This window comes from Oryctolagus cuniculus, chromosome 1 (assembly GCF_051225735.1).
Source record: "Oryctolagus cuniculus isolate XC-2025 breed Fujian yellow rabbit chromosome 1, ASM5122573v1, whole genome shotgun sequence".
Lineage (NCBI taxonomy): Eukaryota > Metazoa > Chordata > Mammalia > Lagomorpha > Leporidae > Oryctolagus > Oryctolagus cuniculus.
Window position 1 is genome coordinate 85,372,457 of NC_142867.1, and position 122,314 is coordinate 85,494,770.

The 122,314-nt window shown below is 41.9% G+C and overlaps 2 protein-coding genes across 2 annotated transcripts; one reads left to right on the top strand and one right to left on the bottom strand.

The window, feature by feature from the left end:
• Positions 1 to 33,029: 33,029 nt before the first annotated feature.
• HEPHL1 (hephaestin like 1) lies at positions 33,030 to 116,265 on the top strand. The gene is made up of 20 exons (XM_008262585.5): positions 33,030 to 33,233; positions 50,448 to 50,692; positions 65,359 to 65,571; positions 67,665 to 67,844; positions 73,345 to 73,599; positions 76,204 to 76,372; positions 78,972 to 79,111; positions 79,259 to 79,390; positions 80,770 to 80,981; positions 82,676 to 82,826; positions 85,391 to 85,603; positions 88,978 to 89,191; positions 92,909 to 93,048; positions 95,390 to 95,530; positions 100,101 to 100,207; positions 101,671 to 101,893; positions 103,115 to 103,254; positions 113,475 to 113,637; positions 114,113 to 114,184; positions 114,282 to 116,265. Exons 1-20 carry the CDS (start codon positions 33,067 to 33,069, stop codon positions 114,482 to 114,484), a joined length of 3,480 nt encoding a protein of 1,159 aa, XP_008260807.3. The 5' UTR covers positions 33,030 to 33,066; the 3' UTR covers positions 114,485 to 116,265.
• On the bottom strand, positions 70,970 to 71,723 carry LOC149128500 (SUMO-conjugating enzyme UBC9). The gene has a single exon (XM_089312018.1). The coding sequence runs from the start codon at positions 71,599 to 71,601 to the stop codon at positions 71,125 to 71,127; it is 477 nt and encodes a 158-aa protein (XP_089168144.1). The 5' UTR covers positions 71,602 to 71,723; the 3' UTR covers positions 70,970 to 71,124.
• Positions 116,266 to 122,314: the final 6,049 nt, after the last annotated feature.

Sequence of the window (122,314 nt, forward strand, 5' to 3'; positions counted from 1 at the left end):
GTTTGATGGCTTTTATCTTTGGTCTATATCTCTGTGGCTTAGTGAGATTTCTACACTTTAGCTAGTCCTATCTATCAGGATACTAAGTTGTTCCTAGAGTCGCTGTGTATGGTCCTCCCACCCTCATTTGTATTGGTGGGAAAGGTGGTTTTTTCTTCTGGTGTGATCTGTGGTTCACAGATGCACAAAATACCTGCCCACTGCAGTCACACTCTTCTCGATAGTGCTGGGCGGGTATGAGAGTCCTGCAGGCAGTGTTTCCGCTCCACTCCTATTGCCAGGCAACTGGCATGGTTCAGCTGGTGTGGAGGAGGAAGGAATTCTTCTGAATTCGCTGACTGGGTGGAGGCTGACCCCCGTGATTGCAGGGTGTGTGCACAGTAGGAGCAGTGGCATCTACATGCCTGTGTTGTAGCCCTTCCCCTGCTGGCTGCAGGTCTCTGCTGCAGCAAGAAGAGAGGGAGGGAGAGAGACACACAGCATTTTTTTAAAAAATTTTTTCCAACCTTTGGATGCTTTTAGGGGGTCCACATGGAACTCTGAAAGCAGTTCACCAAGCTTTCCTTCCTGCAGTATCAGCATTGCCATTGGCCCATGTATTCCCCTCTCATCTGGTTTGCTGGGGTGGTCATCTTCCTCCCCAGATCCAAGCTTTTTCTGTCTTTTGTTGTGTATTTTCTCTTTCACCATGATCTGGACTGTTGCCTACTCTTCTACTGCTTTAGTAGGGTATCCTGCTGAGGTTCTCCTGCAGCTTTATCCTAAAAGTGTACTTTCTCCCTTTTTAAAAATATTAATTTTGCCCTGCATGAATCAGACCATATTGTTATTATTCCTCCATCTTGGAACCCCTAAAATAACATATTTTGGGTCATAAATTTATCCACTACTTTCTGGGCAAGTGAGTGGAGGATTTTTAAGCTCCTTAGCTGTTGCACCATATTGCTAGAATTAGAAGCCACTAGCAAGTTCTTCAATTCTTTGAATCTCAGTTTCTAATTTCAATCAGTGAAATATTTCTTTACTCAAAGGGTATGATTTATAAAAAATGGCTCTGGCAACATTTTTTTGTATTGTCTTTCTAAATTGTTAAAGCAACTGATAATGCCACCAGAACTATATGATTAGGGTAGATTTAATACCATGTTCTAACAAGCGTTTTTATTAAGTTTTTTCTGATGTCCTAGACATAAAATGGTACATCTCTCATTTAGGCTCATATGGATGTCACTATTTACTCAACTATTCTTCCCAAGACCCCCTTTTCTTTTTTTTTTTTAAAGATTTATTTTTATTTGTTTGAAAGAATTACAGAGAGAGGGGGAGAGAGAAAACTTCTATACACTGGTTTACTCCCCAGATCGCCACAATGGCTGGAGCTGAGCCAGGCTGACACCAGGAGACTAGAACTGTATTTCAGAGTCATTAACAAGGTGCTGGATTAGAAATAGAGTAGAGCTTCAACTGGCACTCTTTGGAATTCTGGCATTGCAGGCAGTAGCTTAATTCAATGTACCACAATACTGACCTTGAGACTCCTTTTAACTGTGTTTTTCCCTTAATAAAGGCTGTTCATCTTTCTTCCCACTTTCCTTATTTTTAAAAGATTTATTTATTATTTATTTGAAAGGCAGAGTTACAGAGAGGTAAAGCCAGAGGGAGAGAGAGGTCTTCCATCCTCTGGCTGCAATGGCTGGAGCTGGGCCAATCTGAAGCCAGGAGCCTAGAGCTTCATCTGGGTCTCCCATGCAGGTGCAGGGGCCCAAGCACTTGAGCTATCTTCCACTGCTTTCCCAGGTGCATTAGCAGGGAGCTGGATCAGAAGTAGAGCAGCCAGGACTCTAATTGGTGCCCATATGGGATGCAAGTACTGCAGGTGGTGGCTTTACCTGGTATGCCACAGTGCTATCCTCTCTCTCTTTGCCCTCTAAAATATGCTCTCCATTTTGTTTTCTTCTCAGCTAGTAGGGAAACCACGAGAATTTTCTCTTGTGGGTCAGTCTCATTTCTGTCTATAAGCAGATGATAAAGTTACAACTTCGAGTCTCAAAAAAACCAGAGGCTCCAGAACCTCAAATGTCAGCCATTTGTATTTTTAACTTTTCTAGTAGTCATACTAAAAATGTAAATAGAAACAGGTAAAGTCAACTTTACCAGTATATTTCCTCCCTCGCCCTCCCTCCTGCCCTCCTCCTGTCTTTCTCCCTCCCTCCCTTCTTTCCTTCCTTCCTTGTTTACCTTCCCTCTCTTCTCTTCTTTCCTTTCTAAGGAGAAACTACGGTTCCAAGAAGTGTGGCTTCCCTAATGACACACGAGACTTTGATGAGTTTGAATTTGACCAAGTCACTCTAAAGTCTTCTTTTCTTTGTTTCATTTCATTTATTTATTTGAAAGGAAGGAAGAGATAAACATCAAGATCTCACATCCACTGGTTTACCCACCAAATACCTGCAATATCCAGGGCTGGGCCAAGCTAAAGCCAGGAGTGAGAACTTAGTCTGGGTCTCCCACATGGGTAGCAGGGACCCAAGTACTTGAGCCATCATCTGCTGCCTCTCCACGTAGAAAACTGAACTGGAGAGCTGATACTCCAAACCAGGCACTTCAGTATGGAATGTAGGCATTCCAAGTGGTAGTTTACCCACTGTGCCAATGCCTGCCCCTAGAATATTTTCTTTAACATATCTAAAATATTATAATTTTAATATGTAGTCAATATAAAATTATTAATGAGGTATTTTATATATTTTTCATACTTGGCCTTCAAATTTTATATACTTAAAGCACATCTCAATTCAGACTAGCCCCATTTCCAGTGCTTCATATGTGGCCGGTAACTACCATATTGGCAGAATAGCTGTATATCCTTCCTGCTTTTTATATAAATTCATATTCCTAGTATTTTATTCCATACAGCAGCTATGGGCAAAATTGCAAAAATAAGAGCACAGATCTCAGACACTTCTGAGCTATTTGTTGGGTTTCTTTTAATAAATGTTTTACTGATTTATATATATATGCAGAGAAGAGCATAAACCATGAGTATGTGTGGTGGAATGAGAAGGTGAGAAGGTCATGCCAAGATGGCCGCTGACAACAGAAGCTGCCTGGCAACAGGCCGTGATTGGATGACTTCGGAAACCACATGACAATAGAGCCTGACTGACAATAGGCCATGATTGGATGGTTTCAGAAACTGCCTGGCAACAGAGCCTGACTGGCAACAGTTTGTGACTGGATGGCTTTGGAAACTGCCTGGCAACAGGTTGGGATTGGTTAGGGCATTGACTGCCCCTTGACCGGATTGGCTGCCTTGGCTGTATAAGCAGCTGTAGCAACTGAAATAAACGAGTCTGCAGACTTTTGCCTCAGGCCTGCTTTCACCCGACTCCCGGGGTCTGTGTGGTGACTCCGTGCCTCTTGCCCCCACCACGTTCCTCCTCTCAGGAACGAATCCATCTCAACAAGTATGCACCCTGAATTTTCACAAGATTAATGCACCTGTGTAATCAGCTCTATGAGGAAGATGCAGAAAACTACTTACAGCATTGAGGAGACCCTCACACTCACTAGAGGTCATTTCCTACTCCTCCCACCCAGGGTAAACATCATCCTTCTAATGCTGTAAATTGGTTTTCCTTTGTTTTGATCCACAGGAATGGAAACTTGCACTCTGTTTTGTTTCTGGCTCTTGTTATGTTGCATATTATGTGGGTTGTGTGTATTCTCATTGCTTTGCCACATTCCAATGTATGATTCCACCACGCTCCCTCAATCCACTTTGTAGTCAAAGAGCATTTGATTGTTTCTGGTACTGCTGTGAATGTTCTTATATGTGACCTTTGGAGAATATAAGTATGCCTTTCTGTTGGGTGTATCCTAACTGCACGGAATGGAGATCTGACAATGGAGACCCAAGAGCTGTAGATTTTGTGTAGTTAAAAAGAATGCTGGATTCCCGGGGGATGGTTGGAGAAGAGCTTTCACTTAAACTTTACAGAATAAGAGAAACAAATGGAGCAGGGGGATGGAACAGTCATGCAGCCATGAGCAGGGACCCTGCTGCAGCAGGTGGGCATCACTGGCAACTCCCACAGCTGGTGGCTGGAGGAGATGCCATCTTCTTGGGGCAAGGTGAGAGAAACCTATCACTGGTGATATTGGCTGAGGGAGAAGCTTCTGGACCCCATTGACTTTGAGTCCAGACTAGAGCACTATCTGGGGAAAGGGTGCTCCCCTAAATCTGTGAAGAGACAGCATTGCTTTCTTTTCAACCTCCAATAGGGTACCTAGTGACTAGCAAGTAAGAAGTGCTATCTTAATAATGCAAATAGAGGCTAATGTGGCTTATGCCAGTTGGGGATTTTATTGCAGGGATAAATCTGTGGTCCCCACTGACATTAAAACTGGCCTGCAATGTTGGCAGGGGGCAGGGTACCCAGTTAGGCCTGGGAAGTTCTCTCCTCCTCTTACTCTATCAAGGTTTCCAGACTTGACTTGCCAAGGCAGAGCACCTATAAACTTCCATCAGGTGGCAACTGGCTCATGCCAAGCCTCTCTCTATGGACAGGGAGGCTTGTGAGGCTGCTAGTGGATAAACTGCTTCCTGTGCCTGCGGGAGCCCTGTGTGCTATGATGTGAGAATGCTATGACTGTGTTATAGGGTGTGGGGTGTGACTAGGTCTTTGGGCAATCACTGTGTCTGGCTTCAGAGGTTCAGAGTTTCTTGAGTGCCTGGGGTGGGTCTTCGCTGAAGGTTCCATGCTCACACTGAGGAGTGAACAGATCCTTTGTGTGGTTTATACATGAGCGTGAGTGGAGTGTATTGCCACTATGGGCTCACCCAGAGATGGTGCACCTTGTCAGAGAAGGGCTGAGGCTGTGATCATGCCAGCCAGACTAATCATCCTCCCCACTGTTGATGATAGAGATCTACCACACCCAACTTGGATGTCACTCTGAAATCTTGCCCCACCCTCAAGCTCTGGCCAGAGCTCCCTGGCCCCATCCAGCATATACCTCTGGGTATCCACCTAAGGAGCAGACATTCCACTAAGCCATGGAGGCATATTTCAAAGATAAGAGACCTCGAAAGAGAAAACCACAAGTGTTTCCACAAATGCCTAAAAAAAAAAACCCAGAAATACAAGAAGCATGAAAAAGGAAGACAATATGACTCCCCAAAAGAAACACAACAGCACTTCTATATTATAGTGTGATGACAGAGATTGATGAAATGCCTGAAAAGGAATTCAAAAGAATGACCGTAAGATTAGTCAGAAACACAGAAGTAATACATACATGACATGGATGAAAAATTTTGCCAGGAGATAGAGATATTGAAGAGATACCAAACTGAAATATTAGAAATGAAGAATTTAGTATGTCAAAAAATACAGTAGAAAGCCTTAACAACAGACTTTTTGAGGTAGAAGAATATCTGAACTAAAAGATAAATCTTTTGAAATATTTCAGTCATAAAAAAGAATAAAAAATTAGAAAAAAACAAAAATTGTGTTTGAGATATATGGGATGCTATCAAGCAACCATACATGTCAAGGAAATTCCTGAGGGTATGGAAAGAAAATGGATTAAAATACCCATTCAGTGAAATATTGGTAGAATATTTCCCTAAATTGGAGAGAGATAGGGTCATCCAGCTACAGGAAGCACATAGAACTCCTAATAGACATGATCAGAAAAGATCTTCATGATGACACATTACAGTCAAACTTTCAAAAGTAAAGGACAAAAACTGTTTAAAGAGACAAAGAAGGGCATTATGTAATGATTAAGAGAACAATTCAACAGGAAGATGTGACTGTAATAAAAATATATGTCCCAATGCCAGGGTGACTGACTATTTAAAAACAAATGTTAATGGATTCAAAGGGAGACATAAACTCCAACACAACAGTAATGGAGGACTTCAATACCCCACTTTAATCAACTAGACAGAAAATCAACAAAGAAACAACAGAGTTAATTTACACTGTGAATGACATGGACCTGATATCTACAGAATCTTTCATCCCACAGTTGCAGAATACAGATTCTTTTCATCAGTGCATGGAACTTTTTCTAAGATACACAATATGCTAGGTCATAAAGCAATTATTAGCAAATTCAAATAAATTAAAATCATACTATGTATCTTTTCTGACCATCATGGGATAAAGTTGGAAATCCACACCTTAAGAAACTTTAAAAAAGTATGCAAACACATGGAGACTGAACAGCATGCTCTTGAATGAACAGCAGGTCATAGAAAAAAATCAAAAGTTAAATAAAAAATTCCTGGAAACAAATGAAGATGGCAATACAACATGTTAAAACTTATGGGATACAGCAAAAGCATTGTTATGAAGGAAATTTATAGTGATTAGTGCCTATATCAGAAATTAAAGTCATTAATAAATTATCTAACAATATATCTTAAGGACCAAGGAAAACAAGAACAAAAAAGCTATAATTAATGATAGGAAAGAAATATTTAAGATTAGAGAAGAAATTAAATTAAAACAAAATGATACAAGAGATCATTGAAATGAAGAGCTACCTTTTATGAAAAAATTTATGAAAAAATAAGAATGATACACTGTTGCCTCAACTAACCAAAAAAGAGAGAAGACCCAAATTATTAAAGTCAGAGATGAAATCAGAGATATTACAATGGATAAAATAAATAGATAAATAAATAAATAAATAAACAGAATTGTCAAGAATTATTACAAACAGCTATATATTAACTGGAAAAATCTATAAGAAATTTATGGATTTCTGGATACATAAAACCTACCTAAATTGAGCCATGAAGACATAGAAAATGTAAATAGACAAATATCTGAGATAGAGATTGACTTGGTACTAAAGACCCTCCCAACAAAGAAAAGGCCAAGACCAGATGGCTGTACTATTGAAATCTTCTAAACATGTAAAGAAGAACTAATTCCAATTCTCAAACTATTCAAAACAATTGAAAGGAGGGAAACCTCCCAAACTCCCTTCTATGAGGCCAATATCACCTTAATTCTAAAACCAAGAAAAGATACAGCAGAGAGAGAGAAGCATAAACCAACATTACTGATGGACATAGATGCAAAAATCTTCAACAAATACTGACTAATTGAATTCACCCACACTTCAGAAAGATCATTCACCTGGACCAAGTGTGATTTGTCTCAGGGATGCAGGGCTGGTTCAACATATGCAAATCACTAAATGGTTTCATCACATTAACAAATTGCAGAAGAAAAACTCTACGATTATCTCAATAGATGCAGAGAAAGTATTTGATAAAATACAAAACCCTTTCATGATGAAAACCTTAGGCAATTTGGGTGTAGAAGTAACATTCCTCAACACAATCAAGGTAATCTATGATAAACCCACAGCCAGCATCTTACTGAATGAGGAAAAGTTAGAAGCATTTGTACTAAGATCTGGAACCAGACAAAAATGACCACTTTAATGATTGCCATTTAATATAGTTCTGTAAGTTTTATACAGAGCCATTAGGTAAGAAAAATAAATCAAAGGGGTACAAATTAGAAAGGAGGAAGTCAAATTATCCCTGTCTGCAGATAACATGATCCTATAAATGGGGAAACAAAAAGACTCAACTAAGAGATTACTGGAACTCATAAGAGAGATTATTGAAACTCGTGTTTGGTAAAGTTGCAGAATATAAAACGAACACAAAATCAGTAGCCTTTCTATATACAAACAATGCCATGGCATTTGTAAAATCAGTCCCATTCACAAAAGTTACAGAAAATTTTAAATACCTTGGAATAAACTTAACCAAGGAGGTGAAAGACTTCTACAATGAAAATTAAAGACATGGAAGAAGAAACAAAAAATGGAAAATCTTCCATGTTGATGGAGTAGAAGAAAAAATATCAAAATGTTCATACTAACCAAAGCAATTTGCAGATTCATTGTAATCCCAATCAAAATACTAAGGACATTCTCCTCAGATCTAGGAAAAAGCTGAAATTCATATGGAAACACAGGAGACCCTGAATAGCTAAAGCAATCATAAAGAACAAAAACAAAGCTGGAGGCATCACAATACCAGATTTCAAGACATATTGTAATTGAAACAGCTTGGAACTGGCACACAAATAGACATGTAGACAAATGGAATGGATACAAATCCCAGAAATGAACCCACAAAGTTACAATCAATTGATCTTTGACAAATGAGCTAAGTCAATCTCTGGAGAAAGGGCAGTCTTTTCAACAAATTGTCCTGGGAAAACTGGATCTCTACATGCATAAGTATGAAACAAGACCCCTAATTTTCACCTTATACAAAAATCAACTCATGTGGACCAAGGATCTAAATCTACAACTTGCTACCATCAAATTACTAGAGAAAAACATTGGGGGAAATTCTGTAACATATTGGCATAGGCAAAGATTTCTTAGAAAAGGGCCCAGAAGCATAGGCAATAAAAACAAAAATAGATGAATGGGATTACAGCAAACTAAGAAACTTCTACACTGCAAAGGAAACCCTCAACAAAGTAAGAGGCACTGACTGAATAGGAGAAATATCTGCAGATTATGTAAATGATAATGGATCAATCCAGAATCTATAAAAAACTGAAGAAAACAACAGCAAAACAATCAAGATAAAAAATGGGCAAAGGACATGAACAGGTATTTTCAAATGATAAATACAAATGACCAACAGATACATAAAAAATGCTCAGGATCACTAGCCATCAGGTAAATGCAAATTAAAACCACAATTAGGTTATACCTCACCCTAGTTAGAATGGCTATCACCCCAAAATCAAAAAATAATAAATTAATAAATTCTGGTGAGGATGTTGGGAAAAAAGCTACCCTAATACACTGTTGGGAATATAAACTAGTACAGTCATTGTGGAAGATGGTATGGAGATTCCTCAGAAATCTAAAAATGTCTGTCATATGACCTACCCATTCCACTCCTGGGCATTTACTCAAATTAAATGAAATCAACATATGAAAGAATTATTTTTACTCCCCCCACCCCGCCATAACCATTGGAGCCCAATTAATAATGACTAAGAGATGGAATCAACCCAGATGTCCATCAACTGTTGACTGGATAAAGAAATTATGATACACACACACACACACACACACACACACTATGGAATACAACTGCCTGTCAAAAAAAAATGAAATCCTGTCTTTTGTGACAAAATGATGCAACTGTAAACCATTATACTTAGTGAAGTAAGCCAGTCCCAAAAAGACAGATATCATGTTTTCCCTAATCTGCGGTAACTAATAAAGTACCTAAAATGTAATGTATTAGAGTGAAATTGACATTTTGAGATTCTATGATCATTTACAGCCCTGGTCTCTACTGTTGAGGGACAGTGTTTATTTCTTCAAACTATTGTTAAACTCTTTAGTTAGTGCAGGATTAATCTTATGAGTATAAAGCAAACTGAAAATAGATGTTTGTAAAAATTAAGAGTGTGAATAGGAGAAAGAGGAGGAAGAAGGGTGGGAGTGTGGGTGGGAGGGAAAACAGAGTGAGAAGTATCACCATGTTCTTAAATCTGTATATATGAAATACATGAAAGTTGTATGCTTAAAATAAAATTTAAAAAAAGAAAATGTGCTATGTATATTCTGTGGAATACTACTCAGCCATAAAAAAGGAAATATTGCCTTTTGCAACAAAATGGATGCAACTGGAAACCATTTTACTTAGTGAAATAAGCCTGTCCCCAAAGGACAAATATCGTATATTTTTTCTGATATGTAGTAGTTTATATAGAATACAAAAAATGTATAGGAATGAAATAGACATCTTGTAGGTTTTTTTTAAAAAAAGATTTATTTGAAAGGCAGGGTTACAGAGAGGCAGAGGCAGAGAGAGAGAGAGAGAGAGCCTTTAATCTGCTGGTTCACTCCCCAAATGGCTGCAAGGGCCAGGGCTGGATCAACCTAAGCCAGGCGCTTCTTTGGGATCTCCCATGCAGGCTCAGGGGCCTAAGCACTTGGGCCATCTTCTACTGCTTTTTTTTTAAATATTTATTTATTTATTTTAAAGACAGAGGTACAAAGAGGCAGAGGCAGAGAGAGAGAGAGAGAGAGAGAGAGAGAGAGATATGAAAGAGAAAGAGAATGAAGAGAGAAGCCTTCCATCTGCTGGTTCACTTCCCAAATGGCTAAAATGGCTGGAGCTGTTCCTATCTGAAGCCAGGAGCCAGGAGGGTCTTCTGGGTCTCCCACGTGGGTTCAGGGGCCCAAGGACCTGGGCCATCTTCTACTGCTTTCCCAGGCCATAGCAGAGAGCTGGATTGGAAGTATAGTGGCCCAAATGGGATGCCGGCACTGCAGGCAGCAGCTTTACATACTATGCCACAGCGCTGGCCCTCATCTTGTGATTTGAGTGTTGTTTTTAGCTCTTGTTTATACTGTGATGCAACTGTGGTCTTCTTAATTTTTACTTGTTGAATATTATGGTCAGTTGTGCATTAAGCCTGTGGTTATGGATTGGATTGAAATCATATTTTTGCACAAATTCTTGAAAAAAAGAACCAAAGAAAGAAAGGAAGGACGGGGATTGAGGGAGTGAGAGGGTGAGGGAGGAAAGTATGATTATTTTCTGGGAATTGTACCTATGAAATAAATTAAATCTATTCTCTTTATATTAATAAAAAATTTTAAAAATGAATGCTAGGGGCCAGTGTTGTGGCACAACAAATTGGGCTGCTACTGCAGTGCCAGTATCTCATATTGGAGTGCTGAGTTGAGTCCTGGCTGCTTTACTTTGTGACCAAGCTCTCTGCTAATGTGCCTTGGAAGGCAGCAGAAGATGGCCCAGGTGTTTGGGCCCTGCTACCCACGTAGGAGACCCAGATGGAGGTCTGGCTTCTGGCTTCTGTATGGCCCAGTCTTGGCTGTTATGGGCATCTGGGGACCGAACCAGAGGATGGAAGATCTCTGTCTCTTCCTCTTGTTATTCTTTTTAAATAAGCAGGAAAAAAACTAAAAAAGAATTGGAAATCTTTGTTGACTGTGCTCTCTGTTCTCTCAGGGCTTGAAATGGGAGAGTTTGTTTCTAGTAAGGTGAAGGCAGCAACATTTATCATTGTTATTGTGGATACTGCTCACTTTAAAAATGTCTTTTATTTATCATTTTTATCCAGTATCTATTGACAGTTTTTATAATATTCATTAAATAGGACTGGTAGTAATAGGTTAGCTCAGCTTAATATATTACTGTGTAAATTTTAAGAATACTCTCATCATTAAATAAAAATGAGGACCTCTCTTAGGAGGATTATTATTTGGCCTGAGCCATTTCAGCAGTGTTGTTTCAGGTTATGAGGATAATCTTGTTTCCTTGGGCATCATTTAAAATGAATATAAATGGAGAGACCTTAAGCAGATCCTGGTAATTCCAGTGACCTGGATCTGCCTATTTTAGAGAACTGAGCATTTTTACAATGTAGATGCTCATCTGAAAACAAATTCTGTCTATCTCACTGGGAAAGGTGGCCACTGCAGCTAGTGAAGATAGGCTGAACAGCCATTACTTGGTATGTCAAGGCCACATTAAAGCAAGAAACACATTAGCATAACCATTGGCATAGCTAGTAATTCAATAACTTTGCAACAGACTTGACCAATAACTAGGACCTGTCACAGGAAAGCTGCCAGCTCTTTGTGGCATGCAGGGTGGAGTGTGGACCCTTAAAAAGTATGGCTTGAACTCTGGCCTCAGAATCAGCCCTTAAGGCATGCAGATCCGGCTGAAAAGCCCATGAGAGTATTTCAGGCATGGAAAGCCAAGACACTCTGGGGGAAAAAAAAGAAACCTAAATGAAAGATCTCCACGAGTGAGATCCCAGTGGAAAGAATGGGTCATCAAAGAAGGAGGTACCTTTCTCTGAAGGGAGGAGAGAACTTCCACTTTGACCATGGCCTTGTCTAAACATTATCAGAGTCAGTGAACTCAGGGGGCCTCCATAGCCTTGGCAGCTCATGACAAGAGCCTAGGTTGATTACTGATGCCATAAACAAGAGTGCCAATTTGTTAAGTCAACAACAGGAGTCACTGTGCACTTACTCCTCATGTAGGATCTTTGTCCTTAGTGTGCTGTACATTGAGATTTAATGCTATAACTAGTACTCAAACAGTATTTTTCACTTTATTTTTCTGTGTGGGAGCAAACTGTTGAAATCTTTACTTAATGTATGCTAAACTGATCTTCTGTATAAAGAGAATCGAAAATGAATCATGATGTGAATGGAAGGGGAGAGGGAGTGGGAAAGGGGAGGGTTGTGGGTGGGAGGGACATTATGGGGGGGAAGCCATTGTAATCCATAAGCTGTACTTTGGAAATTTATATTCATTAAATAAAAGTTTTAAAAAAATACTGTTAAGTGCATAGGTATTTTCTTTTTTTAGAAGCTTTTAATTAATTAATTAATTTTTAAAGATTATTTATTTGAAAGTCAGAGTTACACAGAGAAGCAGAGAGAGAGAGAGAGAGAGACAGAGAGGTCTTCCATTTGCTGGTTTACTCCCCAAATGGCTGCAAAGGCAGGAACTGTGCCAATTGGAAGCCAGGAGCTTCTTCCAGGTCTCCTACACGGGTTCAGGGGCCCAAGGACTTAGGCCACCTTCCACTACTTTCCCAGGCCATAGCAGAGAGCTGGATAGGAAATGCAGCAGCTGGGACTCAAAATGGCACCCACAGCACTGGCCTCTATTTTTTTTTAAAGATTTATTTATTTATTTGAAAGTGAGAGTTACACAGAGAGAGGAGAGGCAGAGAGAGACAGAGGTCTTCCATCCTCTGGTTCACTCCCCAGTTGGCTGCAATGACTGGAGCTGTGCTGATCTGAAGCCAGGAGCCAAGAGCCTCCTCCAGGTCTCCCATTTAGGTGCAGGGGCCCAAGGACCTGGGCCATCTTTCAGTGCTTTCCCAGGCCACAGCAGAGAGCCAGATCGGAAGTGGAGCAGCTGGGACTCGAACCGGCACCCACATGAGATGCCAGCACCACAGGCAGCAGCTTTACCCACAGTGCTGGCCCCAGCTTTTATTTATTAAATATAAATTTCATAGGTACAACTTTTGGAATATAGCGCCCTGCCACCCCTTCTCTCATTCTACCTCCTACTCCCTCTCCCATCCCATTTTTCATTAAGATTCATTTTTAGTTATCTTTATATACAGAAGATCAACCCTATACTAAGTAAAGATTTCAACAGTTTGCACCTACACAGACACACATAGTATAAAGTACTGTTTGAAGACTAGTTTTACCATTAAATCTCATAGTACAACACATTAAGGACAGAAGTCCTACATGCGGAGCAAGTGCACAGTGACTCCTGTTGTTGATTTAACAATTGACACTCTTATTTATGATGTCAGTGATCACCTAAGGCTCTCGTCATGAGCTGCCAAGGCTATGGAAGCCTTTTGAGTCCACAAACTCTGTCATTATTTAGATAGAGCAATAATGAAAGTGGAAGTTCTCTCCTCCCTTCAGAGAAAGGTACCTCCTTCTTTGACGTCCCGTTCTTTCCACTGGGATCTCATTCACAGAGATTTTTCATATAGGCCATTTTTTTTTTGCCACAGTGTCTTAGCTTTCCATGCCTGAAATGCTCTCATGGTCTTTTTAGCCAGATATGAATGCCTTAAGGGCTAATTCTGAGGCAGAGTGTTATTTAAGGTGTTTGTCATTCTGTAAGTTTGCTGTGTGGCCTGCTTCCCATGCTGGATCATATTCTCCTTTTTAATGCTATCTATTGTTAGTAGCAAACACTTGGTCTTATTTATGTGATCCCTTTGACACTTATTCATATCTTTATGATCAGTTAGTGCACAGGTATTTTCAATGTGGTACGTGCTACCTAAATAAATATAATGGCTAGAATATAGGAGGTGATTAATTTGGGACAGAAATTTTTAAGCAATTTAAATATACCACAAGTTATTATTCTGATGGGTCTATGAGGTTGAAACTATCATTATTCTCTCTCTCTCTCTCTCTTTTTGATAGGCAGAGTTAGACAGTGAGAGAGAGAGACAGAGAGAAAAGTCTTCCTTTTCCATTGGTTCACTCCCCAAATGGCCACTACAGCCTGCGTGCTGCACTGATCTGAAGCCAGGAGCCAAGTACTTCCTCCTGGTCTCCCATGCAGATGCAGGGCCCAAGGACCTGGGCCATCCTCTACTGCACTCCTGGGCCACAGCAGAGAGCTGGACTGGGAGAGGGGCAACCGGGACAGAATCCGGTGCCCCGAGCGGGTGTGTGCCTGTGTGCCGGTGCCGCAAGGCGGAGGATTAGCCTAGTGAGCCATGGTGCTGGCCTTCAATGGGTTTTTTCTTTATATAAAATTTCTTCTTTTATAGGAATTGGAGATAACAGGCTATTCGAATTAGGCAGACTCTATGGAGCAATCTAGCCTACTTCATGTTGACAACATAAAAAAAAGATGCTCTCAGAAGTAACAGAAGTACTGGTTTTTAATGAGAAAGTTTTCAGAATAATACATATGCATTCTTTATACTAGGAAGAGCTTTAACAGTATTAGTAACCTTAAAGTATAGATCCAATGAACCAGATTCTAACTTATCAGAACCATAAATTATTCTCAATCCTGCCATATGATTCCACTTGGAGGAGAAATAAGCAAGCGACAAGAAAGCATTTGTTATAAAAGATCGCCGAAGAAAAAACAACTCTAGGTCTAGTCTTGAGATCAGTTAACATTCATGGGTCACCATCTCTACTCTGCAGAGCTATGATGAGCCCTGGTGACTCTGGCCCAGCAGGATGGCGATCAGTTAAGTTCATTATTCTATAATAAGGCAAGGATCTTTGACAGGCAGTATAGAACATTTTTCAAATAACAGACTCATTCATTTATTTAACAAACACTTATTGTGCACTGAACTCTGTATCAGGGCTTTTCAGGAGCTGAGGTTTCCTTCAGAAGAAGGAAGTTCTTGAGCTGAGGCCAAGGATGGAGTCCATCAGGTAGACAAGCAGGAAGGAAGTGAATTCCAGGCTGGGGGTGTGGGGACTCCGGAGCCCATGTTGAAACTGCGTGGTTTGCAGGCTTACAAGCTCTTCATGGTGGAGTATAGAGTCGGGAGAGGCGTGTGAAGCGGTGCAGCTATACGGGTTCTCAGCAACTGGTTGAAGGAGGGCCTTTTATTCTACAAAGAAGGTTAAACGGGGTGGGTCATGATCGGATTTGTGTAATAGAGCACTTGGCGGGAGCAGAGTGGAGACCAGCAAAGATGTGAGACAATGACTGTCTCAAGTGGGGACTGTTGTGGCGAACAGGAAAGGTGCTAGGATTGTCTAAGGAGGCAGTGATGGTGACTGTGGCAGAAACTGAGAGGGGAGGGTGTAGGAGGAACCTGGGTTTCTGGCCCAGGCCCCTGCCAGTGGGATCCAGCAGGAGGAGCATGTGTGGGGCTTAAGATGTGAATCAGGGTGACCTCAACCCCAAAGCCACCCTTTCATAACCAAAGACCTACAGTCTCTGCTGATGGAATAACTCAAGGCCAACTGACCCGATTGTAACATGGAAGCATCACTTCTCATTTCTTTCTAAGGAGCAAAAATGGAGCCCATTTACTTTTTCTTTCTTTTTAATTGTACAAACTACCCTTGACTGTATGCTTGTTGGAATTCAAGTAACATAATTTACATTTTTGTTAGGCTTGTTAGATAAGCAGTTCTCAATCTTTCAAACTCAAGGCTTCTTGATACTCTTAAAAATTATGGAAGATTCGAGGGGCGGAGCCAAGATGGCGGAATAGTGAGGGCGCGCACCGATAGTCCGGGAAAATTTAGTTTAATAAAAGGGGAGTTACGGTAGCCTCAGAAAAAAGAACCAGGAAAATATTGGAGAGGAAACTCTTCTGGATCGAGTGGCCGTGAATCGAAGGACCTACTGGGAGAACAAGGTCGCCCACCGCGCGGAAGCCGAGCCGCGGGACCGAGCCGCGGAAGTCGAGCCGGGGGACCGAGCTGCACAAGCCGCAGGGTCTGCGCGCCAGTGCTCGAAGGGGAGTGCATGCCACACAGACAACAGCGGGGAGACTTGGGACGTCCAGGGCTCCGAGTCCACACATCGGCACTGGAAGGGGAGCGGACCTGCGTGGAGAGCGTGGGAGCCCACAGTTCGGGACACCAGCGGCAGACTCAACACACCAGCACTGGAACACGAGGTGAGCCAAACCTCAATAGCCCGAGACACCGGCAGGCAAGCGGAGAGAGGAGACTAGAGGGAACGACCCCCGGGGCGGGGGGAACTTCACCAGGCTAACTGGAAGAGAGAGAGAGGAAAAAAAAAAAGGTGACTGGTACGGACACGGGTTTCTCTCTCTCTGCTCACCTCTCAAGGGCGAGCAAGACAAAGAGCAGGCGCCATCTTGGACATACGTCATAAGCAGAGCGACCTCAGGTCTGCACCGGCCCTGAGCCTAGCAGAAAAACCTGACTCTGGGCGGGGCGAATTAACAGGAGATTAGGACCTAGTAAATTTGTGGTGCTACTGAACTGAGACTGTGAAAAAAGAGACGGTGGGGGAGAGAACCCACGGAATTCACATGAGCACTCTCCAGAGACGCTACAATTCCATAACTTTGGCAACCCAGTGGGAGACTGAAGGAGAATTTGAGCCCACTCTGAGGGCCAAACAGATTCCCTGTGTGGTCCTTGGGAAAGAGCTTCTGATCTCTGGCTCCTGTGGGTATATCATTTGCCTGCTAACTACCTCCAACTTCATTCAGCTGTGCAGAATAACTTCCCTTTTGAATCAAAAAAAAAAAAAAAAAAAAAAGAAAGAGAGAGAGAGAGAGAGGTTTACCACGCCTAACCTGGGAGTGTCACCTTTGGCACACCAAACAGAGCTCTCAGGCCACACCCACCTCAAGCCCTAAGGCTCCATCAAAAACAGATAGTCCACTTAATCTAGAGTCATAGTATAACAAGAAAAAGTACCACAGTGAAGAAACCAAATATCTCCAATATGCCAAATAACAAACACAACAACCAAGGTAATAAAAACAAGGAAGTCACCATGAAGCCCTCAAATGAAAAAGACACCCCAATTCAAGATTATGAGGATGATGACATAGAAGAAATGCAAGAAGCAGATCTCAAAAAATTGATAAGAACATTAAGAAGTTCTCAAAAACAAATTCTTGAACTACAGAAATCCTTAATGGACAAGATAGAAAATCTCTCTCGTGAAAATGAAATATTAAGGAGGAATCAAAATGAAATGAAACAACTAGTACAACAGGAAATTGGGATAGTGACTGAAGGGAAGAATTCAATAGATCAAATGAAAAACACAATAGAGAGCCTTACAAACAGAATGGGTGAAGCAGAAGAGAGAATATCGGACTTAGAAAACAGAGAACAGGGCCGGCGCCGTGGCTCAATAGGCTAATCCTCCACCTTGCGGCGCCGGCACACCGGGTTCTAGTCCCGGTTGGGGCGCTGGATTCTGTCCCGGTTGCCCCTCTTCCAGGCCAGCTCTCTGCTATGGCCAGGGAGTGCAGTGGAGGATGGCCCAGGTGCTTGGGCCCTGCACCCCATGGGAGACCAGGAAAAGCACCTGGCTCCTGGCTCCTGCCAGGATCAGCGCGGTGCGCCGGCTGCAGCGGCGGCCATTGGAGGGTGAACCAACGGCAAAGGAAGACCTTTCTCTCTCTGTCTCTCTCTCTCACTGTCCACTCTGCCTGTCCAAAAAAAAAAAAAAAAAAAGAAAACAGAGAACAGGAAAGGATACAGTCAGACCAAAGAAAAGAAGAGGAAATTAGAAATCTAAAACATATTGTCGGGAATCTTCAGGATACTATTAAAAAACCCAACATTCGGGTTCTAGGAGTTCCTGAAGGCATGGAGAGGGAGAAAGGATTAGAAGGCCTTTTTAGTGAGATACCAGCAGAAAATTTCCCAGGTTTGGAGAAGGACAGAGAAATCCTAGTACAGGAAGCTCACAGAACCCCTAATAAACACGACCAAAAGAGATCCTCACCACGACACGTTGTAATTAAACTCTCCACAGTGAAACGTAAAGAAAAGATCCTAAAATGTGCAAGAGAGAAACGTCAGATTACTCTCAGAGGATCTCCAATCAGACTCACAGCTGACTTCTCATCAGAAACTCTACAAGCTAGGAGGGAATGGCGAGATATAGCCCAGGTACTAAGAGAGAAAAACTGCCAGCCCAGAATATTATATCCTGCAAAGCTATCATTTGTGAATGAAGGTGAAATAAAGACTTTTCATAGCAAACAGAAATTGAAAGAATTTGTTGCCACTCGTCCAGCCCTGCAAAAGATGCTTAAAGATGTGTTACACACAGAAACAAAGAAACACGGTCATCAATATGAAAGAAGGTAAAGGAAGGAAACCAAGGAAGGAAACCTCACAGCAAAAGATCACAGGGAATTCAAAGCATATATTAGAACTTATCTTTGGCAAATGGCAGGGCAAAGTTACCACTTATCATTAGTCACATTGAACGTGAATGGCTTGAACTGTCCAGTTAAAAGACACCGATTGGCTGATTGGGTTAAGGAACAAAACCCATCTATTTGCTGCTTACAAGAAACACATCTTTCCAACAAAGATCCATACAGACTGAAAGTGAAAGGCTGGAAAAAGATATACCATGCCAACAGAAATGAAAAAAGAGCGGGCGTAGCCATCTTAATATCATACAACATAAACTTTACCACAAAAACCGTTAAGAGAGACAAAGACGGACACTACATAATGATTAAGGGATCAATTCAACAGGAAGATATAACAATTATCAATGTATATGCACCTAACTACAGGGCACCGGTTTATCTAAAAGATTTGTTAACGGACTTAAAGGGAGACTTAGACCCCAATACAATAGTACTGGGGGACTTCAATACTCCACTCTCAGAAATAGACAGATCAATAGGACAGAAGATCAACAAGGATACAGTAGATTTAAACGACACTATAACCCAAATGGATCTAACAGATATATACAGAACTTTCAATCCTACAGCTAAAGATTTTACATTCTTCTCAGCAGTACATGGAACCTTCTCTAGGACTGACCACATACTAGGCCATAAAGCAAGTCTCAGCAAATTCAAAAGAATTAGAATCATACCATGCAGCTTCTCAGACCATAAAGGAATGAAATTGGAAATTAGCAACTCAGGAATCCCTAGAGCATACGCAAACACATGGAGATTGAACAACATGCTCCTGAATGAACAATGGGTCATAGAAGAAATCAAAAGAGAAATCAAAAACTTTCTGGAAGTAAATGAGGATAACAGCACAACATACCAAAACTTATGGGACGCAGCAAAAGCAGTGTTAAGAGGAAAGTTTATATCAATAGGTGCCTACATCAAGAAATTGGAAAGGCACCAAATAGATGAGCTTTCAGCGCACCTCAAGGATCTAGAAAACCTACAGCAAACCAGACCCAAATCTAGTAGGAGAAGAGAAATAATTAAAATCAGAGAAGAAATCAACAGGATTGAATCAAGAAAAGCATTCCAAAAAATCAGCCAAACGAGGAGCTGGTTTTTTGAAAAAATAAACAAAATTGACACCCCATTGGCCCAACTAACTAAAAAAAGAAGAGAAAAGACCCAAATCAATAAAATCAGAGATGAAAAAGGAAATGTAACAACAGACACCACAGAAATAAAAAGAATCATCAGAAATTACTACAAGGACTTGTATGCCAGCAAACAGGGAAACCTATCAGAAATGGATAGATTCCTGGACACATGCAACCTACCTAAATTGAACCAGCAAGACATCGAAAACCTAAACAGACCCATAACTGAGACAGAAATTGAAACAGTAATAAAGGCCCTCCCAACAAAGAAAAGCCCAGGACCAGATGGATTCACTGCTGAATTCTACCAGACATTTAAAGAAGAACTAACTCCAATTCTTCTCAAACTATTCAGAACAATCGAAGAAGAGGGAATCCTCCCAAATTCTTTCTATGAAGCCAGCATCACCTTAATTCCTAAGCCGGAAAAAGATGCAGCACTGAAAGAGAATTACAGACCAATATCCCTGATGAACATAGATGCAAAAATCCTCAATAAAATTCTCGCCAATAGAATGCAACAACACATCAGAAAGATCATCCACCCAGACCAAGTGGGATTTATCCCTGGTATGCAGGGATGGTTTAATGTGCGCAAGACAATCAATGTGATACACCACATTAACAGACTGCAGAAGAAAAACCGTATGATTATCTCAATAGATGCTGAGAAAGCATTTGATAAAATACAACACCCGTTCATGATGAAAACTCTAAGCAAACTGGGTTTGGAAGGAACATTCCTCAATACAATCAAAGCAATCTATGAAAAACCCACAGCCAACATCCTATTGAATGGGGAAAAGTTGGAAGCATTTCCACTGAGATCTGGGACCAGACAGGGATGTCCACTCTCACCACTGCTATTCAATATAGTTCTGGAGGTTCTAGCCAGAGCTATTAGGCAAGAAAAAGAAATTAAAGGGATACAAATTGGGAAGGAAGAACTCAAACTATCCCTCTTTGCAGATGACATGATTCTGTATTTAGGGGACCCAAAGAACTCTGCTAAGAGACTATTGGAACTCATAGAAGATTTTGGCAAAGTAGCAGGGTATAAAATCAATGCACAAAAATCAACAGCCTTTGTATACACAGACAATGCCATGGCTGAGGAAGAACTTCTAAGATCAATCCCATTCACAATAGCCACAAAAACAATCAAATACCTTGGAATAAACTTAACCAAGGACGTTAAAGATCTCTACGATGAAAATTACAAAACCTTAAAGAAAGAAATAGAAGAGGATACTAAGAAATGGAAAAATCTTCCATGCTCATGGATTGGAAGAATCAATATCATCAAAATGTCCATTCTCCCAAAAGCAATTTATAAATTCAATGCAATACCAATGAAGATACCGAAGACCTTCTTCTCAGATCTGGAAAAATTGGTGCTGAAATTTATATGGAGGCACAAGAGACCTCGAATAGCTAAAGCAATCTTGTACAACAAAAACAAAGCCGGAGGCATCACAATACCAGATTTCAGGACATACTACAGGGCAGTTGTAATCAAAACAGCATGGTACTGGTACAGAAACAGATGGATAGACCAATGGAACAGAATTGAAACACCAGAAATCAACCCAAACATCTACAGCCAACTTATATTTGATCAAGGATCTAAAACCAATTCCTGGAGCAAGGACAGTCTATTCAATAAATGGTGCTGGGAAAACTGGATTTCCACATGCAGAAGCATGAAGCAAGACCCCTACCTTACGCCTTACACAAAAATCCACTCAACATGGATTAAAGACCTAAATCTACGACCTGACACCATCAAGTTACTAGAGAACATTGGAGAAACCCTTCAAGATATTGGCACAGGCAAAGAGTTTCTGGAAAAGACCCGGGAGGCACAGGCAGTCAAAGCCAAAATTAACTATTGGGATTGCATCAAATTGAGAAGTTTCTGTACTGCAAAAGAAACAGGAAAGTGAAGAGACAACCGACAGAATGGGAAAAAATATTTGCAAACTATGCAACAGATAAAGGGTTAATAACCAGAATCTACAAAGAGATCAAGAAACTCCACAAAAACAAAACCAACAACCCACTAAAGAGATGGGCCAAGGACCTCAATAGACATTTTTCAAAAGAGGAAATCCAAATGGCCAACAGGCACATGAAAAAATGTTCAAGGTCATTAGTAATCAGGGAAATGCAAATCAAAACCACAATGAGGTTTCACCTCACCCCGGTTAGAATGGCTCACATTCAGAAATCTACCAACAACAGATGCTGGCGAGGATGTGGGGAAAAAGGGACACTAACCCACTGTTGGTGGGAATGCAAACTGGTCAAGCCACTATGGAAGTCAGTCTGGAGATTCCTCAGAAACCTGAATATAACCCTACCGTTCGACCCAGCCATCCCACTCCTTGGAATTTACCCAAAGGAATTTAAATTGGCAAACAAAAAAGCGGTCTGCAGCCTAATGTTTATTGCAGCTCAATTCACAATAGCTAAGACCTGGAACCAACCTAAATGCCCATCAACGGTAGACTGGATAAAGAAATTATGGGATATGTACTCTTTAGAATACTATACCGCAGTAAGAAACAATGAAATCCAGTCATTTGCAACAAAATGGAGGAATCTGGAACACATCCTGCTGAGTGAATTAAGCCAGTCCCAAAGGGACAAATACCATATGTTCTCCCTGATCGGTGACAACTGACTGAACACCAAAAAGGAAACCTCCTGAAGTGAAATGGACACTATGGGAAACGGTGTCTTGATCACCATAGCCCTGACTGTTAATGAACAACTTAATACATTATCCCTCTTAGTAGTTTTTTTGTCTGTTCTACTTAATATGACTGGTTTAATTCTGTAATTAATACACAGTTATTCTTAAGTGTTAAAAATTAACTGAAATGTGATCCCTGTTAAACATAAGAGTGGGAATAAGAGAGGAAAGAGATGTTTAATTTGGGACATGCTCAAGCTGACTTGCCCCAAATGGTAGAGTTAAAAACATACCAGGGGATTCCAATTCAATCCCATCAAGGTGGCATGTACCAATGCCATCTCACTATTCCAAGTGATCAATTTCAGTTCACAATTGATCATAATGAAAGGACTAAGAGTCAAAGGGAGCACATAAACAAGTCTAGTACCTGCTAACACTAACCGATGGAATAAATAAAGGGGAGAGTGATTCAACATGGGAAGTGAGATACTCAGCAGACTCATAGAATGGCAGATGTCCTAAATAGCACTCTGGTCTCAGAATCAGCCCTAAAGGCATTCGGAGCTGGCTGAAAAGCCCATGAGAGTATTTCAGGCATGGAAAGCCAAGACACTCTGGCAAAAGATCTCTGCGAGTGAGATCCCAGTGGAAAGAACAGGTCTTCAAAGAAGGAGGTACCTTTCTCTGAAGGGAGGAGAGAACCTCCACTTTGACTATGACCTTGTCTAAACAAGATAAGAGTCGGAGAACTCAGAGGGCTTCCATAGCCTTGGAAACTCATGACTGGAGCATAGGGAGACTACTGATGCCATAGACAGGAGTGTCAATTGGTAAAGTCAACAACAGGAGTCACTGTGCACTTACTCCTCATGTAGGATCTCTGTCCTTAATGTGCTGTGCATTGAGATTTAATGCTATAACGAGTACTCAAACAATATATTTCACTTTGTGTTTCTATGGGGGTGCAAACTGTTGAAATCTTTACTTAATGTATACTAAACTTATCCTCTGTAAAAAAAAAAAAAGAAAGAAATTCTCAACTCCCAACTTGACTCTCACTGGGATTAAACATGACAATAGGTCTGATCTGATTTCATCATCATTTAAAAAAAATCATCTATTATTTTTCACTTTATGTTTCTGTGTGGGAGCAAACTGTTGAAATCCTTACTTAATGTATACTAAGCTGATCTTCTGTATATTAAGATAATCGAAAATGAATCTTGATGTGAATGGAAGGGGAGAGGGAGTGGGAAAGGGGAGGGTAGTGGGTGGGAGGGACGGTATGTGGGGGAAGCCGTTGTAATCCATAAATCGTACTTTGGAAATTTATATTCATTAAATAAAAGTTAAAAAAAATTATGGAAGATTCCAAAGAGCTTTAGTTTACATGGATTATAACTATTGATATTGATCATATTAGAAATGAAAACTGATAAGTTTAAAAAATACTGAGTTCATCTTAAGAATAGTAAATGTTAACATAAAACATATTAAATATTAACATTAAATATCATAATTCTAAAATGAAAGATATTTTCCAAAAATGTATTTGGTAAGAAGAGTGGTATATTTATTTATTTTTATTTTTTAATTTTTATTTTTGCAACACGTTCAATGTAGTCTCATTATTTTCCTGTTTTCTTCTGCCATCAAACCCTGTGATATCACGGGTCATATAGTGCCTGGAAAATGGAAATGTTATGTTCTTGACAGTATGAGAGTCACAAGACCAAATATTATCTTGACGTATCTTTGCAAAAACAGTTTTAACCTTGCAGATTCCTCTGAAAGGATCTTGGGGACCTCCAGGGCTCCTGGACTATACTTTGAGAATCACTGAAGTAGTCCCATTAGGGCAGTACTGTGGTCACAGCATAAGTGGGTTTAGGTGAGAGGAAGGACAGACTCAAGTGAGATAGCCGTGTGTGGCCACCCGGGTTCTTGCTAAATGCAGCTGCAAGTCAGGCAGCTCTCTGCGCCTCAGTCACACTTTCTGTGAAATGATGGGTCAGACTAGCACATCACTAAGCACCATTCCTGCTCTGCCACTCTGTGCATTTGTGAGTCTGCCTGTAGCAGGTGCTCAGTACATATTTTTTGAATGTATGAATAAATGAATGAAGAATACATGTTGTTGAAGGGACTTTTGCATAGAGTGGAAAGCTGGACCAGGATTCAGGGGTATACACGGGCCTGCAGGCCAAGAGTCTGAACAGATGTAGTGAACAGTAGGGCAGTAAGGAGTGGTGGGGTGTTTGATGAACTGGAGGACCATATCTTCCTTAAAGGAAGCCACATTCAGATTTTATTATATACTATGTTAGGCCAGCAATGCAGGCTGGAGTTGGCAGGTTGGCTATGGATGGAGACTTCTGAACTAGATGGTTGCCTGATTTCCTTCTGACTCAAAGCAGAGTCTTTGTGAAGGCTTCTCCTGGAAGACCAGGTGGCTCCTGCTCTCTATTCCTCCTACCTGTCTGAATCTGTTCATGGGAAAGAATCTAATAAACTCATTCGATGAAGGTAACCGCAACCTATGAGATGAATACTGTGAGATATTTGCATTTTTACGGGGTTAATCTGAAGCAAAAATAAGAACATTCCCTCTGATTGTGGAACTCAGAATGAGTGATCAGGCCAGAGCAGGGAGTTCTTGGCTGTGCTCCAGGATCCATGCCACATGTGTCTGCCTGCCCAAACCTGGGCGCTGGAGCTGCACCTATAAAACCTTTCTCTATACAATGGCTGGCTGCTTTGATCATGAATGTGTTTCTCCTGGGAATCCATACCCCAGGGAGGTCTCAGCTAAAGCAGCTACCACCTGGAGCCAGGGCCCTCTTTTCTAACAGGAACCCACTTTCTGCAGCTACCACACCCAGAAATGTGCTACAGTTAATCAGCATCTTTGATGTCCTACACTAGGCTTTCTTGAGGAACCGTATTTCTTGGGTACGCTTTTTAGAAAGTGCTGGGGTGAGCAGCCTGGTACCTTCCACAAAAATAAGTTGGAAGTCATAGAGTGCTTCCCCAGTGCTCCGCACAGATCCTCTGTCTTCAGTAGGCCTGGGCCACCTTTGGTGTACTCAGGAAAGCCCTAGTAAGCCATTACTGAGGCATAGAAGAGTGGAGAGAAGAGAGAGGCTCTTCCATATCCCAGTAAAGGGGACCTGGAATCTGGATTCACCTTCAACCAAACAATCCTAGATATTGTTCTGTTTTTCCTGATGGCTTCACACAGAAAGTACCCTGAAACCCACAGACCTCAGACAACGGAAATCTCTCTTTCTCTTTAGGCCTTCTTCTCTGGTCACTACTTATGATGGAAACTGGAGCTTTCTCCATTAGCATAAATCAATGATGTTAGAAAGCAAGATCGTTACAAAACAAGCTTCAATGTACAAGGAGGACCCACTTACATAAAATATTGGATGGACACACAAACTTCTAGACACAATAGAAGGATCCTGAGAGCTCTGTTGCTATGGAAGTGGACTTTTTACTGACTGCTCAAGTAGTCCTGTTAACTACCTGATTTCTATATGTCTGAACTGAGAACACAAAAGGAAGTTTCAAGACCTTTTGGTGAATTGTTTAGATGAAATTATCACATTCTATGTACCAAAGTTATAACTCAGCTGGTAGGAGGGTGGCAGGGTGTGTTATAGGAAAGAGATGGTGAAGGGTAACCCTGTCCTATGGAGGAATGAATGAGCACCTGACCCTTTAGTCATGGGAAGAGGCAGGTGATGGGTCTCTGGAATCTTTCTAGCTCTTTTCTCTAGTTTTTTTCCTTGAATGAAAAACACAAAATATGGCCTCAAGGGTTTGAAGTGTTGCCCATGAGATTTGCTATGGGAAAACTCTATGTCTGGACAACAGAGGCCAGATGGTGTCCTGCCTTCAAAAGCCCAAGCACTTGAGCTAGGAAGAGAGCTGGATGCCTGAATCCAGTGTTGTCCTTAGACATGGGTAATAGGGCTCCTGTGCAGAGCCACAGCCCTCAGGCAGTCCCTTGTTTGTAGTGCCTTCCTCAAAGGTGGTTCCTTTCTGGGAACTATCTGCGCCCAGAAGTGCCATCTTGGCCAGTGACTCTGAGCCCAGATAGGAACCTGCAGGGCCTTGGCCTCCAGTCCCAGTTTTCCCTTCAGGGAAACTCTCTCACCTTCTAGCTTGGGTATGGGGTTGACCAGATACCCCACAACTAAGGGACTGGTATTACCAGGTTGTCCCAAGGTCATCTAGCCAGCTCTAGTTCCAGGAAGGTGGCTGTTTGGGTAGATGGTTCCTGCTTGCAGGCATGACATTTGTTCACTGTGTAATACTGAGCTCCCAGAATGGTGCTGCTTCTCAGCCTGTTTATATAGGCTCCCATCCTGCCCGTGTTCACCCTCGGGGTAACTTCGCTGGAACTCATCCAGATCTATGTGTGAAATAGCACTGGGAGCTTGCATCACCTTGCTGGGCTGTGTTGGTTTGGGTAGAGGGAGGGAAGACAGGAGAGAGTGAACAGGAGTCAAGTCCCTCTGCTCTCTCTTCACTGTACCTGTGCTTGGAGGCTGGCTCTCAAGAGTTGCAGGCACCAAGGTTGGCCTCTGGCATGTGAGGCATCACCAGGCAACTCTCCAGGGAGGAACAAGTCTGAAAGTGGAAGTTCCTACTGGACAGGGATGTGGCCCATTAACTTTCCTCCTTGAACTCAACCAAAGTATCTGTCAGGCCCATCATGGGCGATGATGACAGTGGGTGGAGTTTCCAGGCATGAGGCTCCTATGTGCTTTATTGTATCCTATAAAATATTAGTGTGCTTCAGCACAAGCTGCTGAGCCACCACCCGGAACACCTCAGACACCTGCACATGCAGTGAGTTTCTCCCCATACTGTGCAGCTTGCGTGTAACTTGAACTTCACTGATCTCATCACAATATTTAATGAATGCGTAAAATTTGTTTATTGTTTGTAATCTGCTTCTTTAACTACCATGTAAGCTCTTTGAAAACAGGGTCATGTCTGTCTCTTTCTCAGTAGACTACAGCAGTATCTCCCACTAGTCAGAGAATCAGTAAGTACCTTCAAATGATTGAAAGAGTGATTTCATCATAGGACTTTCATTTTTTTGGAGCATTTGCTCATATGTATTCCACCTTTGTTCCTTTGAAATGCTTCGGTGTTGACAGCAGGCATTTAGTGCAGTAATAAAGCTGTTCCTTGGAACATTTGAATCCTGAATCAGTGGAGTTCCTGGGTTCAAGTCCCAGCTCTGTTCTCCATCCCACCTCCTGTTAATGCTCATGCTGGGGGCAGTAGGTAATAGCCCAAGTAGTTGGGTCTCTTCCATCCACATAGGAGATCTGGATTGAATTCTAGGCTCCTGGTTTTAGCCTGGTCCAACCCCAGCTGGTGTGGGCATTTGGGGAGTGAATTAGCAGATGGGAGACCTGACACTTTCTATCTCTCTGTCTCTATATCTGTATTTCAAACAAAGAAGTACGTTTTTAAATCCTTAGATATTTTTTGTTTAAGGAAACCTCTTGTTTAAAAATTTATTTATTTATTGAAAGGCTGATACACAAAGAGAGAAGGAGAGAGAGTTAGAGATCTTCCATCTGCTGGTTTATTCCCCAAATGGCCACAATGGCTGGGGTTGTCCAGGCCAAAGCCAGGAGCCCAGAGCTTCTTCCTGATCTCCCAAATGGGTGGCAGGGCTCCAGACACTTGGGTCATCTTCCACTGCTTTCCCAGGCACATTAGCAGGAAGCTGGATCAGAAGTGGAGCAGCAGGGATTCAAATTGGTGCCTGTATGGGATGCCGGCACTGCAGGTGGCTGAGACAACCTTTGTGATAGTCAAGGATTGTTGTTTCAAAACAGTGCATGCAATCTTCCTCATAATTACCTTTAAAAATCCATCCTTGCCTTAATCTCCATGAATATGCCTGGGACCCTTCACAGCATACATAGCTTGACTTTGTAAATTCATCTATCATGTATCAGAAATTGGGGACACAGAGATGGACCAGGCTGAATGGTTGTCTGTGAGGAACCTGTGTGGAGTGTGTGTGTGTGTGTAGGAGGGCAGACAAGTAAAGAGGTGATTACTGTGCTGTGGTGAGTGTCATGGTCAAGGTGTGTATGGCACTGATGGGAACACAGGTGAAGGGTATGCTGGGTGCCACAATGATGACTTAAGCATGCACTGTGAGTTCAGAAGAGGCACTCAGTCCTAGCCATCAGATCGATGTCAGCCTTGAAAGTCAAGTGCAGGCCATCAGCCCCTATCCTGAAGGCCATGGGAAGCCTCTGAAACACCTCAACCAGTGGAGAGACCTGGTCACTCGCATCCATGACAGCAGTTAGGAAACTGCAGGACTCCGGGTAGAAAATAATGATGTGCCAACAAGGACCAAAGGGTCCTAATGAGGTTGGAGAGCCAAGATCTACTGTGGCAGGGCAAAGAGGGGGCTGGGCTGATGGAGCTGGTGGTCAGAGTGTGTGATATCATGAGTTTTTGAGTTTTGAGGAGTATTGGATGCATCCTCAAAACACGCAAGAAGTTGGGGCAAGAGTTTGGTGCAGTGATACACCTCCCACCTGGGACCTCCACATCACAGTGTATGGGTTCAGGTTCTGGCTGAGTCCCCAATTCCAGCTTCCTGTTAATGTGTATCCTCGGAAGCAACAGAAGGTAGCTTAAGTAGCTGGGCCCCTACCACCCACATGGGAGATCTATATTGAGTTCTGGGCTCCTGCTTTCGGTAGTTGTGGGCATTTGGGGATATCAGTGGATAGAAGATTTCTTTCTTTCTGCCTGTCTGGATCATTTGTTCATTCATTCATTCTCTTTCTCTCATTCACTCATTCTCTCTCTCTCTCTCTCTCTCTCTGCCTTTAAAATAAATAAATAAATATAAAAGGTAAAACATTTAAAGAATAGGACAGCCAATTTTGCCAGTCACTTTTTACTTATTTAAAATTACACCTCAGGGAACGGTGCTGGGGTGCAGCAGGTTAGCAGGTTAAACCTTTACTTGCAATACCAGCATCCCAAATGGGCAGTTGAAGTCCTGGCTGCTTCACTTCTGGTCCAGTTCCCCACAAATGTGCTTGGGAGAGCAGTGGAGGATGGCTTAAGTGGAGGGTGCACCCATGTGAGAGACCCATAAGAAGCTCTGGGCTCTTGGCTTCGGCCTGGCCCAATTCCAGCCATTTTGGCCATTTGGGGAGGGACCCAGTAGATAGAAACACTCTCTCTCTCTCTTTCTCTGTGTCTCTCCTCCTCTCTATATAACTCTGCTTTCAAATAAATTAAAAAAATTTAAAATTGCAAATCAGCTAAGGCTATCTAGAATATTATTTTTCTACACTGGATTCTCCTACTGAAAGTTGTGTTTGAATATCCTATGCTATATTTCAGAGAAACATGATTTGACCCATGATTGTCTTTTTCTTGTTTTAATACCTGATACCAAATTCATTGGACAGTGAGCAATTCGAGAGTGAGTACATGGGACGGACTCCCTCAGGTAGTAGGTGCTTGACACCTGGAGAGTTTCTCTAATTGAATTATGTCCATGAAGAGTACAGTGGAGTTGAAAGTATTTGCTAGCATTATTGCTCACAGATATTGCCAGTAACAGCCTGTATTTAACTGTGATTTTTAGAAGAGTTTCATTAGGCACAATTCATTCTCTCATACCAGATCTTCTCTTGTCTTTATATCTTACAGAGTTCATTTGTATTGTCCCATGTGTAGGGAGGAATTTAAGAGAATTTTCCAGGAACCATATTTCATTGCTTTTAGGAAACTCTTTCCTCAATTCTTGTGTAGCCAAGTATTAACAATACTCAGTATCAGGTTCTCTGCTACCAATGAGTTTTCTTGACCTGGTCTATCTTCTCGCGAGTACAGTTTTGAACCAGAGTTAGGTGATATCTCCCCAGTGTTTGCATGATATGTATACTGTATTCTGGGCAGGAAAGTTAACCACTTTGTCTGTTTGATCTGTATCATTTATATTTCTTGTTCCTCTTGTCTAAAAGAATAACGAAGCTTTTGATAGGCCTCAATTAGCCCTTAAGGCATGCGGATCTGGCTGAAAAGCCCATGAGAGTATTACAGGCATGGAAAGCCAAAACACTCTGGCAAAAACAAAACAAAACAAAACAAAAAAACCACCTAAATGAAAGATCTCCGCGAGTGAGATCCCATTGAAAAGAACAGGTCATCAAAGAAGGAGGTACCTTTCTCTGAAGGGAGGAGAGAACTTCCACTTTGACCATGGCCTTGTCTAAATATGATCAGAGTCAGTGAACTCGAAAGGCTTCCATAGCCTTGGCAACTCATGACAAGAGCCTAGGGTGATTACTGATGCCATAAACAGGAGTATCAATTTGTAAAGTCAACAACAGGAGTCACTGTGCACTTACTCCTCATGTAGGATCTCTGTCCTTAATGTGCTGTACATTGTGATTTAATGCTATAACTAGTACTCAAACAGTATTTTTCACTTTGTGTTTTTATGTGGGTGCAAACTGCTAAACTGATCTTCTGTATATGAAGAGAATTGAAAATGAATCTTGATATGAATTGAAGGGGGGAGGGAGCGGGAAAGGGGAGGGTTGTGGGTGGGAGGGAAGTTATGGGGGGGGAAGCCATTGTAATCCATAAGCTGTACTTTGGAAATTTATATTCATTAAATAAAAGTTTAAAAAAAAGATAATTGAAAAAAAAAGAAAAAAAAAAGCCCATGAGAACATTTCAGGCATAGAAAGCCAAGACACTATGGCAAAAAATGACCTACATGAAAGATCTCTGTGAGTGAGATCCCAGTGGAAAGAACGGGCCATCAGAGAAGGAGGTACCTTTCTCTGAAGGGAGGAGAGAACTTCCACTTTGACTATGACCTTATCTAAATAAGATCAGAGTCGGCGAACTCAAGAGGCTTCCATAGCCTTGGCAGCTCATGACAAGAGCCTTGGGTGATCGCTGACATCATAAATAAGAGTGTCAACTGTTAAATCAACAACAGGAGTCACTGTGCACTTGCTCCCCATGTAGGACTTCTGTCCTTAATGTGTTGTGCTATGTGAACTAACAGTAAAACTACTACTCAAACAATACTCTATACTTTGTGTGTCTGTGTAGGTACAGTCTGTTGAAATCTTTACTTAGTATATACCAAGTTGATCTTTTGTATATAAAGATAATTAAAAATGAATCTTAAGAATGGGATGGGAGAAGAAATGGGAGGTGGGATGGTTTGGAGGTGGGAGGGCAAGCAGGCATGGGGAAAAGATCTGGTATAATCCAAGAGTTGTACTTATGAAATTTATATTTATTAAATAAAAGCTTTCTATAAAAAAAGTGTGGCTATGAAACAGAATGCTCAGTGTATATTTTATTAAGATATATGTTAATTTAAAACCTGTGCTATAGGATATCCACAGAGTTCTGCCATTTATAGCCGAAGAACTCTTCTTGGAGACTGCTTGAGGGCACAGCAGACTTTGAGAAAAGGTACTGAAGAGAGAGTAGGAGGGTGGGTGGAAATGGCAGTCCGCCAGCACGCAGCTGATAGAATCTTTCAGGGGTGTGAATGGGGCTGAAGGACAGTGTGGATGACTGAGCGCTCACGCTGTGCCTGGGGCTGTGACGAGCTCCTGCAGATGACATCTTTTTCAATCTTCCTAAGGCTCCCTCCGCGTCTGTTTTGCAGACTGAGGCTCAGAAGTGGTGAAGAGATGCCTCCGTGGTAAATGGTGAGACTCAGGCTGGAATCCAGTCTGTCTTCCCTCCAACTCCAGGGGGTTACTTCCTTCCTGCTGTGGCTGTCGCCGCTGGAGCAGCTGTGTGTGGGGATGGGATTGGCTCTGTTCCAAGGTTGAACGAGGTCTCTTTACACATGGAGATTCTAGGTCACAGATTAGAGCTCACAGAGGAAGGGCACTCCCTTTTTCCTTTCTGACCCGAGGACTGGCTGCTGGACTCTGTCTTTGTGTGCCTGAAGGGTACTCCTGGGTCATCATTCCCACACATTCTGAGAAGGGAGTGGTGGCCTCAAATTGTAGCTGAACTGGCAGTCAAGTCGCTCAGTTTTCCTGGTGGGACTTGAGAGGATTTGGAGGAGCTGGTGCCTGAGCAGAAGGAGTAGAAGCAGGGTTTTATAGCACTGTTGTGAACTTTATGATGCGGGCTGATTGTTTCATGTAGCCTCATAAAACGAGTTGGAGGGTGATTACGTCACTCCCTTTGCCTCCCAACAGAGGTGAGCCTTCCTGAGTGCTTGGGATACTTCCTGATGCTCCCCCATATAGGCCAGCCCCCTTTTCAGATTTTAATATGTTCCTGTAATAGGTGTGGAGAAGAAAAAAAAAAAAGAAGAACCAGGGGTGCGAGAAACCTGTCAGCCCAAGTTGTACCACCATTCTCAGAAGAGATGAGTGACTAACGTCCCACCAGAGCAGCAAAACTGAGAGAAACAGGCCTGCTTGGCTTGGGCAGTAAATAAATAATCCAGTTACACATCTCTCGGATGGCTGGCAGGAGTTCGTTGTCATTGCAACTCTCCCATAGAGATTGCTCTGCTTGCACAACTGGTACGTCTCTGTCCCAACCCCAAGCTACCTCAGGAGGAGGAGCTGGGCCTCATCCATTGCTTATTTATAACCAGCCCTGAGAGAGGAGGAGGGGCCAACAGGGTGTCTCTTGCACCAGCGGCTTGCCCGGGTTACATCCACAAATGCCTCGGAAGCAGCCTGCTGGCTGCATCCTCCTCACATTCCTGGGTCTGTCTGGGCTGGTCGGTGCAGTCACCAGGACATACTACATTGGAATTGTGGAAGAATACTGGAACTATGTTCCCCAAGGGAAGGATGTTATTACGGGCAAAAGTTTCTCAGAAGACAAGTGAGTGAACTTGGGGTCCTCACAGACTCCCAGGTTTGGCTTCTTTTTGACTCTGCATGGGGAGGGTTGTATTGCTTGGGTGGTCATATGGTGGGTGAGTTGGTCTGGATCAACTGGAGGGTTTTGCTTCTGCCTGAAGAGACCTACTGTGGGTGAGTCTGTAACCCAGATAAGAAATTCTTAGCTCCATTATTCATTGAGCCATCTATTCTCGGCCTTGTCTGTGAAGGGATGTATACATGACCAGGTGTTTTGAGAGTGGTTTTTTCTATGAAAGGACCATTTTCACAAGGCACCATTAGTCACTTCCAGGGGGCTCTCCACTCTGTTTTAAAAAAAGATAACGATACACTTGGCTAAAAATTTGAACATTTTCAAGAATTCTGCCATATTAAAACACATAGCGTTTTCTTAGTTTTTACTTTTTTTAAATGGAGATAGATATGCTAAGTTGTGTTTTGGCTTGCTTTTGCAATGTTTAAAAGAAGAAGTTACACTCAATTTGGTTGGATTTTTGAGAATTTCCTTGAATCCACTCAGAAATGGCTCCTTCATGGGTGAGAGGTTTGTCCCAGCCTCAGTTCATTCACTCTGGGGTAATATATCTCGAGCCTGTGGCATAGCAGGGTGAGATGCCCTGGATTTTTAATTTTTGCAGAAGATAGCCCTTGTCCACACCCTGCACTCCGGGGTTCTGTGTCGTAAATATTTCACTTGTTCCCTGAATCCCTCTCTGAAGTCACATCTGGTTCTAGAAGCTGTCATATGTATTTTCTTCTTTTGATTCCTAGAACATTTTCCAAAATGCTTTAACACCCACTGGACATTTGCATACTCACTTCCTTTCTGATAGGCATTCAACAACCATGTTCCATTTCCCAGACATGAGCTTAGTTGCTAAAATTTAGGAATGGCTTGGGGTCTACCAACAAATCTTTAAGAGCCAGGTGCTGCTGCCTGTAGGAAAGATTCACAATCCAGTTGGTTTGGACACGCAGCATGCAGGTATTCTAGCAAAACAAAGGTGGGGTCATTGTGTTTTGTTTGCTAAAGAAAAGATGATGCTGCGGAAGAAAAACTTTTCTGTAAGCTGCCTACCAGGAAACTTAATGTCTTTAGGGCTATTTCCAAAGAAAACTCTTGACTCCTTTCCATCCCACACCTGCAAAGTGTGGGTGCTGGTAGTCTTTACTGTGAAAAATGGGTGTGGGATTGAAGGTAGCCTAACTGCCAATCGCCTTCTCTAAAAATAGAACTCTGCCACCTCTGAGAGCACTCACTAGAAAATGGGCAGCATGACCAGCTGCTGGGAATCAGAATGCTCAATGCCCATGTGTTGTGTGAGGTGACCATGGCTTTAAGCTAAACGTGATGGGGGGATGCCTTTCTCTCTGAGTAAAAAGCACTGAAATTCTCTTTCACCTGAAATACTCAGGTTGGTGTAGCTGCTGTTGGCATTCGCTGCTGCTGTCAGACGTTACTATTCTCATTCCACAAACCCGGAACCGAGGCTCTGAGCTTAAATGCTTGCTGGAGTTTACAGAGTAAGTGGCAGCCCTAAACTCAGCTAGCTCTAGTAATGGAGCCTGTATTTCTTTTTACCATACGACCTGGCTTTTTCCAAAGGTGATCCTTTCTCACTGAATAAATCCAGCTGTGATGAAAGCCAGGGATCCCAGTAATTGAAACTTTTTGAAAATCTTGTTTCCTACTAAAGGAATATTTGGCCTCACTTGTCATTCTTTTCAGAGGGATGTTGAAAACCATCACTGGTGGTCAGTGACCAAAGTGGCTTACCTGGGTTCACTGAAACCCAAAGTATCTCAAATAGTCAAATGTGAGGATGCTCTTTCCACAGAGCTAGGTACAGGAAGAAGTATGGGCTCTCTGTTGACCAACTGAGCTCAAACATGACACTTTTAAGAAAGCCAATAAAATGTAGAAGATGATTATAGTGAAGTAGAAATTAAGAATGATGGAAACTACTTGACATCGGATTGCAGTGAGGAGGTCCCACAAATGCTATCCTTGGGAGCAGCTGCTAGGCTAAGATGTCACTCTTGGAAAGCCAGGGGCCACAGGTGTTTCCTGCTGGTGTACAAAGGGCCAGTGTTGTGGAGAGCTGAGTCTTGAAATGGGAGCCCAGCTTTGGTTCAAGACCTAGAGGCCTTTATCAGAGAGCAGAGCTCTCTGTGGCTGTGGCAGGGGTTCAAGGCAAGACCTTAGGAAGTTTGGTTGTAGCCAGCTGATGGCCTCCTTGCAGACCACAGGATGCATGAGCCGGGAGCATGAGGAGGGCGTGGTTGAGGCACATGTGTGGAGTTCAGCATGCGTCCTTTGCGTTGTATCATTTCCTCGGAGCAGGAAGGAGCCGGCCTGGGTGAGGTCAGCACACCTCAGGCTCCTGCGGGATGAGTAGACATCACGTCTGAGGACAGTCTGCTGTGTCAGGCATTCAGGCTCCGACAGAGGCCGGGTGTTCAGAGCATTCTGAGAGCCAGGTGCCCAGTGTTCCACCACGAGGAGAAAGATCCTGGGACAGGAAGTCAGAGCCCTTTCGGTCCTAGGTCTGCCCCAACTTGCTGTGAGATCTTTGAGCACTTCACATCATCTCGCTGAATATCACTTCTCTTAATTTGTGTGACAAGGAAGTAGAAATATGATCCCTAAAGTCACTTGGGTATTGTAATTCCAAAGCATCAGACATATATTTTTGAAACTGTATAACAAAAAAACACCATATGTTTTGTCAGTACTTGGAAGAATTTTGCAATGAGTAATGAAAGAAGAGAGATAGTTTGCAAAGTTCAGCCCTAAGAATTAGAGATGGAGGAGACCTGGGACTAATAGTGGGAATATGTGACAATTTTTCAAGTATTCATAATTTTTCCTTATCCTTCTTTCTTTACTTAAGAACTATCTCCAATTCCTCACTTCACACATAATGCATTTTTCCTACAATTCTGGCTTATTCCTTTTATTTTTTAAAAAAGCTTTATTTATATATTTAAAAGGCAAAGCGACAAACAGGGGGAGAAGGAGGGAGAGATACCAAGCGAGCGAGCGAGAGTGAGTGCTTCCATCCACTGTTTCATTCACCAAATGGTCACAATAGCCAGGTCTGGGCCGGGCCAAAGTCAGGAGCCAAGAACTCTATCCAGGTCTCCCCACATGGGTGGCAGGGACCCATGTATCTGGGCCATCTTCCACTGCCTTTCTAGGCACAGTAACAGGAAGCTGGATTAGAAATGGAGTAGCCAGCACTCTAATATACAATGCTGGCATAGTGAATGGTGGCTTAACCAGCTGTGCCACAATGCCAGCTCAAGCCCGGCTTATTCTGATCTGTTTCCTTCCTAACTGCTCACAGAGCACTGGGTCTTTGTCATCCCCTCGGGTCCAGAATTTTCTTCTCTCTGCATTGCTCTCATGGTCTGATGTGCATCAGTCACCTCTGGGGCTAGAGTAAAAGCAGCATGATAGGGAACAGGCCCGGCAGCTATTGGACAACCCCTTTCCTCCACGAGATTTGTTCATGAGAACATCCTAAGGAGGACTGGGTACAAGGCTAGGCATTTGGCATCACAGAAGCAAAAACGAATCACTTTGTCAATTCAGTTGTTCTGGTTACTTCATCTTTGAATAAAGGGAATGGGCAAGCCTTAGGAAAACACGAGGGTAGGTGTCAAAGTTTCAGTGATGTAAAGACATTTGGAAACTAAAATTAGGCAGTGCTAAGAGCATAATTCTAATGTACCAGAAGAGGATAGGAAATAAAATTGAAATCGTTTCAGTGAGACTCTGCGGCAGCCAGGTGCTGCAAATGAACTTTCCATCTTGACCACAGGCCTCAAAAAATATAATTGAGACTAAAACCACTGGTGTTTCTTAGAAAGCAATGGACTTGGAGGCCGGCGCTGCGGCTCACTAGGCTAATCCTTCGCCTTGCAGCGCCGGCACACCGGGTTCTAGTCCCGGTCGGGGCGCTGCTTCTGTCCTGGTTGCCCCTCTTCCAGGCCAGCTCTCTGCTGTGGCCAGGGAGTCAGTGGAGGATGGCCCAAGTGCTTGGGCCCTGCACCTACATGGGAGACCAGGATAAGTACCTGGCTCCTGCCATCGGATCAGTGCGGTGTGCCGGCCGCAGCGCGCCAGCCACGACGGCCATTGGAGGGTGAACCAACAGCAAAGGAAGACCTTTCTCTCTATCTCTCTCACTGTCCACTCTGCCTGTCAAAAAAAACAAAACAAAACAAAACAAAACAAAAAAAAACGCAATGGACTTGGGAGCTAAATTCTAGTTAGAAATATTTTCTCTTGGAAAATACGCTCCCCACCCCTCCTCCTGCTGGCTGGGCTTAATGAGGACATCAGGCTCCTTTGATTTGCCTGGGGATGGTGTCAGCATTTTGATTCCTTCATGCCAGTCCTGCTCAGGCTCATAAAGTCCTTAATTAAGGTGTGACTGTGCTTCAGCTGTAAAGCCTGGTGTTTAATGGAACCAGAGTGGGGTCACCTTAGTCGAAGCCATGGTTCTCACCACAGACCTCAGCAGGTAACCCACATATACACAGTGAGATGCAGTGTTTTGTGGATGCTAACTCATGGGCAACCCTGTCTTCCAACATGAGCGGGGCTGATCCCTGCTTAGCCCCATGCTGAGAGGGTCTGTTAGAGGGAGTTTACCTAAGCGGCAGCTCAGGTGACAGCCAGGGGTTCTGAGTACTCCCTAGCAGCAGGACCCAGGAGGGGCGTGAGGGAGATGTCTCCACTTGTGTCTGAGAGGAGGCCCAGTGAGGGGAGGTGGGGGATGGAAGAGAGGCTTTTATGAGCTTTGAAATAAAAGGAAGGATGGCATCTCATTAGTGCTTGGTCACAGACCAATGGAGACTTTCTAATGTCAAGTCCTATCTTAGCATCAAAAATCATGTTGTGGCCCTGGTCCCTTGTTAATCTCTTATAGCTGCTGTTATGCCCTGTGTCAGTAAGTGGTTGCTTCAGCTGCCAGTAAACACTGGAATATCTTGACTTAAACCAGTGAGGGTTTTTTTTATCTGCTGTAAAAGAGATCCAGGGATGTGCTGTGCAAGGCTAATACAACAGGTGGAATGATGGGGTCTCAGGGGCTTTCTGTATTTCTGATGTACCATCCTCAGGATGTGGTTTCCTTCCTCAAGGATGTTCATGGTCACAGGATGGCTGCTGGAACTCCAGTCATCGTGTCTGTGTTCCAGGAAGGAAAAGAAGAAAGAAGGCACAAAGTGCATAATTCCTGCTGTGTAAGCCCTTAGAAGGGCTGTAATGGAAACTCTACCTAACTCGTCCTACTCACGTCTCACTGGGTACTCCCAGCCAGTGTGGATTGGACGGCACAGTCCTTCAGCTATAGGCTTTCTGTCTGAAAAGAGAAACCAACTTTAATTCTGTTCCTAAGAAAGAAGGGCAGTATGAATGTTGCAAGGTGGCTAGCAGTCTCTGTCCCCATGTGTGCCTCTGCTCTTGGCTGTTTCCTGTCATTCATGAGCATCTTCTCAGTCCTCCTCTTCCTTCCCCCAACTCCATGTATGAGCCTCGAGGCTTATCAGCAGGATTCGAGAGAACTCACAGAATAATAGCTAAAGGTCACTGAATTCTACTGTTTTCTAGGTGTTATTCTAAAACCCCTGGGCAGGCCCTGTGGTACAGCCACCCCTGGGATGCTGCATCCTGAATCAGGTGTGGGTTTAAGTGCTGGTGCCTCCACTTGCCATCCCGCTTCCTGCTAATGTGCTTGGGAAGGTAGCAGCAGATGACCCAAGTGCTTGGGCTCCAGCCACCCATGTGTTTCTGGCTTCTGGCTTCAAGCTGGCCCAGAGCTAGCTGTTATAGTCATTTAGGGAGTAAACCAGCAGATAGAGGTTCTCTTTGTTGTCTCTCCTCTATTTCTGTCACTCTGAAAGACAGAGTTACAGAGAGAGGTAGAGACAGAAAGAAAGGTCTTCCATCTGCTGGTTCACTCCCCAGATGGCCGCAATGGCCGGAGCTGCACTGAACCGAAGCCAGGAGCCTCTTCCAAGTCTCCCATGTGGGTGCAGGGGCCCAAGGACTTGAGCCATCTTTTACTGCTTTCCCAGACCATAGCAGAGAGCTGGATGGGAAGAGGAGTAGCCGGGACTTGAACCAGCACCCATATGGGATGCCTGCGCTTCAGGCCAGGGCATTAACCCACTGCGCCACAGCGCTGGCCCTATAAACAAATCTTAAAAAGAAAATCTTTATATGCAATGTTATGGGCACCAAGAGGCAATAGGAGGGTTCCCGTAGCACAGTGTAGCCCAGCAGTGCTCTAACAGACGCCAAGGAAGCCCTAGCTTGCTGATGACGTGGGGGGCTCTGACCGACAAGTTCAGATTCTTGCTTCACTTACTGGGCAAGCCATTGAAACTTTCATTGCTTCGGTTTTCTCATTAGTAAGACAAGATAATGCTATTACTTGCTTCAGGGGGTGTATTAATTTCCTGTGGTGGCTGTAACAAGTTACCAAGTAGGTGGCTTCAAACAACAGCAATGCCTCCTCCCTCTCCCTCTGTGGTGGAGTCCAGAAGTCTAGAATGAAGGTGATGTCAGCCGCCCTCCTTTCAGAACTCCAGGGAGGCCCAGTCCTTGCCTGTGCCAGTGTCTGGTTTGTGGCTGCTTCGCTCCAATCTCTGCTTCCATTTCCATGCCGCCTTCTCCTCTGCCTCTGCTGCTATCTTACAAGGACACTCTTGATGGTATTTAGGGCCCACCTGGATAATCCAGGATCATCTCCCCGGCTCCAGACCCTTTACTTAATCGTATCTGCAAAGCTCACTTTCCACACAGGGTTATGTGGTTCAGGATCTTGGGGTTGTCTTTGGGAGCCATGTCTGCCTGCCCTTTGGGGAGGCCCCAATGACACGGGATTTGCAAGTACTCAGATCTCATGCCTGACACTGGGTGAGCACCTTATAAATGCTGTCCCCCATGGCAGCTCTTTTACCCCAAGGAGTTCTTGAGAGTACAAGTTCTGTGGGAAAGAGGTCTCAAATGGTTGCATTTCTCTGCCTTGTAACAGAGCTTGCCCAGAAATAATCAGAACTACCATTGATGGCATGCTACTCTCCTAGGTGCTGTGTGCCCACACTTCTCATTTAATCCTCATCATGGCCACAAAGACTTTGGTTGACAGCCAAGAAAACTGGAGTTCAGAAAAGTTAAGTCCCTTCCCTGGGATCTTACCACCAGCAAGCAGGGAGGTCTAATTCAAGCTTGTGCTCTTTCCCTTTCACCACAGGGATTTGTTTTTTAATACAAGTTGTGCACACACATTGCAAGGGGCTTCTGTGGAAATGAAGTGTGAGAAGGAAGCACCCAAGACTTGGGTGGGACCAGGGGACTTGGGGTGAAAGAATGCATACAGGAGCACATCCCCTGGATGACTTAGAAAATTACTAATGTAATTAGGGTGGGCGTGGCTGTGCCGAGCAGTATTCTCCATCTCCACCCTTCTTTTTGCCAAATGGCATTGTTGTAGTCTGGCTCTGTTTTCTCCATGGCAAACAATGACCCTTCTCAAGCACTGCTTGTCCTCATTCTGAGTGGAACAATCTCACTCATGGGCTCCGGCTACACCCTCTGCTGGGGCCTTGCTATAGCTCCTGTTCACCCATGCCCACAGCCCACTCCTCGACATTCAGGCTCTGTGCACTGCAGATGACATTTTCTATATAAAGCTGTGCTGTGATTTAGTCTCCAATGCCTGCATTTCATCTTCCCAACAAGATTGTTAGTCTCCTGAGTGCAGGGACAAAATATATGGTGGCTCCAGTTGATGGTTTCATACAGACGCTCAACACATTTCTCTATGGTGAATGAGTGGGAAAGTATTGCCACTGAAGGGCCTGGGGGAATGAACTTTTCCAATCTAACCTGGAAGCCCAGCTCCTCACTGTGTAGCTGATTCCCACAGGCAGGTTTGGTCTGACAGTGATCACTGTCATCTGGTTTTGGCAGGTGTCTCTTTCACAGCACCTCCTGGACTTGGCAATATGATGCTCTTAATCCCCATCCTGTCTTTATGGCAGTTGCTGATGTGAAAATTTCTAATCCTACATAGCAATAGACAGCTCCTCAGCTTGAGTCAAAATGCTGGTATGGGGGTGCACATGTGATGCAGCAGTTAAGATGCTGCTTGGGGGACTGCCACTGGGGCATCGTTTGTGAAGCTGCTGCCTGCAGTGCCCACATCCCATATGGGTGCTGGTTCGAGTCCTGGCTGCTCTTCCAACCCATTTCCCTGCTGATATGCCTGGGAAGGTACCAGAAGATGGCCCAAGTCTTTGGGCCCCTGCACCTGCTTGGGAGACCTGGAGGAAGCTCCTGGCATTGGCCTGGCTCAGCTCTGACCATTGCAGCCATTTGGGGAGTGAACCAGCAAATGGAAGATCTTTCTCTCTCTCTCTCTCTCTCTCTCTCTCTCTCTCTCTTCTCTGTAACTCTGACTTTCAAATTAAAAAGAAAAAAAAAACCCACGATGCTGCTTAGGATGCCCATATCCCATATTGCAGTGCCTGGGTTTGAGTTCCAATTCCAGTTGCCTGCTGATGAAGTCCCTGGGACACAGTAGCTTAAATAATTAGGTCCCTGCCACTCTGGCACAAGGCCTGGATTGAGTTCCTAGCTCATGGGTTTGGCCTGGCCCAGCCCTGGCTGTTATGGGCAGTTGGGTAGTAAACTAGTAGGTGAAAGATTTGTCTATCAGTCTCAGTCTATGTGTGTGTGTGTATGTCTCACAAACAGAATTTTTAAATGCTTGACTGTAGTTTGGAAATGTTCCTAAGGGGTATGGATTGCTCATCCCTCACATTGGGGCCATCCTGTGTGCACACCATAAGGAACAGATAGCTTACCAGCACCGACATTCTAATGAAGGGGCTCTATCTAAGTTGGAGGTGCAAGCCAATGAATAGCTCCCTTTAAATGAGTTTCTTGCTTTTTTGGCGGGGGCAGTACTTGTATCTCCTAGGACTCATGGGAACGATAGCTTCTGTTCTAATGTGACAAAGGTATAATGTGTTCTTAAGGGGTGATTTGCTGCATAGATACTGAAGAAAAGGTTATTTCTTTCTCTTCTCTCCTTACCCCTACACCCTTTCTTGTTCACATGCATTGGGTTTCTGTCCACTAGTTATTGTGGATTTTGTTTCATGCCAAGCACTGTAGAAATGTGGTTCTCAAACTTGAAAGCGCAGCAGAATTGTGTTGGTCAGAATAGGTCAGGTCAGGCGGAAGTAATGAACACCCCACTCTTCAGGTCTTAATGTCACAAAGGATTATTTCCCACCGCTTCATAGAGGTTCATAGAGGTCCATGTGACTCTAGGCCAACATCTGCTCTGGGTGACCCAGAAATCCGGACTGCCTTGATGTTAAGACTTCGCTGTCACTACAGGGGACTTTCTGTGCAGCAAAGGAAGAAGGGGTGTTGCAATGACAGAGTCTCCCTGTGCCAGGAGTGACACTGTCACTCACACTCACAGCATGTTTTCTGGAACTCCGTGAATCCGTCTCACTGCAAATGCAGGATCTTTGTGCTCCCCTCCTTCTGGGAGGACAGAGAATCAGAACGGACAAGTCCTGGAAAGCTCTCCTCCCAGAATCATTTGGTGACACTAGGGAAACAGTAGAAGCTGCAGCCTTGCTACCAGCAAATCTAAACTGGGGTCGGAAACTAAAAATCTCACAAATACTTCCAGTGCTAAAATGGCAGCCCATGTAATACATGCTGAAGGGACACAGCGGGCTCTTCCCTTCCCTCTGATGCTCCACTTTACTTCCTGTTCAAGCGGCTTTGCCAGACAACTCCTGCTCTCCTAGAGGGGATGGAGAAAGGTCTTGGGCAGAGATGGGGGGCAGGGTGTTTTAGCAGCTTAAAAGGAGCTGTGTGTGTGTGTGTGTGTGTGTGTGAGAGAGAGAGAGAGAGAGAGAGAGTTAGCATGTGTTTGCAGGTGTGTGTACTCGTGTGTACTGGAGGAATAGGATGGAGAAGCATGGAGGATCAAATGTCCCTCCTTCTAGAGCCTCTGCAATGGGCAAGGCCCTATGAATAACCTCCCATAGCTTTCTACCCATGAGGCTGAACCCAAAGCACCCCACGGATTCTGAATCTAACCCTTGCTCTGACCCATCCTTACTGGGTGAGCTAGAGCCAGCTATAAAGCTAAGCAACTCTGTGTGCTCTGGGATCGTTAGCCAGCTCATGAATGACTCTTCCTCCACCATCTCCTTCTTAACAGCCTGTTCAATCAGGAGTTGTCTTAAGGTGCTGGGTAATAGAAACCTGAAACACAGTGCCTTAAATATATTATGTCTTCATTTATTATTATTATTTTTTTATTTTGCTTACACCAAAAGCAATCCAGAGGTTGCTTGTCATTAGGGTCCTAAGTTCCTGTTGGCTTTCTGCTTGACCACCCCTAGGGTGTTAACCTATTCTTCACTATCACAATGTGGCTGCTGGAATTCCAGTCATCATGTCTTCATTTCAGGCATGAATAAGAGGAAGAGCAAAGGACCAAAAGGCTCTCTACATCCAGCTACATACAAAGATGCATTCTTAAGTGATTCTGCTTACATCTCATTGGCTAGAACTATATCATATGATTATCCCAAGCTGCCAGTGAGGCTGAGAAATATAAAAAACTGTATAATAAAGGCCTAGAGTCAGGCACTGAGATTTTTTTAAATCCCATTCATTTGCACAGGTAAATGCAGGCTTCTGTCTTGTAGAGCAGAAGGGGGCAGACCCAAACTTGCTCAGGCTCAGGAGATGTATGAAGGCAGAGGGCCCAGCATGTGACAGACAGGCCCAAGACCTCAGTCCCAATGCCAGAGGCTGCCCAGGGATTCTGTTTCCTTTAACTCAGTGAGCAGGCCACTCTGCTGTCTGCCCAGGAGGCCATTCCCCTGGCGGGGAAGAGAACCGACCCTGACAGCACGCTTTGTTATGACAGCTCAGTTTCCAGGTGCCCTGGGCAAGTTGGCAGTCTTGGTGTCTGGCATCACTTGGTGTCCAGATGAAAAAAAAAAAAAAGCAACCAACCTTGTTTAACTCTTACTTGGAGGATCAGGGCAGAAGGTGAGATGGGGCTGGAAGCTCTCACCCTGCCTTTTGCTGCAAGTATGAAGGTGCCCACTCTACAGTGCACAGGACCAATTCCCCTTGAAGGAGACTTTAGTGGGCCCCTGTTGTTACTAAAGCACAGCCCTTGGGGTTCACCTTTCCCAAACCCCATCTCAAGCAGCTTTTCAAGACCTTTCCAACCACATACCAACTCACCCCAGAGACGCTCCAGGAATTGTAGTTTTCTCTGTCTTCAGTATAATTTCCCAGTGCTCTTTAGAGCTGGGGCCTGGCTGGTTCATCCTTAGCCCTGGTCAGCTGAGGCTCCCTGGAGGTTCTCCAGCCTCTGAGCCAAAGCCACCTTCATTAAGGGGTCTTGTTGCTGAGAGGTTCAATGTGGCTCATTATCATGGTAGCTGGGTAGACTGGAGCCTTAACCAGTTAGAGAACATGTAAGATTGACTTTAAGAACCTATTATGTTTGTTTTAAATTCTCTTTTTTAATTTTGCTGTGCAGTGAGCTTCAGATTATCAATTTGAAGAAGGTAAAGTGGTTGAAAACCATACTTGTCAGTAGGTTCCTAGGTGGAAGAAAAGTTTTTGTAAGGCAAGCCCAGCAAAATGAAGATCACAAAGTCATATGTTGAATTTCTAAAAGATTCCAACTGGATATGATAGCTACAAATGCTAGCCTGGACTCAGGCATCGTCAGATAAATACCTTGTATATGAATGAACGTGAGTAGATTCTTCTCTAGTCATTGCCACCATGAGAAACGACTGAGTGTGTGCTCTGCCAGTGGTGAGATATTATGTCATCCAGGTGTGGAGAGGGCCACACCCACAGATCTGGGAATTGCCTGGCCATCTATGTAGATAAAGCAAGGAGAGCAAGTGCTTGCCAAGTGTGCATCCAGCCCGTATCTGCAGCAGACACTGTGTGTGGATCAAGGCATACTTCCTGTCTGATTCAACCCAATCTTGACTCATTTTCTAAGCACTCACTACTAGTCAATCAGATTTGGTGCTCAAGATAAAATCTAGTTGCCATCCTAAGCCTAGAGGTTATTCAAAGCCAAGACTGACAACATACACTTCTCTGACAATATGGTTTACACACAACTATCCCAACTTAAACTCACAAATTCAAATTCACTTTTTTTTTTAAAGATCCAAAAGCCATTGCACAACTTGGAATTTTCAGGCAATATAGAATAGGAAATTAGGAATTAGGCATTAGGAAATTAGACATTAGAATAAAATAGATATTTGAGGGGTTTTTGTCTTCAGGAACCCCACAAACCAAAGATATACATATTTTATATAAAATTTTGTGCATGATCATAGAAAAGAGAGCACACTGTGACTAGTGCCATCACTGGCGTATGAACAGTGCATTGTGTAGGTAGAGAGGAAGAAAGGAGGAAGAGAGTGAAGCAAGCTTGAAGGATACTTGGCAGCTTCAGAATGAGGAAGACCCTTGGGGCCCAGGAAAAACACTGTGTGCAGGTGCTGCCCTGCTGAGAGACAAGGTATCTTCACTGGCAGAAGTGTGATAGCCTGGAGTCGGAAAAGAAGGAGGAAATGAGCCTGGAAAGACGACCAGGGCTGAGTGTTGCAATGAGGACTTTTCCTGCTTTGATTTGAACATTTGGTACCTTCTTCCTGGCTTGACTCAGGTGACCTTTCCTCCATCTGCCCAAGCCATTCTTCTGCCATCAAGCAGGCTTCCCAGATTCTACTCCATGTTGATCTCCAGCTCTGTCATCCTGAAGATTCCGCATGGTGGGCAAAGTCATAATTCATAATTGAGACTGCTGGGGAGCTGTGTATCAGGAACTGCTTAGGCTCGTATACCTGAGTCATTGGTGTCCTGATATTTGATAATCTCTTTGAGGAAATGAAGATAAAGCTCTAAAAATATTTTTTTTTTAGTTTTTGGATCTGTACTTTATTTCCCAACCTTCATGAAGTGAACAAAAATCCACTGGTTAATGCAGAGTTGGGAGACCTGGTGTGGTTCTGTTCACAAAGGAATGGCTCTGCTTGAACATGGTCAGGAAGAGGAGAGAGGAGTCGGGTCAAAGTAAAGAGAAGTTGTCAAACTTCTGCCAAAGAAAGGTTTGGCTGTATCAGTCAAGCAGATGCCACCTCTGGGCCACTGCATTGGGAGATTTGGCTGAATCAGGTCCCAAGGAACAGAACCCCCTCAGTCTGGTCTTAAGCTAGAGGCTTGCTCAGTCTTACAGGTGTCGTGACTCAGTATTCAGAGGTAGAAGCTTAGGAAGAGGCTTGATCCAGTGAGCAGAGCACATGAAAAAGTCATATGGTCAGGTTCATGAAAAGAATTTGGGTATGGAATCCTTCAGAAATTTTCTTCCTGAAACATCCATTTGATCAAATGTCTCTGCTTAAGAATCTTCAGAGGCTCTTATTTATAGATATAATAATATCTAAATTCCCTAGCCCAACACTCAAATTTCTCCATGATGTCACTCCCATCAAGTATTTAGGCCATTTACAACTGCTGTTGCTTCCTCGAACTGACCTCTAACCCCTCAGCCTGCTACTTTCTCTGTCTATTCCGTCCTCTTGGTCCCTCCTGTTTCCTGGATTCACAGAGCACATTCATTGTTCTGCTGTTAACAGTTCTCAGTAGTCTCATTTGTGCCCACGTCAACGTCTTTGTCCCTGCCTCTTGGTCCTAATTATGCTTATTCAAGCTTGTGTCCAAAATGACATCTAACCCAGAACTTCAATCTGTGCTTGTTGAAAGTCAGCGGAGTACCTTACAAACCCACTCTAGGACTTGGAGGAAATGCACTGGGATCTTCTGGTCAGGTTCTCAAGAAGGCCACATTTGATGATGGAGGCAGACAGAACCCATTACACAGGCAAGCAGAGCCTTTCTGTTCGTCTCCATCCAGAGTGGGCATGTAAGTCTTTAAGAGCCTATCCCATTGTGGGGACACAGTCACCCATGGCTATAAACATCATGTATATTTTGGTCTAGGAAATATATCTATCTCAGGAGGAATACTTCCGTTGGGTCTGTTTCTGGGAACAGTGGGAATGTGACTGATGTCCAGTTAAAGGCTGAACTCCAAGGGGGAGTGGGCTAATAGCTCCATCTGTTGCTATCTATGGGTTAATTGCTCCATCTGCACTAGGCTTAGTGCTTAGGACAGGACAATGATATCTGACTCAGAGTCCAACTAGGATTCTGACTCAGGACAGAGAAGAATAAAAGGGAAGCATTGTGCCCTATGCTGCAAGGGGTTGGGGGCACTTTGGAAGATCCTGGAAGAGTCGAGTCATTGCAGGATGCTTCAGGCTGCTGTGTCATATAGAAGATGCTCTAGGGACTTCTTCCCTTGGTCTAGCCATCCTAGAATTATTCACTGTGGACCTGCAGTGGACAGAACTGCAGAGTGAGCTGTCTGATTACTCCACTAAAGCTATTGGATCATAGGCTAGGGTAGGTTTCTATTGAGAAGAACCAGAAAGGAGGGGGAAAAACTAGAAAAGAATTGGGGAGTACATAAGGATAGAAAGGGAGTGCTGGGGCTGTGGCATAGTGGGTAATGCTGCCATCTTCAGTGCTGGCATCCCATGTGGTGTTGGTTTGAGTCCTGGTTGCTCCACTTTTGATCCAGCTCTCTTCTAATGCACCTGGGAAAATGAACCAAGTCCTTGTGTTCCTGCATCCATGTGGGAGACCCAGAAGAAGCTTCTGGCTCCTGGCTCCAGCTAGGCCTAGCCCTGACTGTTGTGGCCATTTGGGGAGTGAACAAGCAAATGGAAGATATCTCTCTCGCTGCCTCTGCCATTTCTTCTCTGTAACTTTGACTTTCTAATAAATAAATAAATCTTTAAAGAAGGGTAGAAAAGATTTAATGATACCTCATAAGTACTTAATACCTTTTAAAATTAATTAGATGAATGATTGAATTATTGGAAGCAACTCAGAGAATAGACTGTTCAATAGATGGGAAAGAGACAAACATAAGGAATAGTGACATAATAACGGAGGTGAGTAGAAGTGGATGAGAGGGGAGAATTAAGTGGTAAAATTTAAATGATTAGAAGAACAAGTGCCAGCTCTCAGGGAACTTCTCTCCTTGGTTAGCCATATAATTGCCAGATGTCCAACATCCACACCCCACAGTACACAGTAAAGGGATCCTTCACAAGTCCCTAGGTTCCCCTGGATTGAACCAATCTGCCCATCTGTGACAGCCCTTGAACTAATCACTATGGTTCAGGATGAACTTATTGGGGGTGAATGACAAGTATGGGTCAAAAGTCTCACCATGTGTTCAGTGTATTAGGGGACTTGACATGCCCACAGATGAAGGTTAGTTCCCTGCTCCACCACCATAACTGGGCATGGGACCTTATTAGAAGCATAGAGGAGAATGAGAAGGGAAAAGTGTGCTCTAAGACAAAAGAGAAAAGTTTTTCCATCTCCTTTGCTTAGATAACATCCCTTTGTTCCTTGGGAGAATATTTAGGCATTATTTTCTCTAGGAAACTTCTCCTGGCCTGTTTTCCACTCAATATTAAAGACCCCAGAATATAATCGTTATTCTCCTAACTCTCCCTTCCCGAGTGGGAGCTCCTTCAAGACAGGGACTTTGTCTTGTTTGTCTGTGTCTCGAGCACTGAGTACAGGGCTTGTCATAATTACTGTCTGTGGAATGACTGAGAGGGAACACATGCATGTGCACCTGCAGGGGCATCTGCCTGAACGGGCCATGGCTTCCAGCTCTCAGAGGGGCACAGCTGCACTGCGATGACTGCTTTCCCTGAAACAGGAGCCAGGACCTCCAGGATTGGAGCTAGGCTTGGAACTCCATGCTAGGCACATAGACTTAGAGTGCGAAAGGGGACTTCAACTCCACAGGGATATGTTATGGTCACCCTGAAGTGGTATCCCTAGTGCTGCTATGGTGTTAGACTCCCAGAACTCCTGCACTGTCTCCTTACTTTGGGGTGCCAGAAGGACACAGGGTCACATAGAGTCTTAGGATTCTGCCCCCTCCCATGCATCCTTTCTCCCTATTGTACTATCCCCTCTGGTATCCATGCAGTCTCTCTGCCCCTCATCTTGGCTCTCCTCTTGCCTGACCCTCTAAAGCTTGCACACCACTGCCATAAGAATGGTTCTTAAACACTGATGATCATGTCACCCATTTTATGAAACATCTCAGGGAGTCCTTTAATTTTTCAGCCTGGAGGTAGAGTTCATTATCAGACCACCCTCAGAACTTGCATGCATCTGCATTTCCCACTGCTCACTCTCTTAGACCTGTGCCCAGTCTGTACCCTGCTCTCCCTCTCCATGTGCATTTCTTCCTCCTTGTTGCTCATGCCTTGCCCCTGTCCTCACTCTCCCTTTGATACCCACACCTACTTCTCTCATAGTATTTTATGACCTCATCTACTCACAACCATATTTCCCATCTTTCAACTGCTATATTCCTGGAAAAGGTGAGCTTATATTGTTGTCTGAGGGGATCTTCGTGGAAGTTCATGAAAATGCATCTTATGAAAAAAAAAAAAACTCTGTATGGTTTTCAATTCTTTTGCATCAAAATGAACTTACCTTTTAAAATCCATTTCCTATTAGCCCTTTGAGCTATCTTTTTACCACTCAGTTGCTACTTCATCATATACTCTTAATTCTTCCATTATTAGATGATAACACTTCTGCATCCCTCCACAGTACCCAGCAAAGGGCTGAGGATACAGTAAGTGCACAGTAAGTGCTTGTTCAATGAAGAAGTGAAGGGGTGGGGGAATGTGTTGAATAAAAAGGGGCAAATGAGTACTGTGACTCTTGAGGGTCCTTTGGTTTTGTTATAGTTTGGCTGTGAACACTATTTGTCCCTTTTGGCTTGGTAATTCACTTACTGAGCCTTGTTTCCACATTGGTAAACTGAAGATAATCTCACTGGTCCTACAGAGGTCACAGATTGTGGTGAACTCCAAGTGGGAATCCATATAGGCAAGTACTTTGGGAACATGTAAAAGGTAAGCTGTTAGGATTTCTCCATTAATTTTAATCATAAAATATTTTCCTTCTTACTTTTAGACTTGCGACCTTATTTCTCGAAAGAGGGCCCAACAGGATAGGCGGTATTTACAAAAAGGCTGTTTACAGACACTTCACGGATGGCACCTATTCCACGGAGATCCCCAAACCCTCGTGGCTCGGATTCCTGGGCCCCATTTTGAGGGCTGAAGTAGGTGATGTGATTGTCATTCATTTAAGGAACTTTGCTTCCCGACCTTACTCTTTGCACCCGCATGGCGTTTTCTACAACAAAGATTCAGAAGGTAAATATTCATCCTTTACTATTGGCATTTTCTCTTTAGTTCATAAGTAGGGTAACTGCAGTTACATGTCCAGGGACTGTAAGACCTTGTGATTACAGATGTTCTTGTGTTTTCTTCTTCTCTTCCCTTCAATGTCTCTCTTCTTTCTTCTCTTCCTGTTTTGTTCCCTTATTTCCTTCCTCCCATCCTTGTTACTCTTATGTTGACACTGAACTGGGTGCTGGGTTCCCTTGGCCCCTGTCCCACCATACCCCCAGGAGCATCCTTGCTTTCTTCCCAGTTATTCTGTCCTGCTGTCCTGGTAGCACACTGGGTGCAGAGCTGTGTGTTCCTGTCAACACCCATCCAGGTCATGTTCTGGGTAGGATTAACTCAGTACAAGGGGATCTTCACTGTCCTGCACCAGGCTTCTGTCTTGGGTGCTTCCTTTGTCTTCTTGTGTGTGCTATGGGAGTTTCAACAGAGTAGCTTCTGAAGATTCCTCTTGAATATGTATATTTTAATTTAAATAACATTCTTAAACTTTTGAGTTAGAAATGTTTCTTAGACACCAGAAGAAGTTTTTGCACTTCTCATTGCATTTTTATTAAAAGCATTTTGTTGAAATACTGTATACATACCAAGAAATGCACATAAGTGTACAGACAAATGGGATTTTTTTTTTTGGTCACCTGATCACACTCATGCCCAAGACTCAAATTAAGAACAAAGCATTACTAGTACCCCAACAGTCCTTACTCTTCTCCTCTCTCCATTTCTTTTGTTCCTTTTTTATTAACATGTGGAAGAAGAGCATATTGTCATTTACAGGGTAGCATTCCTGCTCATGACCAGGTAGAATGGATTGGATGGTGCTATACCTGCTACGCCACTGCCTCTGGGGGAATGTGGCAGCACTCCACCATCTGCTTTGATGCAACACACCTTGCTATCATCAGGGAAGAGCTTCTGGGTATTAACAAATGTCCCATGGCACCCAAACTTGCTTGACAGTTGCTTCAGCAAGGTGTGCATAAGCAGCCAGAAGAAGGAACCCTGATGATGAACACAAAATTGAATTTTCCCTTGTTCTTGGATCTTTTCCCCAAACTGAAGTACAGCAAAGATTTAGCACTTCTTAGTTACTGAGCATGCACACATAAAATTGTGCTGGCTAAACTTTAAGTTGAAATTTTGCAAATAAAAGGGATCATTACTGATGTATCTTTCTTTATTATGGTTTTGTAAAAGTATTACTTATACTACAGGTAGAAAATGAAGATACAAAATAGATATGCCTGTCTTTTTACACAAGGAGATAATAGAGCTGTTTTGAAGTCTTTAATTTTTTTTATTCAGTACTCCACTTGTCTCTGGAAAACATATTGTGATAGAGTGAAGGTGTGCTGAGAGATCATTTAGGCTAGTGATTATTTTTGTGTTCTTACTTATTTTTAATTTTAATTAGATTTTAACAATTTCAATATATATTGTACATACAGTTCTAAGAATATAATGGTTGCCCTTCCTCCCTCCCACCTTGCCTCCTACCCCTTCCTCCATTCCTTCCTTCCTTCTTTCTTTTTTTAACTTTATTTAATAAATATAAATTTCCAAAGTACAGTTTATGCATTACAATGGCTTCCCCCCATAACTTCCCTCCCATCCGCATCCTTCCTTCTTTTTTTCCTTTTGTTTTTGAGATAACATAGTTTAAGTTTACATTACAATAAAAAGGTTTAATGCTTCACCAACTGAGAAATTTCACAAGTAAAAAGCAAAAAGACCCTAGTTTAGTGGGAATATAGACAATGGCTATAAACAATAATTGAATAGAAAAATGACCCTTTCACCCATATACGGTTAATTTTAAAGTAATCACAAGTCATTAAAATTATAGTAGTATCACAGTCATAACCATTAGTTTAGCAAAGATATAAAGCAAAGTTTTACAAAGCCTCATGGGGCCATGGGTCCTTTTAAAAAATTTTGTGGTAAAAATATATAACATAAAGTTTACCATTTGAACTGTAATCCAGGGTATAACCCAGTGGCATTAATTACAGTCACAATGGTATACAACTATTGCCACTGTTCATCTCCAGAACTGTTTCATCACTCAAAGAGAAATCCTGTATCAATGAAACAATACCCTCTCCCCTTCCCCTCAGCCTCTGGTAACCTCTATTCTACTTTCTCTATGTCCCTGAACTTGCCTGTTGTAAGTAGCCATGTAACCAGAACCATACAATATCTATCGTCTTGTATATGGTTTATGACAGCATAGCATTTTCAAGGTTCATTCCTGTTGCAGCATCTGTCATTCTTTTCTACAGCTGAAAATGCCTCATTTTCAATATGTACAAGATTTTGCCTATGCATTTGTCTCTTGATAGATTCTTGGGTTGCTTCCACTCTTAACTATTACAAATGATGCTAATGTAGACATTGGTATACCACAGATCCTTCTCAGCACTCATGAAAGCAAGGAGGCCTCCCACAAGAAAAACACGTGTGTGCTCAAAATTTGGAATTTAAGGAGTTCTCAGAGCCCCTGAAATATCCATGGGTCTTTAAAATCAAAACTCTTTAATATCACTTACCCAGGAAGCCGTCTCTATTCCTGGCCTTACGTAGGTCTCTCCCACATTAGGAGTCTCTTGGTTTATCTCACAGTACTTAGCAAAGCTTGCACAGTAAGCATGCATCCTTGTATCTACCTGTTTCTTAGAACATAGGTGTCTAGTGAGCAGAGATTATCCTGGACTGTGCGAATCACTGTCCCCAGTGCCTGGCTCAGGGCTTGGCTTTGTGGTAAGTGCTCTTTCAACACGTTGAATGTATCCAAGATCTATGCTAAAATCATCATTTTATAAGTGAAAAATCAAGACCAAATTTTTGCTGCTGGTTGGGATCTGAGTTATAATGGACACGGACTGTCTGCCACATTCTATTCCCCATTCCAGGGCACTACCACCACTCCATACTGCTCCTTTGCCCTCTCCTTCCTGTGTGCAAATCTCAGCAAGGTGTATTGAAGCTTGGATTCTTAACTGTCCTGAGTCTTTCAGAGGGCTCTTGGGAAAGTGCAGAGCAGTGGTCAGATCCTTGCTTCATGTGATTTAGGGACCTTGATTCTCTTTAATATTCTCTCTCTCTCTCTGTCTCTCTCTCTCTCTATATATATATGTATATATATATAAACATTAAATTTTATTAACAAAAACTTTGTATATTTTCTTTTAATACGTGTGGAATTTTACATCTAGATAAAATTACAACACATTCAAAATTTACCATTTATACAAATTGTTACAGAATAAATAACAACCACTGGGTTAAATAAGTAAAGTAAACCACATTGATATTTTAAAATTACCTACAAAAGATTTGACTTTCTTCAAAATTCCCCAGAGCACAAAAAATAAATTAATTTTACTTTTCAATTAAATCTACCAATTGGAAGTATTATAAATCAAAATATCAATGTTACAAACTTTTCACAATACAAAACAGATTCACAAAACCTTATCTACAGAAATGAGTTAAGGACTGTGCAATGTTTAACCAAGAGACATGTTGCAGAATTAACATGTTCTTCCAGCTAAGTACACAGTGGAGGTCTAATTATAGCCAGGTCTTTTCCACTAATAATTTATACCTTTAAGAACTGTTCAATGATTATATCCCCAATTCTTTTTTTTTTACTTTTATCAAGTAGATATAAATTTCGAAAAGTACAGTTTATGGATTACAATGGCTTCCCCCCCATAACTTCCCTCCCACCTGCAACCCTCCCATCTCCTGTTCCCTCTCCCATCCCATTCACATCAAGATTCATTTTCAATTATCTTTATATACAGAAGATCAATTTAGTATATATTAAGTAAAGATTTCATCAGTTTGCATCCACACAGAACATAAAGTGTAAAGTACTGTTTCAGTACTAGTTATAGCATTAATTCACATTGAACAACACATTAAGGACAGAGATCCTACATGAGGAGTAAGTACACAGTGACTCCTGTTGTTGACTTAACAATTGGACACTCTTGTTTATGGCATCAGTAATCTCCCTAGGCTCTAGTCATGAGTTGCCAAGGCTATGGAAGCCTTTTGAGTTCGCCCACTTTGATCTTATTTAGACAAGGTCATAGTCAAAGTGGAAGTTCACTCCTCTCTTCAGAGAAAGGTACCTCCTTCTTTGATGACCCGTTCTTTCCACTGGGATCTCACTCGCAGAGATCTTTCATTTAGGTGGTCCCCCCCACCCCAGAGTGTCTTGGCTTTCCATGCCTGAAATACTCTCATGGGCTCTTCAGCCAGATCTGAATGCCTTAAGGGCTGATTCTGAGGCCAGAGTGCTATTTAGGACATCTGCCATTCTGAGTCTGCTGTGTATCCCACTTCCCATGTTGGATCATTTTCTCCCTTTTTGATTCTATCAGTTAGTATTTGTAGACACTAGTCTTGTTTATGTGATCCCTTTGACTCTTAGACCTATCATTATAATCAATTGTGAACTGAAATTGACCACTTGGACTAGTGAGATGGCATTGGTACATACAACCTTGATGAACATCCCCAATTCTTTAATTTACTCCTCTGCCGTATATTACATCAAGATAATCTCTTTTATTCACCACTAATGTATTTTTTAAATGTTTGCATTCATTCATAAATCTGCCATTTAGTACTCAATAGGACTAGAGATTGATCCTGGGTGCTGGAAATAATAGATGAATGAATGAATCATAGTCTACAGTCACTGATGGATGAGCATAAGTATAAGGGGTTTGTTATAGAGCTCAATTCTCTTTTGTTGATCTATGTTTATCCATGCACCAATGCCACACTGTGTTGGTTACTGTGGACTTACCACATGTTTTGGAATTAAGTAGTATAAATCTTATAACTTTATTCTTCTCTTTAAGATTTTTGGTTATTGTACATCCTTTGTATTTATACATGAATTTTATATATAATTGGTAATTTTTTAAAAGAAAGAAAAGCTAGCTGGGATGTTGGTGGGGATTGTATTGAGTTTACCAATTAATTATGGGAAAATTGCCACGTGAGTTTTAAATATTAATTGATATCTTAACTATATTGAGTGTTTTAATCTATGAAATAAACGTGGAATTTAAATTTTACTTATTAATTTTAATATTATTTATTTGAGAGGGAGGAAAGAAAGTGAGGAAGAGAAGGAGAACTCTCCTAGCCACTGATTTATTCCCCAAATGCTTGCAAAAGCCAAGGCTGAGGCAGGTTGAAGCTGGCACCTGGAAACTCAATCTGGGTCTCCCACATGGGCAGCAAAAACCTGAATACTTGAGTCATTACTGGCTGCCTCCCAGGTTGTGCATTAGCAGAAACAGAGCCAGAGCACAAACCCAGGCACTCCAGTATGGAATGTGGTTGTCCCGAGGGGTGTGTTAACCACTGTGCCAAATGCCTGCCCCAAGAGTTTATATCTTTAATTGCTCTCTGCAAAGTTTTGGTTTTCAGTGTACCAGGTTGCATTTGTGTTGCTAAATTTTTCTGAAATGGTTGATTTGTTCTGATGTTGTTGTTAATGGAATGGTTTTCTTAATTTCAACTTTGGATTATTTATTGCTAATGCAATTGATTTGGATATATTTGTCGCTCCCCCTCTTCATGGAGGAACGACACAGGACCCTGCGCTGTTCTTTGGTCTGCTCGGCCCTCCCCGGGTTTGCTGCTGGTTCTTCCCGGGTTGGCTACTGTCCCTTCCACCTCCGTGGAAGGGCAGTTCCCCCTGGCCACATTCCCCACTTCCGCAGGGGAGCGGCACACCGCCGGCCGGTTCTCTCGGGGGCTGCACAGGTGTTCCTTCAGATGTTCCCCTTAGATGTTCCTGGTGCATGCCGTCTCTCTCCTCCTTTATAGTCCTCCTCTGCCAATCCCAACTCGGCTGCCCACACGCCGAGTACGCTGCTCTCCTCCAATCAGGAGCAAGTCCTACAGTTTATTGGTTGAACTGGAGGCAGCTGTGTAGAAGCTGTTTTCTCCTCTCCCAGCGCCATATTGTGGGAGAGCAGATGCATAGAATAAGTCTTAATTCCAGTAACTTAGTCTAGTCCGAATTGCTCCCAGTTGCTCCCCACAATATTGATGTTGTATACTACTACCTTGATAAATTTGTCTTAAAATTAGTGGATGTTTAGTAGGTTCTATGGAACTTTCTCTATATAGTTTCATGGTATGAATAGAGACAGTTCTACTTCTTCCTTGGGCATCTGTATACCTTCAGTGCTTTTTTTCTTTTACCTTATTATACTGCCTTAAACTTCCAGAACAATAGTTAATAATAGTGATGAGAACAAACATTCTTTCCTTACTTTCAATCTTAGGAAGAGAGCATTTAGTCTTCTTCCATTAAGACTAATGTTAATTGTGGATTTTTCCTAAGTACTCCTTATCAGGTAGAGGAAATTGCCTGTTATTCCTATTCTGTTGAGAGTTTTCAATTTAACAATTACTAGATTTTGTTAAATGCTTTTTTGCACCATTGAGATAATTGTGCCAATATCTACCATTTTTTAAAATTCTTGCTTTCAGTTTAGTTTGCTTTTTGTCCTTGATTTTATTTACATGCAGTAGTAAATTACTTGGTTTGTAATATTGAAATCATGGGATAAATCTCACTTGTCATGGTGCTGTTTCATGGTGTTATAACATGTTTTTGTATGTTACTGGATTTGTTTTGCTAATATTTTGTGTCTGCATTTATGAGGAGTAGGAGTCTGTAGTTTTCTTGTGATGTCTTCACCTGATTTTGTTATCAAGGTAATGCCTACCTCATAGAATGAATTAGGACATTTCCCCTTCCTTCTCTATTTTGTGAAAGATTTTTTTTTATTTGACAGAGTTAGACAGTGAGAGAGAGACAGAGAGAAAGGTCTTCCTTCCTTTGGTTCACCCCCAACTGGCTGCTATGGCTGGCGCTGTGCCAATCCGAAGCCAGGAGCCAGGTGCTTCTCCTGGTCTCCCGTGCGGGTGCAGGGACCAAGCACTTGGGCCATCCTCCACTGCCTCCCCGGGCCACAGCAGAGAGCTGGACTGGAAGAGGAGCAACCGGGACTAGAACCCAGTACCCATATGGGATGCCGGTGCCGCAGGCGGAGGATTAGCCAAATGAACCACAGCACCGGCCCTATTTTCTGAAAGTTACTTTTTAAAATTGCCGTTGTTTCTTTTTCATAATTGAAAGCCTTATAAGGTTGGGATTTTTCTTTCAGGGAAGATTTTTAATTACTGTCTCCTTTTTTTTTACTAGTTACAAATATATTCCGTTTTAAAGAAATATTTATTTGACAGGCAGAGAGAGAGAGAGAGAGAGAGAGCAATTCTTCCATCTGCTTGTTCACTCCCCAAATTGCTGCAACAGCCAGAGCTGGGCTAGTCTAAAACTACGATCCAGGAACTTCATCTGTGTCTCCCATGTGGATGCTGGGGTTCAAGTACTTGTGCCATCCTTCTCTGCTTTCCCAGGCACATTGACAGGGAGCTGATTTGGGAGTGGAGCAGCTGGGACTTGAACTGGCATCCATATGGGATACCAGCATTGAAGGCGGTGGTGGCTTAACCTGTTAGGCCACGGTGCCTGCCCCATCTATTCCATTTTTTTAATTTCTTCTTGAGTCAGTTTTTGCAATTTGCGTCTTTTTAAAAATTTGTCATGTTTTCTAAATTGTCCCACATTTTGGCACAAAACCACTTTTTAATATGCCCCATGAATCTTGTACTGTTTGTGTGGTCAGTGGCTTTGTCCTCTCATTCCTGATCTGATGATTTGTACGCTCACTCTCTTGGTCAGTCTAGATAACATATTCTTAATTTTGTTGATATTTTCAAAGAGCCAACATTTGTTTTCACCTATTTTATAATTGACTTTTTCCTGATTTCTCTCACCTTGATTTCTTTTAATTTTTGTTCCAATATCTATCATTTTTTTTAAATTCTTGCTTTCAGTTTAGTTTACTCTTTCTAAAATTGCTTACAGTGAAAACTGAGGTTGTTAACTTAAGATTTTTTTTCTTAAATATCTAAATTTCCTTTTTAAGCACTGATTAACCTATATCCCATACATTTTGATATGTTTTATCTTCATTCTAATTCACTTAAAAACATTTTACACTTTCGCTTGTGTTTTATTTTTTGACCCATGGACTAGTTAGAAATGTATTGTTTGATTTCCAAATATTTTTAGAAAAATTTATTCCTGTTTTCTAATTTAATTTCACTGATATTGGAGAATGTACCTTATATAATATCAATACTTTTACATTTTTTGAGGTTTCTTTTATGATTTGCATATGCTGTGTCCTGGGGAATGTTCCATATGACCTTATGAAGCAAGTGTACTTGGTAGTCCTTGGGTGGAATGTTCTATAGTTGTCAGTTAAGTGGAGTTGGTTGTTAGTATTAATTTAAGTCTTCTATATTCTTGTTGATTTTCTGTGTTGAAATCTCAAAAAACTATTGTTGAGTTTTTTATTTGTCCCTTCAGTTATGTCTGTATTTGCTTCATATATTTTGAGGTTCTTCGCATATGTGACTACATTTTTTAACTTTCATTTAATAAATACACATTTCCAAAGTATAGCTTTTAGATTACAGTGGCTTCCCGCCCCCCATAACTTCCATCCCACTCGCAACCCTCCCATCTCCTGCTCCCTCTCCCATCCCATTCACATCAAGATTCATTTTCAATTATCTTTATATACAGAAGATGAATTTAGTATATACTAAGTAAAGATTTCAACAGTTTGCACCCACACAGAAACACAAAGTGTAAAGTACCGTTTGAGTACTAGTTATAGCATTAATTCACATTGTACATCACATTAAGGACAGAGATCCTACATGGGGAGTAAGTTTACAGTGACTCCTGTTGTGGATTTAACAATCGACAATCTTGTTTATGGAGTCAGTAATCTCCCTAGGCTCTAGTCATGAGTTGCCAAGGCTATGGAAGCCTTTTGAGTTTGCCAACTCTGATCTTATTTAGACAAGGTATGACTACATTTATAATTGGTATATTTTCATGATACATTGACCTTTCTCTTACTATGTAATATCTATCTTTACCTCTATTAATATTTGTATCAGAAATATATTTTTCAGTTATTAACATGGTTTTACATTTTCCCTATTTGAATTATTTAATTTCAACCAATTTGAGTCTGAGATACAAATACAAGGGTACTTCAAAAAGTCCATGGAAAATGTATTAAAGTATAAGGTTTGTTTTAATTGATTAGTTACTTTTATTTATTTGTGAAGCAGAGAGAGAGAGAGAGAGAGAGAAGCTTTCCTCTGCTGGTTTACTCCCCAAATTCCTGAAACAGTTGGGGCAGGGCCAGGCCAAAGTCTGGAGCCAGAAACTAGAGTCCATCTCTACAATCAAGCTGAAGCTTTGGCAAAAAGGGATAGGAGCTGCCCCAGGCGAGAATATACAGATTTCCACTCTTAGCTGATGTTCAATTTTTTTTAGCATGAATACAGCTGAATACCTCTATTAGATTTCCAGAAAACTGAAAAAAATTTAATGAACTGATTATGTCCAACTTTATAGTTCCTTTTGGGAAAGAGGATTTGCTGACCTCCTTGTCCTACTTTAATCAGTTTTTTCTTGTCTTCAAGACTGCAAGCTTATTAATGTTGAGGTCTCTGCTTAATGCAACTTAGTATTTACTGTGACCCAGACACAACCCTGGCTAATAGGGCAGGACAGTTGAGTAGATACACAATTGCTACCTCCAACAGTCATCAAGGGGAGGGGTAGAGAATGGAACTTAGAAGTGGGCAAATGGGTGGAACTAACTTTAATCTAGCAGCTACTGGATTCCAAGGCCAGTGCTAGAGTTCTTACATGCATTTTTTCATTTAATGACCAAATGAATTAGTATTTTCTGATCTTCATTAAACTATGTTTAATCATTATTACTATTTAAAAAAGACTTATTTATTTCTTTGAAAGGCAGAGTTAGAGTGAGAGAGAAGGAGAGACAGAAAGAGTGACCTTCCATTCAGTGATTCATTTCCCAAATGGCTGCAATGGCCAGGGCTGGGCCAGACCAGAGCCAGGAGCCAGGAGCTAAGAGTTTCATCCAAGTCTCCCAAGTGGGTGCAGGGGCCCAAGGACTTGGGCCATCTTCCACTGCTTTCCCAGGCCACAGCAGAGAGCTGGATCGGAAGTGGAGCAGCTGGGAGTTGAATGAGCACCCAAATGGGATGCCGGTGCTGCAGATGGTGGCTTAACCTGCTGCGCCACAACCCTGGCCTCATTAGTACAATTTATGAAAATGAATATTATTGTTTTTTAAATACAAAATGGTATATAAAGAAAGGAAAAATGGCACACAATCTGATTCTTTACAATCTCTTTAAAATTAATTTCAAAGACAAAGGAAAAAAGTAGTATATGAACATAGTTACAAATTTTTAAGGTTACAGAGAACTGAAAAGATTGGAAGAAAATTCCCTTTCACTTACCTCTTCTAATAAAGACAGCCATTTTAACAATTTCTTATAAATTTTTCTTGAAAATTTCTCTATAATGTATTAACACATGCGTGTCTATGCCTACATATGTGTATATCCTTGTTCATTTATACAGAAGAGATTATGCTATGCTATTATACTTTCTATTTTTCACCTTTTATCTTCAATAATTTCTATTTTTAAAGATTTTATTTATTTTAAATTGAAAGGCAGAGTCACAGAGGTAAAGAGAGGAAGGGAATTAAGGATAGAGAGAGAGATCTTCCATCTGCTGATTTACTCTCTACATGGCCACAATGGCCGAGATTGGGCTGGGCTAGGCTGAAGTCCAGAGCCAGGAGTTTTATCCAGTCTCCAATTTGGTGGCAGGGGCCCAAGCACTTGGACCATCTTCTGCTGCTTTCCCAGGTATAATAGCAGGGAGCTGGATCAGAAGTGAAGCACCTGGAACTCCAACTGGCACTCATATGGGATTGCAGTATTGCTGATGGCAGCCTAACCTGCTGTGGCACATGCAGTCCCAGGATTTTCTCATATTAACACATATGTAAAGATTGTTTTTAACAGTTTTTCCATATTGCACTGTATGAATGTGTAATTTAGATTGCTTCCAGTTTGTGTATTTTGAAAAACATTTTCAAGTGTGTCTCTATAGTAAATTCTTTAGAGCATGTTTACTGGTTATATGCAAATATGTACTTTTTTTTTTGGACAGGAATTGGTAAATTTTTCTTTGGAAGATTATTCATTTCATTCTTCTACCATTTGTTAATGAGCCAGCTTGTTTCTTACAAAATACCACCAGTCCTCAAAATTCTAAAATATGATGAGTTTAAAATTGTATATTACAAGTTTTAAAAATGTATTTACCCTAGTAATCGTGTTTTATTCTTTTTTTTGTTGTAAATGTACCATTGTTCAAGATTCTTATTAAACTCCCTTTTGGGGCATGCCTTTCAGGATAACTTAATAAACTATCCACCTCCAAATCATTTCTTGTTTTATATTTACACTTTATTTTGGATTCCAAGTGGTAGCCCTCATCTTGAGAGGCAGCACCAGTAGTTCGTCAGAGGCTCCACCTCCTTATTTCAATAATAGCTATTAGCAACTCCCAATAATAATCATCAAAAGTAAGGCCCATTCAGTAAATTCTGAGTAGAAGAATCTATAAACAATTGCTATATGCACTGATTTTTTAAAATATTTTATTTATTTATTTGAGAGGTAGCATTAGAGAGGAGAAGCAGAGAAAGAGGTCTTCCATCTGCTGGTTCACTCCCCAAATGACCACAATGGCTGGAGCTGGGCTGATTTGAAGCCAAGAGCCAGGAGCTTCTTCCAGGTCTCTTATGTGGGTGCAGGGGCCCAAGGACTTGGATCATCTTCCACTGCTTTCCTAGGCCATAGCAGAGAGCTGGATTAAAAGAGGAGCAACTGGGACTATAATCGGCTCTATATGGGAGGCCAGCACCACCCGCAGAGGATTAGCCCACTGCGCCACAGCACCGGCTCCTATATGCGTTGATTTGTATCATACAATCAGAGTAAAATTAGTGAGCTCAATAGAAGACTAATAGAATACCAAAAAATATAATGTATAGGAGTGAAATTGACAATTTGAGATTTAATGATTATTTATAGCCCTTGTCTCTACTGTTGAGGAGCAATATTTTTTCTTCTTGAGGGGAAGTGGAGGATTTTTTTTTAAAGTTATATTTATTTATTTGAAAAGTAGAGTTACAGGTGGCGAGGAGTAGGGGGGAAACAGAGAGGAGAGAGATCTTCCATTCACTGAATCATTCCCCAAATGGTTACAATGGTCAGAGCTGGTCTAATTCAAAGCCAGGAGCCAGAAGCTTCTGCTGGGTATCCCACATGGGTGCAGGAGCCCAAACACTTGGGCCATCCTCCGCTGCTTTCCCAGGCACATTATCAGGGAGCTGGATTGGAAGTGGAGCAGCTGGGACTCGAACCAGCATCTGTATGGGATGCCAGAACTGCAGGCAGTGGCTTTACCTGCTACTCCGCAGTGCCAGCCCAATAAAATAAAATTTAAAAAAATTGAAGATCTAAGGCACACCCATCTCCTACTCACCCTCCCCCTTACTCCTGACTCTTAGCTTCTCAATATATAAATTCAGAATCTCCCAAGCCATGCATTTTACTCATATGGCTTTGGATAAAGGCAGTGTAAGACAAACTCACTCACTCTAATTTTCAACAGATACATATTGAACATCTACCACAGTAAGCCTTGGAGTTGACCATGTGGATACCATAATGAGCAAAAAGTTGCCTGGTAGTTGCTTTCATAGAACTTACAGTCTAACACAGGAGACAGAAATTAACCAAGCAATCACACACACACACACACACACACACACACACAGAGTATATACCTGTAAACACACACACACTTGCACACATTTGAAAACCATGGATTTTAAGGATCTTCAAAAATTTTATGGAAAATGTGTATTATGAAAAGAACTATGAATGGATTTCAGCAATTTTGCATCAAAATAAGCTTATTTTTTAACTCCAGCTTCCATGAACTTTTTGAAGTACCCTTGTATAATTAAAAACAATAATAAAAAGCTTGAATAAATAGTAATTGGTGTTTATGAAATGATTACTATATACCAGACACTGTGATAAGTGCCTTACAAATATTGTATAATATAAGCCCCAGTGACTCTGTGGCGTACACCTATAATTACTGTCATCTTACAATTAAGAAACTGAGACTCATAGAAAAGAAGGAACTTGCCCTGATTCCATAGCCAACACATGATGGAGAAAGGATTTTATCCTAGGCATTCTAACTTCAGTGGCTATAAACGAAAGCATGAATTGTGCTTCCTTTTATTCTGTGTAGATGTGTTTCAGAGAACTGATCTAATGCAGGGAGTTTAAGATTACCTGAGCCAGGCCATGCTTTGACCTTCATCCCATACTTAACGTTCATCTCAACATTGATGGAAAGCCATGGGATCATTTTAATCAGGGAACAATGTAATCAAATTTGAGATTGGAAAAGATCACTCTTGCTATTGCTTGAAAAATGGATCAGAGAGGCAAAATACATGGAGGAGCCAGCCAGGAGTTTATTTCAGAAGTCAGAAGAGAGATGTTAGTAGTGTGGACTGTAGTTGTGATGGTGGGGATGGGTGGAAATGGATGGATTTGAGAAGAAGCAGGGGCAGGACCTGTGGTGGTTTGGAAATGGGGGAGAAGGGGGAGGAGCCTGAAGATAAGAATGCTTGTTTTGTTTCTGGCTTCTGATGTTGGATACTGGTGTTGTCTTTCACTGGGAAAGGAGGCAGTGGCTGAGGATCAGGCTTGGGAGAAGAGATAATATTCCATGGGAAGTGTTGCATTTGAGATCTCTTTGAGATGTCAGGTGGGTAGTTAGATATCAGTGTCGAGTTCAGAGTTGATGTCCAGGCTGGAGATGAACGTGGGAGTCATTGACATGTGGTTGATTGGCTGATTGGCGGTGCTGTGGGGATCAGTTCTACCAACAGGATGGGAGAACTGTGGATGGAAGGAAGGAGCCAGCATCATAATTTTCAGATTTCTGACAGTGAATGGCAGACAGAGGTGAGTTACATTCTACATGCCATTCTGCTTTCTTATCAGTGTGCCCCATGTATTCATGGCACATACTCTGATCTGCCCAACAGAACTGTAAAACCTTAAGAGGAGGAAGTGTCTTATCCTTCCTTCTCATTTCTCTGTGCACCTGTACAGGTGCTGAACCTGTTATAAGTCCCTAAGAAGTGTTCATCATGTCTTCTGCTGCTTCTCCTTCCCTTCTTGAGTTGATGCTAAGTGAGGTGAATTGAGTCTTCCTGATTGGTACAGTAGCTCCATCAGAAAGTTATGATACTGAACATTTATTAAGTTCCTGTGTCTGGGAAAAAATACCCTGTACACATTCTCTCATTTAGTTCTCATATTCCCGCAAGAATAAACAACCTTCTAGTTTTACTAATAGAAAACAAAGGCATTAAGAATTTAAGGAACTTCTCTCATATCCTTTAGCAAATAAATTTAAATTCAGTTATGTTTGATTCCAAAGCTCTGGCCTTTTCTATGATAACACGTGATATCTGTGTTTTAACTATGTTTCATCTTTTTCTTGGAAGGAGCCCTATATCCAGATGGAACATCTGGAAGGAACAAGAATGATGACATGGTTCCTCCTGGCAAAAACTACACCTATGTCTGGCCAGTGAGAGAAGAATATGCACCTGCTCCAGCGGATGCCAACTGCCTGACCTGGGTGTACCATTCACACATCGATGCACCCAAGGACATCTGCTCTGGGCTAATAGGCCCCCTGCTGGTGTGTAAGGGAGGTAAGGAGGCCACCAACTCCACTGCACCCTTTATCCCAGATACCTGATGTTTTCAAATTGTGAATAATTTTGAGGTCATGAATTCACCCACCTCCCTTGCTCCACCCATTGGCTCTTCTTCCAAATTTTCTGAGGTTAGGGACATTCTTCTAACTTGGAAGATAAATCTGACGCCATAGCAGAGAGCGATAACACTAAAAATTGTCATGATCATTCTGAACTATGTATGCTTTTCTGAGAAAAATTACATTGCATAACACCATACATAGAAAAGTGAGAAATTTAGTCAAATGTTCAAGGTGTCTTTTACTTCATTATTTCAGCCAAATAGTCAGTTTGTTATTTTATTTGCATTAGTTGATTCAGTGTGTCTCTGCTCTGTCAATTAGGTTGACTTCTTTCAGGGACATCCAGATTTTGAAGTGTGAAGTTGTGAAGATTTCTGTTTTGTGACTTTTCTTTTCTATACTCTGTCATTCGCATTACGGCCCTTTGCTGTTATTATACTATGGGTTATTCTTGTATTTATAGATCTTTGACAAAGTTCATATTTGTCTGACACCTTTGGCAGAAAGCAAAGAACACTGTCTTAGTCCATTTTCTGTTACTGTAACAAAATATCTGAAGAAGGATAATTTGTAAAGGATCAAAGTTTATTTGGGTTCATGCTTCTGGAGTCCAAGAGCAGGAGACCAGCAGCTCCTCTGCTTCTGGTGTGGGCCATGTGCTGCTCCCTGTGCGGTGGAAAAACAGGAGGACAAGTAGGCATTTGTGAAGATATCACCTGGCAAACAAGGAGGCAGGAGAGAGCCAAACTCACTCTATACAACCCACTCTCAGGATAACCAACCCTCTCTCAAGGGAACGGCATTAATCTCTCCGTGAAGGTGGAGTCCCGATGATCCAATCACCTTGTGAAGGTTCTACCACCTCTTAATCCTGCTACATGGGGAATCAAATTTCTTTCTTTCTTTTTTTTAACTTTTATTTAATGAATATAAATTACCAAAGTACAGCTTATGGATTACAATGGCTCCCCCCCCATAACTTCCCTCCCACCCGCAACCCTCCCCTTTCCCTCTCCCTCTCCCCTTCCATTCACATCAAGATTCATTTTCAATTCTCTTTATATACAGAAAATCAGTTTAGCATACATTAAGTAAAGCTTTCAACAGTTTGCACCCACATAGAAACACAAAGTGAAAAATACTGTTTGAGTACTAGTTATAGCATTAAATCACAATGTACAGCACATTAAGGACAGAGATCTTACATGAGGAGTAAGTGCACAGTGACTGCTGTTGTTGACTTAACAAATTTACACTCTTGTTTATGGCATCAGTAATCACCCTAGGCTCTTGTCATGAGTCGCCAACGCTATGGAAGCCTTTTGAGTTCTCCGACTCTGATCATATTTAGGCAAGGTCGTAGTCAGAGTGGAAGTTCTCTCCTCTCTTCAGAGAAAGGTACCTCCTTCTTTGATGACCTGTTCTTTTCAATGGGATCTCACTTGCGGAGATCTTTCATGTAGAGTGTGTGGTGGTGTTTGTTTTTTTTTTTTTTTTTTTTTTTTTTTTTTTTTTTACCAGAGTGTTTTGGCTTTCCATGCCTGTAATACTCTCATGGGCTTTTCAGCCAGATCCGCGTGCCTTAAGGGCTGATTCTGAGGCCAGAGTGCTGTTTAGGACATCTGCCATTCTATGGGTCTGCTGTGTATCTCGCTTCCCATGTTGGATCGTTCTCTCCCTTTTTGATTCTATCAGCTAGTATTTGCAGACACTAGTCTTGTTTATGTGCTCCCTTTGGCTCTTAGTCCTATCATTATGATCAATTGTGAATAGAAATTGATCACCGGGACTAATGAGATGGCATTGGTACATGCCACCTTGATGGGATTGAATTGGAATCCCCTGGTATGTTTCTAACTCTACAGTTTGAAGTAAGTCAGCTTGAGCATGTCCTGAATTGCACATCTCGGGGAATCAAATTTCAACATGAGTTTTGGTGGGAATAAGCCATGTCTGAACCATAGCACGCACCTTGTTTTATTTCACCTTGGACTTTTTCTTTACTCCTTTGGTTGTGCCTGATAGGTATACTGAATAGATATTCAGGGACAAGGACTGATGTGGATCGGGAGTTTGTTATTATGTTTACTCTGGTGGATGAGAACCAAAGCTGGTACCTTGATGAAAATATCAGACATTTCTGCACTGATCCCAATTCAGTTGACAAAAAAGATGCTGTTTTCCAGAGAAGTAATAAAATGCATGGTGAGTATTTCATTTGTTCTCAAATATGTACCAGTGCCTTTATATGATAAAGTACTATAGGGGCTGCAAAATACTCAGACATGTTGCGCTTAGTTTTGAAAAGTTTATACTTAGTGATGAAAATGATTGGAAAATGATGTACGACATAGTACATGTCAGAACCTAAAACACTTTGAAGAAGATAAGGCATTAGATACATGTGAAATTAGCTATGAAATTTGGACAAAGATGTGGCACAGAAAATGCAGGGATCAATGTGATAATTAGGACTGAATCTAAGCCCATAGGATGAATGGATTTAGATTGACAGAGGGGGAAAAGGAGAATGAAACCACCACTGTATATAATAATCCTATGTTTTGCAACCTCTACTTTGCCCAGTAACCATTTTCTGGGTGGTTACTAACTGTAAGAACTATGCTATGCATAAAGTTTAAATATACATTTGTGAATTTATTATGTTTCCCAGACATTTTAAAATCAACAAAATGTATTGAGGGAGCCTCCCCTACACACCAGACCCTGTATGTGCTTAAAAGAATCAAGTTCCATAGTTATCCTCAACTGAGGCAGTACACTTCACCTCACCTATGTTGAGGACAGTGGCTTACTGCAATATTTTATGTGGGGATTAAGTGATCTCTAGTGATTGCAAGGGAAATCTTCAATGAAAACCTCCCCCTTCATTCATTGACAAATCTTCTCCATCTTTTGTCTATCTGTCTCTAAAAATCATCCTAAGGCAGTCTAATATAATCACAAAACCCTAAGAGAAATGGACCAGTGCTGTGGCGTAACTGATAAAGTTGCTGCCTGTGATACCAGCATCCCACATGGGTGCTAGTTCATATCCTGATTGCTCCACTTCCCATCCAGCTCTCTGCTAATGGCCTAGGAAAAGCAGCAGAAGATGGCCCAAATGTTTGAGTCCCTGCCCCCCATGTGGGAGGCCCAGATGAAACCCCTGGTTCCTGGCCTCCATCTGGCCCACCGCTGGCTGTGGTGGCCATCTGGGGAGTGAAGTGATAGATGGAAGATCTCATCTTGGTTTCTGTCTCTCCTGCTCATTCTGTAACTCTGGCTTTTGAAAGAAAGAGAGAAAGGAAGGAAGGGAGGAAGGGAGGAAGGGAAGAAGGGAAGAAGGGAAGAAGGGAGGAAGGGAGGAAGGGAGGAACGGAGGAAGGAAGGAAGGAAGGGAGGGAGGGAGAAAGAAGGAAAGAAATCTTTTTTCAAAAAATCCTAAGAGAAAGGGAAGGAGCTGAAGATCATCTGACCTCTCCAATTTACAGGTGATGAAGCTAAGGTCGGGGAGATCATCAGTGACTGTCTAAGATCAGATTGGTGACAGGTGCTAGGGAGTTGCCTAGGAGAACCTCATAGCAAATAAGTTTTTTTATTTTTTTTATTTTTATTTTTTGACATGCAGAGTGGACAGTGAGAGAGACAGAGGTAAAGGTCTTCCTTTTGCCATTGGTTCACCCTCCAATGGCCACTGCGGCCGGCGCACCGTGCTGATCCGATGGCAGGAGCCAGGTACTTATCCTGGTCTCCCATGGCGTGCAGGGCCCAAGGACTTGGGCCATCCTCCACTGCACTCCCTGGCCACAGCAGAGAGCTGGCCTGGAAGAGGGGCAACTGGGACAGAATCCGGCGCCCCGACCGGGACTAGAACCCAGTGTGCCGGCGCCGCAAGTGGAGGATTAGCCTAGTGAGCCGTGGTGCCGGCTGCAAATGAGTTTTGATCTGGCTGTGTTGATTCTAAGTACATAGGGGTGTGATTGCCAGGATGCTGTTTCCGTTGAGTACACACGCTCTTTTCCTGCTAGTGGTATTTCTGCAACCTTGGATGTGGGGTAGTTGGCAAATGTCTTAGCAGGTAAGAAAGTGAGGGAGAGGAGAGGATGAGGAAGAGAAGCTCAGATGAAGTAAAGGGTGGAGCTAAACAAAGTCCTAAATTCAAGCTCTTGTTTGACCCGTGTTATTCCTGCTCTTTACAAAATGAGAGTGATGATCTCAGATTTGCTGAGAAGTACTAAATGGCACTGATTCATTAAGACTCCATTGCACACATAATCCTTCTTACTAGTATTGATTCTTTTTTTTTATCTTTTATTTAATGAATATAAATTTCCAAAGTACAACTCATGGGTTACAATGGCTTCCCCCCCCCATACCGTCCCTCCCACCCACAACCCTCCCCTTTCCCACTCCCTCTCCCCTTCCATTCACATCAAGATTCATTTTCGATTATCTTAATATACAGAAGATCAGCTTAGTATACCTTAAGTAAGGATTTCAACAGTTTGCTCCCACACAGAAACATAAAGTGAAAAATAATAGATGATTTTTTTTAAATGATGATGAAATCAGATCAGACCTATTGTCATGTTTAATCCCAGTGAGAGTCAAGTTGGGAATTGATAATTTCTTTTCTTTCTTTCTTTTTTTTTTTTTTTTTTACAGAAGATCAGTTTAGTGTACATTAAGTAAAGATTTCAATCATTTGCACCCCCATAGAAACACAAAGTGAAATATACTGTTTGAGTACTCGTTATAGCATTAAGCCTCAGTGTACAGCACGTTAAGGACAGAGATCCTACATGAGGAGTAAGTGCACAGTGACTCCTGTTGTTGACTTTACAAATTGACACTCCTGTTTATGGCATCAGTAATCTCCCTATGCACCAGTCATGAGTTTCCAAGGCTATGGAAGCCCCTTGAGTTCTCCGACTCTTATCTTGTTTAGACACGGTCATAGTCAAAGTGGAGGTTCTCTCCTCCCTTCAGAGAAAGGCACCTCCCTCTTTGAAGACCTGTTCTTTCCACTGGGCTCTCACTCACAGAGATCTTTTTGCCAGAGTGTCTTGGCTTTCCATGCCTGAAATACTCTCATGGGCTTTTCAGCCAGATCCGAGTGCCTTTAGGGCTGATTCTGAGGCCAGAGTGCTATTTAGGACATCCGCCATTCTATGAGTCTGCTGAGTATCTCACTTCCCATGTTGGATCACTCTCCCCTTTATTTATTCTATCGGTTAGTGTTAGCAGATAACTAGTATTGATTCTTTTTTTTTTTTTTTTTTTTAAATAAAAGCGAGTTTTACATAACAATCAAAAATACAAAAGACTGGAGGAAGAGACCCTGTGTGAGATTCGAGCACGGGTACAGCGGCGGCATGGCCCAGGCGCCCACCCGACCCCGGGTGACCAGCGGCGTACGGGGCAATCAGACCTGGACTGTAAACAAGTCCTCGCCACCCATCCCTTCCTGCGCGGGCTCCGCTTACGAGGGCGCGAACTTCTTGGCCTGTGCTCGAACCCTTTTCTCGTATTCCACTCTGTTTTGGCAGTAGATTGTGTAGGCCTCTGCCTGAGCCGGGTCCTGGATGTTTGGTTCATTTAGCAGTTCCTGGATTCCTAACAAGATCTGTTTGATGGTGATGGCCGGCCGCCAGTCCTTGTCCTCCTCCAGGATGGAGAGGCACACCGTGCCCGAGGGGTACACGTTGGGGTGGAACAGCGGTGGCTCGAATTTACATTTCGGGGGCGAGGACGGGTAGTCGTCTTTGAAAAGCATCCGCAGCTTGAAGAGGCCGCCCTCCCACGGCGTCCCCTTCTTGCCGGGGATGGCGCACTCCCAGTTCATGAGGTTCATCGTGCCGTCGGGGTTCTTGGTTGGGACAGCCACGAAGCCAAACGGGTGGTCCTTCCTCCAGGCCTTCCTCTCCTGGGCAAGTCTGCTGAGGGCGATGCCCGACATGTTCCAGTCCTCGGGCGGCCGCGGCCCGGCGAGCGTCACGGACGAGCGGGGGCCGAGCGGCGGCGGCGGCGCTTCCCTTTGTCTCGGGACTTCCCTCCGGAGCCCGCTCCGCGCGCAGCCCCCTAGTATTGATTCTTTTGAAGTGAAAATGTCCAACAAAAAGGAGTTATTTATGCAAGAAACACAGACTACATTTAAAATAAAAACTAGCCTGTGTGCAATCAGTCTTTCTTAAATACTGGCAAGGAAAACTTCTATAAATGCAGAAGAAAAAATTAAAGAACAACTAGACTATAGAAAAATAATTAATCTAAGAATTATTGATTAATTTATTTAAACTTATGGGACTAAGTTAAATTAATTGTGCTTCCTGAATCATTTTTTAACAATGATATTTTTAATTTATTTGACAGATAGAGTTAGTGAGAGAGACAGAGAGAAAGGTCTTCCTTCCATTGGGTCACCCCCCAAATGGCTGCTATGGCCAGAGCTATGCCAAGATGAAGCCAGGTGCTACTTCCTGGTCTCCCATGTGGATGCAGGAGCCCAAGCACCTGGGCCATCCTCCACTGCCTTCCCAGGCCACAGCAGAAAGCTGGATTGGAAGAGGAGCAACCAGGACTAGAACCCGGCGCCCATATGGGATGCCAGCACCGCAGGCAGAGGATTAACCAAGTGAGCCATGGAGCCGGCCCCTTAACATTGATTTTTAACAATTATAACAATTTTTTTAAAATCAATTGGAATTTAAGAAGGAATATTGTGGCTTTTGACTGTTCTAAATCAAGTTCTCTCTGTACTCACTCAGTGCAAGCTGTTATTTTGATGGTTTATAAGTATTATTTGGTGCCAGACTTAATGGTGGATTCTACCCTCCCAACAGCAAGTAAAACTGCTTTTCCTGTCTTCTTTTTTTTCTTTAACTATTTATTAATTCATTTGAAAGGCAGAGTTACAGAGGCAGAGAAAGAGAGAGAGAGAGAGACAGACAAACAGACAAAGAGAGGTCTTCTACCTGCTGGTTCATTCCCTAGATGGCCACAAACAGCTGGAGCTGTGCCAATCTGAAGCCAGGAGCCAGGAGCTTCCCCTAGACCTCTCACATGGGTGCAGGGACCCAAGGACTTGGGCCATCTTCTACTGATTTGCCAGGTCATAGAAAAGAGCTGGATTGGAAGTGGAGCAGCTGGGTCTTGAACTGGCAACCACGTGGGATGCCAGCACCACATGCAGTGGCTTTTAACTGCTATGTCACAGTGCCAGCCCCTCCTGTCTGCTTCTTAAAGCAACAAAATGCAAACATGCCTTATAGATCCTTCCTAATCAACTCATTTCCTGTCCTTGCTGCCTGGTTTGTCACTTAATTCTGTGCCAGCTTCTTTGTTGGGTCCCGATAGCTGCAAGATGAGTGAGGCTGGTGTCTAGTTCTAAGGAGCACTGCCTGGTGCTGGGGCAAATATGGGTGAGGACAGGAGGGCACTGAACCTCCTGTTTATGCCTGGCCCCTTTATTGGGCTCAGGGCTATTTTCAGTGTGTGCTGACCTTCACTTTCAGTGAGTATTTTCTCTCAGAAAAGAGCAATGCAAAGCTTGTCATTCCCTTCTGGGACATTTGTTTTTAGAGAGTCAAGCTCTTCAACATTACAGCCATTGATTTGCACTGATCTTCCAGTATGTTCTCTGTTCCTGGTCCTGCTCACCTCTGCAGGGAAGTCTCTCCCACTAGTGTGCTTCTGCTTTCAGCCCTCAATGGATACCTCTTTGGAAACTTCCCTGAGCCTGAAATGTGTGTGGGTGAATCTGTGTCCTGGCACCTCTTTGGAATGGGGAATGAGATAGACATCCATTCCATCTATTTCTACGGTAACACCTTCATCAGCAGAGGGCACCGGACTGATGTCGTCAACCTGTTCCCAGCCACTTTCCTCACAACTGAAATGATAGTGGTGAATCCTGGGAAGTGGATGATAACCTGCCAAGTCAGTGACCACCTGCAGGGTAAGAAGGACAAAGACTGGTGTGTGTGTGTGGTGTGCTTAGAATGGTACAACTAAACCACACAGAGGAAGTGCTCATCAAACATGTGATTTAGGTAGATTCTTATTTGATTTAACATTAAGGGTATGGAAAAACACAATGCACATTTACTTGGTAGCCTATCAACAGATATATATTCATCACTTTTCCATGACCAAGGTGGGGAATGATGAGACCTTCAAAGAACCTATAATCTAGCAATTAGACATTTACAAAATGAATATGACTTGAGGAAGATTGAGATAAGTGCTTTTAGGTTGCCATTGCCGTTGCTCTAGAACAAGCAGAGAGATCTCCTGAGCAGCTGGCTCCTAACCTGAGTGTTGACATAGCCAGGAGATGACTAGACAAGGAAGGGAAGAGGGCTTTCCAGGTAGAGGAAAATCGCATTCTCGTTTTCAGTGGCTCTAAATAAAATAAGAAAGTTTTAGCACTTTAGAACTTTCTAGATAAACTGGACCAGTCTGCTACCCAATTCTTTTTTTTTTTCTTTAAAGTCAGCTCTTGTAAGCAATTGCATCAGCTCATCTCATTCTGTACTGCTCTATTAAAATGTTTTTTATATTAAGACAAAAAATCCTTGAGCTGTAGCTGTCCTCATGGCCATGATACATTCTGAATAAATATTAATTAACTTAGAGACTTGTTGAATGATGTGGTCTTGATTCCTTAGAATAGGTCTTACTCAGCTAGATGGTAAGGTTCATATGAGAGGAGTGATGAGACAGAAGCCCAGGGGAGCAGAATGGGCCTTGCTGGAAAAAGACCTTTCAATGTCAAGGCAACTGTAAGTCCTGGAATCTGTTGTAGACTAGTGACCTACTGCAATCAGTGCAGCATTATGGGAAGATTAACATATGAGGGTACTTCAAAAAACATTGTGGAACTAGGATTAAAAGAAATTATTTTATTGCAAAAAATTGAAATCTCTATTTTTTAAAAAATGATATGCCTTTCTGTGAACTTTTTGAAGTCCCCACATGTGTATACAGAAATGATTTGCTGGAAAAATTCAGGCTACTGAGCACCAGTTAAGAATCATTGGCAACACGAGAGTTATGACACATAAAGAATCTGGTCCAAGTTGGTGAAAACAAGAACAGAAAAAAAAACATGTCAGTGAGATAGACACTCAATAAACTTATTAACTATGCCAATAGTGCAGGTGCAGGCATCCAGCTGTTCAGGACTGCTTTGATAACACACAACTGCTCCCATTAACTCTATGTAGCTGATGGTAGTGTTAGTCAGCTAGCTTATCCCAAATCAATTCAACTCAAGAATTGATCAGTTATGGTGTGAGTGGCCTGGTGGATGAGATCCCAGTTAAGATGACCACATTCCATAAAGGAGTGCCTGGGCCTGATGCTCAGCTCTGGCTTCCGATTCCAGCTGTTGCAGGTGATGGTTTGAGTCCCTGTCACCCACATGGGAAATTTAGATTAAGTTGCTGCCTCCCAATTTTGACGTGGTCCAGTCCCTGGCTGTTGCAGGCATTTGGAGGAGTGAACCAGCAGATGGGAGCTCTGTCTCTGTTTCTGCAATAATAATAATTATAAGTATGTTGTAAATATAATTATAAATTAATATAAATAATAAATTATGTATTATGTTAATATGCCCTGGGTATGCTTCTGGGAAGACTAAAACAAAAAAGGCACGTTTCCTTTTCTTAAAGGTTCTCACGCTGTTAAACCTGGGAGACATTGTAGCTTTAAAATCAAGACATAAGTGAGCATCTGAAGACTAGTTAAGATTGCTAGATTCGGCCAGGAGTTGTGGACATAAACTGCTCTTTGTACATTCACTGGAATATAGTATTTCCTAAATTGTCCATATCTGCAGAAAAAAATTGTTGAAACATTAGAAAATACATATAATTCAATTTTTAAAATCAGTAATCCTATATAGAGATAATGGCATTGCATTTTGATGAATATCAAAATGCATCTTTCCCAAGTAGCATCTTTTTTATTTTATTATTTATTTATTTATTTACTTGACAGACAGAGTTAGAGAGAGAGAGACAGAGAGAAAGATCTTCCTTCCATTGGTTCACCCCCCACCCCCAAATGGCTACCACGGCCTGTGCGCTGCGCTGATCCAAAGCCAGGAGCCAGATGCTAACTCCTGGTTTCCCATGCAGGTAAAGGGCCCAAGGACTTGGGCTATGCTCCACTACCTTCCCGGGCCACAGCAGAGAACTAGACTGAAAGAGGAGCAACCGAGACAGATTCCGGTGCCCCAACCGGGACTAGAATCTGGGGTGCCGGCGCCGCAGGCAGAGGATTAGCGTAGTGAGCCATGGCGCTGGCCCCAAGTAGCATCTTAACCACTGGGCAAAAAGCCTACTCCCTTCTTTATTTTGAAAAGTGATTGGTATATTTATCTTTTGTCACATGTTAAAAATATCCCCCTATTCACTGTTTACCATTTGTTTTTAACTTTTTATGTTTCTTGTACAAAATTGTCAATGTTCCTGGCTTCAAATCTATCAGTCTGTTCCTAGATGGTTTATCTTGTGCACATTTTTACCTCACCTTGTGATTGTCTTTTGTTCTGCAGCTGGGATGCTGGGGCAATACAATGTTGGTAACTGCAAAAGTGATGTGTCTCACTCCAAGGTGAAGGGTCATCAAAGGCGCTACTTTATAGCAGCTGAGAAGGTTCTTTGGGATTATGGTCCTCAAGGCTATGACAAATTTAGTGGTCTTCCCCTCAATGCCTCTGGCAGGTAAGCACTCTTCGGTGTTCCCAATCCTCTGATCTCATCAGTTTTCTAGGCACTGCTCTGATGGCATAAGGCTACTGCTTAAGGAGTTCTCAGCCCTGTAATTTAGGAACAGTGGAGACTGGCAGAGTAGTTATTACCTGTGCTCTGATGCCAAAATCCAAATACTAGAACCACTCATTCATTCATTCAACATTTCTTGAGTACCTAGTTTCTGCAAATTGCAGTGATAGAATGCCACAAGAAATACTAAGCTAACAATGATTAGAATAAGGCCTTTGTACATGCAGAGTAGGCAGTCTTGAAGAGGAAATAAGATGAGACTCTCCTTCAGTGGAGATAAGCTTTTGAGTTCATGGGCAGCCTGATTTGTAAGTTATGAATATCCTTACTTTCCCCGTCCAGTAAAATGTCAATTTTTCTTCAAAGCCTAACCCTAATGTCACCTCTCAAATGCAGCCTCCCCTGACCTCCCAACCATAATTAATTATTTTCTCTCTGGACTCCCATAGTACATACTGTTTCCTAATAGAATCTAGCAATTCATTAAATGGATGTTAACTCCTGTAACTGGTTATTACAGAATCATATGCAATAATGTCTGTAAAAGCACTTAAAAATGTAGAGTGCAATATACCAAGAATGATGGTTGTTACTCTCTGATCCTTTTGTATTTAAAGGAATGTCTTAAAAATTTCCCGATCAGTGACCATACACTTTTGTTTCTTTTACATTTTTTATTAGTCTTTTTTTAGAGATTTATTTTACTTATTTGAAAGACAGAGTTACAGAGAGAGGTAGAGACAGAGATGGCTACTCCCCAGATGGCATCGGCCAGAGTTTTGCTGATCCGAAGCCAGGAGCCAGGAGCCTCCTCTAGGTCGCCCACATGGGTGCAGGGGCCCAAGGACTTGGGCCATCTTCTACTGCCTTCCCAGGCCACAGCAGAGAGCTGGATCAGAAGAGCAGCAGCCGGGACTAGAACCAGTGTCCGTATGGGATTCCGGCGCTTCAGGCCAGGGCTTTAACACACTGTGCCACAGTGCCAGCCCCATGTTTCTTTAATTGCATATTTCAGTCAGTTATTCATGCATTCATTCTTTCACCAAACTGAAGCACTTGAATCACCTTGCCTAAGAATTTGTGTGAACCATATACAAAAAACTTTGTGATATCAACATTTTCTATTGATTTCTGTTTATTGTTTCATAAACGGATTAATGAGAATTAATATTTACAGCTATGTCATGGAAGCCTTGTAGGATTCTGAAGTTTCTTCTGTAATATGAAACATTAAAGTATATTCAATCAATTGATTAAAATATAATAAATGAAAGCATAAGGTACTAGATCACATAAAGGGTATAAAGATGTCTGAGACGACCTTCCTATTCGTAGGCAGAGAAAGCATCTGTGTTTACAAGACAAGAGAAGTATCTTTGCAAGCTACAAATAAGAGTAAGATTAGTCATCCAGACAGTGAGTTCTTTGGGTGTTTGGAAACAGAAATGGTAGCCAGGAAACACTTCACAGAGGAAATGGGAGTTATATAGGATCTCAAAGAAGGATGGAATTTAATTATGTGAATAGCAAATAGATGTAGTAGGTGGCTAAAACAATCAGAATGAGTGGAGTGGAAGGTTTGCACAGGGAATTGGGTATTTATCCATAGAAATAGGCAATGAATTAGAGGAAACTAGGTATTAATTGCTAATACTTTTGAACTTTATTTGATTGGCTTTGGGAAAAATCGAAGATTTTGGAGGTGGTGAATGCCAATGGAATTTACCATTTTGGAGATTAATGTCATAATGGTGTATATGCTGAAAACAAAATGAGTTTGTGTGAGACAAGGGTGCAATGTGCAGTTAGGAGGTTCATATAATGGTCCAAACCCAGGGTGATAAGGGCATGAGCTGGATTTGTTGAGGTAGGAGGAAAGGAAAAGAACAGATAAAAAATGATGCTGAAAAGGAAGGTACAAAAATTTTTTACAAAGTAAGTCTACGTGACTGCAAGAGTGACTGTGCCATTGGTAGTAATAAGATAATTAGAAATGGTTTTAGGCAGAATTTATATGATTGCACTTTACAAAATTGAAATTTGATACTTCATATGTAAAGTTTATAAGATATGTTCTCCATTATTGAAGCTATTTGCTGACTAGCCCCTTAGTTCCTTACTTTGGCCAGATCAGTGAGCTTGCTATATGCAGAGACTATTCATATTGACATCAGCAAGAGTTAGAGGGATGCTTATTCTGCAAGGAAACCAGTTAGCTCTTTGTTACTTTGTAGGACACCATCCTGGGATGCCAGTGTTGGTAAGTAAGCAGTATTTGTCTGTGACTTCTTCCGTTGCCGGGCCTCTAGGTGAACAAGTGTGATGGCTAAGATCGAAATGAGCTTGAGCATCACCCAGCTTCTGAAGACTCTGAAGGCTTCCTGATGACTGCTGGGAACTTTGCTGAAGCCTGAGCTGTCTTTTATGGGGATAGAGGTGCAAGAGTGGAATAAAGATAACAAAACAAAATGCTAAAGTTAAGGCATTTGGTGGGTGTGTTGAAACATATTCTCAATCAGATTGCTACGTCTTTTCACAGTGACTCAGAATTCTTCTTCTCACAAGGGAAAAACAGAATAGGAGGAAAATATTGGAAAGCTCAGTATGTGGAGTATGTTGATGCAACCTTTACTCAAAGAAAGAGACTCTCTGGGACAGAGGCCCATCTTGGAATTCTTGGTACAGTAAAACTATCCTCATATTTTGAAACAGGAGAGATGTTTTAGCTGGACATATGCATGTACATACATTAACTATTCTTCTGCTCCTTTTCATTTATTTTGTCCCTTTTCATCCTTTTCTCCTCCCCCGTTTGATGCTTTCCAGGGCCAGTTATCAGGGCAGAGGTGGGTGACACAATATTAGTGACATTTGCCAACAAAGCTGACAAGGTCTACAGTATTCTGCCCCATGGTGTGTTCTATGACAAGGCATCTGATGCAGCCCCAAATGTAGATGGTAAGTCTCAGCCTGCACTTAAAGAAATAAGATGGTATTTAGTACTAGCACAGTATGAGCAAGCTAAGGACTTAGAACTAGAGAGACCTTGGTTTAAATCTCAGCCTTACCATTAGCCCTGAGAGCTCGGGCAACTACTCAAATTTTCTGAATGTTATTCTTCTCTCCTATCAGATATGGATGATAACACTCAGCTAATTGGGCTTTGGAAAGTGATGGAGAGAATTCAGGAAGGGGTCTGACTTACTGTAGGTTCTTGGGAAATGTTACCCTCTTTCCATTTCCCTTAGGAATGTAGTAAATCTCAAAGTAAGCTCCCTCCACAGTCACTTCCACTTCTCTGAGATGGAGAGCACTTCTCCTGCAGGTGCATTGGATTCTGTGGTTGGAGGCTGAGGGTAATCTAATTTCCAATGTTTTGGTAACATCAAAGTCTCACACATGGGTTTTTCTCTCTAAATACTTATTTAAAACTTGTGTTATGTGCCTGCCATCATATATAGGCTCTCCCCATCACAGAGCAGGGAGCACAGGCTTCCAGTACATAAGAAAAGCAGGTTTGGCCCAATGGCTTCAGGAACCATCCTTGCATTCATAACACTGCTCTTGGGGAACTCCTGTCCTCATCATGGCAACAGACACCATGGCCATCAGGGATGCTTCCTCATGCCCAGGTGTGATGCCAGGCCCAGTCATGACATCAGGGGATGGAGAAAGAAGAAATGGAGGGAGAGATTCCCTCTTCTGAAACATATCTTCGCCCTCTTCCATCGCAGCAATATTTCTTGGAACTGTGGTCAAAATGCTCAGAATGAGCAGAAAGAACACCAGAGAAGAGAAACCAAAATATTCATATTTTCCTTCTTTTTTTTTTTAACTAAGAAAATGTTCCAGGCACCTTTTTGCAAAGCACTGGAAAAGTTTCAGAGTGAATCCTTGGGCTGTACTATGAAATCCATTGTGTTCTTGGGTTATTTTCTAGTTTAATTTCTCAGATTCCAAACTCTTTAAAGATAAGTTCCTTGTTTAACTTTTTAAGGTATCTTCTATAGGGCCAAATGTAATATATTCTATTTAGAAGGGACTCTATGACATTTAATTGTTGAATGAACAACTAACTTAATATTTGCTAAATCTGTTAATTTGAGTAAGAAATAATATGAAATCTATGAAGGAGATAATCCTTTGATTTAAGCTTCTATCTCATAAAACAGCAGACTTTGGGCAGTGCCCCGCCCTTGGTAGGATACTTAAGAGAACACAACCATCTTTCCACAAAATATGTTATCATCAGGGGGAGACACTCTGGCCTGGGAGACCCATCTGACAAGTATACAGTTCTTGGACATTGCTTTGAGTGGTTGTTTCTATTTCCTCAGGGTTTCTGAAACCAGGCGCGCATGTTAAACCAGGTGAAACCTTTACATATAGGTGGACAGTGCCTGAGAGTGTAAGCCCGACAGCTGATGATCCTCCCTGTCTGACCTATGTGTACTTCTCAGCAGTTGAACCCATCAAGGACACCAGCGCTGGCCTTGTGGGGCCTCTGCTAGTTTGTAAAAAGGGAGTTCTCAATGCTGATGGCACACAGGTAAGCCATCAAATGTTACTAAGTTCTTCATAGGGTGCATGTGGGAGATATTGGTGTGCTCCAACTGGAGATTAGCTAGCGATAAGGAATTAGTTACAAAAAGTAGTTTCTCTTGAAACTGACTTCTGCATAAGGGAGTTCTATTCTATTTTTTTGTAAATTAAGGAACTGAACTTGCACAGTTAACTGATGCCCACCCAGGAACCTAGATTTATACCTGTTATTCCTGGAATACAGTGTTTCTCTTCCCCTGTGCATTGTTTTGATTCTGGAATTTTCAGAGATCTTCATGGAATTCTATTGGGATTCTTCTTGCTGGACAAGGTTCTCCAGGCTTGACCCACACCTTAGCACCACCTGATTGAGATGCTCCAGACAAATTAAATCAGAATCTCTGGATGATTTTAATGCGTAGCCATGACCAAGAACCACTGTATCTTACTGTCGTAGACTGGCAGTTCATCACTATGATAAAGGAAAAAGAAAGCATGTTGATAACTTTTTGTTAAGACCTGAGTTAGAGGCGTGTGGCAAAGCATAGTGTGGCAAAGCATAGCATTTCAAGCTTTGTCTACACAATGTTAAACATATTTATTAAAGGGAAAGCATCCATTCATTTACCCATTTACTTCACCAATTCTATCAATCACAAATCACAAGGCAATTTACTTAAAAGGTATATTTTATAATGTTTATCATAGTATAGACCCATTTCTGTGATCAAAGGAATTTCTAGGTTGAGGGGACACAAAGTATCTTATTCTACCTCAGATTTACATTTTCCTTCAAGAAGGCCCAATCATGGAAATATCTATGGTGTATATAATAAATATTTATAATGTACTTCCATAATCATATTAAGTAAAGCAGAATGATTGCCAACACATTAAAACTGAAAAAATTGAGGCTCAGAAACACTGAATGATATCCCTGGAAAGTCATTAGTAAAACAGGGCTTTGACCATCCAACTTTGTTATTTTCTCAAATGCTGTCTTGCTTCTTACCAGCTAAATATCTGAACCAAGGACAGCAAACGCCAGAAAATGTTTGTGAGGTAGTTCTGACTTTGCTCCAGCTATGTGCATACAGAGGTAACTGAAATTTGCTAGAAGTATCTTAGTGTTTATGGAAATTGTTATATAAGCTAAATACAATTCATGATTAGTCTGCTTATATAAAATTCATGAAAAAAAGTAACCTTAAACACCCTATATCTGGAATTTGGCTGAGGGAGAAATCCAATTGTTCAGATAGAAAGTTATTTCTAATGCAATGAATACTTAGGAAACACCTACCATGTGTTAGGCTTCTATTGGTATGAACTTGGTCAGGGGTCTTCTAGGCAGGTAGGGAGGTTTGTAGGTTCATGAAAGAGCAAAAGGCCAGTGTGGCTGGAGCCAGCTAAGTGGGAAGAGCAGGGGATGAAGTCAGAGAGACAGAGGGGTTGGAGCTGGGGTGTGAGGTCTTGATAAGGAGAATCAGAGTAGAAAGGCTGCTGAGCAGAGACTTACTTCCTTGGAGGAAGTCATGTGGAAAGAGGGAAGGATATAATGAGAAAGAGGAATTTTCTAGATGTGGAAAGAATTCATCAGAATCATGTTCAGAATCCTGATATACACAATGATCCAGTGGCTCCATGACTAGTATTAATCAGCCCTAATCCACTATGTATTCATTTCTTTCTTCTCTTTAGAAAGGGATAGACAAGGAATTCCACCTACTCTTCACAGTCTTTGATGAGAATCTGAGCAGGTATATTGATGAAAACATTCAGAGGTTTACCTGGTATCCATACAGTGTTGACAAAGAAGACAAGGAGTTCATGGAATCTAACAGAATGCATGGTATGATATGAATGGCTTTCCCTCCTGCAAATGAAAGACTTTGTGCATTTGAAATGAAGATGTTCTAAATAATATATTAATTTTGATTGCTTGGGTACTGTTCTTGGTCATATAGATATTTCATGGCTTCAGGTTCATGAGGGATGGCAAAACTTTTCTATAGGGGCATGTCATAGTGTAGCTGGTAAAGCCGCCACTTGTAACACTGACATCCTATATGGGTGCTGGTTGAAGTCTCAGCTGCTCTGCTTCTGATCCAGCCCCATTCTGTTGGTCTGGAAAAAGCAACAGAAGATTGTCCAAGTGTTTGCGTCCCTGCCTACCATGTGGGAGACCCGGGTGGGGCTCCTGGCTCCTGGCTCCTGGGTTTGGCTTGGCCCAGCCCTAGCCATTGTGGCCATCTGGAGAGTGAACCAGAGGATGGAAGATCTCTGTCTCTCCTTTTTTCTCTATCACTCTTTCAAATAAAGTAAATAGATCTAAAAAAAAAATCCCTCTTCTCTATCTCTCAGAGCTTTGAAAGTTAATTAGTATGTCTAAAACAGCTTATCAACCTTAGATGCAGTAATGCAAATTTTGAACTAACAAAGATCACAGCACGCCATAAGTATAAAAAATTACTGGCTTACCACTCTCCCTTCGTTTCACAATAATGTCAAGTCTAATAACCCAAATGATGACAGGTGATAACAATTATACAGCTAAGTATCTCTAATCAAGTAATATGAGTGACTGGTGAAAGTGTTAATTTGTAAATTACTATCTGTTCCTATCCTAGATCTTTATTTGGGAGGAATTACTCAGTTCTCTGTCCCTGTCTCTCTTTATGTCAAGTGTTACAATAGCAAACCACATGGTAATTGCATGTGACTAACACAGGATTCCCATTAGTCTTGGGCACATTACCTAAGATGGCAGAGCGATGAGAAAGAGTACAAACTCAATGCCTACAAGAGCATGTAGCCAACAAAAGTGCCAAAAGAAAGCACTGTAAGATAATAGATATGAACTGCTTGTTTTAGGACCAAGTATAATATCTATGAAAGCTCATCAAATATTCACATTATGAAAAAAACATGCCTGAATTTTAAATCTGTTTTATTTGAAAGAGTTATAGAAAGAGAAGGAGAGACAGAGGTAAAGGGAGGGGAGGAGAGGAAGAGAGAGAGGAAATTAACTTCCATCTGCTGATTCACTCCCCAGATGGCCACAACAGCCAGGATTGGGCCAGGCTGAACCAGGAGCCAGGAGCTTCTTCTGGGTCTCCCACGTGGGTGCAGGGGCCCAAGGACTTGGGCCATCTTCTACTGCTTTCCCAGGCCATAGCAGAGAGCTGGATTGGAAGTGGAGCAGCCGGGATTCAAACTCAGCACCCCTATGGGATGCTGGCACTGCAGGCAGTGGCTTTAGGTGCTACGCCATGGTGCCAGCCCTGCACCACTGGTTTTGCAGACGCAAAAATTAGAAGTAATTTTATTTGACAGTGGGATTATAACAGAAGTCATTCATGTGTGTGATAGTTGTTCTTTCCTATGCTGGGCACATAAGAAGTAGGAGGGCGATAGAATATTTATTTCTTTAAAGAACATCAAGCATGAGACATGATTATGTGGACTCACTCATCAGACATTGCTGTTTGACCATGACATTCATCCCCGCAGGGGAAATGTGGTTTCTAAGTTCCTGAGTCATTATGCCAACTAGCCTCTATCAGTGGGTTGGAGTTGATGTAAAAGATAATAGTTTGCCACTGTGCAAGTGCAGAGGGTCTGCATATGTGTGTAATCATTGCCCTTCACTTATTTTGGGGATAAGGAACTGAAAGTTACAAAACAAATTTATTTACTTAAGGACTAATCTTTTATAAATTTAGTGCCTCCTCTCTCCCAAAATGTCCCTCTCTCCTGGCAGGGAATGCAATATAATATCAACCTTTCAAATGATGCAGAATTCATGAAATCAGCAAAGGAGTATCTGATAATTCTCAGGTCAAATGCAAAGTCATTGGCAAATGCTAGTTTGACAGAATTAGGTGCATTTGTAACAAAGGAAGTGACATTTAACAAGGAAGGATACAGGACTAAAAACTTCAAAAGAAAATGATTTTCATAGCAAGAGTTTTAGAGAAGCATATGAGGAAATTGATAAAATCATCAGCAAATATTTTTACAAGGATGATGTTCTTCATGATCTGCAAACATAAAATGTAAAATGAAGGACATCATGAAATAGCTTTTTTTTTTTTTCAGAAAAGTGGTGCTAGAAAAAAATAACCTTATTCCTTATTGAGTCATAGAATTGGCACTGTTGTGTATGTGTTGCTAAAGCATCAACAATTTTAGTACATTATCACTATTCATAGTTAATTTTGGTCTCCACTTTAAATTGATTCTCTATGTGGCTTTTCTCTAGTACTATTTATTCTCTGGTAACAAAGATTTTCTTGTTGAATCCCCTGCTCCAGATCCATAGATAATGTTTCACTAAGGTGGTTGTGTCTTCAGCCTGTATACATAATTGTTGTGGGCTCTGACTATATTTTCTATATTTCTCCTTCCATTTAGCTGTTAATGGCTATATGTATGGCAACCAGCCAGGCCTAAGCATGTGCAAAAAGGATAGGGTTTCCTGGCATCTGATTGGAATGGGCACTGACACCGACATGCATGGAGTTTATTTTCAAGGGAACACCATCCACCTGCGAGGGACTCACCGTGACTCCCTGGCTCTGTTCCCCCACATGTCCACCACGGCGTTCATGCAGCCAGACCATGCAGGTAAACTTGGTGGGGCCAACCCAAGTGACCAAATTCCTATCCTGAGGCTCATCCTTGTAGGATTCTCTCCCATAAGAAATTGGTAGGCTTTGTTTGAAACAGATACAAACTTGATTGGAATCAGAGAATCCCAGCTAGTCTAGTCCAAACACACAGGATAAAGGATAGAAGAGAACCATCTCGAGTGACATCCAGGTGTGGGCATTTAGCCTGCAGTCTGTATCAGAGCATCCAGATTCTAGTCTCAGCTCTGACCTTTGATTCCAGCTTCCTGCCAGGGCAGACTCTGGGAGACAGCAGGTGATGGCTCAAGTAGTTGGGTTCCTGCCACCCACAGGGCACCTAAATTGAATTCAGAGCTTCTGATTTCTCCCTGATCAAGTCCAGCCCAGCCCCTCTTCCTCCATTCCCCACCCTGTTTCTGTCTCTCTGCCTCTTGATTAAATTAAAAAAAAGTTTATAAAGAGACATCCACAAATTTCTAAATTTCTAATTTACTAAATTACTTTGCTGCATAAATCCCATGTGAATGTTTTTGACTTCATATCCATGAAAAATTCAGCCCTGAGAAGGAGGTTAGGTTTACTCTTCTTAGGCATAGACATTATTCTAGTTACTGCTCTGGAGCATCTACCTGGCAAAGATAGCACACTGGATGCTTCTGGATTATGGATACAGCCAAACTGTATATGCCTGGTGCCCTTTATCTAGGGACTGACAGTGCCCTCTTGATGAGTCATTTGGGAATACCTCTATTTTCATTCTGCTGGGCACACTTGGGCAAGCTGCATTGGGTCTGCAGTCCTTGGATGTCCCATTAAAAGTTAGTACCTGGAACTTCTTCTCTTAGAGACTCCAAGTGAATTAGATAATTTGGGCATTTTTATAAAAGGCATAGAGCAACATAGATTAGCATATGCTAACTGCTTCATGAACGTGAGGAGGGCTAGTACTATGGGTATTCAACATGTTTTTTCAACCCAACTTTTTCATCAGCCTTAACAAGAAACAAATATGCAATGTGAGATGAATACTTGCCAACTCTATCTCATATATTAATGGACATTCTATTTCTTTGTTTCACACTAGAGCCACAGTTTAGATGCCTTTCTGTCATCAGTTAAGATTTTGAACCTTGGTCTTCAAAATCTATGCTTAAGAGCTGAGCCTAGGAGCTCCATAACCTTTGTTTTATAAACTTCTTGTAGTGTTCTACCTCCCTACACTAGTGTAGGTGATCAATTATGAGGCATAAAAACTGAGAGATGCATTGGACTCCAATTTTTAAAAGAATTTTAATGCACTCTTCAAGACCAAAGAGGGGAGTGTATTGCGAAACTGTCAAATTGTTTTAATATATAGAAATCAGCACTCAGAGCTAGAGATGGAATAATTTCAGGAAGTTGGCTACTTATTCTCATGCCTTGAATATTACCTATGTGTCCTACAGAGCTCTAAAGTGCATCATAGCAATGTTTTCTGGTTTATGTTTGATGATAAGCATAAATCTGTGACTACTTAAATGCTCGATCATTTTACTAATTCCTGTTCCTTACCTATAAGTTAAGAAGGATACTCAAAATGTGGGTAGATTATAGGCTGCAACTTAAACATTTCCACTTTGTTCGTGGAGACTACAATTTCTTGACTATTGAAGAACCACGATGGACATGTAAAAATAATGGGCTGCCTGGAAAAAAATCATACACAGAGGAAGGTCTTTCCAGGTCTGTCTTTAATCTTTGTGCTAAGACTCTTCCTTATGAGGATACAATTCAATGGTGGTGCTCAGGTATGAATTGGATCAACAGATTTTGCTCATCCAGAAAGGGTAGTTTGGCAATATTTAGACAAGAAGTATGGTATAGAACAAGATATAGCTCTCTTTGTGTGTTGTAGATGGTGAGTGAGAGGCTCAGTAATCACTCACCTCTAAAAATAGGGTCTATTAGAAAAGATTCATTGATCCAGTAATTCCATTGGGAGTTTTTCATAATTTTATTTTATATAATTTTATGAAGGGTTCAATTAGGATTATTTCCCTGATGCCAAAATAACTAGGAAATTCAGTGTAAAATATTACATGATTTTCATTCAGACATGATTATAGTTTTACATAAAGAACCCTAGTTAATTTTTCTTTTCTCTTGTTCCTTTTTGTCTGGGATAATATAGATCTACCATTGGAAATGAAAAGGCTTATTGAAGGAATACATTTGACTTTAATAATACCTTACATATTTATTGTGCTCTGTAGTTTATAAACTTCTTTAGGAAAAAATGTATGACCTCATAAATGTGTCCTAATTTGAACTTTGTCTAGAATATTAAACCTACAGGTGATTAGTTCATTTTAAACTGTGTTGGGCTAAGAGAGTCACACCTACAGTGATTTTCCAGGAATGACTCTTCCAACAGGTATGTGTCATAGGAAAGATTCTGAGAAGTCACTTTTTGACAAAGAAAGAAAGAAAGAAAGGAGGGGGAGGGAGGGAGAAAGACAGACTACATTTCTTTCTTTCTTTTAAATTTTATTTATTTATTTGAGAGGTAGAGTTACAGACAGTGAGAGGGAGAGACAGAGAGAAAGCTCCTCCGTCTGTTGGTTCACTCTCCAAATGGCCACAATGGCGGGAGCTACGCTGATCCTCCTCCCAGTCTCCCACATGGGTGCAGGGTCCCAAAGACTTGGGCCATCTTCCACTGCTTTCTCAGGCCACAGCAGAGAGCTGGACTGGAAGAGGAGCAGCTGGGACTAGAACCAGCATCCATATGGGGTTTATTTTTCTACTCAAATGAATTTCAGATGACATTTCTGGCACCAGAAATAAATATGTTTGAAGTAATTTATTCTTTTTTAAAAAGATTTATTTTGATTTATTTGAAAGAGTTACAGAGAGAAGTAGAGACACAGAGAGAGAGAGGTCTTCCATCTGCTGGTTCACTCCCCAAATGGTCGAAAAAAAATGGTCGGAGCTGAGCCCATCTGAAGTCAAGAGCCAGGAGCTTCTTCCAGGTCTCCCACACTGGTGCAGGAGCCCAGAGACTTGGGCCATCTTCTACTGCTTTCCCAGGCCATAGCAGAGAGCTGGATTGGAAGTGGAGCAGCCAGGACTCGAACTGGTGTGCATGTGGGATGCTGATGCTTTAGGCTGGGGCTTTAACCTGCTGTGCCACAGTGCCAGCCCCAAGTCATTTATTCTTATAGAGGCCTGATAATAAAATATTATAAAATTGATTATTAAAAAACCCCACCCTACTGTTTATTGATTTTGGAATAAACATACAGATTTGTTAAAAAAAGAACACACACACACACACACACACACACAACAATCGAGCACCACACACAAGGCCAAGCCTTTCTCTTTCAGGCATTTTCAAGGTGTTCTGTTCCACCTTGCACCACTTCGCGAGGGGCATGGCTCAGATCTATGAAGTCAACAGCTGTGGCAACAAGGACCCTTCTGAACAGCCATACGGGATGATAAGAACCTTTTACATCGCCGCTGAAGAGGTAGAATGGGATTATGCCCCTAACAAAAACTGGGAGTTCGAAAAGCAGCACTTGGACGCAGGAGGGGAAAGGTACCGCCAGCGAAGCCGCCAAGTCTCTTCGGTGGGATTGCGCATGCTCTGTAGGCCTTTATCAAAGGTGGAACCCTAACAATGACCCGGTTTTATCTGCACAGTTAGAGCAGACAGAGGCTCTTCCCTACCATCATGGAAAGTTAGGGAAACTGCCCATCTTTACCCCTGATAGGAAGTCCGGGGTTATCTTGAGGGCACCCTTGCCACAGGTGCTGGTTCACGTGAATGGGTGTGCCTTGGTGTGAGTGTGCTGTGTGCTAAGGTCTAGGGAAAGAGGCAGACCCCACAGTGATAGCGGGGCTGGGAAGACCAATGGGGTCACTGGAGGCAAAGATCCTGTGAAAGGATAGGCAGCTATAGATTGTGGAGCCTGGGGAAGGGGAGCCAAGGATAAGCCGTTGGCCAAATGGACCCAGCAGGTGGAGAACCACGGAGGATAGGTGGCCATTGTCTTCAGAGAGATCCCTGAACTGGGTGAGGAAGAACAGGTCTCTGCAGTAGGCACTGTAAGTCCACAAGATTGACTCTCCCTTGACAGTGCTGTCAGCCAGCCAAATGCCAAAGAATCAGCAGTGCTGTGTGGGGAGCAGGCATGGAATATTCATCCTCTACTGCCCTAAGCTGTAAAGTCCGGGAACCAAACTCCCCAGTGTGCAGAAGAATAGAGCTAAGCCAAGAAGTTAGGCAGAGACTGCAGACCTCTTCCCCAGTATCTTCCATGTCACAACAACCTGCTGCTTGGCAGTAGTGTGCTGATATACAGACGAGGAGAGTCAGGTGCAAACAGGCCCTTCCACTACTCACCGGTAGAGCTGGAATGGAACAGAGATCTTTGAAAGACTGAGCTGTGTTCTCTCCAGCGTACTATGTGTTTTTTTCATGCCACTGTTCCTCTTTGTCCTTTCTTACCATCTACCCCAGGCCCCTCCCCACAATTCTTCCCTCCCCATATCTTATAGGAACCTTCTAAGGTTGTAACACACACAAATTACACTACACATTGTTGTTCCTAATCTCTTTAAAAATTTATTTATTAAATATTTTATTAAGGCAGAAACGGGGAGAGCTCCTATCCACCGGTTCACATCCTAAATGCCTGCAAAAGCTGGGGCTGGGTCAGGGCAAAGCCAGGAACCAGGAACTCATCTGTGTCTCCCATCTGGGTGGCTCAAGTAGTTGGGTCTCTATATATGAGTTTATTAAACAGTTGCTATGCTGGGCATTCTGCAAAGCATTGATAAAACAGTGTGGAAAAAGACAAAGTCCTTTCCCATACAGAATTCACTGTCCATGGGGAAGATGTTAGAAGAAACATATGAAAAGAGGCACTCTCTGAGAGGGCAGTGCAGTCAGTGGGAGCTCATGGTGGCAGTGCACAGCCTCACCTTGGGGAAAGGCAAGAACAGGTTAGGTGGTCAGTGGAAGAAGTGAGCACCATGTTCTTGGCAGAGGGAGCAATGTGCATGAGGGCCTGGGGGGTAAAGGGCAGAGCAGTTGATGTTCAAGAGGATGAATGTCCTTGGGGTTTGACACAGTGGTTAAGTTGCAGTTTGGGACATCCACTTCCCTTATCAGTGTGCCTTGGTTTGAGTCTTGGCACCACTTCTGTTCCAGCTTCTTGCTATGTGCAGCCTGGGAGTTAGTAGGTGATGGCTCAAGTGCTTGAGTCTCTGCTTTCCACATGTGGGAGACAGATTGAGTTCCTAGCTCCTGGCTTTGGCCTGGCCCAGATTCAGCTGTTGCAGGCATTTGGAGAGTGAACCATAAGTTAGAAGATCTCTGTCTGTTAATCTCAAATAAAATAAAAATCAATCAGTAAAAAAATTTTTAAAGAGAGAGGAAATGCTCAGAATGACTAGAGTGCAGGGTATGTAGGGCCAGGATGGGAAAGGAAGCTGGGGAGGTGACAAAGTCAATAGTGGAGGGAGTTCAAAACCCAAGTTGAGTTTGTCAGTGGGAAACCACAAAAAGGTTGACCAAGGAGAAACTTGTACCAAACTTAGAGCTTAGGATCACTCTACCTGCAGTGTAAAGAATAGAGGGAGGGAGGAGTGCTCATGCTGGGGAGAATGATAAACACAGTTACAGTCAACACAGGTCAGTGATGGAGGTGGCTGGGGTTAGAAAGCAGGCAGTTAAGGGAGGAAGTGGAAGGGTATGAGACTCACTGTGTTAGGGAGATTGAATGGATAGGCTTAATTTTATTTTGAAGATTTATTTTATGTGTTTTAAAGGCACAGTCAGAGAGAGAGAGAGAGAGAGAGAGAGAGAGAGAGTTAGAGAGAGTTAGAGAGAAAGAGACCTTTCATCTGCTAGTTCACTCCCCAAGTGGATACAATGGCCAGGAATGGGACAGATCGAAGCCAGGAGCCAGGAACTTCTTCCAGGTCTCCCACACGGGCACAGGAGCCCAAAGACTTGGGCCATCTTCTGCTGCTTTCCTGGGCACATTAGTAGGGAGCTGGATTGGAAGTGGAGCAGCTGGGACTCAAACTGGTGCCAATATGGAATGCTGGCATTACATGCGGCAGTTTTTTCTGCTATGCCACACCACCAGCCCCGAACGGATGGATTTTAAATCTATCTCCTGTGGGGATCTACCTTGTTGAGTACATATATATGCTTCAGCTCTCATACTAGACACAAGTGTCATTTTTGAGTCTATTTAAGGGTACAAGTTTTATGTATTTTTACTTTATATGGATGATTTCACTGTTTAAAAAAATATCCTACCCCCCAACTCCAGGATGGGTGTTTGGCTCAGCTGTTAAGGCCATTCCATATTGGAATGCCTGGTTTGAGTCCTGCTCCTTTGCTTCTGATCCAGCTTCCTGCAGCACACCTTGGGAGGCAGCAGATGAAGACTGAAATCCTTAGATTCCTGCCACCCACATGGGAGACCCAGACTGTTTCATGCTCCTAGCTTCAGCCTGTCCTAGCCCAGCTGTTGCAGGCATTTGGGGAGTGAACTTATGTACTGGATATCTCTATCTTTCTGACTTTTAATTTATATGTATATTTAATTTATATATGTATTTATATGTTATATATAATATATATTCAATTTATATAATATATGTTTTATTTTAAAGATAAGCAATAAGCTATATAAATTCATATATTTATGTATATATATGTTCTCAGAGACTTTCTAGAACCTAACCACCATGAGTTACAAGAATTGAGTGTATTTGTATTTGTACATAGGTATAAGCATAATATAGAACATGTAGGCCTTCTTGAGATCTTTCAAAGTTGAAAAGCATTATAAGGTTCAGAATGATCAGAAGGTACTTGTGAAACCTGGAAGAATTCTAAGTGATAGAGGGCAAGCGTGAGTGTGTGTGGGTATAGGTGTGCATGTGTACATGGGCGTGTGCTGGAGGTTAGTTAGTCCTGAGAAAAGAAATGCAACTTCAGAGGTCCCGAGAATCTCTAGGGTTCACCCTATTCAGCCCTAGCAGTGTTTAGAGCGATGGCTCCTGAGCGGGCTGTGAGCCAGTTCTGGGCTACTCATCTCAGAACGTGGTGAGCTCTAAGTGCAGATTCCTGGCCCTACTCCCAGAGAGTGGTACAAAAGGCCAGTTCCCCAGGGAGACCCTGCTCATAACTGGGTTTGGGGAGCACTTCTCTGGAGCACCCCGAGTCCCTCAGAAGCACTTGAGGATTTCCCACCTTCTAACGAGTTTAACTTCCAATGCTTGTGATTTGCAGACATGGAGACATATTCATGAACCATACTGAAAACTGGATTGGCTCTCAGTATAAGAAGGTGGTTTACAGGGAGTACACGAATGGAGAATTTGTGGAGATCAAAGCCCGACCGCCGCGAGAGCAGCACTTAGAACTGCTGGGTATGGCACAGATTTCAGCCACGCACTGTCAGCCCCAAGCACGCACGTGCCTGTGTGTATGCACACACACACACATGCACACATGCGGCTGAGACAGAGGGGAGTCTCACTGCATTCATCTAGCTGAAGCAACTTCCGGTTCTACCATTACCAGGGAGCAGGCTGTATGCTCAGCTCAGGCAAAGAATGGTCACAGTGAGACTATGGAATAACACACCAGAGGAGTCAATATCATCAGGGCAGGCCAGCCTTCTTTCCTACCCCTCCGCTGAGTCAGAAAATGCTAACTTTGAAACAATTCAATATTTCAGAACATCAGGAGGTATTTTGTATGACCACTTCCAGGTCCTGGATCTTCCATGCACAGTGCCTACACAAAGCAAACCCCTGATATGAGTTGGATGTGAAGGGTGAAAGCTCTGGCTTCATTCTAGAGGCTTCACTCATTGCCTTCTCAGATCCCCCTGGGGCTATTAGGAGCCCCAGATGTCTGGGCTGGCCATCAAGCCATCAGATAAGCTCTCCCTGCTTTCTTTCCCCTACTTTTCCTCACCTGAGGGTCACTAGACCTGACCGCATCTTGAAGATGAAGTCTTAAGGCTGATGGCTATCCTGGAACACTTTTTGGAACTCTTGTTTAATTTTTTTTTTTTCTTAATGCAAAGGGAACTTAGATGGACAGTGTGGCTTTACAGGGTGCTGTTCAGGATTAAAATAAGATACCATGGCTCCTAGCTTGATATGCATGTCCCATCCCCATCCTCCCCGACCTATTAACTCTGGCACAGGAGCTTGTTTATCAACCCAGTGAGTAAGTCAGCCCTGAAGGAACAGTCACTCATCTGAGCTATGTAGAGCAACAGAGCTCTGAAGAAGGGCACTGGTCCTGCTAAGGGGAGTGGGCTGTACCCGCAAAGAGCCCTGTTTCAGTTCTGCTCAGTAAAACACACAAATGAATGATTTTATGGGAAGCAAGGCCAGCAGCACTTCAGCCAGGGGAGCATGAGGCCTGGCCCCTCATTTTCTACTGCTTACAGAGAGGCCAGAGCTGCTAGAATTGCCCAAAGGGCACGTGGCAGCCACACCTTGACTCATTTCTGCTCCCAGCAGCCTGTTGCACAGTAAAGGCATTTGCTCCTACTCACCAGTCCACCAAGGCACGTGCAATTTCCATGGTAATAAGTGTACAAATAATGATTTTAATATGTCACTATAGTAGAATGTATTGCTTAAAATATGCATAGCATTCTGTCTAGCTTTGTCATAGAAAAGAGTTACGTTCATACACTTCCTGATTCATGCTAAGTATTTGATTCTGAAGAGAGTAATAGCCCAGCAAATTTTAAAATTACTTATGCCTTTAGTGGGTTTTTCAGAAAAGCTATTAAAACCATGACTTAAATCAGTGAAGAATGGATGGATGAGGCCAGACCACTGACTGTGAGTGAATCCCTCTACGGCTGGTGAAGGCACAAAATACTCAGGAGAGGACCACAGGGATCAGGTCTGAGGTGCTTCCAAAGTGGGAGTCTACTGATCACGAAACAGGGCCTCAAGAAGCCTCTGGGATTATGAGGCTCCACCAGTGTGGGTGTGCCTGTTCTGAGCACTGTAAGGGGAGAGGCTTCCAGCCACAGGCATGCTGGCACAGGCTCATCTCCCTTGGCACACAGGCTGGTTGCTTGCAACAGAAATGTGCAGATGTGAGGAACTAAGATTGCATGTCTCAAGGAATCCGTCTATTGAGAAAGAGTGTTAGACATGCATTGGCGAAATCATTGTCTTGATCGTAAATCAATGTCTTCTTATTTGGCCCTTATATTTCCCTGGATCCTCCTTCTCCTTTCCATTTATTTGACAATGAGCAATTTCAGACTTATCAAAGGGTTTACACATGAGGTTTATAACTGAGACACCACATCACGTGGGTATGGATTTCTCTGGGATCATTTCTCAGCAACAGGAAAGAGTTAAGCATTTATTGAGCACTTACTGTGCTTCGATGTACTGAAATAGCACTTCTCATACATTATCTTATTTAATCTTTACTGTAATCTCATGAGAAGATTATCATTACACACATTTTACAGATGAGAAAATTGAGATTCAGGGAGATTATAAGAATCATCCAAGACCTAATAAGTGAAGGAGTATTTATTCAAACTCAGCTTGGTCCCATGGTCAAACACTATGTGATATTTAACACTACACAATGCTGTCCTCTAAAGGAAGTAACCTAATGAAGATGCTAACTTCTGTTTTGCTTTGTTAAATATCTACATTTAAATTACACCAGTGTGGAAAGGGCAATGATAATGCACACAGGCCTGTTTGCCTTTAGGCCCAATGATTCACGCTGAGGTGGGCGACTCCATCTTGATCATATTTAAGAACAAAGCCAGCCGGCCCTACTCCATCTCAGCCCAGGGTGTGGAGGACATGGATAGTGGAAAGCGACTCCAAGTGCCCATCACACAGCCAGGTAAGTTACACCAGATATCTGCGCCATCATAATGAGGATGCCAAGTTCAACTCTTTTCTCATCTCTGAGGGATCTTGGAGAGCTCATCTTAATGTCAGTGTGTGTCAGCCATCACCCACACTCCCAGGGTGAGCTCATCATTCATTCAATAAGTGTTTAATAAATAATAATGGCTAACTCACAGTGGGTGTCAAACTTGCCAGGTGCTAGGCTTCATATTAGAAAAAAAAAAAAAAAACTGGGAAGCTCATTTATCCTTACAGCCCAGCAAGGTAAATACTAAAATACTGCATGAAATCTGACATCATGGATTATAATACCCATCATTATTTTATCTATTACTAAAAAAAGAAAAACATAGGGCCAATTAAACCTTAACATACTACAGAGTAAATAATGCATCTTGACTTCAGATATTTTAAAATGTAAAAGTTTTTCCTATATTTGACCAACTGTGGAATTGTTATGTCATTTAACACATGTCTAAAACTAGAGGGCTAAAGAACTCGATTATGTCCTATCTCAGAAATGGTGGAATCTCAGCTGTTTGACTCCAGAACCTAGGCTGTTGACAAAATATTTCTCTTGAGATGATTAAGATGCATTGGGGGTAAAAAGGACAAGCAGAATCACTTTAGTAGTTAGGAAGATTATTCATGCTAGGTGATGACAAAGTTCCAGAATATTCCTGCGAGTGTTTAAAATATTTTTAGAGAAGGAAAAATCCATGAAAGCTATTGATTCATTAGGATAAATCAACTAGGAGAAAGGAGTAATTAGGGCAATTTTTTTTCCTTTTTTTATTTTGCAAAAGTTTATTTGTGAATGTACTACAGGCTCCCTTAGTCTTTGCTATGGTGGCAAAAGATGCTATGGCAGGAAATCCAGATGTTTAGACAGAAATGGAATCAAGGCTCACCATAGGAACAAGAAACAGCTTAATTTTTCCCCCAGATTCCTCCATCCACCTGTGGTTAAGGGACACTTCCCTTTAGCCTTTGTTTTTAGCTCCTTGAGCTTCTCCTCTTTTTGTTTTGCTTGAAAGCCTCAGCTTCCTCATCAGTCTCCTTGCCTGCTTCTTGGTCTGTTTCAGTTACTTCTTGCCATCTTCCCAGCTGGATGTGGTGCCTGCTTCTTCCCCAGACCCTGCCAACCTAGGGAAAGCTTCATAAAGGAAGTAGAACACCAGTTTTATTTTTAATTAATAAATCTTATTTTGTAGAGCATTTTTAGGTTCACAGAAAATTGATCAGAAAGTAGGAATTTTCTATATACCTCTTGTGTCTACAGTTGTATACTTTCCCACAATATCAGTATTCCCCTGGGAGTGGCACATTTATTTAACTGATGAACCTATATCATTATCAACAAAGTCCATTCACTCTTGATGTATACACCCTATAGTTTGTAACAAATGTACAGTGACATGTATCCACCATTGTAGTACCACACAGAGTTAGTTTCATTGCCCTAAAAATTCTCTGATTTGTCCATTTATTTCTCTCTCTCTGGAAACTACTGATTTTTATGTTGTCTTTATGATTTTGCTTTTTCCAGAATGTCATGTAGTTGGAATGATCTAGTATGTACACTTTTAAAGGATTTTTTTTTTTGACAGGCAGAGTGGACAGTGAGAGAGAGAGACAGAGAGAAAGGTCTTCCTTTTGCCGTTGGTTCACCTTCCAATGGCCGCCGCGGCCGGGGTGATGCGGCCGGCGCACCGCGCTGATCCAAAGGCAGGAGCCAGGTGCTTCTCCTGGTCTCCCATGGGGTGCAGGGCCCAAGGACTTGGGCCATCCTCCACTGCACTCCCGGGCCACAGCAGAGAGCTGGCCTGGAAGAGGGGCAACCGGGACAGAATCCAGCACCCCGACCGGGACTAGAACCCGGTGTGCTGGCGCCGCAAGGTGGAGGATTAGCCTAGTGAGCCACGGCGCTGGCCTCTTTTAAAGGATTTTAACAACTTCATTTACTTTGTTGACAGAATAATGGTGAGGGCAAAGGTGAGGGAGAGAGAGAAAAAGAAAGTGAAGGAGAGAGGGAAGGGTGAGGAGGAGAGAGAGAGAGAGAGAAAAAGAGAGAGAGAGAAAGGGAGGGAGGGAGAGAGAGAGAGAGAGAAAAAGAGAGAGAGAAAGGGAGGGAGGGAGAGAGAGGAGAAATGATGCTCCTATCTGCTAGTTCACCCCCTAAATGCCTGCCATGATCAGGACTGGCTGGGTGGAAGATGGGAGCCAGGAATTCAATTCAGGTATCCGACGTGAGTGGCAGGAAACCAACTACTTGAACCATTGTCTGTTGCCTCCTAGGGTCTGTATTAGCAGGAAGCTGGAATCAGAAGCTGGATCCAAGAATCTAACCCAGGCTGTCTTATGGAGAATGCAGGTGTTCAACCAGTGACTTAACTGCTAAGCTAAACACCTGCCCATAGTCTTTTTTTTTTAATTTTTATTTAGTAAATATAAATTTCCAAAATGCAGTTTATAGATTACAATGGCTTCCTCCCCCCCCATAGCTTCCCTCCCACTCATACCCTTCGCATCTCCTGCTCCCTCTCCTATTCCATTCACATCAAGATTCATTTTCAATTATCTTTATATACAGAAGATCGATTTAGTATATATTAAGTAAAGATTTCATCAGTTGGCACCCACACAGAAACACAAAATGTAAAATATAGTCTTTTTAAAAATTGAATCCTTTTATTCAGTGATTTGCATTTAAGTTTTCTCTGTGTCTTTTCATGGCTTGATAGCTTGTTTCTTTTTCTCACTGAATAATATTCCATTGTGTGGCTATACCACAGTTTGTCCACTGACAGGCTACAGGACACCTTGGTTTCTTCTAAGTTTTTATAATTATGAAGACAGCTACTATAAATAGTCATGTGCAGGTTTTTGTATAGACATAATTTTCAAACCCTTTGAGTAAATATTAAGGAACACTAATGCAGGGTCATATGGTAAGAATATGTGCAGTTTTGTGAAAAATGGCCAAACTGCCTCCCAAGGTGGCTGTACTATTTTGCATTCTCAACAGCAATGAATGAGAAGTCCTCTTGTCCCATATCCTGTCAGTATTTGATGTTCTTTATATTCTGGATTTTGGCTATGCTAATTGATATACAGTGGTATGACATCATTGATTTTATACACAATTCCCTAATAACATGTGATGGCAATTATTTTTTGCTATGCTTACTTGCCCCCTGTATATCTTCTTTGGTGAGATGTCTGTTTAGGTCTATTTTGGTATCTATTTGGTTCTATTTTAAAATCATGTTGTTTTCTCCCTGTTGAATTTTGCTAATTCTCTGTTCATTTTGTATTAACAGGCCTTTATCAAATGTGTTCTTTGCAAATGTTTTCTTTCAATGTGGGCCTGTCTTCTCATTCTCTTGACATTATCTTCACAGAGAAGTTTTCAGTTTTAATGGACTCCAGCTTAGCAATTTTTACTCTCATGGATCATGTTGATGGTTTTATGTCTAAAATGCCATTACCATATCCAAGTCATCTAGATTTTCTCCTACATTATCTTCTGGGAGTTTTATAAGTTTACATTATCATTTACTTCTGTGGTTCATTTTGAGTTCATTTCTGTAAAAGGTTCAAGGTCTGTGTCTAGATTTTTTTTTTAATGTACATACCCATGGGTTGGGAATGGGCCGCAGATAGTTCTAAAGGAGACAATGATTTAAATGTGGCTTTTACTTGGGACTTCTATATTATAGTATGGTTCTATTGCTAATTCGTGTGGATGTACTGGTTCCTCCTTTATGCAAGGCTCTGGGTCAGCCCTGTGGGGTGGATATATATGATTCCTTCCCACAGATTTGCTATGGATATTCATAAAAATTTACATTTATTTACTTCCTTCAATGTGAGGCACTATCCCATGTATTTAATTTTATATTTATGTAATCCTCACAACAATCTGGAAACTGGGGTGACTAGCCCACTTTATAGGTAGGAAACTAAGCATCAATGAAGAAAAGTAGCTTGGTAAATTATGGATAAATAGAAAGGCATAGAGTTGAGATTTAGAACTAGATGTCTCGAATTATCTCTGGTTCTACCTTACTCACCTGAGAAGCTCTCAAAAATACTAGTACCTGGGACTCAGACCCTAGTACTCTGATTTCACTGGGTTGGGGTGAGGCCTGAGCACTTAAGTACTGAAAGTTTAGAAAGTTCCCTGGTGACTCCCATAAAAGGCCAAGGCTGAGATTATTGATGATTAAAGTATGCTCAAGGCTAATTCCTGAACAGAAGATACAAAATTTGAAGAAGAAAAACAGTGAAGTATAAATCACATCTTCATATCTGAAAATATACCTGTTGACAAATGATAAAGGCACATTAGAAGGAAGGCTGGAGTCAGAAATGACAAAATTTCACTTTGAAATTATAGAAATCAATGTGTGAGCTTAAAAAGGCAATTTTTAATGACTGGGTGATTCTTTCTAGCAACACACATTGACTAAAGTGAATAAAGACCAGTTTGTACTTTTCTAGGTCCAAACACTACAAAACATTAGTAAATTCTTTCCATTTCTTCTCATTTATTTCAGGAGAAATAAAAACTTACAGATGGAATGTCCCTAAAAGATCTGGTCCAGGGCCCTCTGATCCCAATTGTATTCCATGGGTTTACTATTCAACAGTAAACTTTGTGAAGGTAAAGGGGAGAGAGCAACCAAAATGCTTAAAGTAATGTGGCTGTAAGTTGACTATGCACGTCATCACAACTCGGGTTGGTATAAGTGAAGGGGTGCAATGGTTTATAGCATAGGGCTCCAAGTATGGCCCAGGGGCCAAATCCAGTCATGTTCACTCATTAACATTGTCTGTGGTTGAGTCAAAAGTTAAATAGTTGTGGGAGAGAAAACATGGCCCACTAAGTAAAAAAATCTTTACTATCTGGTGCTTTACAAAAAATAGTGTTTGCTGACTCTTCAGTTAAAGTCTAGGGGAATAAAGACAATATTTCAGTACCATATTTAGAACTTACAGATAATTTGAAACAGAATAGGATATGTAAAAACATTAAAATAAGTGAAAGTATGTTAGAATGAAATGCACGGATGATGTTGCATATGTGAGTTATTAATTTTAATGACATTACCAAAACTACCAGGGCACAAGAAAAGTAAACGTACTTTAAACATAGTATCTGAAAGCACGAAACTAGTAGAATGATAAATAGGGCATATTATAATGGCAAAGATTCAATTCTATCTGAGCCAGATATGTGTATGTAAAACAACTATTGTATTTAATTACATGTTGTAAACCAAAGTCCAAACTAAAGTCATATCTGATATAATATGTAAGCATTATCCATTATAATAAAGTGAAATATTATCTTAACTTTTTTATTGGTTATTAAATGGCTTGTATTAATGTCCTTGAGTTATACTGGACAGTGCTGGGGTTCTGGAGACATATATGCAAGATGCTTAAAAAATAAACTTACATATTAGAATTATGGGAAACATAGTTATTTGTTCATTCATTCATGCATCCCAATGAGTATTTGTTTAAGCATTTGTAATGTGCAAATAATCAAATACTATGAACGATGCAAAATATTCTTGCCTTGGAGAAACTTAAAGCTTTGTGGGGGAAAATAATACATGTTTACACTTATAACTAAAATACAGCTAAGAACTTGCTGAGTTCTATAGGAGCAGGAGGCGATCTAGGGTGCCAAAGGAGGCTTTGGAAAGAGAGTCTTGGGAGAGAGAATATCATGAGCAAAGCTGAAGACAGGAAAGTATGAGGCATGTTGGAGAAGCTTGTAGAGTCTCATTTGTGTACCAGATAGAGTCCAAAGGGAGCAACGGGAAGCCTAAGCCAGAAGTTCAATCAAGGAACACACAGAGGGGCTTAAGGACTTGTTAAGGATTTGAAGTTTATTTTGTAGGCTGCAGAAAGTCTCTGAAGACTTCTAGATACGGAAGTGTCGAGATTGATCAGATGGTGGTCAACAAGATGGGTGAGAGATGGAGTGAGTCTGACACCAGAGAGGACCTGAATTCTAGTCCAGAGTGGGGGAGTAGGAGCCTACAGTAGCATGGTGGATGGTGGTATGTGAATCAATTATTTAATGGCTTTTATAATTGTTTATTTTTCTTTCAGGATACATACAGCGGTTTGATGGGTCCTCTGATTACATGCCGAGAAGGAATATTGAATGAAAAGGGAAGAAGAAGTGATGTCGATTATGAGTTTGCACTCTTGTTTTTGGTGGTAAATGAGAATGAATCCTGGTATCTGGATGACAATATTAAGAAGTATCTCAACAAAGATCCGCGAGATTTTAAGCGCAGTGATGATTTTGAGGAGAGCAACAAAATGCATGGTATATTAGGAGTTTAAAAAGACCATTGTTGAGATAGAATCAGAGGAATTCCTATAACTGCAGGAAGCTTGCAGCCTCCTTCTTTGAGCCTTTCTCCTTCCTGGGGGCACCGAAACTGAAGAAAATGTTCTGGAGCTTTCTTTCAGAGTGACCCAGCCTAGCCATTGGTTTGGTAGTAGGAAAGTCATTGAAGTTTTGGGCCATCTCTGTAGTGGCATCTATCTCTGAATGCTGTAACTTCTAACCTCTAAGACTGGGAAATAATTCTTTAAAAATAAATCTTCACTCATTGGTATATTTCTATAAGAATGCACCATAACTCTGTTTGATAACATTTAGTGGTATGGTTTAATTGTCTCTGGGACATGAAACTTTGTCACCAAACTTCTGTTTCAATGTATCTACATTTTAAGATTCTTGGTCATTTCAGATAGTGTGACTGGAGTAATGTGTTCAAATTGATATATCCATCAATTTTCACCAAGTTTTACTTTTGCCCAGAAGTATATAAAAATATAGACCTTGTCCAGGGTCACAAAGCTAGTTGTCAATAGAGATTCAAACAAAGTAGCCTGGCTTCTGATTCAGCCACTCTTTCACCTCTCCATTTTGTTGCCCTCTCCCAAAATTTCTCACTCTGCTCTCCTTGACTAATGAATGCTACTCATTTGATTGTCTGTCATGATGCATAGGTTCATAAATAGTGGAGACATCAGAATCACAGCATGGAAATCCAGTTTGCTTTGGTCATTGTTAGATCATGGGTTCAGTCCACCTGAAATTCTCCTTTTGGAGATTCAGCCAAGCTTGAGCTAGTGAAATATTAAGAAAATACCTTCTAATTCATTCCATTTTGATTTCTATAATGTTGATTCTTTGTGCCATAGTTCACTTATCCATAGAATGGTATGGATATGGCTATTCACCCATGAGCCTGGAAAGAGATTATGTTGAATAAACACTGCCACCCCAGATGTAGCTTTAAAAATCAAACTACAAGGTCCCCTTTCTGGCTCTCTTTGCATAAAGATTTCATGGTAATATGAATTATGGGTCTAGGGTGTTAGGGGCATTGGTAAACGTCAGTAAATTTGTTACCTGTTCATCAGGTAGATCAACATATTGATGATCTAAAGATCTTCTTGAACCGCATCTAAAACCAAATTAAGTATAAGTATGTTTTTTCACTAACCAAAGACTATGTTCTTTTCTCCCTCTTAGCCATCAATGGGAAGATTTTTGGGAATCTCCATGGCCTCATAATGAATGAAGATACAATGACAAACTGGTACTTGTTAGGCATAGGAAGTGAAGTGGACATTCATACCATCCATTATCATGCCGAGAGCTTTCTCTTCAAGGTGAGTATAAGGAAACAGAAGTTTGGTGACAAAGTTTCATGTCCCAGAGACAATTAAACCATACCACTAAATGTTATCAAACAGAGTTATGGTGCATTCTTATAGAAATATACCAATGAGTGAAGATTTATTTTTAAAGAATTATTTCCCAGTCTTAGAGGTTAGAAGTTACAGCATTCAGAGATAGATGCCACTACAGAGATGGCCCAAAACTTCAATGACTTTCCTACTACCAAACCAATGGCTAGGCTGGGTCACTCTGAAAGGGAAGAATTTTTAAACTAACAGATCAACTGTATTTCCACTGGGAAATGAGATAGTTACTTGGCAATAGTGTTTGTAAAGGACGGTGGTTTGTATTAGAGAATGGAGCACAGTAATGTGATTATACTCTTCTCCTGGCTGATATTTGTAATATGTATATGTATATGTACTTGTTATTGAATTCTAAGAACCTCTCTGAGCCACAGGTTAGAGTTTCCTCCTCAGTTACGTGGCCATCATGCAGGCTGCAAATACTACATATGAAGGCACTCAGGGCACTCGTCCTTGTTCTTGCCCCTTACATATTTTCCTTTCCTTTTTCCTTTCTGATTAGCAGACAGAATAGCCCTATGCAGTAAAGCAGATACTTTGAGTTCTGACTCGGGCCCCCAGACTCTAGCTTAACTTTTAGCCTTGCAAGCTGGCTGGCCCACATGCAACTGACCTTCTGCTCTCTGGATTCAAGTTGTACTGTATGGGTGGTGCTGGCGGTATAGCACAAACACCTGTTTGTAGAACAGATTGTCAGGCTCCACCGCAGACCTGCTGAATCAGAATCTATCAGTATAAAGTCCAATTAGGCTGCCATCTCAAATTCTCAGTGCCATTTACAAGGAAGTAGAATAGAAAACAATAACAATAATTAATCTGTGGAGGAAACCAGAATCTAGTTATACATTAACAAACATTAATTTAATAAAATCTCTAAATCTTCTCCCCTTTGTATATTTCAACATCATTTAGGGCAGCAAGTATTAGCCTATAATGGCTAGAGTTTCACATGGTAAATAGTTATGCAGCTTTTCAGAATTTTTTTAACCCACATTTTAAAAACTCTGCTACTAAATAATAATTTATAAATTCAGTTAAATTTATGAAATTATAAGTATATATAAACAAATATTTAGTACTCAAATAGTTTGCATTGCATTGGATTTACCCTACTTCCTGTGCTGTTCTGAAAAACACACACAGTGATGCAACCAACATCAAACTATAGAACACTTGCTTTGCCTCCCATCCCAAATTTTCCTTTGTTACTCTCTAGCATCAACTTCTTCCCTATGTTCAACATGGGGCAACCACTGATCTGTCTTGTGTCTTTATCATTTTGCTCTTTCTGAAATGTCACATGGAAATCAGTTTGGAGACATTCAAATCAGGCTTGTTTCATTTAGGATAGGCATTTGAATCACATTCGTCTTGTTATCAGTGTTTTGTTGTATTTGTTGAGTAGTATTCTATTGTATGGACATAGTGCACTTTGTTCCTCTGTTCTCCCACTGAGGAACATTTGTTTCCACTGTTGTTTATTACAAATAAAGTCATTGTGAACATTTGTGCACATGCTTTTGTGTGAATGTAAGACTTCATTTCTTTTGAGAAAACACTCTGGAGTAGGATGCTAAGCCGTGTGACTTGTATGTTTAACTTTACAATGAACTGGGAAACTGTTTTCCAAAGAGACAGTACCATTTTGCATTCCTAACAGAAATACGTGAGAGCTCTATTTCTTCCACATCTACGTCAGCACTTCATATTTTTAGTTTCTATTTCATTTTTTTCTTAGTCATTCTATTAAGCATGCAGTAATATCTTGTTATTTTTTTCTTTACATTTTCCTACTAATTAATAATACTGTGCACCTTTTCATGTGTTCATTTATCATTTTCCCTTGATAAATCTTCTTTAGAGACATATCCAAATTTTATTTACCTTTTAAATTGAGCTGTTTTTTCCCTTAATGTAGGTTTGAGGGCTTTCTACTTTCTAGATAAAAATCCAATATCAGCTATGTAATTTGCAGATATTTACTCCCAGTTTATGATTTACCTTTTCATCCTCTTAAATTTTTTTTCAAATAGCAGAATTTTTACATTTTTTATTAAGTCCAATTATTTTTTGTTTTAAAAAGATTTATTTATTATTTGGTTGAAATGTAGAATGACAGAGTGAGTGAGAATGAGAAAGAGACAGAGACAGAGAAAGAAATACAATCTTCCTTTCACTGATAACTTCCCAAATAGCTGCAATAGCCAGGTCTTGGCCAGGCCAAAACCAGAAGTCACAAACTCCATCCGGGTCTCAGACATAGGTAGCAGAGGCCAAGTTCTTGAGTCATTAGCTGATGCCTTCCCAAGTGCATTAGCAGGAAGCCAGATTAGAAATGGAGCAGCTGGGACCTGAATCAGCACTTGGATATAGGATGCAGGATTGTAAGCAGTGGCTTAATGTGCACCACGATGGCAGACTCCATCATTTTTACATTATACAGATCATGCTTTTGGTGTTCTACATGTAAGAAATTTTCATCTAACTCTTCTCTTTTTATTTAGGAAGCTTTACCATTTTAGGTTTGCATTATGACTGCGATCCATTTGAAGTTAATTTTCATGTATGGTTTCATGTATGGATTGTGATTCATTATTTTGACTATGGGTGTCAGTATATTCCATCACTACTTATTGAAAAAGCTTTTTTCCCTGATTGATTACTTTTGCACTTTTGTCAAAGTAATGTTAACATAATGTTGACATAATATATGCCTATGCATTGATTCTTTATTCTGTTACATTGACCTTTGTCCCTTCTTGAATGCCATGCCTTGATAACTTTAGTGTTAGAGTAAGTCTTTTTTTTGACAGGCAGAGTTAGACAGTAAGAGAGAGAGACAGAGAGAAAGGTCTTCCTTTTTCTGTTGGTTCACCCCCCAAGTGGCTGATACAGCTGGCGCATTGCGGCCGGTGTGCTGCACCAATTCAAAGCCAATCCAAAGCCAGGAGCCAGGTGCTTCCTCCTGGTCTCCCATGTGGGTGCAGGGTCCAAGGACCTGGGCCATCCTCCACAGCAGAGAGCTGGACTGGAAGAGGAGCAACCAGGACAGAATCCAGCATCCCAACCGGGACTAGAACCTGGTGTGCCAGCACCGCAGGTGGAGGATTAGCCTAGTGAGCCGTGGCGCCAGCCCAGAGTAAGTCTTTTTTTTTTTCTTTTATTTTTTTTGACAGGCAGAGTGGACAGTGAGAGAGAGAGAGACAGAGAGAAAGGTCTCCCTTTGCTGTTGGTTCACCCTCCAATGGCTGCTGCAGCTGGCGCGCTGCGGCTGGCACACCACGCTGATCCGAAGGCAGGAGCCAGGTGCTTCTCCTGGTCTCCCATGTGGGTGCAGGGCCCAAGCACTTGGGCCATCCTCCACTGCACTCCCAGGCCACAGCAGAGAGCTGGCCTGGAAGAGGGGCAACCGGGACAGAATCCGGCACCCTGACCAGGACTAGAACCCGCTGTGCCGGCACCGCAGGCAGAGGATTAGCCTAGTGAGCCGCGGCGCCAGCTCCAGAGTAAGTCTTGAAATACAGTGATGGATGTTTCAGGTTTTCTAAATCTTTTCCTGCCATATAAATTTTAGAAATAGCTTTTAATTTCAATTAAAAATTCTAATGTGATTTTGATTGGAATTGCATTGAATCCATATAAGGATTTTGGAGAATTTATATCTTAAAAAAATATTGATACTGGGGCCAGCACTGTGACACAGTGGGTTAAAGCCCTGGCCTGAAGCGCCGGCATCCCGTATAGGTGCTGTTTCTAGTCCTGGCTGATGGTCTTCCAATCCTGCTCTATGCTATTGCCTGGCCACAATGGCTGGAGCTGCGCCAATCTGAAGCCAGGAGCCAGGAGCTTCTTCCGGGTCTCCCACGTGGGTGCAGGGGCCCAAGGACTTGAGCCATCTTCCACTGCTTTCCCAGGCCATAGCAGAGAGCTGGATGGGAAGTGGAGCATCTGGGTCTTGAACTGGTGCCCATATGGGATGCCAGCACTTCAGGCCAGGGTATTAACTGCTGCGCCACAATGCCGGCCCCTATAAGTTTCATAGTTTGAAAATATTTTCACCCGTTCTGTTGGTTGTTTCTTCACTTGCTGAGTGTTTCTTTTGCCGTGCAGAAGCTTCTCATCTTGGTGTAATCTCGTTTGTCAATTTTGGCTTTGATTGCCTGTGCCTCTGGGGTGTTTTGCATCAAGTCTTTGCCTATGCCAATGTCTTGCAAAGTTTCACCAATGTTCACAAGTAATTTGATGGTATCAGGTTGCAGATTTAGATCCATGATCCATTTTGAGTGTATTTAAGTGTAAGTGTAAGGTAGGGTCTTTTTTCATCCATCTGCACATGGTGATCCAGTTTTCCAAGCACTATTGCTTGAAATGAGTGTCCTTGCTCCAGGGGTGATTTTTAGCTCCTTTGTCAAAGATAACTTGGTTCTAGATGTTAGGCTGATTTCTGCAATTTCCATTCTGTTCCATTGGTATATCCACCTATTTTTGTACCAGTACCAGGCTGTTTTGATTATAACTGTCTTGTATTATGTCTTGAAATCTGGTATTGTGATGCCTCGAGCTTTGTTTTTGTTGTATAAGGATGCTTTAACTATTTGGGTCTCTCAAATTCCATATGAATTTTAGTCTCGGTTTTGTAGATCTGAGAAGGATATCATTAGTATTTTGATTGGGATTGCGTTGAATCTGTAAATTGCTTTTTTGTAGTATGGACATTTTGATGATATTAATTCTTCCAATCCATGAACATGGAAGATCTTTCCATTTTTTTGCATCTTCTTCTATTTCTTTCTTTAATGTTATATAATTTTCATTGTGGAGATCTTTGATCTCCTTGGTTACATTAATTCCAAGGTATTTAAATGTTTTTGTAACTATTGTGAATGGGGTTGATCTTGGAAATTCTTTTTCAGCCATGGCATTGTTTGTGTATACAAAGGCTATTGATTCTCTTTTGTGTTAATTTTATATCCTGCCTCTTTCCCAAACTCTTCTTTGAGTTCCAATAGTCTCTTAGTGGAGTCTTTTGGTTCCTCTCTATATAGAATTATGTCATCTGCAAATGGGGATAGTTTTATTTCCTCCTTCCCAATTTGTATCCCTTTGAGTTCTTTATCTTGCCTAATGGCTCTGGCTAAAACTTCCAGGGCTATATTTAATAACAATGGTGAGAGTGGGTGGCCTTTTCTGGTTCTGGATCTTAGTGGGAATGCTTCCAACTTTTTCCTATTAAATAGGATGCTGGCTGTTAGCTTGTCATAAATTGCCTTGATTGTGTTGAGGAATGTTCCTTCTATACCCAATTTGTTTAAGGTCTTCATCAGGAAAGGATGAAGCATTTATCAAATGCTTTATCTACATCTATTGAGATAATCATATAACTTCTGTTCTTCAGTTTTTTCATGTGATGTATCACAATTATTGATTTGCAAATGTTGAGCCATCCCTGCATCCCAAGGATAAATCCCACTTGGTGTGGGTGAATGAAATTTCTGATGTGTTGTTGGATTTGATTAGCTAGTGTTTTTATTGAGGATTTTTGAAGCTGTGTTCATTAGGGATATTGGTCTGTAGTTCTCTTTCTCTGTTGTATCTTTTTCTGGTTTAGGAATTGAAGGGATGCTGGCTTCATAGAATGTGTTTGGGAGGATTACCTCCATTTCAATTGTTTTGAATAACTTGAGGAAAATTGGAATTAGTTCTTTGAATGTCTGGTAGAATTCAGCAGTGAAGCCATCTGGTCCTGAGCTTTTCTTTGTTGGGAGGGTCATTATTACTGATATAATCTCTGCCTTGGTTATTGGTCTATTTAGGTTTTCTACGTCTTCATGATTCAATATTGGTAGATTTTATGTGTTCAGGAATCTATCCATGTTTTCTTGATTTTCCAGTTTGTTAGCATATATCTTTTTATAGTAATTACTGATGATTCTTTTTATTTATGTGGTATTTGTTGTTATATTTCCTTTTTTATCTCTGATTTTATTGATTTGGGTCTTCTCCGTCTTTTTTTGTTTGTTTGGGCCAATGCTATATCAACTTTACTGCTTTTTTTTTTAATAGCTTTTAATTTCACTGATCTTTTACATTTTTTAAATTTTATTTATTTTTTCTCTAATTTTAATTATTTCTTTCCTCTTATTAATTTTGTGTTTGGTTTATTGTTGTTTTCCTAGGTCCTTGAGATGCATTGATAGCTCACATATTTGGTGTCTTTCTAATTTCTTGATGTAGGCATCAATTGAGATAAACTTCCCTCTTAACATTGCTTTTGCCATATCCCCTATGTTTTGATAAGTTGCAATGTCATCTTCATTCCATGGACTTCCATGCAAAGATAAAAAAATGTGTTTTCCACACCTATGAAATGAGATATCAGTTAGGTCCATTTGGTCCTCCATAGTGTCGATTATCTCTGTTGTTTCTTTGTATATGTTCTATCTAGTTGATCTATCCATTACTGAAAGTGGGGTGTTGAAGTCCCCCATTGCTATTGTATTGGAGTCTATGTCCCCCTTTAGATACATTAACATTTCTTTTAAATAGCCATGTGCCCTGGCATTGGGTGCATATATACTTATTATAGTTATATCTTCCTGTTGAATTGATCCCTTAATCATTACATAATGCCCTTCTTTGTCTCTTTCAACAGTTTTTTTTTTTGATAAATTCTATTTGCTTGATTTTAGGATGGCTAGACCTACCTGCTCATTTCTGCTTTCTGTTAGCATGGAATATCTTTTTCCATCATTTCACTTTCAGTCTGCTTGTATCTTTGTTATAGATGGGTCTTGTTTTCCTAATCCATCCAGCCATCCTGTATCTTTTATTTGGATAATTTAGGTCATTTACATTCACAGTTACTATTGGTAAGTAATGACTTTGCCCTTTCATTTTTCCATTAATATTCCTATTGTCTGCTTTGGATTTCCTTTGTACTTTGACTAGGAGATGTTTCTGCCTTCACATTCTTTCATAATGATGACTATCTTTCTGTGTTTCTGTGTGTAACACATCCTTAAACATCTTTTGTAAGGCTGGATGAGTGGTGACAAATTCTTTCAATTTCTGTTTGTTATAGATGGTCTTTATTTCACCTTCATTCATCAATGAGAGCTTTTCAGGGTATAATATTCTGGGTTGACAGATTTTTTCTCTTATGGCTTGGACTATGTCTCCCTATTCTCTCCTAGCCTGTGGGGTTTCTGATGAGAAGTCAGTTGTGAGCCTAATTGGAGATCCTCTGAAATTAAGATGGCAGTTTTCTCATGCATGGTTTAGAATCTTTTCTTTATGCTTCAGTTTTGAAAGTTTAACTACAATATATTTTGGTGAAGATTTTTTCTGTTCTTATGTATAAGAAGTTCTATCTACCTCATGTACTTGGATGTCCCTTCCTTTGTCTAAATTAGGGAAGTTTTCTGTAATTATCTCACTGAATAGGCATTTTAATCCATTCATTCTTTCCACACCTTTAAGAACTCTTAAGATCAGTATATTGGGTTGTTTGATAGTATCCCATAAATCTCCAACACTGTTTTTAATTTTTCTAATTTCTTCTTTTTTTGGTCTGACTGAAAAACTTCTAAAGATTTGTATTCTATCTTGGATATTCTTTCTTCTGCCTTATTAAGTCTGTTAAGGCTTTGCACAGTATTTTTATTTGACATATTGAATTCTTCATTTCTACTATTTATTTTGATTTCTCTTCAAAATCTCAATTTCATGGGAAAATTTTTCATCCATGTCATGTATGGATTTCTTTTACTCATGAATTTGCTTCTGAGTAATCATATGATTACTTTTTTGAATTCTGTTGCAGGCATTTCATCAATTTCTTCATCCTCACATTATAATATTAAAGTGTTGTGTTTCTTTGGGGACATGATGTTGTCTTCCTTATTCTTGTTTCTTGGATTTCTATGTTTATTTTTAGGCATTTGTGGAAATACTTGTTGGTTTTTTTCCTCTGATGGCTTTTATCTTTGAACTGCGCCTCTGTGGCTTAGTGGAGTGTTTGCTTTTTCATTGAATACCCAGAGGTGTGTGCTGGGTGTGGCCAGTGAGTTCTGGTGAGTGCTTCAGCACAGGGTGAATATCCAGGGTGACTCCCAAGTTGGATGAGGTAGAACTCCTCTTGTTAGCAGAAAGGTGGGTATGATCACCTCTGTTGGCATAATCACTCCCTCATCTCCTCTGTTCCAAGTTGATCAATGCCCAAGTGTGAGCCCATAGTGGGTGCAATACTTACCCATGCTGCCGCATGAGCTGCACAAAGAATTTCTGCACAAAGGATCCCACTTCATTGACCCACCCCAGGCAATCAGGGAGCTTTGAGCATGTGGAGCTGCACATAGTGATTTCCCAGAGAACCAGCTGTACCCTTAGCCATCTCATGGAGTCAGAGTTCATACAGTCTCAGCATGTAAGGCTCCAACAGTCACAGGGTGCAGAGGCTCTGCTCAGTGCTACAATCATGTTCTGTCCACAGACAGGCAGAGGCATTCTCAGAGACAGCTGCCTGCGGGTGTTCTGCCTAGGTGGTTTGAGCCCTGGAGCCTGTGATATGTTGAGAGCCTGGGGGCACTTTATAGTTGTATGTGGGTACCCAACCCCATGTCAATTCTCCAAGTCTCAAAGTCATTGGGGAACATGGATTTTTTCCTCTGGTAAAATCTCTGAATCACACGCATGTGCATGAGCCACTGACCTTAGCCCCTACTCATATCACAATGGCTCCTTCTCCCCACCCGTTGCCAGGTACATGCACTTGAGCTGCCATTGCCATTACTGGTGTCAAGGTGGTGCCTTTTCCTTGCCGGTTGTTGGATGTGCACATAAGAGCTGCCACAGTGGCTACTGATGTTCAAAATGATGCCTGCCCTCTCTCATCCAGTTGCCAGTTACCATTGTTGGGGGGATGTTGAGAGGGAAACCTGCCTTTTTAATTTCTGCTGTGTTTGTGGGTACTCTGGCCCCTTAAGGCTCCAGGCTGGTTTCAGACACAGTGTAGTCTGCCAGGCTCTCCCTCCAGCTATATCACCAGTGGCATGGGCTGCTGCAGTCTAATCATCTCGCCTCTCTTTCCAAAGCTGGTGCTTTCTCTGGCTCTTGCTTCTGGGGTCATGTGTTGTGTCCATCCTCATTGCTGCATGTCTGTACCTTCCTCACATATCCAAGGCATTCTTCTTCCTTCCATAGAATTTCCACTGTAGTTTTTTCTCTAATTCTCCCTGAGAATGTACTTCATCCACTTTTTTTTTTAACTATCTTCCCCTAGCCTAGAACTGTACACTCTTTCCCTATGCTGCCATCTTGGAATCCTCAACAATTGTTAAGTTCTATGAATGATTTGTCCAATATTTGTCCAGTATTTCTTTATTATCCTTTTTAATGTCTGTAAGGTCTCCGTGATGTCTTCTCTTTTATTCCTGGTATTTTAATTTGTGTCTTCCTTTCTTTTCTTTTCTGACAATCTATCTAGAGATTTTTTAGTTTTCTATTGGTGCACGACCTATTAAAACAGTGGACTAAACCAACAACTATTTATATCTCACAGTTTCTCTGCGTCAGGAATCTGAGAGTAATTTAGCTACTTAATTCTGATTCAGCATCTGTCATAAAGCTGTTATCAATTTGTTAGCTGGGGCTGCAGTTATCAAAGGTTTGGAGCTGAAGGAGTCACCTCCAAGCTCACTAAAATGAGTGCTAACTGGAAGCTTCAGTTAGTTCCTCAGCAGGTAAGTATGGCACAGGTACTTGATTCCCCAAGAGTAAGTGATCCAGGAGAAGGGTATGAGAGAGGATGTTTAAGACAGAAGTTATGGTCTGCCTGATCTTGGAAGATTAATGCCATCACTTGGGCCATATAAACTTTCATCCAGTGTAGGAGGGGACTACAAAGGCTTTGAAAACCAGGAGATAGGGATCACTTTGGGGTATCATGGAAGCTGGCTACTACAAAGCTTCTTTGATTTCTCTATGTTGTGTGTCTCATCCTGATTTTATTAGCTCTGTATTATTTTCTTCCTTTTGTTTACTGTGCGTTTGTGTTTTTCCTCTTTGTTTCCTTCTTGCTATTTTGAGCAAAGAAAGCCATGAGCTACATTGTGTAATTTTTGCAGATAGAAAACTCTTACCGAGAAGACGTGTATGATCTCTTTCCTGGGACCTTCCAAACCATCGAACTGTTTGCAGATCACCCGGGAACATGGCTGCTGCATTGTCATGTGTCTGATCACATCCATGCTGGCATGGAGACAACCTACACGGTTCTCCGAAACATAGGTACTGTTGCCTGTCAGTGATGCCAGATGATGGCACCAAGCTTCCTGTAGACCCTGAAAACAGGAGGCATAAGGAAAACCCAGATACAGACCCCAAGGAACTCATGGTCAAGTAAGAGAAACATGTAACCATGTGTGAACATGTAACCATGACAGAGTATGATAATGTGCTGTAACAGAGTGCAGGGTGAAGGAGGCAGTGGCAGTAATAGGAGGGAATAACCAAGAGTTCAGGGATGTGAGCCAAAGTAACAGAGGCTGTGATACTCACGATGGATCTGAATGGATTAGCAGAAGCTGCAAAGGTGGATGGGGTAAGAAAGCAGGTGCACTAGTGTGAAGCTAAGTGAGACTCCAAGAAAGACTGGTAGATACTAGTGGGTTAAAGTTCTCACTGGTGAAATGAAAAGACTCATATCATGAAAAGAAAATCCCTCTGTAGTTCACAGAACAACCAATCTGTGTTCTTTGTTCAGATAACAGGATTCCTTACTCCACCAAGTCTCCGTCTGGAGGAGCACCACATCCGGCGACAGTGTCCCCCAACGGTAATGATGCCCTCTCTTGCACCCTGCGTGCGAACGCATCATGTTTGACTCCTCAGTGAAAGGCAGGTACCTGACATCTCACTCTACTTTTCCACAGAACCACCTGGCAAGGGGATGCTGTATTTCTTCGGCAGGAATCTGGGTCCAAGAGGAGCCAAGGCAGCCTTGGTTATCCTTTTCATCATAGGACTCCTCCTCCTGACGGCCACTGTGATTCTTTCTCTCCGACTCCGCTCCGTGAGGAGGCAGATGACATACCAGGAAGTCCAGTCCTGTGCGCTCCCCACGGATGCTCTGTGAACCACCTGGCCTTCCTAGGCAGGGAGCAGGGAGGTCCGACAGCTGGATGGAAGCCAGCAAGGGAAGCAACCACGGCCTCGTTCACCAAGGAAGGTTGACATTGACACCGAATCTTGGATTGGGCTTCGGATCCTCTGGAACATCACTCAAAGCAATTTGCTTTTATTTATTTATTTATTTTTAGATGGGCTGTGAATAATCCTCATGTGTAAAATACCACAACAGAAGAATGTGTGGAACTGACTGGGAAAAGCCAATGCTTAGTCTGTTTTCTGAACAAATTTGTTCAAGTAGGAGACCTTCTGAAAGATATCTTTATATTCCATCTTTTATAATTCTTAGGAACAGTGCTTCCTTAATTAACCATCACAATCTCTAAATGGAAAACTTCTAGAAAGAGTTTTAGTGCTTAAACGTCTCACTAGAATGGCACTGATTGTTCAACTCTGTCAAGTGAGGTGCTTCCCTTAGTTGATTCAGGGAAACATAACTTTCTGAGGACTTCATGTATGTTTCTTAAGACAGAATCTACTGACAGAATTGAACCAAATGAAGTTTTTGGAGGCTTTACAACTAGCTCTCCTGGCCTTTCCTCCTTTGATATAAATAACCTGTGTACTGTTAGTCACAAAAGGTATCATAAGCTTAAAAAAATCAAATTCCTGTTGTTTTTATGAAAACCTGCAGAAATACTTGAATGTTTACAACTCTCTTCATGTTATATGTTTTCACAATATGTTTCCATGGCAAGGTTTGTGTTTTTCAAAGTCAACCAGAGAACCTCTATTTCCATTTCAGACTGTGGGAGGGCTGGAATCTGTGAGCAAGAGTCAGACGGCCCCTCAGGCAGGTGAGTGAGAACTCTCACTAAGGGAGGGAAACTCTGCAGGATGCGAGTCTGAGCTTGCATCTTCAGTCTGATTTCTGTTCACAGGGGGACCCTTTCCAAGTCTCCATTCTTTGACACTGCACTAACCTAATCAGTGAGAAGCCCCAGGAGGAATTCATCAGTGCAGCTGACCGAGTGGGAGGAGAGGGGATCTCTCAAAACCCTAGATTCCACGCCTCTTAAAGATAGCCCACTGGGTGAAGAGAAAACAAGGAAAAGCAAAGGCTAGAATAAGGGAGTCTCACTGGTTCTTCTTGAACCATTAAATCAGCTTTGAAGATAAGCATTATAATTCCCAAGGAAGAAATGCAAAAATAAAATACTGAAGAATAGAATTCAATCCTTTACAAGGCATTCCACACTCTCTGTAGGCAAGCCTAGACTTTAGATGTAAGATGGATGAAAGCAACATTGTTTATTACTAGCCAGAAGAAATTGCCATTAGCTCAGGTCAAGATGCCCTGGGAAGCTGATGGCAGATGAGTGATATTAGTGTACCTGCCTTAGCGGTGGTCATTTGAATGTCCAGGTGAATGAGTAGGACCCATAAGTACCCTGGTGGAGGGACCTTTCATACTTTCTTGTCTTTATCTTGGTGAGGGGAACCAGGTAATTTAATAGAAGCTCTTCTCTTACGTAGAACAGGATGCAGATACTAACAGTTTTGTTCATAGTTTTCTTGAATGTCATATCAAACAGGATATTCAAAAGATTTCAAATCTCAGCCCGTTAACCACTGAAAATGTGATTTTGTAGTCCACCCTCTACAGTTTTCATACATGTGTAAGCTGTGTAATTACATAATAATAATTATGGTAAATGCCTTATTTATTACTCATCTTTAATAAGACAACATGTTTGGTTATAAGTTTTTTTCTCTTTCAGTTTTTTTTTTAAAGATGAAAACAAAAGCACAAAGTAGTTTGCACCATTTCTCTTTTTAATAAAGTTTCACATATTATCAGAGGGCTACTTTATTTTTTTCATTCAAAATTACTTCTCAATAACCTTGTGGAGGAGTTATAGGAGGTTATCTTTTAGACGCAAATATTTAGCCACTATGACTATGCCACTTACACTTTCTAGGTGAGATGAAGTAAAATACTCTATCTCCACAAATGATGTGACTCCTCAAATGTTATTTCCTTGAACATGGCACAGTCCTTCGTTTTCAGCATATCTCATAGGGAATTCAACCCTAGCCTAATTTACACATACCTTCTCCTCTGCTTCTGCCAGCAGAGCCAGGTTCTCCATTTGGCTTTGGACCTCACCCTTCCTGCTTTTTCAAATACTTTATTCCCTCTCCTGCATCATTTCATGAAACCATCAGTGATGTCCGCCATTAAAAACAGAAAATGATGGGCTTTCTTTCCTTTTCTTTCTTAAAGATTTATTTATTTATCTGAGAAGCAGAATTACAGACAGAGAAAGTGACAGACAGAGATCTTCCATCTGTTGGTTCACTCCCCAAATGGCTGCAAGGGGCAGGGCTGGCCAGACAGAAGCCAAGAGCCAAGAGCTTCTTTTGGGTCTCTCATGTGGCTGCAGAGGCCCAAGTATTTGAGCTACCTTCTACTGCTTTCCCAAGCCACTAGTACGGAGCTGGATTGGAAGTGGAGCAGCCAGGACATGAACTGGTGCTCGTATAGGATGCTGGTGCCACTGGCGGAGGCTTAACCTACTATGCCACAGTGGCAGCCCCTGGGCTATCTTTCTTACCGTACCACCTCCTGCAACCCAGTGTCTCTCTTCCCTTGATTGCAGAAAGTAAAGAGCTGTCCACTTGCTGCCTGTACCACCTCAGACCATGCATTTCTCAGTACTCCAATGGCTTCCAATTCAATGTGTCCAACCCCTGCAACCTGATTTGCTGTTGTCAAGATCACCAACCAGGATGACATTTCCAGTGTTTCTCACCACCTCCATCTTTACCTTACTCAACCTCAGTATCCATGGACAGCTCCTTCTATCCTGACTCCCCCGGCTCTGCATCATGGCTCCCTGGCAACCTTCCCTCTTCCTCAATTGCTATTCCTTTACAGTCTCTTTTGCTAGCTGCTCCCATACGTCTAGAAAATGTTAGTATGCCTCAGAACTTGAAACTGGGCCCCTTTCCCTCTTTTACCTTTTGTGGCAGACTGTATAATGTTCTCAAACATTTGATACCCTAGGCTTGAACTTGTGAATGTTGTATGACAAAAGGGACTTTGCAGTTATAATTAAGGATCTGGAGATGAGAAGTTTGGCCCTAAAAGGAATCCACAGTGATTCTGTAGAAGAGCTGCGGAGGGAGATTTGACTACAGAAGAAGAAGAAGGCAACGGAACAGCTGAAGCAAGATGCCATGCTTCTGGCTTTTGGGATCCAAGAAGGGACCACACCAAATGCAGCTCTAGAAACTGGAAAGGGCAAGAGGATGTATTCTCCTCTAGAGCTTCCAGAGGAAGTTTGGCCCTGCCAATGCCTTGAAACTGACTTCAGTTTTCAAATTGTGGGAGTTAATGAGTGCCACCAATTCTGTGGTAATTTGTTACATTCCTCTCTGGACCTCACTCCATCTGTCTTCCAGATCTGAAAGCCAGCTAGTAAATTAAAAGTGCACTTCTCTAACCCAGACTCTGGGCTGCAGACTCACAGATCCTGCTCCAGCAGGGTCACTGTTCCAGTCTCCTTTCCACTGTCACCATCTCCAAACTGCCCACACAGAGTCACGGTGTTCTTCCAAATCTGATGGCATCACTTTCTCAGTTATTAAAGTCTCTGGGGGCCGGCACTGTGGCGCGCAGCAGGTTAAAGCCCTGGTCTGAAGCGCCAGCGTCCCATATGGGCGCTGGTTCTAGTCCTGGCTGCTCCTCTTCCAATCCAGCTCTCTGCTGTGGCCTGGGATAGCAGTAGAAGATGGCACAAGTCCTTGGGTCCCTGCACATGCATGGGAGACCCGGAGGAAGCTCCTGGCTCCTGGCTTCATATCGGTGCAGCTCCGGCCTTTGCAGCCATCTGGGGAGTGAACCAGCGGATGGAAGACCTTTTTCTCTTTCTCTACCTCTCTCTGTAACTCTGTATTTCAAATAAATAAAATAAATCTTTAAAAAAAATCTCTGACTTCCCACTTCCCATTTCATAGCATCCAAATTCTTAGGCTAGAGTTTTGGCTCAGCGTGTTAAGCCACTGTCTTCAACGCTGGCATCCATGTATGGGTGCTGAGTTCTAGCTGCTCTGCTTCCAGTTCAATTCCCTGCTAATGTGCCTAGGAGAGCAGCAGAAGATGGCCCAACTGCTTGAGCACCTACACCCATGTGGGAGGCCTGGATGGAGTTCCAGACTCCTGGCTTTGGCCTGGCCCAGCCCCTGGCCATTGCAGTCATTTGGAGAGTAAACCAGCAAAAGGAAGCTTTCTCTCTCTGTCTCTGTCTCTCCTTCTGTCTGTAACTCTATCTTTAAAATAAATAACTAAATATTAGAAAAGAAAAGTAAAGTAATAGTATCCAAATTATTTACCTTGGTCCATAAGGCCCAGCCTGATTTGGTTCATGTTTACCTCTCCAACTTCATCTACTTTCTTTGAAAGGTGGAGTTACAGAGAGAAGATGAGAGATATACAGAGAGATATATCTTACATCTACTGGTTCACTTCCCAAATGGCCACAATGGCCAAAGCCAGGAGACCAGACTTCTTACAGGTCTCCCATGTGGGTGTAGGGGCCCAAGGACTTGAGCCATCTGCTGCTGCTTTCCCAGGTACATTAGCAGGGAGCTGGATTGAAGTGGAACAGCCGGGACACAAACTGGTGCCCACATGGGATGGCAGCATTGCAGGCAGTGGCTTAACCTGCTGTTCCACAGTGTAGCCCCTCCAACTTCATCTCGGACTCTTCTTTGCTCCAGCTTCTAATGCTGCCTATGTCCTCCTTGCCTCAGGGCCTTTGCATGTGCTACTTCCTATGCCTGGAATGTTCTCCCTATGCAGCACTCCTAATCCCTTTCCTAGGCTTCCGAGCTCATATATGAACTCCCCAGACTGCATTTTTAAAGGGGGGGGGGTCCCTTCCCTTGTGAGTTACTATTCCATTGTTTCCTTTTGTAGCACTTATTACAGGGCATACTCATTTCATCTGAATTAAATGTGGGCGCTGTAGAAGCCAGGACCCCGGACCTGCTTTGCTCACTGCTGCCTTCCAACATGGACCACAGTACTGATACATAATCATTGCTCAGCACGGATTTCTTGAGTGAATGAAAATATAAACAGAGCAGGCAGTCTAATGAGCTTGACCATTTTGCCTTTCACTATTTTGATTGGGAAAGACCTTGCTTTCAAATGTCAAGGATCTCAAACAGGCAAAATGGGGTTCTGTGAGAGCAGCTGTGTGACTCACAATATACCTTGGTTTGTTTCTAACAAAGGACACAGGGGCAAGAGGTGGGGGCAGGGCAGGCTGGGGAAGAGGATGTGTAATTTAATCCCCAAAGGCCTTTTATGATTACAAAAAAGTTATGTCATCAAAAACAAAGAAAGCTGAGAAACTGTCCTGACCAAGAGGAACTGAGTCACTATAACTAAACATAATTGGTACGAGGTGGGATCCTGGAACAAAAGAAGGATTTTAGGTAGGAATTCAGGGAATCTTTCATGTGTTGATATTAGTCCACTAATTGTAACAAATGTACCATACCAATGTAAGATGTTACTAATAGAACCTGGATGCAGGAGAGGGGTATATAGCAACCCTCTGTACCACCTGCTCAATTTTTCTGGAAATATAAAACTAATAGTTGAGTTAAAATCTAGAAATTAAAGACTATTTTAAATAAAAAGCAATGTTATCTAAACTTTCATTTGACATATACTGTCCCTGAGGTTGGTAATGGCAGTTATCAAATGTCAAATTCCTATCATAATGCAGCAGGCACTGTAAAATATGCTATCACATTCAATCCTCGGAACAACATGACATGGTAGGTAGTAGGATCTCTATGTGGCAAATGAGGTAATGGAGCCTTAGAGGTATCCAGAGACACATCCTTGGTTACACAGCATGTAAGTGGTAAACCCAGGAGTTGAACCAAATCTCTTGCCTTCCCATTTCCTCCCAAAGAACGTTGGCTTGTGCAAGATTGTTTGATTTAATTTCTGTCGTAGGAAAAAGGCTCCCTTATCTACCATGCCCTCTGTGCCACTTGTCTCTGTCCTCAAAGCCACAGCAACAGTCTGTGCACAGGCAAAATCTTGGCAATCTCTTCCCTGTCCTCCCCAGCTCCACTCTCTGCCTTCCAGTCCATTATAACGTGGCTGGTGGATTAGTCAATTGAAAGTACAGCTCCTTTTCTATTACTCCCTTCCAAAAATTCCCTATGTCTACCTGGAAAAAGCCAACACTACCTTCACTGACCCCAAGTGAAAAGTCATCTTCGACTGCTCCCTCATCTTTCCTACTGCTATGGGGGGTGTTTCTACTTCTTATTTTTTTAAAAAGCTCTCTTTCTTGTCTATTCTAAATTCAACAGTACTTCTTAACATAAAACAAAACAAAACAAAACAAAACACAAAAATAAACCCAAATAAAGCAGCCTGGCAAGTCCCAGGGAAATTTACAAAACTGCTGAGGTTCAGTCCAGATCCTCAGAGCATCTTGTGTGTAAAAAGCAGACGTGTCATCCACCATCACATAAGGCAGAGTGAATTAAATGCTAGCCCAGAGGAGGTGAGTGCCAAGGGAGGGAGTGATTATCCAGGAGAGCATCCTAAAGAAGGGCTATGGGAGCCCACGGGCTGCGTAGATTTTGACATGGAGAGGAGAAAGCATGCATATGTCCTCACTCCCAGAGAGCCCCTATCTCAGCTCAGTCTGCCCTAAATCAAATCCTCCTCCAAGCCCTACTCCTCCTCTGCACCTTTCTTGGCACCCCCCCCCCCCCTTCACAACACTCACGCTTTCTAACGTGTGTGAGAATTAACTGTCTATACCTTATTTTTCTTACTAAGCTGGAAGGTCTTTTGAGGAAATGGAATGCATTCATTTCATTTTTGCTTCTCCATCCATTGAGCTCAGGACTGGATCATCTGGTGATTGTTGTAATTGTGATTTTTGTGGAGATGGAAAACTATCAAGAATAGCAGATCATTTTGTATAGTGTTCATCAGTTTCCAGGTGCTAAACTAGGCAAACTTCACAAGTAAGCTAACTCATGTGACCCTTACCACACCCTAAGTAGTAGTTCCATTTCACAGGTGGGAGAACTGAGGTAAAGGAGGATCAAGTAACTTCCCCAAGAGCCCCAGCCAGTAACAGGGTGGTGACAATATTATGAGCATATTTAACAAAGGGACCTAACCTAGTTTGTCTACTCCAAGGTTTCCCTGGCAGAGTGACATAGAGTCAATGGCAGGAGAGTCAATGAGAGTTGGTCAGGCACAGGCCACTGTGGGGTGTTTTGGGCAGGGGAAAGGGCCTGGCTGATCTGAGGAACTGAAGGGGGTTAGCAGGGATGGTGTCAAGGTCAGCAGTGGCCATGTTAATAAATATGGGTTTTATTCTAAAAGCGATGTACACTTTAAGTACGGAGTATGATGACTAGACTGGAGCTTTTAAAAACTCTCTCCCCGTAGCCGTGGGACAGAGCAGCTTGGGGGGCCCTGGGAGGACGTTTCTGAGTGGGCTTAGGGGACAGGACGGGGAGCTGAATCCGGGTGTTGGCAGTGCTGTCAGATTTGCTGGCTGTCAGACGGGGAAGCAGGAGAATGTGGGCACAGGTCTGGCGGCTGGGAGCGGTGGAAATGTTAACCACAGCTCTAGGACTCTGGCTTGAGCGCCTGGGCTGGGGTTGGGGAGTGGGGGTTGTGGTGCCTTCAGTGAGATGGGGAAGTAGAGTTCAAGTTGAAGGGGAAGATGAGGAGTGACACCTCGGCCATTGGGAGTTTGGAGTCCCACAGGACGCT

Bases quoted from the DNA above. Each gene is read 5' to 3' on its own strand.
- HEPHL1 (XM_008262585.5), top strand. From the start codon at position 33,067: ATGCCTCGGAAGCAGCCTGCTGGCTGCATCCTCCTCACATTCCTGGGT. The intron at 85,604-88,977 runs GTAAACTTGGTG...TTTCTCTTTCAG, and splicing joins CATGCAGCCAGACCATGCAG to GCATTTTCAAGGTGTTCTGT. The intron at 114,185-114,281 runs GTAATGATGCCC...ACTTTTCCACAG, and splicing joins GGCGACAGTGTCCCCCAACG to AACCACCTGGCAAGGGGATG.
- LOC149128500 (XM_089312018.1), bottom strand. From the start codon at position 71,601: ATGTCGGGCATCGCCCTCAGCAGACTTGCCCAGGAGAGGAAGGCCTGG.